The sequence below is a fragment of the Vigna angularis genome, chromosome 9 (assembly GCF_016808095.1).
Source record: "Vigna angularis cultivar LongXiaoDou No.4 chromosome 9, ASM1680809v1, whole genome shotgun sequence".
NCBI classification, from domain to species: Eukaryota; Viridiplantae; Streptophyta; class Magnoliopsida; order Fabales; family Fabaceae; genus Vigna; species Vigna angularis.
Window position 1 is genome coordinate 19,384,338 of NC_068978.1, and position 144,179 is coordinate 19,528,516.

General features: G+C 35.1%; 7 protein-coding genes, 1 long non-coding RNA gene and 1 pseudogene across 11 annotated transcripts; 5 read left to right on the forward strand and 4 right to left on the reverse strand.

Moving 5' to 3' along the window:
• Window positions 1-5,019: 5,019 nt before the first annotated feature.
• On the forward strand, window positions 5,020-9,105 carry LOC108346286 (putative disease resistance protein At3g14460; the record flags this gene model as incomplete). Its single annotated transcript, XM_052868106.1, is given in 5 exon segments — window positions 5,020-6,861; window positions 6,863-7,292; window positions 7,295-7,603; window positions 7,606-8,671; window positions 8,976-9,105. Coding segments are annotated over 4 exon segments (3,627 nt in total), but the record flags the coding sequence as incomplete, so codon positions are not given.
• Window positions 9,106-21,026: 11,921 nt separating this feature from the next.
• Window positions 21,027-23,377, reverse strand: LOC128194032 (uncharacterized). Its single transcript, XR_008245319.1, has 2 exons — window positions 22,824-23,377; window positions 21,027-21,278 (listed from the first exon to the last, which is right to left on the reverse strand). It is a non-coding gene; the product is annotated as an uncharacterized LOC128194032 (long non-coding RNA).
• Window positions 23,378-25,567: 2,190 nt separating this feature from the next.
• On the reverse strand, window positions 25,568-58,226 carry LOC108346612 (uncharacterized). Of its 3 annotated transcripts, none has more exons than XM_052868553.1 (16): window positions 58,063-58,226; window positions 57,870-57,984; window positions 49,685-51,546; window positions 49,349-49,597; window positions 48,493-49,212; window positions 47,484-48,299; window positions 46,233-46,838; window positions 40,008-40,670; window positions 38,948-39,739; window positions 33,119-33,763; window positions 31,207-31,992; window positions 30,022-30,504; window positions 28,696-29,523; window positions 26,117-26,950; window positions 25,978-26,036; window positions 25,568-25,786 (listed from the first exon to the last, which is right to left on the reverse strand). In XM_052868553.1, exons 2-14 carry the CDS (start codon window positions 57,928-57,930, stop codon window positions 26,192-26,194), a joined length of 9,270 nt encoding a protein of 3,089 aa, XP_052724513.1. In that variant the 5' UTR covers window positions 57,931-57,984; window positions 58,063-58,226; the 3' UTR covers window positions 25,568-25,786; window positions 25,978-26,036; window positions 26,117-26,191. The 3 variants fall into 3 exon arrangements, with proteins under 3 accessions (XP_052724513.1, XP_017441166.2, XP_052724514.1); XM_017585677.2 differs by having other exon boundaries at window positions 49,685-52,744; window positions 58,063-58,083; XM_052868554.1 differs by lacking the exons at window positions 57,870-57,984; window positions 58,063-58,226 and having other exon boundaries at window positions 49,685-51,288; window positions 51,413-51,549.
• A 9,873-nt stretch (window positions 58,227-68,099) lies between these two features.
• On the reverse strand, window positions 68,100-74,752 carry LOC108346613 (ABC transporter F family member 4-like; annotated as a pseudogene).
• LOC108346244 (uncharacterized) lies at window positions 74,623-85,466 on the forward strand. 2 transcript variants are annotated; one of them, XM_017585266.2, is made up of 7 exons: window positions 74,623-74,710; window positions 75,335-75,406; window positions 76,581-78,101; window positions 78,177-78,252; window positions 81,365-81,738; window positions 84,835-84,933; window positions 85,049-85,466. In XM_017585266.2, the coding sequence occupies exons 3-7, from the start codon at window positions 76,668-76,670 to the stop codon at window positions 85,190-85,192; spliced, it is 2,127 nt and encodes a 708-aa protein (XP_017440755.1). In that variant the 5' UTR covers window positions 74,623-74,710; window positions 75,335-75,406; window positions 76,581-76,667; the 3' UTR covers window positions 85,193-85,466. The 2 variants fall into 2 exon arrangements, with proteins under 2 accessions (XP_017440755.1, XP_017440756.1); XM_017585267.2 differs by lacking the exon at window positions 74,623-74,710 and having other exon boundaries at window positions 75,332-75,406; window positions 76,600-78,101.
• A 1,271-nt stretch (window positions 85,467-86,737) lies between these two features.
• Window positions 86,738-87,223, forward strand: LOC128193913 (uncharacterized). The gene has a single exon (XM_052868107.1). It carries the CDS (start codon window positions 86,738-86,740, stop codon window positions 87,221-87,223), a length of 486 nt encoding a protein of 161 aa, XP_052724067.1.
• A 19,578-nt stretch (window positions 87,224-106,801) lies between these two features.
• On the reverse strand, window positions 106,802-107,381 carry LOC128193914 (uncharacterized). The gene is made up of 2 exons (XM_052868108.1): window positions 107,297-107,381; window positions 106,802-107,133 (listed from the first exon to the last, which is right to left on the reverse strand). The coding sequence occupies exons 1-2, from the start codon at window positions 107,379-107,381 to the stop codon at window positions 106,802-106,804; spliced, it is 417 nt and encodes a 138-aa protein (XP_052724068.1).
• Window positions 107,382-132,037: 24,656 nt separating this feature from the next.
• Window positions 132,038-132,742, forward strand: LOC108346614 (secreted RxLR effector protein 161-like). The gene has a single exon (XM_017585678.1). It carries the CDS (start codon window positions 132,038-132,040, stop codon window positions 132,740-132,742), a length of 705 nt encoding a protein of 234 aa, XP_017441167.1.
• A 6,914-nt stretch (window positions 132,743-139,656) lies between these two features.
• On the forward strand, window positions 139,657-141,595 carry LOC108346873 (aldehyde oxidase GLOX). Its single transcript, XM_017585932.2, has one exon. It carries the CDS (start codon window positions 139,767-139,769, stop codon window positions 141,432-141,434), a length of 1,668 nt encoding a protein of 555 aa, XP_017441421.2. The 5' UTR covers window positions 139,657-139,766; the 3' UTR covers window positions 141,435-141,595.
• Window positions 141,596-144,179: the final 2,584 nt, after the last annotated feature.

The window sequence follows — 144,179 nt, forward strand, 5'->3', positions numbered from 1 at the left end:
AATATATCAACCATAATAATCATTTCATGCTCAATAGTAATAATAATAGGATTCATAATCTTTTAACATAACAATCAGTCATATCCAATTACTAGATCCCCGACTCTCGATCCTTGACCCTTGGTCTATAAATTCAATAACACCTATGCTATAACTACTCACTATAACTATTATAATAACACTACTATGAACATCGCATCACCTGGACTATTCCATACCAAGATCATCATCATATATATACCACCTCCATGACTATCCTAGTCATATACAATCCATCAACATCACCAAATCATAAACACCATAGTGGAAAGGGTCAGTCTCACTCATGTACCCTACCTTACCAATTATAGTCGCACCTACAGTCCAATCTATAGATTCCCCACACAAATACATTCGAGTAGTTCCGCAATCCAATTAAGGAACATGTAGTCCTGCCACACAAGGCAAAGGGAGACACCTTCACCCCCACACAAGGAAGGTTCAATACCTGAATAACCCTTTCAATCCACACAAGGAAAAAGGAAGCAACTATTCGTAGATAGTACCAGGATTTAGTAGGTACAACAAGTATACTTTATCCTTCACTCTTCATGCTCATTCACCTATTCAAGTACACCCCAACACTCAATCATGCTCAAAATCTCAACCACAAGTCAATCTTGACCCTAACCGCAACAACTATTCTCATTCCCCTCCTAACTTTATTCATACATCAACTTATACAATATCATCTATATTCTAATGGGAGTCCAATAAGAACCTCTCGTAGGTTCAACTCTAATAATAGAGTGCAACTATAATATAACTCAATGTGCAGCCAAATAACAATTGAACTAATTCATTATGTAATATATATATATATATATATATAAGGTCTCATTCAAAAATGCAATGTACTCAAGGTTTCATTCAAACAATAGATTCAAATCAAATAAATAAATAAAATATCATTCAATATCAAACCAAAACTAATAAAGCATTTATTATTTTAATTAATCATTAAAACTTCATTTTTTTCCTCTTCTAACCCCATTACTTTTATTTCTAGTTTTAGTTTCAATTAATTTTATTTTCAAATCCAAATTCATCTCTAATTAATAGCTATACAATCTACAATAATTTTTTTCACATTATTATCATAATTATTATTATTCTATGCTCATTATTATAATCATTATTATTATAATTAATGTTTTATCTCTTTCTCCCTTTACAATTTAGCTTTACAATTTAGGTTTATAATTTTTGTTAAGAATTATGAGTTCAATTTAATAATTTAGTTTATCTGGAGACCCAAACAAGATCCAAACTTTGATTATGCAAACCCAGTTACTTAGGCCCAAAACCGAAATAGCCCAAAGTTCCACCATTATCGCCACCGTCGTCGGTCACCATCGTCACCATCACGATTAGACCTTCTTCAACTACAATATGCAATCAGTACTTACATCATCCCAACACAACATCAGACCACTTAAACCAGAATATCAAACCTCAACTCCTTCCACCACCATCATCTTCTCCCTCATGGCCCAACCTGCAGAAACACCCATGAGCAGCATATACCCCCAAAATCACAGACCAACCTGTAGAACCACCCACGAGCAACAAATACCCCTAAATTCACAGACCAACTCAATCGTAGATCCCTAACCTGCAGAAAAGCTCAAATGAGCAACCCAAAACACAAGATCAAAACCCAAAAACGTTACAATCTCAAAGGTCTTCTTCTTCACGACTCATTCCCAACATCGACGTGTCGTCGTCGTCTCCTTCCTCCATCGTGACGCCGTTCGCACTCCAGCATGGTCAAAACTGAACCCGCGTCTACCATCGCGATTCGCTTCGAAGGAAGAAAGCTCTCTCCACTCCCAATGCCCAGGTATGCCCATGCTCAAATCACCGACGACGCCACCACTACAGCCCCTCACCATGCCGCGAAGAAGGGGTTCACGCCTTAACCACCGGAAAATTTATCTCTTACTTGCCAAGCCCCCACCATAACCGTGAATGAGAAGAAAAGAAGAAAACTCTCCCTCCTTAGGAGGATGTTCAGAACGAGAAAAGAGGGAAAAAGGAAGAAGAAGAGAGTCCCCCTTGGGCGACGAAGGCCTACCGCTAGCCGCCATCGAAGGCGAGAACACCGTCTGAGTTGTGCCTCCGCAACACCGTCACTTCTCGCCACCACTAGGACGTTGCTTTTGTTCAGGATGTAGAACATTTGCTTCCCAACTCTCATTCCACAACTTAAGTTTTGGTTTTCTTGGCCAATCCTAAAACTTTATCTACACTTCTAGAAATTATAAATCTTCCTTTGCACTAAGGGTTTCTGTTGCTATTTCTCTTCTCTCCCAAAAGTCTCTTTCCTATGTTTTTCTCTTTGATTTTGAGTTTCTAGGGTTTCTACACACATATCCTTCTCTCTATCGGTTATTATTTATAAATCAACTTCACCTTATCTTTAATATTTTATCTCTTATTATAATCTATTTTTAAAACCAAATCTATTTATAATTTTAATTCCGTTATATCTCATGTTCTCTAGCCTTTAATTTTATTTTATTTTATTCGAACTCTTTTATTTCCTACACTACCTTATTTAATTTCTAAACCAATTAAATAAAAGTAAAAGACCATTTTACCCCTAGGCCAAAATATAAATATAACTAAAGGAAATAACATCATATTTATATCTTAATAACACTCTACACTCAAAAACACTAATTACCAAATAAAACACCAAAATACCAAGACTATCTTATTTCTAAAACCCTTATTTTCTCATATCTTACAACTTTACCCAGGAGACTTATTTTCTACTCACTATTCTTTATAATAAAATGCATTTGCTAATGCAATCTATTTTTATTTTAAATATAGAATTCAAAAATCAATGAACTAATTAGTAAATAAATTAAAATAAACCACAAAATGAGAATTTAAAAATATTCAAAGAATTAAATGATTGTTCAAAAATCTCTAAATCGACATAAACTTGTTTAATGCAAACATTTCAAAACATATGATGTTAAAATAAAATTCCTAGAGTGATAAAAACTAACGTAAAATATTTATGAGTTTTCCCTATTTAAACCATGACAAGAAATTCATTAAAAAAGTTATTAATTTTAAAAAAAAATTACTAGAAATTAATTTAGAATCTGCATTATATGACTATTTGGTTAGTCACATAATGGATGACTAATATAAAATACCTTGTGAGCGAACAACCCGAAAATAAGATCCAACGATTAGTCGGCAGGAAAATTAACCTTAATTTTGGACAACTTAAGACAAAATATGAAAAATTAAAATAAAATATATTATGTATAGATTTATTATGGTTAAAAAAGTTGTCCTTATATCTCAAGCCAAGAGAGGTTGAATTGGATTTTAAAATGTTTTTGAAATCTTTGAAGATCTTTAAGTCTTGAAATCAATAAACAAAAATGTTTGAATTAATCAAGCAAAGAAAGATAAAAGAAAGATCAAAACACACAAAGATTTATACTTGTTCAACTTTTCTCAAGCCTACGTCCAATATTCCTTCAACAAACTTCGTTGAAGGGCAATCCACTAATAAATATTTGAGTACAAGAATACAATCATGCTCTCAATTGCTATCCTTACACTACTCAAATGTAAAACAACAAATATAGGAGAGGATTCCCTCACTCTCTCAATCAACAAAGAGATTATTCACTCAATCTTTTACAACACAAGAGAGTAAAAACTCACTCTCAAACCTGGCCTACCCAGCACAGGTGTCCAATTTCACAAATTGATAAAGAACTTGATTGTATAACACTCCTATAATGTAGATGAATCAGAACATGTTAAGTCCGGTCAATCTTGAATGAGTTTTTGATAGCTTGATCACCAATTAAGCTTGAAATCCTCAAAGAATGCTTCTTGAGAAACCTGTACTCAAAACTCAGAGGGAAAATTAAAATATGCTAATGAAAAGGTTATGGCGTAAGGTCTTAAGTCTTGTTTATATAGAAAAACCAAATCCTGACGCAATTTAATCGATTATGTTAATTGCATAATCTATTATGCTTTAGCTTCTGTTTTAATCGATTAAGGAACTTATTTAATCAATTATTTTGACACTTAGGCTTATAACTGCTTCTTTTAGCTAACCTAATAGATTAGGTCATTTGTATAATACATTAGACCTTTCTCTCTATTTTAATCTATTATGTAACTTATATAATCGATTATAATAGAGCATTTTTTTAATAGCCAATGGACGAGCGTTCGTTCGCTGATGGACGAGCGTTCGTTCGCTGGTGGACGAGCGTTCGTTCGTCATCTCAGCATCCACTCATCAATTTTTTTAACGCCGTCCAGCCAACTTAACGGAAAGGACTCAATTGATATCAATTTTCAAAATTAGGGACCATTTTGATACACTTTAGAAAACGAGGATCCAATTGACACATTCGTACATAAATAGTTAAACCTATTTAATTTGCTATATCTTTCACATTGTTAGTGAATAATGGCTACATACATTGTGTCATCAACAATAGTTGGCCGTTACAAACAATATTACTCTGTTTCATCAATTTTTTCATAAACACTGAAAGAATGAAAAAGTAGATATACTGAATATCTGTAATTAATTCAAATCAACTTATTCAATCTCAACCATTGATTTTTTAATTAATACATCCATGGTGGATTTAGATGGTGGGTACATTCCCTGTGATTCCACGTTAAAAAAGCATCGAAACATGAACCTTATCTTTGAATTAGCGACACCACCAACATTAGGCACCATCGATCTCTACCATCCAATTTTGAACTAATATATATCTGACGGTTAATTTTGAGGGTAGGTATTTCACATAGCTACGCAACTTAAAGTGAAGAGGGTTGACTGAAATTCCTTTCCTTTCTGATCTCATCCGTCAAGAACCAATTCAGTTTACTGTAACCAATTCCGTTCCTTTCTGAGAAATAATCACTTGTTTGTTGTTGAGATCATGGCATTAGCTGTTGTAGGTGGTGTAACTGAAATTGCTTCAAAAGATGAAGAGCCAGCTTCTTGTGGTTAAAGTTGTGCTTGCTGATGCTGAGAAGAGACAAATCACCGACTCCAATGTCAAAGAATGGCTCGATCTTCTCAATGATGTTGTCTACCGGGCTGATGACTTACTTGACGAAGTTTATACTAAAGCTGCTACTCAAAAGGAGGTAAGCAGTTCCTTTTCTCACCTTTTCAAAAGGAACAAGGTTGTTAATGTTAGTAAGTTGGAAGACATTGTTGAAAGATTAGATGATATTTTAAAACAAAAGGAGAGTCTCGATTTGAAGGAGATTGCGGTGGAGAACAATCAACCATGGAATGCTCAGACAACATCTCTGGAAGATAGATATGGTATGTACGGTAGGGATAAAGACAAGGAGGCCATAATGAAGTTGTTGTTAGAGGATAGTAGTGATGGTGAAGTGTCTGTAATCCCTATTGTAGGCATGGGTGGGGTTGGGAAAACAACTTTGACCCGATCTGTGTATAACGATGGCAAGTTGAACGAGATATTCAACATGAAGGCATGGATTTGTGTTTCTGATATATTTGATATTGTGAAAGTCACAAAAACTATGCTGGAGGAAATTACTCAAAAGCCTTGTAAATTGAGTGATCTAAACTTAATTCAACTTGACTTGTTGGAAAAACTGAAAGGTAAAAAATTCTTGATTGTCTTGGATGATGTTTGGATCGAGGATTGTGATAGCTGGAGTAGTCTTACAAAACCATTTTTAAGTGGAATTAGTGGAAGCAAAGTTATTGTGACAACCCGCAATGAAAGGGTAGCGGCTGTAGTCCCTTTTCATTATGTTAAAGTATATCATCTAAACAAATTGTCAAATGAAGATTGTTGGTTGGTGTTTGCAAGCCATGCATTACCCCTCTCAGAAGACAGTGAGAATAGAGAGACTCTAGAAAAGATTGGAAAGGAAATTGTTAAAAAGTGTAATGGCTTGCCTTTAGCTGCACAGTCTCTGGGAGGAATGTTGAGAAGAAAGCACGAAATCAAGGATTGGAATGATGTACTTGAAAGTGACATTTGGGAACTTCCCGAAAATCAGTGTAAGATTATTCCAGCACTCAGAATTAGTTATAATTATCTCCCTCCACAATTAAAACGGTGCTTTGTTTATTGCTCATTGTACCCCAAGGATTATGAATTTCAAAAACATGATCTGATCCTGCTCTGGATTGCTGAAGATCTTGTAAAAGCATCAAAAAAAGGAAAGACTTTAGAAGAGGTTGGTCAAGATTATTTTGACGATTTGGTTTCGAGATCGTTTTTCCAATGTTCAAGTTCTCGGGATTGGGGTAATTATTTTGTGATGCATGACCTGATGCATGATCTAGCAACATTCCTTGGCGGGGAATTCTATTTCAGAGCAGATGAACATGGAAAAGAAACCAAAATTGATAAAAAGACTCGCCATTTGTCTTTTACAAGATTCAGTGATTCGGTCTCCGATAGTGAAGTTCTTGACAGGGTAAAATTTTCGAGAACTTTCTTGCCGACCTATGATGATTATTCTCCCTTTAAAAACAGAAATACACCATGCATTATAGTGTCGATGCTCAAGTACTTGAGAGTTTTATCATTCTCCAACTTACAATGTCAGCTTGTTCTACCTGATTCAATAGGTGAATTGATCCATTTGCGTTATCTAGATCTCAGTTTTACAGGTATAGAAACTTTGCCAGAGTCATTGTGCAATTTGTATAATCTACAAACTTTGAAGTTGTCTTGTTGCTTTAGGCTGACGAAGTTGCCTAGTGCCATGCAAAATCTCGAAAACTTGCGTCATCTTGAAATTCGTGATAGTTCCCATAAAAGAGATGCCTAAAAGAATGGGGAAACTAAATCAATTATTGACCTTGGATTTATACATTGTGGGCAAGCATAAAGAGAATAGCATCAAAGAACTGGGAGGATTCCCAAATCTCCATGGCTGGGTTTCTATTCAGAAATTAGAAAATGTTACTAATGGGGAAGAAGCATTAGAAGCCGGGATATTGAATAAGAAGTACATTAAAACTTTAGACTTGCAATGGTCTTTATGTAACGATAGTAGCATTGACTTCCAAATTGAATTAGATGTACTCGACAAGTTACAACCTCACCAAGACCTGAAATCCCTTACAGTAGACGGTTATAATGGAACAAGATTTCCCAAATGGGTGGAAAATTTTTCCTACCGCAACATGAAATCTCTGTTTTTAAAAAATTGTAACAATTGTTGTATGCTTCCTTCACTTGGCAACTACCGTCTCTGAAGCACATCCTTATTTCAGATATGAATTCGGTGAAGACTATTGATGCAGGCTTTTGTAAGAAGGAAGATTGTTCATCTATGGCACCCTTTCCCTCCCTTGAATCTCTATACATTTTTAATATGCCTTGTTGGGAGATGTGGAGTTCCGTGGATTCAAAAGCTTTTCCTGTTCTTCAGGAACTTTATATAAAAAATTGCCCCAAACTAAAGGGAGATTTGCCAAATCACCTTCCTAGTCTGCAAACACTCAACATTAAAAGTTGCCAGCTTCTTGTCTCTTCATTCCCAAGGGCTCCGCCCTTCGAAAATTGAAGATATGTGAAAGCAACAAAGTGGAGTTACATGCGTTTCCTCAATCGGTGGAATCTATAAATATAAAAGGAAGACCAATGGTGGAGTCCATGATGGAGGCCATCACTGCCATCCAACCTACTTGCCTGAAAGACTTGTCATTAAGTGATTGTTCGTCAGCCATATCTTTTCCAGGTAATCGTCTTCCTTCATCACTGAAAAAACTGTATATCAGTGGCTTAAACAAACTGAGCTTCCCGATGCTACATAAACATAAATTACTGGAATCCCTGTCAATAAATGATAGTTGTGATTCACTAAAGTCTTTCCCACCGGCTATGTTTCCAAATCTCACCCGTCTTAAAATCGAAAATTGTGAAAATCTAGAATCTCTTCTGGTCTCAGGGCCAGAGTCGTTGAACAGCCTGAATTCTTTTGTGATTGGGGACTGCCCCAACTTTGTATCATTCCCAGTAGAAGGATTTTCTGCGCCCAATTTGACTCGTTTCAGTGTTTATGATTGTGCCAAGTTGAAGTCATTGCCGCATCAGATGGGAACTCTTCTCCCAAAGATGGAATGTCTTAACATATCCAACAGCCAACAAATTGAGTGTTTTCCTGAAGGGGGTATGCCACCTAACTTGACAACACTTGAGATCAGGAATTGTGAGAAACTACTTATCAGCTTAGGATGGATATCGATTGACATGGTTACCTCTCTCGAAGTTTATGGTCCATGTGATAACATCAACGCCTTCCCAAAGGAGGGATTGTTGACTCCCTCCCTTACGTCTCTGTATCTAATTGATTTCTCAAGTCTGGATACGTTGGACTGCAAGGGCCTTCTCCATCTCACGTCCCTGCAAACATTACTCATTAAAAATTGCAAAAAACTGAAGAATATCGCTGGAGGAAGGCTGCCTGTCTCTCTAGTAAAATTAATAATAATGGAATGTCCCTTGCTGCAAAAACGATGCCACGTAAAGGACAGTCAAATTTGGCCTAAAATCTGCCATGTCCGTGGTATAAAGATTGACGGTAGATGGATTTAGTGAGCAAGAGTGATGAGCAGGTAATTCTCCTTCTTTCACTTACGTCATCAGCATATAACCATGAAAAACTATTTGTCAATTTTATCTGTCATCTCATGTCTTACCTTTTAACATTTAACGAGTCTTAAATTACTTAATGGTTGAGTTTGATACTTGACTGGAATTGCAAGGTTAAACGAAACCTAACTCTTTGTTTATATTTAATTTATAGTGATATCATTTTAATTTAAACGTACTCACTGCAGAAGTGAGTTTTGCACTTTTTCTTATTCATATCAGTTTGTCAGTGTAGTCAATACCAAGATTTTTCTTAGTATTTTGTAGAGCACACACTGAAAATGCTGAATACTCTTCAACTGCTAGCCATTTCAAATTCCCTGTTAAACATATACATGGACTTCTGTTTCTCTCAACAATTGTAGATAAAGATGGGAGAGTGGCCGAGATAAGGGGATCTGGGGCATGTAAGCAAATCTTTGATTTCCAATTAAATGAAAACAACACACAGAATCTTGAATTTTCATGATACTCACAATTCCGACATATACAGTAAAGAAGAACTAAACTGGATCCATTGTGCACTTCTTCCTGTCTTTTCCTGTCAACTGTTCTCTCTCTCTTACTCCACTTTAATGCCTTCTGGATGATATAGAAGTTGTAGGAGGTTTTCTTTTCTCTGTCAGGTTTCTCTTCTTTTCTAAGAACGTTCCGTTCTCTATTTCTCTTCAGAAACTTAACATGTCCTCTTTTATGATATTTTAATTAACTTTAATAAAATACCAAAATGTCCTTTTAGAGTGAGAAGAGAGGGATTAATTTTAATAACTCTAAAATAACCCCAATAACTTTAATACCTTATATTCTAATAATCATCACATTAGAATCCTTACATCAAAGTTATACTTTAAATTACATGAACCAATGTAAATTATTAATATAATTTAACATTCTCCCACTTGGTTCATGTGATGACTTGAAGATCTAAAATAAACTTTAAGTGCGCACCATTCATTAGAATTATCAAGTCATCATCCTTATATGAATTGAAATAATCGGATCATGGCGGGCAAAAGTCATGATCGACAAGATTCCTTCCATGTATCACATAATCAAAACAACTCAACATAACTTTAATCAATCTTATAACTTTCATGTCTCTAAAGGACACCTATCATGTCACCACAATCAATAATACATGTATATAATTTAATGTGGATAACAATAGAATAAAGAGAAACATAACTTTAATTGAATTCACAAGTGTCATGACAGTACAAGCATATAACTATACATATCTATATAGATAGATGACAATATCATGTTAACATTGACTTATCCATAATGCCCATACTTTCAACATGGCCAATAAAAGTTTTGGGCGGTAGTCCTTTAGTTAACGGATCTGCTATCATCAAATCCGTACCAATATGCTCAATCAACACTCTATGTTTCTGCACTTCTTCTTTGACCGACAAGTACTTCAAATCCATGTGTTTAGCACCCTTTGAGTACTTGTCATTTTTAGAGAAGAAGACGGCTGCGGAATTATCACAATAAATCCTTATCGGCCTAGCAATACTGTCAACAATGCCAAGCCTCGATACGAAGTTTCGCAACCACAAAGCATGAACCGTGGCCTCAAAGCATGCCACGAATTCAGCTTCCATGGTGGAAGTAGCAATGACTGATTGTTTTGCACTTTTCCAAGAAATTGCTCCTCCAGCTAATAGATAAACATACCCAAATGTGGATTTTCTTGAATCTACACATCCAGCATAGTCTGAATCCGAGTAGCCAATCACTTCAAGATGATCTGACTTTCTATAGGTGAGCATGTATTCTTTGGTACCTTGTAAGTACCTAAGAACTTTCTTTGCAGCTTTCCAGTGATCCATTTCGGGATTACTTTGATATCGGCCTAACATTCCAACAGCAAAACTGATATCTGGCCGAGTACAAGTTTGAGCATACATCAAACTCCCAACCACTGACGCATAAGGAATGGACTCCATGGCCTTTCGTTCCAAATCATTCTTGGGACACTGCATTTGATTAAACTTGTCCCCTTTTTGAATTGGAACTACTCCAAGAGAACATTTTTCCATTCTGAATCTCTCTAACACTTTGTTAATATATCCTTTTTGAGACAAACTTAACAATCCTTGTGATCTATCACGGAATATTTCTATTCCTATCACATAAGATGCCTCATTCATATCTTTCATTTCAAAGTTGTTAGAGAGAAACTTCTTTACATCATGTAACATACCAATATCATTAGTAGCAAGAAGAATATCATCAACATATAGAACCAAAATAACAAACTTACTCCCACTGACCTTTATGTATATACACCGATCAACGGTGTTCTCTACAAAACCATACGAAGTTATGGTATCATTAAATTTTAGATACCATTGACGGGAAGCTTGTTTTAGTCCATATATTGATTTCTTTAATTTACACACTAGATTTTCTTTTCCTGTTATGGTGAAACCTTCTGGTTGGTCCATATAAACTTCCTCTTCTAAGTCACCATTCAGAAAGGCGGTCTTTACATCCATTTGGTGAAGCTCTAAATCATAATGAGCCACCAAAGCCAAAACAATTCTCAAAGAGTCCTTCTTAGAAATAGGAGAGAAGGTCTCTTTGTAGTCAATGCCATCCTTTTGAGTAAAACCTTTGGCGACTAATCTAGCTTTATACATTTCAATATTGCCTTTTGAGTCATGTTTAGTCTTAAAGACCCATTTACAACCGACTCTTTTTGAACCTTTAGGCAATTCAACTAGATCCCACACTTTATTGTCATCCATTGATTTCAATTCTTCTTTCATAGCATTCAACCAATTCTCTGAATTATTACTTTCCATGGCTTGTCTGAAAGAGACTGGATCCTCATCAATGCTTAAGTCACATTCATGTTCAACAGAGTAAACCACATAATCATTCGAAATAGCAGGTCTTTTCTCCCTTACAGACCTTCTTAATGCTGCTTCTTGTGGTTCCTCTATCAATTGTTCATTTATGACTTGCTCATTTGTGACTTGCTCATTGTCAATTGGCTCAACATTTGTATGTTCATTTTGTGGGATTGTAACATTAATTTGTTGTCTCTGCTTGTTGTGTGACTGTGATATACAACAAGAGGGATAAAAACTTCAGAAGAGACATTAGATGTAGAAACACTATCAGTATGCTCTTGAATATCCACTATTCGTGATTCCTCACTCCCACTAAATTGACCATTTTCAATGAACCGAGCATTTCCAGACTCAACTATTCTTGTACTATGGTTAGGGCAATAAAATCTATATCCCTTTGACTTTTCAGGATAACCGATAAAGTAACCACTAATGGTTCTTGCATCAAGTTTCTTTTCATGTGGATTGTATAACCTTACTTCTGCTGGACAACCCCAAACATGAAGATGTCTTAAACTGGGTTTCCTTCCGATCCATAGTTCATAAGGAGTTTTAGAAACTGCTTTGCTAGGAACCCTGTTAACCAGATATACAGCAGTCTTTAATGAATACATCCACAAAGATAAAGGAATATTACTATGACTTAACATACTCCTAACCATATCCATAAGAGTACGATTCCGCCTTTCTGCTACACCATTTTGTTGTGGTGTACCGGGCATTGTATACTGTGCACAAATACCCCGACTTTCAAGAAACTTTGCAAATGGACCTGGACATTGTCCACTCTCATCAGTTTTACCATAATATTCACCACCTCTATCAGATCTCACCACTTTTACTTTTCTATCTAATTGTCTTTCCACCTCATTTATGAACACCTCAAGGGCATTCACTGATTGAGATTTTTCATGTAATAGATATATATAACAATAACGTGAGAAATCATCAATAAAGGAGATAAAATATTTTTCACCACTCCAGGATTTAATGTCAAAAGGACCACAAATATCAGTGTGTATTAACTCAAGAAGTTGACTGCTTCTTGTGGTAGGATATTTTGATATGTGTTTTGTTTGTTTACCCTTAATACAATCAATACATACATCCCAGTCACCAAAATCCAATTGAGGTAAAATTTCATTTTTTACTAACCTCAACATCCTTTCTTTGGATATGTGACCCAATCTTTTATGCCATAAGAAAGCAAAACATTCCTTTCCTGCACTAGAATTTCTATCAACAACATGTTCAACATTAAACAGGGATTCAGAAAAATTAACATCAAGATTTAAACGATATAAACCATCCAATAATGTACCAGAACCATAATAGTACGAAAGTTTATACAAATGAAAAATACCATTTTCAATCCTAAAGTTAAAACCTAAACAATCCAACTTTGCAACAGAAATCAAATTCCTAGCACAACCAGGAACATAGAGACACTTTTCAAGATTCAGACAATAACCAGTGTCTAGAATCAATCTGTAAGTCCCAATTCCTTCTATCCGTGCCTTCATTATGTTCCCCATATATAAATACTTTTCAGTTCCTTTTATGGGCTGGATTGAAAGGAATCCCTGCATAATATTAGAAACATGAGTAGTAGCTCCCGAATCCAACCACCAGGTATTATTAGGCACTTCAACTATATTTGCTTCAAAACTTACAGAAACATAAAAAGTACCTTTCCTTTCGAACCAAGATTTTCTTTTCGGACAATCTTTCTTGAAGTGACCTACTTTCTTGCAAAAGAAACATTTCTGGTCCTTCTAGATACCGCCCTTATTCACTTTCATTGGGGCTTTGTCCTTCTTGTTCTTCTTTCCTGATTTACCTTTACTGAAGCTAGCACCTTCATGAGTTGTGAGATGGATAGAATGATCTCTCATTTTCTTTAATCTCCCTTCCTCTTGAACCAACATGGCTTTGATTTCTTGGAAGTTCCACTTATCCTTAATAGTGTTATAATTCACTTGGAACTGGCCAAATTCAGGAGGAAGAGAGTTCTTGATGAACTGTACTAGGAAAGACTCATTCACCTCCATTCCCATTGACTTCAATCTTGCTGCTATATTAGCCATTCCAGTTACATGTTTATGTAAGGGCTGTGACCAGTCAAACTTTTTGGTAGTCAGCTCACTCATAAGAGTTCCCACAATAGACTTGTCAGTTATGTCTGATTGTGAATACTCCTTGATCATTTTCATGAATTCCTTTGCGTTTTCCGTGTTGGGCATGGAAGGCTTTACGTTCTCTGCCATAGACATGCGCATCAAGTTTAATGACAGTCTGTTAGACCTATGCCAAGCCTCATAAAGAGACTTTTCATCACTTGTACTGGTCTCTGTAATGGCTGCGGGCATTTCATCCATCATAATAGCCATATCCAAGTCTAGAACACCCAGTTGGAACTGGATTTGTTCTGACCAATCGCATAATTGAGCCCATTAAACTTGACGACATTGTTGCTCAAACCTGCTAAATTCATGTAAGCTGGAATAATACACAAGCTCATACATCAATGCTTTGATTAAATTTAATGGATTCAAACAAATTACTACACTAGTCATACATTCAAGTTCACCTTTGGGTGACACTTAAACTGATAGGTAGCCAATTAAGTCATTCATTTAAGTTCACCTTTGGGTGATTCTTAAACTGACAAATTCCATATATATACTTTAATAAACAATCAATCATACTTAAGACTATATGTATGCTATCTTTGGATATACAAACATATACTAAGTACATGAAATGTTTCACTTTAATGTCATCAATTATAAACCATGGTTCACCTTTGGATAATCCATAACATCCTTACATCAATGACTAATTATTATATATATTCATAATTAAACATCTTTTATATTATGAATAATTTTCACAATACTATAAACAACAACTTTTAATTCACATATAATTTTCATAAGTAACAATAACTATGTTCATAATATAATAATAATATAAGTTGCAACAATAAATTGCATTATTGTGAAAACATGTGCACGTTACAGTGATGCAACAATAAAGTTGCTTTTATGCTTTAACAACCAAATTAAAACATTTATATGCACAGCTTCAGGGGTTAAATTCAAGACATTGAATTTTCTTTCATGCAGCATTTAATTTGGTTACTTTGCACGACTTTCAATTTTGAAACTTTAATTGTGCACAGATCAAAAAAAAATTTAATGTGATAATCAAATAATAATGAAAAGCTTCCTGGATGAAATTCACGTGTTACAGTGAATTGAAACAATCATGCAGAATTTAATTTGCCATATTCACATTGCACTGGACGTGCAACAGTAATAACAACAATCAAGGATAAAAAATTTGTGGCTTCCATAATAAACGAAATTTTCGTTCCAGAGAATCGATTTTCTTTCATGTCAATAAAATAATTAAACATCTGAAAATTTAAAATCCCAAAATTTCATAATTTCAAAATTAGGGTTTCAAATTAGGGGTTTCAAAATTGAGAAAATTACCATTCATGGAGAATCATAAAATTCAGAACCTGGCTTTGATACCACTTGTAAGCAAATCTTTGATTTCCAATTAAATGAAAACAACACACAGAATCTTGAATTTTCATGATACTCACAATTCCCACATATACAGTAAAGAAGAATTAACCTGGATCCATTGTGCACTTCTTCCTGTCTTTTCTTGTCAACTGTTCTCTCTCTTACTCCACTCTAATGCCTTCTGGATGATATAGAAGTTGTAGGAGGTTTTCTTTTCTCTGTCAGGTTTCTCTTCTTTTCTAAGAACGTTCCGTTCTCTATTTCTCTTCAGAAACTTACCATATCCTCTTTTATGATATTTTAATTAACTTTAATAAAATACCAAAATGCCCTTTTAGAGTGAGAAGAGATGGATTAATTTTAATAACTCTAAAATAACTCCAATAACTTTAATACCTTATATTCTAATAATCATCACATTATTATCCTTACATCAAAGTTATACTTTAAATTACATGAACCAATGTAAATTATTAATATAATTTAACAGGGCATTGATCCATGAGAGCTTTATCTTACCCTTAGTGTGGAGTATGTCTTTATCATTCTCTTCAATTTTGGTAATACTAATACTATTGAATTATATTTTCAGATTCTGTGTTTATGTTCATTTTAGTTATTATCGATAATTATTGTACATTAAGAGGTTTTGAATTTGAAATATTATAGTAGAGAAAATATTACTTATAGATAAAAAACTTAGGAGGGAAGGATCGTCACCTGGCTTCTTAACAAAGAATGATTACACTGGCATGAATTCTTAATAGATAATGTTTAAACTAGAACCATTATTCCATAACCCGTTGTTTTATGTTTTTTTAAAATAAATTTATATATATAAGTATTATGTGTTATTAACAATTCTCTAAAATATGTTATATTATATTCCAATTAAGGATTTGGGAGGCTAAAACAAACTTAGGAAGGAAGACTTTTAGTTAAATTTTAGTTTTCGAGTTTGTATTAACCTAAAATTATCTATTAAATTATTGCAATTAATTTTATTTGACTTTTATATAGTTTTTAAAGTACACTTGTGTTCATATTTTATTTTATTAGATATTTCATTTTCATTATCAATCAAATTAAATACATGTAATTAATAGTTTTACAATTTAAGTAAAAATTTTATTTCTTCCTCAAAATATATGTAAAACAGCTCTCAAAATTTCTGAATCGAAAAAGTATAAAAAAAAATTGAAAAAAATACATTTCTAATTCTAATACAAATTTAATAAATATAATAAAAATACAAAATAAAAACAAATTAAATAGAAATAAAGATAAAAAGATATAAAAAGACTAAAGGAATGGAATCTAATAAAACTTTAAAAAAGAGAACTTTATACATAAGAAGTCATAGAGACGAAAGAAATAAATAGAAAAATAAATTAATTATAAAAATGAAAGAAGTAAATAGAAATAGTAATTAAAATTAAAATTGATTATAAGAAAATATAAAATCTAATTAATTTTTCTTATCCACAAAATTATAATTAATTAAACATGGTTTTATCTTATTAAGTATTTTTTTTAAGACCAATAAAAGTCAACATATACTTATAATAATTTAATTAAATTTTATCGTCAAACATAACATTATAATTAATTTAACAGTACTAAAATAATTTTAAACTCTTTTTTTAAACATAATTTTATAATTAATGTAATAGAAGTATATTAGTATTAAAAAAATAATTTTGTAACCTTTTTTTTTTATAAACATAATTTTATAATTAATTTCATAGAAAAATATTAGCACTAAATTTCTCTTGAGACTTTTATTTTTTGGAAGTCTAAAATAATAAGTGATTTACCTACTTTATCTTTAACGTGGTCTCATGCCAATTTTAGAAGGAAATAAAGATAATACAAAATATGTTAGAAGACGTAATTAGTATTTTGAAATTTTTATAGTGGGTCAAAAAGTATTTTATTATATATATTTATATATATATATATATATATATATATATATATATATATAAAAGAAAAATACTGTTGTTAAATTTTCTTTCTTTATAAAATTATTCAAATTGTCTTCGGCTTTATTTTTTTCTTTGTAAAATATCTTTAATTATAAATTAATTAGATAATTCGATTTTCTATTATGAAGATTGGAAAAGATAATACGCGTACAGTGATTAATGAACTGAAAAGAGAGATGACCTGGAACAACTTAATAAGGAATAATTGTTTTAAAAAAATTGATCATTCATGGTTACTATCTAAATAAAATAATTTTCAAATTGTGAATTAGTTAAAACTAAAAAGTTATTAGGAATAACCATTCTTACAATTTTTAACTACTTATAGTTTATACACATTTTTATATTTTCAGAAAGGAGTTTATCCTGTGTGGAGCAACTGTACTTGCAAACAACGTCCCATACTTAATTTGTCGAAGCTACAGCTGAGATACTCTCTATAACTTTGATATTGGCCAGACATCAGAAATGTAGAGACAAAGTCATATCCGATACCAAACTCCTAATGCAATACCCACTTCGACGTTCAGTGATGTTGTGCAAAATTAAGTCTGAAATCACAATGTCAATTATACATGACCTATGCAAATGTCTAGAATTAAGAGAATTAGAGAGAAGGTTTACAAAAGAGTTTACAGAATTTAGGCTGAATACCAAATTCTTATTTAAAGCTATCAAACAGAATGAAACAACTGAATAAACAGAATTGTTTGTTACGGGGGTCCTCTATCAAATGCCCCTTAACCAAATCTTGTCCTCAAGTATTAAACTCTAGACATTTGTTTTTGAAGTCATAGAAATACTCCCAAATAGCCTTTTCAGGCTATTGAGGCTTGCATTTAACTAAGATCTTGGTGACATTATTGTATCGGTCATGCGCTCTAGAATTGCCTATGTTCTTTTCCCCCAAGAGCACTTGTATTCTACATAGAAATAGAACTTAGTGTCACTTTTATTGAGGATCCAAGTATAAATCTAAGTCTTATATTGAATAAACATTTGAAAATAGAGAACTATATAAGAATGAAGATTCATTAATCCATTATTTTTAAGGTTTTGAGTTGAAAGTGATGTCAAACCCTTATATGATTGAGTTCAGGTTTCATTAGTGTTGTATATCCTCACTGAACCTTAATTTGTAAGCTACTATACCAATTTTGTCTTCAATAAGAAATGGACCAAAATAATTTGGAGCATTTTGTCAAAAAGTTTGTCTATAAGGATGCGATTTCACATATACAAGATCACCATGAGCTTGGTGCTTCATTCTATCTTCTGCTCTTATCATGTGGAACTTAATAATCTTCAAAAACTTCTTTTCTTTTTCGTAAAATTTTGTTTACCAATTGTATTCTTGATTCCCCTAGTAAATAAGGAAGATAAGGTTTTTGTTCATTAACTACCTCAAAAGGAGTAGTTTGTATAGTGTGTAAGTTGTATTGTACCAACATTTAGTCAAAGGTAACAATTGTGACCAAACATCTATTAACAAACCTCAGTCTTTCCATTCATTTGCAGATGATGGGTAACAGAGAGATGGATCTACATTCCTTGAAAATGTTAGGTAAACTTAAATGAGGATAGTTGGAAAAAATGTAAAAGATTGGACTACTTAGTAATAATTATGGAGGTCATTAAATTATACTTTGGTAATAGTTGGGTAGCTGTGTTTAAGATTGAAAGTTTATCAATAATATTTTGGTAGTAGTTGTATTTATTGCTTCTGGTCTACCTTATAAGAAGTAGTGCGTATAGTGTGGTAAGTTGTATTGTACCACCACTCAGTCAAAGGTAACCATTTTGACCAAACATCTATCAATAAATCCCCATTGGTCCATTCATTTGAGGATGGTAGGCAATAGGAAGCTAGATCTACATCCTTTGAAAATGTTATATAAACTTAAATGAGAGTAGTTAGAAAAATGCAAAAGATTTGAGTACTTCTAGTAATAATTATGGAATTCATTTAATTGTACTTTGGTAGTAGCTAGGTAGCTGTGTTTAAGATTCGAAGTTTGTTAATAGTATAATGGTTGAAGGGCCAAGACAAAGGGCCTAGAAAAATTTCATACAACAAGTCATAATATTAAAGTGTGTTTATCTAGAAAGACTTGTCAACAAATTGGCATTAAAGCTAGAGAGCTTGAGTGTTTAAGTGCTTGAGAAAGAGTCAGAGAGCTAGAGAGTGGTTGAGAGCTAGAAAGCTTGAGTTAGAAGGCCAACCTTGCATAGAGTATGTCCATGTCTAAGTTGACAAAGATGATCAACTATGATAATCAAAGTCTGAAGATGAAGTCTCTTCTTAGCTCCCAAGGTGTTTGAAGATAATTTTGAAGAACCAGTCAACATTACGAATTCAAACTAACTCAAAACATCAATTCAATGCATCAATAGAACAACCCAAAACAATCTAACAAAAGAAGTGAAACAAACCAAAAGAACTAACCCCTAAGTGAAACTAAGATTTAAGGCCATAACCTCTGCAAGAAATTCCAACTCAAATTCCATTCTCATTTATCCTCTTCCCACTTTCCGCATTCATTAATAGTTTTTTCTTTTTCTTAGAATTTGTATATATTTTTGGATATGAATCTTTAAGTACTCTTTCACCTCTCTTTACATCTTCCTAAAACTTTATCGTAGTCTTAGGATGTTAGGTTCCTGAGTATGAAACCTAACGATGACAACTCACTCACACAATCACAGCAAGAAAACAATTGGAAAAGAATGAATTATTTGTATTCTTATTATCAACAGAGGTAGCGTACAATTAGTATATGGGAGCATAACCTCCCTCCGTCTTACAGAAGCCTAACCCCCCTCACAAGGTCCAAGACCTGTCTATACGAAAGAAAATGGCTAACTCCCTTCTAACAATGAATAGAACTATATTTATATAAGATCCCCATGCCACCTTTCCTAACCGCTCTTTCATTTTCCCGCCTTCTATCCTCTTACCTTAGATCCTATCTTTACACCATACTGCAAAACAACCTTGTCCTCAAGGTTGGAACAATGAAGTTTGAGCCCATGACATTTTGATATGGTCTTATCACAGGAAGAGAACCCGCTGGCTACTACCTGCAACTTCCTGTCTGGAGGCTTGGGTGGTGGTCGAATTGAGAGATAAAAATTATGGGTCCATTTTTGTCTCTGTATTATTTCCTTGAAGGCGAGGAGCTTCTTATCTTTTCCTGTAAAATAATACCGTTCGGCTCTCTTCTCCCTTTCATTATGTCGTTCGGATCTCTTCTCCCTACCTTTATGTCGTTCGGATCTCTTCTCCCTACCTTTATGTCGTTCGATTCCTCCCCCCTACATTCAACTGTTCGGCTCGCGTTAACAACCTTGAACAGAGTTGCTGCCAGATCTTCCCAGTCTAGAGTTACTTCTCCTCTTCGTTCTGCTACCATTTGTCCTTTAATGGCCAATATCGTTTGATCCCCTATTAGAGCGTGCATCTTCCGTATTGACCCCACACTCACTACAAGAAAAATCGTTATTATCTACCACCAAAATCCGTATAAAACTTCAAAAATCCGTATATAAAATAGTATTACATACGGATTATATACGGACAGAAATCCGTATATAAAATGATCGTAGCTAATATTATATACGGATATTTCCGTATATAATTACATACGGAAAAATCCGTATGTAATTATATACGGAAAAATCCGTATATAAAATCCGTATATAATTACATACAGAAAAATCCGTATATAATTATATACGGAAAAATCCGTATGTAACATTGTTTATAGAAAAAATTGTTTTATTCAACACCTGCACATACATTGATTACAATTAAACTTGTAATAACAATTAAACTTGTAATAACAACCAACCATCACAATAACTTTTATTTAACACCATATCAAACATTTCACATTAAGAATAGATATATATTACTTAAAAATCATTATCAAATAAGTTTACAAAATGTCTAATATTCATAAATAGATTGTACTGTTCCTAAGATGTTAAACAATATAAATTCTACAATTAATAACATGTCAAACAACATAGAATGACAAGTCTATAATTTCCTAATAATCACTAAGGATTTTGTTCATCTTGGATTGATATTGTCGTTGCACTCCATCACCGTGATAACAACTTCACCACATTGCATTTTCCCTTTAAGGTTATTGGCCAATAACCACATTGCATCTGTAAAAAACAGAAAGCTTTAAAACAAAGATATTCTGCACCATTTTAACCAAAATAGCAAGACTTTTTGGGCAGCAAACAGCAAAGTTTTAATTGCAATAATAGCATCCAGAACAGCCCAAACAGCAAGATATTAGGTGCAATAACAGCAAAGGTTTTATGTAGATTTTACAGCAAAGACAGCAAAAGTTTTATGCAGATTTTACAGCAAAGACAGCAAAGGTTTTATGCAGATTTTACAGCAAAGACATCAAAGGTTTTATGCAGATTTTACAGCAAAGACAGTAAAGATTTTATGCAGATTTTACAGCAAAGACAACAAAGGTTTTATGCAGATTTTACAGCAAAGACAACAATTTTTTTTTTAGTGTAGCATTTATGTAGTCTATACAGCAAAGACAACAATATATAAACAAAATTTATAGCAGCTAACAGGAAGTCTTCGTGACAGCAAACAATAAGGTTTTTTTTTATACGGAATTTTCTTTCTAAAGAAGCTTCCCAACATATCATATTAGTGTCTTTACTCATTAGTGATGATCTTACCCCTGCCCTACCAGTTCATACTATATCCAATTATTTAATCACTAAAAAAATTATGGTTCATCAATTGTCTAACATATCAAGAGTTCATTTCACTGTTCTCATTTAATCAAAGCATACATTGACTAATATAATATTCTAGCAATTCCAAGTACTTTTCTTCCAAAACTAATTTATAATCAAGTCATACTTGGCTCTTCACTAATCATTCTAAAACCCATATATTGAGTTTTTGTAATTTTAACCGAACAGTACGTGAAAGCATAGCATCTCCATTCCCTAACTTATACAAACTCAATTCAAGGAATAAAGACAATTCATTCACCACTTTTAAATTCGCGTCCCAATATTACTTGTTTTCTTTTCTCATGATTTTAATAGATTAAAATAAACCACACATCACCACTCAAATATCAACAATTCTTTACCTTAACCCATTTTCTGAATTTTGTTTTTAGGTCTTGATTCCACGTAGTTCAAACAGTACCCATTTACACTACACCTATATTATCCCTATATTACTCTTTCCAACTCAATTATTCATTACTACCCCAAATTCCAACTGAATCAAACTTATTCCCCTGTTTTCATTCGAACATAATTGCTTCCTCTCACGTCCCATTGCACAATGGATTCCAGGATTTGATGGCTTCTAGGCGAGGAAGAAGAAATGAGAAAAGAGAATAAGAAAAAGGAAAAGAGGAACATTCAACTTTGAAACCTAAACACAGAACTTGAGATTCAAGAATGAACAATCTCATATTAGCTCTCTTAGACATTTAAACAAACAGTTTATGAACAAAATCACAAAATAGAACTCAAGACAGTAATGAACGAAAACAAAATGCAGGTTACAACAGATCAAAACATAAAAGGAAAAGTAACATTAACAACGCGGAAAAATTGAAGAAAACTCAACAAGCAGATACACAAAAATCAAAACAGAGAACAATCAACTTGAATCAATTGAAGACAAACAAATAGAAACAAGGAAAGCAATACTTATCTCTGGTAGCATGCTCCATCGTGCTTCATGGAAGAGCCTCCAAGGAGATGACCAAAAGAGCGACGCGGGCTCGACTTGAACTCCTTCGAAGCTTCCTTGTTGAGCAAACGCAGCAAAATAATGAGACGAACTCGAGATCGAGAGCGAAACGGAGAATGAACAGAAGAAAATATTAAAAAACCCTAAACAAACGAATAGAAGCTGGAACAATTGGGGAAAAACTCTAAAAGGGAGAACGAACCCTAATCTAGACCGAAAGAACCCTAAAAATGGGGAGAAACTCAATATGAACCGATTAATCAGTTCAAACGCAAGATTGATCGGTACAAAAGTGTTTAAACGGCGCAAATGCAGGTTTAATCGATGGAAATCGAAGAGCAAACGGTAGAAAGGGTTTTAATCAGTAGAAAAGTGCTTTTAATCGGTTAAAAATGAAGGAAAAGTAAAGAGGAGGACAAAACCCTAGGATTCAGAGGTGGTTATGCATATGAAAGTGAAAGTAAAAGGAAGAAATGAAGATTATGAGGATGAAGTGATTCTGTGATGAACAAACCTGTAGATGGTTGAGAGGCGCTCTCGAGAGAAAACAAAGAAGACGCGAGGCAGTGAATGAAAATGAAATGTGGTTGAACAGAGAGGTGAAAATACGCATGGTTGAAGATGCACGAATGAAAACTTGCGAACGAGAAGCTGTAAAGTAGCTGCCTCTTGTGTTAGGTTAATTAATTTTTTAATTTTTTATTATTATTTATTTTATAATCCGTATATAATATCCGTATATAATAAAAATTTTATCTACGAATTAGATCCGTATATAATAATCCGTATGTAAATGACATTTTTCTTGTAGTGACTCTTAGCGGCTCCCGACTGGCCTGGGTAATTAGCCTCGGACCACTCAGCAACTCCCGATCGGCCTGGGCTGTTGCTCAAGGCCTTGGACCGCTTGGCAACAATTGATCGGCCTGGGTTATAGCGATTAACCTCGGACCTTGTCACCTCACTGCTCGTTCGTCCCCCAGACGACTAGTCTTCTATGGCCTCGGACCGCTCGACCACTGATTGGGACATCGTTTTGATTGTAAGACCATTCGACATGTAACTGTAACAGTAAGACCGTTCAGTTCCGGCCGTCATATCCCGTTCGGATTCGGCGGTTCTCTCCCGTTCGGGTCCAGCGGTCCTCTCCTGTTCGGATCCGGTCGTCCTCTCCTTTTCGCTTCCCTAGAATTCTTCACTCTTGGCGGCTCCCGATCGGCCCAAGTGATTGGCCTCGAACCACTCGGCCACTCCCGATCGGCATGGGCTATAACACTTGTCCTCAGATCATTCGGCGACTCTCAAGAACTCCTCAACATCCCTTGCGATTTGCATCGCCACCATCCATTCCTGCGGGTCATGCTGTCGGACTTGATTTTGGATATCCTCTTTCAATCCCGCAAGAAAATATCCTAACAGCTGCTCGTCCGGCGCTCTCTTCGTTCGACCCGCCAAATCTTGAAGTATTGTACATACTCGTCCACCATTCCCGTCTGTCTCAATGTCGTGAACCGCTTAACAATGGTTCCAAACCTTATCACCAGGGCTTCCTTCAAACCATCCCATGAACGATTATTGGATTTCTCCTTCCAAGCTCCGAACCAGTAACCAGTGCTCCCCTCCATGCTCACATACGCCAATCGTACCTTCTCCTCTTCCGCTACTCCTTGTAATTCGAAGAATCGCTCCGCCCAATTAATCTAGTTCAATGGATCTAATCCTTCGAACACGGGCAACTCCACCCTCTTCCTCCAATTGAACCGCTCACCTTCTCAACCCCCAATTTCGTCCTCGCATCTCGTACTCCTTTTGGCGTTCACAGGCGACGGACTATCGTCAGACTGTTCCCCTTGAGTGCAGTGTCGTCCCTCCAATAATCGCATCACCTCTTGAAGATCTTGGCGGATGGCCGCCGAATCTTGTCTCAATACCGTAGTTTCGACCTTCAATCCGTCTATTGCAACCTCCACCGCGTCTAGCCGGCTTTCTACCACGTTCAGGCGTCCCTCATTTCTTCCCTCCATTCTTCTTCTTTACACACGCTCTGTTGTCTCCTCCGATAAAGATCCGACAGGTCAAACCTATTTGTTAAGTTTCTGAGTGTGAAACCTAACGATGACAACTCACTCACACAATCACAACAAGAAAACGATTGGAAAAGAATGAATTATTTGTATTCTCATTAACAGAAGTAGCATACAACTAGTATCTAGGAGCATAACCTCCCTCCATCTTACGGAAGCCTAACCTCCCTCACAAGGTCCAAGACCTGTCTATACGAAAGAAAATGACTAGCTACCTTCTAACAATGAATATAACTATATATATTTATATAAGATCTCTGGTCGTGCCTTTTCCTAACAGCTCTCTCATTTTTCCACCTTCTATCCTCTTATCTTAGATTCTATCATAGGATCTACTCTCCCAATCACACTCTCCTCAAACCAAATTTTCTCTTCACCATATCCACATACCTTTTCGAAGATCATTCCACCAAAAAGATTCCCCTTGTCTACATTTTCTATCTATCCTACACTCATGACTAGGGACTTGAACGGAACCTTCACCAAACCTCAATTCAGAGTAATGATGCTTGTACGTTAACAGAGGGCTCAAATGCAAACAGTGATAAAAAATTGAGTACTAGAGAGAATTATTATGATCAAAGATAAAATTAACAGCAAATGAATACATGCACACATAATATATTTTTTTTACCAGCATAACCACACGTGTGAATACAGTCAATATTTAGTGAATACAGTCAATACATTTTGAACTAGGTAGAACAACACAATTTGTCTTTTATTTTTTGAAAACACAATCACACGTAATAAAATACGGACACGTTCATCCACTCTTTAAGCCTTCAATCTCCTCTTAATCACTGCAATATTGGAGGCGGTAACACAAACTCAACCTGGACAAATTATGAAAACAATTACATGCTTTCATAAGATTGATTAGAAAAAAGACATGAATTTAATTATAAGTAGCATTAATTGAATTTCATGCTATAAATACAAGTCTCGTAATAGAGCACAAGAAAGAAATATCCACATAAATAGATGTGAATAAAACATAAAATGACAATAGTATAAAATTGCTTACGTAATCAGACGTAATCATGATGCAATGCTGTGAAAATACTGCTTCTAATTAATCATCACCTGCATGCGCATAGAGAAAACTATAACTCACCATTAAAAGAAATACTAATTTAAGTAGCATTAGTTAATATTTGATGTACCATGTTCACTATCTTCATCGGTATATGAATTATTGAAGAACTGAAATGATGACATTAGAAACATCTGGAGCCTGTTTAAACCTCTTCTTCAGAAGTTCTGCGTACAGCATAATTAAGATTATCCTCCTTTCGGGGTCTCGCATGTTCTGAATAATACCACTTTATCAAATGATCTATTTTGCTGACTGCGCTGAAAGTTCTCATGGAGCTGCACTCGATGACGTGGACTTCCTTCAAGGATGGAAACCTTAAAGTGAAATTACCAGCGTAAAAGCACCTCAGCTCTTGTAATTTTTTAAGCTCCAAAACCTGAAGCCGATCAAATATAACTTCTTCATCCTCATCAGATTCATCTGCAACAATTGCCATCAATCCCTCACAGTCTTCCACTACTAGATCTTCCAGTTTCCAAAGATCTTTGGCTACTGATGCTGGAAACACGCTTGTAAGGTCTTTACATTTCGTAACATGTACTTGTCGTAGATGGTGAATTCGTAGAATTCCATGAGGATTTTTGTTCCAAACATTCTTTAGATTTGACAAGTTCGATAGAGTAAATTTTTCCAGAGGAAGAGTAATTACTTTGTCTTTTGTTGTGCATTGGACATCAAATATGGTTTTGACAGAATCACAATTTCGAACTTGCAATGTTTCCAATTTAGGTAATAAAGGAAGTAGAGGAAATGGTAGCACTGTATCTGATAAAAACTGGCAGTCATCCACAATCAAAGTTGCCAACTTACTGAAACAGAGGTCGGGGATATGCAGTGAGCCATGCCATATCTCTTGTAGTCTTGGCCTACTTTTGAGATCTAGTTCGCCAAGCTCTGAAATCTGCATGATCAAAACAATAAATAAAAATATGAAACTAATTATTCACAAGTGTCAATGATATCATTAGTACTCTACTACAAATATGACAAATATTCACTAATTTGATTAATAGTTACTTTTTATTGAAATAAAACTTAGTTGACAATATTTAAAAAAATATTTCTACTAAATCACCTTTTCTTATTTACATTCCTCGACTTTAACTTTAAATGTGAGAAATTCAAGTATGAAGTCTGAAATTTCATATTAGATGGAGATGAGTGAGCTGATCCTTATATAATGCAAAACCACCAACATTTTGTATGATGTATTTATATTATCTGTTTAGTGATGATGTTAATTTGTAAAATGATAAAGTGTTGCACGAGTGTTTATATTAGCTCTTAATACTTTAGTTTCTTTTCTTGTTCTTTCCTCTTTTATTTGTTTCTCTCATCTTCCTAAAGTTTGAGATGCATACGAACTCTTTTTTGTAAAATGGTTTCAAAACCAAGTGTTTCCTAATGTATTTATTCTTATTGTTAATAAAAATAATGAAAAAACCCCACAAATCCATTGTTTGAAAGTTGTAGACTGGTGGTAGGGTCGAGTAACTCATAGCTTAAGACTCATTGAATCTATAACTCTCACATACATACTCTCCTCGGTATGTCCGTTCATGTAAATGAATAAATAAATGTTATGTTTATGAATATGAAAATTTATAGTTAATTTAAACATTGTTATGTTTCTTTCCTTTTCAAACATTTTATTTTTATATATTATTTAAAAAAAATGGGTCAAATTCAAACCGATTTACTTAATCCGAGTTAAATGGATTTGAGTATGGTTGAACATAGTTGATTTGTGATTCACAAACAACAATTCATTATTATTTTTTATAATTTTTTTCAAATTTTTTATTATAATTATATATTACTTTTAATTAATTATGTTGGTTGAAAATTTGATATCTGATATTTATAAAGCCAAGAATGTTGTTAAGGAATGTATAAATAGTTTATATTAATTTATTTCTTTGTCCAATTACATAGTTTGATATTTTAAATCTTCAATTACTATATTTATAATAATATTTAGTGAAATAGGTAAATATGTTAATTTTGCTATTATTAATAGATGAATTTAGTCAATATATTTTGATTGTATTATAATGAATGTATAAAATAAATTAGCAGAGCAAAATAACAAAATATTTTTAAGTGAATCAATCCACCTGATCTATCAATCTCTGGTTGGTTGATTCTAACAAAAAAAAATTTAGTTCACCAAAAAATAATTGATTAAAGTGACTCATTAGTTCAATTTGTTATAAGTCAATTCATATACTGTGGGTTTGCTTTGACACTCTTAAATTGAGTGTATGAAATTGAAATTCAATTCTTTTTTATTGACAATTTATTTTGAAAACTTTTGTAATAACAAGAAGAGTAACCCAATTATGACAATTATTTTGAATAATTGTTTCATAAGGTTACATTTTTATATATATTTTCTGTAGCCTAGAATTTCAGTAGGCTATTGTAAACAGATTAAGTATGATATTCATGACTATTTATTTTAAAGAATTGTTAAATAAATTATAATACTTTTTCAGCATTTTGTCCTATGCCATGTTCAATGTTTAAACAAAATCTATAGATATATGAACAGACATAACGAAATGGGTTCTAACTTCTAAGATGGTATATTTATAATAACAACAAGAATATGACAATATTCAATAACAAAAGTTAGACACATACCTTTCTTCCAAATTCCTTTCGCATAGTAGAAATCAGATCAGTTTCCAGTGGAAGAATAACTTCTTCAAATATTACTTCTTCAAATATTACTTCAGACAACTTCTCTGCTTTTAGCGTATTTGGACATAAAGTTACCATCTCATCACAACATATCACTGATAATTCTTGTAAGGATGGGAAACTTAAATTCCCTCTGTAGAACCACCGGAGATTCGACAAATATTTAAGATTCAAAAAACTGAGCTGCGGAAACATTATCTCATCCTCATCTGATTCTTTCCTTTCTTTAGATACTATCTCTTCAATTGATTTACACTCTTCTATCTCCATTCTTTGAAGTCGACCTAAACTTTTGGCTGTTGAGGATGTCAACAGATATGATAAGCCATCACAATTTTCTACTTTTAAACGTGTCAGATTTGAGAAAGACACTCTGCATGTTAATAAGTTTTCCAAACTGGAACAGCTAATGACTTCAAAAATTTCTAGTTTTCTGACAAAGGCCTCAGTCCACGAGTTCTCTAACCCAATCCAAACTAGCTCTTGTAGGGACTCCAACCGTAATTCTTTCAGTTGTGACAGAAATTCACTATTATTGGGTCTTTGATCGCAGAAAATCACTTTAAAGGAACTGTCACACACCACAAGCTTCTTTACATTTGGCAACTGTTGTAGAAATCTATACCCCGGAAATTCATCACACTCAATATCAAAGCACAGACCGAGAACTTTTAACTTGTCTAAAAGGTTTCTATGAAATTCTCCATCCACAATCTTCTTTAGTTCATCTTTACCTACTGTCAGATGCTCTAAGTTGGGCATAATTAACTACAAAGCAGAAAAAGCAGGTTAGTACAGTCATAGATTTAACTCTATATTAAAATTGAAATTGTGAAGTTTCATGCTAAAACTGATAATACTATTGGAAATCTAAACGTTAATCCATATCCCACGTTGGATAAAAAAAAATGAGAAAATAAAGTATTATATAAAGACGAAAGATTCATTAATATATTTTTATAATGTTTTGGATAGAGAATGATGTAAATTCTTATATCCCTTATATGAGTTCAGGTTTTATTAGTGCTTGTCTCTTCTCGAAGAACCTCTTCTTGATATGTCGTTACAATTTTTATTTAAAATTAATTTTTAGATGAAAAAAATCTATAAGCGAGGTGAAAAATGGTTACTATGTGAAGAAAATAATGAAAAGTGTTTGGTGGTTGTTAGGAAATTGTTATCAAGATTTAGGCACTTTTTCACAAATGATAATTTGAATGCATGTAGAAGAATGTATGTAATCGACAAGGAAAAAAATGGCCGAACCTCAAATGTTGGTGTTGCAGCATCATGAATGCAATATATAGTATTATGCTTGAAGTTGGGCAAATCGCATATTGTCAATGACGACAGACTGGGGAACGTAAGTTTAGGATTTGTTCCTTCTGGATGAGGTGGATTAGTCTGTGTAACAATCTCATCTGTATCTTCATTCCAAAGGGTTTCCAGATTTGGCAGTTTCAATAAAAGTAATGTCTTCAGAGGAAAAGTGGCTCTGTCGTGTACACATTTGACATCGAATATGGTTTCGACAGAATCACAGTTTCCAACTTCCAATGTTTCCAAACGAGGTAATAAAGGAAGCAAAGTGAAGGGAAGTACATATGATAAAAATTGGCACCCATTCACAATTAAGGTTTCCAAGTAACTGAAGCAGAAGTGTGGGATCTGCAGTGAGACACGCCATATCTCTTGTAGGTCTTCCCTGTCTCTGAATTCAAGACTATTTTGGAATTCCCATAGTGTATTCTTTCGAAATCAGCACATGTAAAGGAATAAATAAAAACATGAAATTTATCTTTTATGAGAATAAACAAGAAATCTGATTTTTTACATGTTTTCCTACATATCACCAACTTTACTTATAACTAAGTACTCAGAAATGCACACATCAATTTTAATAGTTATGCTTTCAGTATTACATTTTTTCTATCCATTTCTGGACTTTGAGAATTGCTAAAATTTGAGTTACATTAAAATTCCATTTAATTCTCGTAAAAGGGAAAGTCAACTTTCATTAAAAAATATAACTTGTTTTGGCAATTTAAGTATACAAGTTAAATATAGAAAAATCTCTATCTATATTTTAGTTAACTTTGGGATTGCTTTAATTGAATCCTAAAATTTTTAAAATTATTATTTTGTTAATTTCATGTAAGCTTTTTTATTTTTGTGAAGTGTAGGAATTTAAATAAATAAATATTAATTTCAAAAATTCAACTTTCATCCTAAATTTAAATATAAGGATGCCTAGTTTGAATTTAATTTTCTGACCCATTAAGTTATGTTCGACATTCCATTTGAACTATTTTCCATTTTCTTCTAATTTTTTGTGAATCAATTACTAATATGAGGAAAAATAATTTAATAACTGAGTTGTAGAACTTTTTTGCATGATATTAGAAGTGACTTTTATATTATATCTATTTATCTCAAATATTAAACCCGCACCTTTTTTAGATATTCCTTTCTCATAATAGAGTTGAGCTCGGTTTCCAATTGAATAGCATCTGAGAACTCATCAATTTTAACTTGAGACAACTTGTCTGCTTCTATGCTTCCTACACATAAAGTTATCATATTGTCGCAATATGTTAATGACAGTTCCTCCAAGGATGGGAAACCTAAACTCCCTCTGTAGAACCTTTTGAGCTTCCATAAGCTATCAAGATTCAAAGATATGAGCTGCGGAAATATTATCTCGTCCTCATCTGATTCCTCCCCATCTTCCTCACACACTATCTCTTCAATTGAATCACAATCTTTCATCTCCATTCTTTTGAGTTGACCCAAACGCTTCACTGTTGAGAATGTCAACAAATATGATAAGCTATGGCAATTTTCTACTTTCAAACACCTCAGATTGGAGAAAGACACTGTGGATGATACCAAGTTTTTTAAACTCGGACAATTAATGACTTCCAAGATTTCTAAGTTTCTGACAAAATAATCAGTCCAAGAGTTCTCTAGTCCAATGGAAACCAGCTCAAGAAGAAACTCCAACCGTAATACTTTCAGCTGCTGTAACACATTATCAGGACTTTCACGACAGAACATCTTCTTGAAGGAACCATCACACACCACAAGTTTTTCTATATTGGGAACCTGTTCTAGAATTTTACATCGAAATACATCTGAACCAAAGCATAGAGTAAGAGCTTTTAAGTTGTCTAAGAGCTTTCTCTCGAATTCTCCTCGCAAAATCATCTTCATTCCATTTTCTCCAACTGACAAGCACTGTAACAACCAAGAAAAAAAAAAAAGCAAAAGTTAGTTAAGATGGTTAAAGACACAACTTTTTCAATTTTCATATCGAAACACTTAATGACAAATTTTTTTGAGTTTAATATTTTGAGATGGAAATGTTATAAATTAGACAGTTAACATGGTTTTAGTGGTTCTTACGCGGAAGAAAATGAGCTAACAAAAGTTTAAAATTGTAAGGGACTGTTTATGCTGGGTAGAGTATCATATAAGAAAAAGCTATTAAAATAAAATTAAAAAGTTAAAAGAAGAAGAAAGCGATATAATAAACAATAATATAATTTTATTAAAGAAAAAAAGTTATAATTAATACCTTTCTTTTTAACTTTAAAGAAAAAAAGTGATATACTTTTTATCGGAATAGAAAAAATAATTATAAGAAAACTTTAAAGGAAAGTTATTTCTCTTCTCAATTTTTTTAAAACATTAAAATAATAAGAAAAAATATTTTTGATAAATATTGCTAAGATAATGTATAGTTCTTTAAATACTAAATTAAATTCCACTAGTACCAGCCTTCTTACCATAGTATACAAAGATTGTGATGAACACATGATACATGATAAATTAGAATGGCGTGAGTGAGAATCTATTGAATTGATGTGAGATGTTATTGATGAGTCAAGAAATCTATTCTTTTACCTATTTATATAAAACATATACAACATACATACTATTCTCTTCATTAGTGAATTTTGACAAAATTTATATTTTGACAGGATTCCCACTATTTTTATGGAACAATGACAAACAAGTATAGGAGATTTCAAATCATTTTGGGAGTGATTTGTGTTTAATTCGTCCCTCCTATTCATATTAATCATCTCAAATTCTGAATCCAAATTCTCACTTTTTAAAAAGGTCATTTCTGCTTATTGGAGAAAAACCAAGCGAACAAACGGAAAACAACATGAGAAACCTAAAGGAAACAGTTCCCATTCACGGACTATTATTTTTCAATTTGAATATAGATCTTTCATTTTTAACCAAATCGTTATAATTATATCTTCTAAAAGTAAACTCTCCTGCCACATTATATATACTTTGCAATGTTCAATTTGCAGACACTAATCCAATATGCAACCCGGAGAAATATTACCTTTTCATTAGGAAGTTGATGTTCGGTAGGTGATTCCAGATGCGTATAAATGTCAGACTTGTGTGAGCAGTAATAAAAGTACGTGAACTTTTGCAATCTCCATAATTTCAATGATCCCAGGTAGGGACAGGGAAGCGTAAGCTGTATATTTGGATCTGTATTATTCTCTTCAACAATTGTCACCAATCTCTCACACTCTTCCATTACTAGATCTTCAAGTTCAAGATATTTGGCTGCAGATACTGGAAACACGCTTTTAAGGCTTTTACATACCTTAACTTCTATTATTTTTAGAGGTTGCATGCATAAAATTCTATGAGGATCTTCATTCCAAACATTCTCCAGATTTGGCAACTTCGATAATACCAATTTCTTCAAAGGAAAAGTAATTGATGTGTCTTTTGTTGTACATTTTACATCAAATATTGTTTTGACAGAATCACAGTTTTTAACTTCCAATGTTTTCAATTTAGGTAATAAAGGAAATAAATGGAAGGGTAGAACTGCATCTGATAAAAACTGACAGTCGTCCACAGTCAATGTGTCCAACTCACTGAAACAGAAGTTGGGTATAGGCAGCGAGCCACGCCATATCTCATGTAGTTCTGGTCTACTTTTGAGATCAATCCATGATTCCCTTTGCATCTGCACGTAAGAAATAAACTATAATGTTAGCAAATAAATGACACAAATTATCTGAATAGCTTGTTGTATTTTCATTGAATTGAATAGGTTATTAAATAGCCAATAACAGTAATAAAATAACAAAATACAAAGAAATAGCTACGTATAACTATTTGTTAACGGCTAAAAGATATTTATCAGGCAGCATCAGCATCACGAAACAAACTTAAACATATTTCCAATAACTCCTAAATTTATGTTTATTCTAAAAAACTTTCCCATAAACTAAAATTTTTAGGTCCTTCATTCTTGTATCCCAATTTTTCCATGTGCATCACCCTACATTGAGATTTCGTTTCTTTAACCATTAAGTTCCTCACTTTCTTCATAGTTGACTTATTTTTCATTGTGGTCATCTTGTTTTTCACATTGGCCTCTTCTCCATTGCTTTGGCCGACTTCTCAGTAATCTTAGCTGACTTGTTCTTAACCTTAGTCGTCTTCTTATTAACCATGGTCATTCTTCTTGAACATGAACAACTTCTCAGTAATCAAATTTCTCTTTACATCTTCATCTTCATCTTTCCCAGGGATGATGTGGGTTAGTGCTAGTGTGGCCTACATAGGTTAAATGTTAAATGAATTGGACAAAGATCCATAAAATAAACGTGAAATATTGCATGGTTTTACATGACGATTCATGGGGTTGCTTGTGTTTTGGGTTGTGTTATTGTGTTTCTATGTGATGGGCATAAGGGTTCTTTAGTTCATGCATAGGGGTGTAGATTCTTGGTGGTAGAAGCATGAGATTGTAGACAAGGAAGGTTTAAATTCTGGTAGGGGTTCTTTGGGTTACTCTATTTTAGTGTGTATGTACGGGGGATACCACAGTAATTGGTTTTCCTTTGGTTGGTGCGAGTGGGGCCACATGGGTTAAATTTTGTTTTATGGCCATAAGGGGGCCCACGACCTACAAAAGTGGTGTTAAATGAATTGGTGTAGCGAACCATAAAATGAACATGAAATATTACATGGTTTAAGTGAGAGAGTGAGAAAGAAAAAAACATGTTTTCAAATTAGACAAAAGAAAAAAAAGAAACCCAATACATGAACAGTGGAATGCAATGGGATTATTTTCAGGAATTGAAAACGTGAAAGGATGCACAAACTTTCATAACAGAAACGCGAGAGAGGTTATTATTTTGCAAACAGAACCAGAAACAAAAGAAGATAAAAATAGACTTCCAATGGTTTAAAAGGTAGAACAGGATAGAAAGGAGGGGGTTTTCCTAGGGTTTAGAATATAAAAAGGAGAAGAAAGAGAGAAGGGAAAGGAGTACAAAAAGATTCGTGTGAAGGGTTGGAAAGAAGCAAGTACTGGAAGCTGTCAAGGCAAGAGGATCGGGCTAGAGTAGCAACCAAATGAGGGGAAACTACCTGGGTAAGTGAAGGTAAAGGGAGTTAAATTTTTATGTGTATGATTATGTTGGTTGTATGAAATCACATTTTCTTCTCATTTTTTAGATATGTCGTGAATGCACGTGTTGGGAATCTAAGTGTGAATCAAAGTCTCACATTGAATAAAAATGAGAAAGTAGAGCACTATATAAAAATAAATATTCATTAATATATTGTTTTAAGGTTTTTGGTAGAAAGTGATGTCAATCATTTATCTGATTTGATTCATATTTTATTGGTGTTTGTATCTCCCCGTGAACCTTCTCTTTGATAGACCCAATATACATGTGCATGGGTCCCATTTGTTGGGATTTTGTGACTCAAACAACATTTTGTTGAAGGAGTCAAAGCAGTTAAATAAAAATATATTTCTATCTTATTTTTAGAAAGATTTTATGCATTATCTAATTAATTAGTTTAGGAGATATTTTTTCAAAGTTGGTTACAAATTATGTAGTATAAATATTTACTCCTTATACTCAATAAAATCATCAGTTTCCCTTCTATTATTTTGCCTCTTATACTGCAAAATCACAACAATTGGTATCAAGAGCAAAAAGGATCTTACGGGATCTGTGATATAACCCACAAATACCTACAACCACAAAATAGCCACAACACATAAGATGGAATCTCAAACATCCTTTAATACCGTTTCTATACCTGTATTCCATGGACAAAACTATCAAATGTGGGCTGTCAAAATGGAAGCATATCTAGATGCTAACGATGTGTGGGAAGCGGTAGAAGAGGACTACAAAGTGTCTCCCTTGCCAGATAATCCTACGGTTTCTCAAATGAAAAATCACAAAGAAAGGAGGCTTCGAAAATCCAAAGCCAAATCAATTTTGTTCACAGCCGTATCTCCAGTCATTTTCAACAGAATAATGACGTTGAAAACGGCATATGAAATTTGGAAGTTTTTGAAGGAGCAGTATGAAGGCAGTGAGAGAATCAAAGGAATGCAAGCTTTGAATCTGGTTCGAGAACTTGAGATGCAAAGGATGAAAGATTCGGAGACAATCAAAGATTATGCGGACAAGCTTCTCGGCATTTCAAACAAAATACGTTTTCTTGGCACTGAGATTCCTGATTCTCGAATTGTTCAAAAAATACTTGTAACAATTCCATAAAGATATGAAGCCACATTGACTTCCTTGGAGAACTCAAAAGATCTTTCTACTATTACCTTGGCAGAACTTTTGACTGCACTTCAAGTTCCAGAACAAAGAAGACTCATAAGAGAAGAAGGTCATATTGAAGGGGCTTTGATAGCTAAAATTATGAAAAACAAGGGTAAGTCTTTCAACCACAAAAATGATAGCAAATTCTCTCATGTTTTTCCATTATGTCCTTTTTGTAAGAAAAACAATCATCTAGAGACGAAGTGTTGGTGGAGGCTAGATGTGAAATGCCATAAATGTGGACAATTAGGGAATGTGGAGAAAATCTGCAAGTCATCAAAGATACAAGAGAATGTACAAGCAGTTGTTGAAGAGGGTGAAGAAGAAGATCTTTTGGTTGTTTCTTGCTTTGCCACTGCAAGATCAATAGAAAGTTGGCTAATTGATAATGGTTGCACGAACCACATGACTTACAATAAATAATTATTCAAAGATCTTGATGCAACCTACAACACAAATATCAGAATTGGAAACGGAAAAATAGCAGTGAAGGGCAAAGGAACCATCGCGGTCAAAGGTTGCACAGGTTTGAAATTAATTACTAATGTTCTATACGTTCCTGAAATTGATCAAAACTTGTTGAGTGTTGGCCAACTTCTAGAGAAAGGCTATAAAGTTCTATTTGAAGATAAAACTTGCATGATTAAAGATTCAGATAATAAAGAATTATTTAGAGTTCAAATAAAAGGCAAGAGCTTTGCTTTGAATTTGATTGATAAAGAGCAATGTGATATGCACAAGGTTGAAGACAATATGCAGGTACAAGGGCTTCCCAAACTAGAAGAGAAATCACCCGTATGCGCAACTTTGCAATATGGAAAACAAACAAGGTTGTCTTTTCCAAATGAAAAATCTTGGAGAGCAACAAACAAACTGCAGGATGTCAAAGAACCTAAAAGAATTCCATCTCTGAATGACAAGAAAGTAGAGCTAGTGGGTGTTAAAATTGGTGAAAGTCAAATTAAACCAGAAAAATTAGAGGAAGAAAAGCATCCTAAGACATCTCTCCCCGAAGCAAAAGCTGAAAATGCAGAAAAGCCAAGAGAACAACCACAAGTAGATGAGAAAATTGCATAAGATTGTAAGGACGTGAAGACTAAGCAAGAAATTGTGATCGAAACTTCCAAAAGTGAAGGAACTTTAGATGATACCATCAAGGACGAAAAAACTTACATATGCTGACTTTGAGTCAAGGATGAGAGATTGTTGGGATTTTGTGACTCAAACAACATTTTGTTGAAGGAGTCAAAGCAGTTAAATAAAAATATATTTCTATCTTATTTTTAGGAAGATTTTATGCATTATCTAATTAATTAGTTTAAGAGATATTTTTTCAAAGTTGGTTACAAATTATGTAATATAAATATTTACTCATTATGTTCAATAAAATCATCAGTTTCCCTTCTATTATTTTGTCTCTTATACTCCAAAATCACAACACCATTGATAGTCACATAAACAACATGTGTAGCATGGGTTCTTGGTTTGGTGCATTGGGTTTCTTGATTTTTAAATGGGGATCCATGGGGTTTGTGTTTTGGGTTGTGTTACTATGTTTCTATGTAATGGGCACGAGGGTTCTTTAGTTCATGCAAGAGGGTGTAGATTCTTGGCCTTTCTTTTTTCATTTTCAAAAGTGCCTTGCATGATGCATGGGGTTTCATGAGGGAATATTGTGAGATATAACCTGACGTTGTGTTTGGGGTTGTGTGATATGTGAGATCTTGAAGGCACCCTGATTGATTGTGCCTTCGCCAGGTGATGTTAATATTGGGTTTGGGTTGGGTTATACACTATTAAGATGTTCTTATACAAGACAAGGGTGAATCACATTAATAAAGGAATGGGGGTGGAGGTTGTACCAAGGTATTTAGGTGAATCACATGAATAAGTAAACTTAGACTCAATATTAGAATCAAGTTATCAAAATAACTTTTAAATAGATTTATTTTTCCTTAAATTAAGTTGCTTTATAAAAAATTAAAATCTTACATATTTTAATTAATTTATGCAAAACTAACTTAAAAATAAGAGATTTCAATTGAAATCATTCAAATACCATTATATCTAGAAATTTCTAAAATTTCTTATATACAATTTAAGACAATTCTATGTTCAACAATGAATAGAACTCCGTTGATGATGAATAGTGCCCATATCATTTAATACCTACTCATTTCACTCCAATGTCATATTTTTGAATAATTTCCATCACTTATAGTTTATTGTTAATAAACTTTAAAACAACTTTATGTAAATACTAAATTATATACAACAAATTATTCTGTCATGAGTTCTTTTAGGAATAAATAAATATATAAGAAAAAAATTCTTTCATAAACTAAAATTAACTAATGTTAGTTGAAAAATTGTAATAATTTCTTATTTTTCTACTAGTATTAGATATGATTCAAGATAATTATTTTTAAAAAATAAACAAGGAAAAAATATGATTGAATAATAATATAACCTATAGTTATATGTTTTTCTATATATGGCAAAGTGATAAATTAAATCACTATATATTATAACGACAAGAATCATTAAAAATATTAAACACGTACCTTTCTGAGATATATCTCCCACAATACAGAGTTGAGCTCGGTTCCCAATGGAATAACCTCTTCGGAATCAATTCTTGCTTCAGACAACTCGCTTGCCACTATAGTACCCACACATAAAGTTATCATCTCATCGCAATATGTTATTGACAGTTCCTCCAAGGATGGAAAACCTAAACTCCCTCTGTAGAACCTTTTGAGCTTCCATAGCCGATGAAAATTCAAACAAGTGAGCTGCGGAAATATTATCTCATCCTCATCTGATTCCTCCCCATCTTCCTTACACACTATCTCTTCAATTGAATTACACCCTTCTATGTCCATTCTTTTGAGTTTACCCAAACACTTCGCTGTTGAGGATGTCAACAAATATGATAAGCTATGGCAACCATATACTTTCAAATATGTCAGATTGGAGAAAGAAACTGTGCATGCTACTAAGTTTTTTAAACTTGAACATCTAATGACTTCAAAGGTTTCTAAGTTTCTGACAAAGGAATCAGTCCAAGAGTTCTCTAGCCCAATGGAAACCAGCTCTCCAAGGGACTCCAACTGTAATACTTTCAGCTGCTGTAACACATTATCAGGACTTTCACGACAGAACATCTTCTTGAAGGAGCTATCACACACCACAAGTTTCTCTAAATTAGGAACCTGTTCTAGAATTTTATATCGAAATACATCCGAACCCAAGCAGAGAGTAAGTGCTTTTATGTTGTGTAGGACGTTTCTCTTAAATTCTCCTTGCAAAATCATATCTACTCCACTTTGCCCCAATGACAAACACTTGAATAACTGAGAAAAAGCACATGAAAAAGGATGTTATTTTTTTATAACTAGAGATCCATCTCTTTTGTATACAATGACATAAATATGACAGATTCCTAATAAGTTATAGTTGGTGACAAATTAGCCACGTGATGGCATTGTACGTGAAATTTTCATATTTTAATTTTCGCAATATTTCGTACAACTCATGAAACAATGACAAACAATTATAGAAACCGATGATTCTATCTTTAATTTACAGTCGAAGAGGAAGTGACAAAACAGTAGTACATACCTTTCCAGAACCGACTTGATTCTCGGTATGTGATTCTAGATCTGTAAAAATGTCACAATACAGTGAGCTGTAGTAAAAATATTTCAAGTTGGGTAAATCCCTTAGTTGCAATGATCTCACAAAGGGACATGAAATTTTAAGCTCTAGCTTTGTTCTTGGATTTATATTATCCTCTGCAAAAATAGTCAACAATCCTTTACATTCTTTCACTACTAGATTTTCAAGTTTCAAAAGATATTTGTCTTTTGATGCTGGAAACACACTTGTAAGGCCTTCACATTTCTCAACACAAACTTCTTGTAAATGGTTCATGCTTACAATTACTTGAGGATCTTCATTCCAAACATTCTTCAGATTTGGCAGTTTCGATATAGTTAATTTCTTCAGAGAGAAAGGGAGTGTTTGCCCTATAGATGTCACATCTCTGCTTTGTGCTGTACATTTGACATCAAAAATGGATTTCACAGAATCACAGTTTCGAACTTCTAACGTTTCCAAACTAGTTAAGAAAGGAAGCAAACTGAATGGTAGAACTACATATGATAAAAACTCGCAACCATCCATAGTTAGAGATTCCAAGAAACTGAAGTTGGAGTTTGGGATGTGTCGTGAGCCAAGACATAACTCTTGTATATCTCTCTCACCCAAATTTGATGTACTCACCTGCAAAAGAAATTAGATTTAGATTTTCATAACATCCAAATTTGTTTGAACGGATAACTTTTAAGATGAATTATGAATGTACATTTAAATCTTAAAAGTTTGTATATGTGTTGCATTTTTGGATAGATAAGTTTCAAGCTTCACTGTGAACACTAGAAATTAAAGAGTTTTAGTTTAGAAATAGACTATTAATGTGTTAGTTTCAGGGTCCGTTTGACAAGTAGTTATTTTTCCTCTTTGTTGAGGTCCTTAATGTATATTGAGTCTATCTTTGATAATTGTCTTTTGCTACAGGTTTCTTGGAGGCAACATGCAAATTGTAGGAAACTATGTTGTCGTTAGTACCACTATCATCATTGTTCATTTTGAGCCTTAGGCTAGCTACAAGCCACTAAGCTTGTAGCTTTTTGTCCCCTGGGCTTACAATAACAAACTAAAAGCATTGAAGGAAATACTTTAGATTGGTAAGTTGTAAATACAACTTAAGTGATGTGTGCTTTATACGATCAATTTTGTATCTCAGATGCATTACGTGAATGATTTGTTATGATTTTAAGGTAGGTGATAAACTCTAACGAGTTTATGATCTTAAACACATGAAATGAGTGAACTGAAAGCATTGAAGAAAATAGTTTAGTTTGGTAAGTTATGAATACAACTTAAGTTATGTGCATTTTATACGATAGCTTTGTATGCAACATGCATTATGTGAATGACTTGTTATGATTTCGAGGTAATTCTTAAACTCTAATGAGTTTATGAACTTAAGTTCATGAAATGAATGAACCCATTCTTTTTATATGAAACAATAATCTTTTATTACAAACCAGATAGGGGTCCTAACATATTGGAAACTCTTAATTGTGTTTATTTGTTTCTTAGCTCAACCTAAAAGGAGAGGTGTTGGTTTTTACAAAAAACAATGGATCAGAGTTAGATAAATTTGATACGCACAAATGAATATGAAAGTGTAGGAGTGAAGCAATTACTTGAATTTTCAAAGATGAATGATCCAAAAGTTAACGAAAGATTTAATTACTTGTGTGTTAATTGTTTTAATGAGATAAAACTACTAACTGAAGTTTTTCGAGAGTATATTCTAGGTGATGAATTCCTAAAGATCCACACAAAGTAGACATGACATGGTGAATTAATAAACATGTCAATAACTCACCCTCAACTAGAAGCAGAAGAAGTTTATTTAGGAATGGGTGATCGATAAGAGGACATGATAGATGATGTCGAATATGAATCTTTCCAATTTGCTCATGTGTATGAAAACTTGTGAAGTGATGCAAAAAAGATTTTGTATCCAGAATGTACTAAGTACACTCGATTGTTAGTGGTATTAAAATTGTTCAATATAAAGGAAAGAAATGGGTAGACTAATAAAAGCTTTATAGAATTGCTTGAGTTGTTGAGTGACATACTTCGTAAAAGTAACACATTACTAATATGCAATTATGATGAAAAGAAGATATTGTGTCTCGTGGGTATGGAGTATAAAAAGAATTCATGCATGCTCAAATGATTGTGTTTTATACAAGAGCAAATTTGCCAAGTTACATCAATCTCCACAATGTGACGTATCACGATACAAATAGAAAGGGGGTAAGTTTGAATGTGATTAGTAAAGGTGTTGAGACAAGATCGTCTAGAGAAACTAGACAAGATATAATGTTTAATGATGACATGTACTAAAGGATAATGTTGGATGACACATGTGTCTATTAGATATAACCATATATCCAGTGTATCAAACAAGATAAACATGAAGAATGCAATGCTTGAAGTAAATTTTTCTAAATGAAAGCAACGTCTTTAGTAATCTATGTAAATGTTTAGTTGAGTGTTCATGCTTAAAATTCAACATACAAATGTGGAAAGCCACCAACGGTGTGACACAACATTATCTAGGATATCAAAATAACACGCTAAACGTCTTTAGGAGATACACAATTATCTGATATCTCAAACATGTCCAAGGCATATGACATAAAGAGTGTCAAACACTATAAAACTCCAAACAAAATGTCTAATCACCATAGTACTTGAACAAAATGAAAAGGCATATTAACATCAAGTTGTGACAAGCATCACTAAATGATATACTTGAGCCTAGACGACGTTATGAAAGAAAAGGCTTAAAAGATCATATACCAAATGTTTTTCCTCCGTACAATGCATTTATCAAAACATGCTAACATGTGACAAAATGTTTTGAACACACAATGTGCTTAACAATCATAAACGTTTAAAACATTTAATGTTATACAAAAATGTGTTTCTTTGCTTGCATGTTTTGTTCTTGTTATCTATGCAGGTAATGTCAATAAAAAAGCTTTGTTCATAAGTGTTCGACAAAGGACAAAAAGGTGTTGAGTGATAAGAAGACATTCTTATAATGTTTCCTCACGCTTTACACTAAAAGAGCGTATTAACTACATTTGAATGAAAGCACTAATAAAGTATTGTCACGTTGTAACATAGACCTAAGTCTGACCAACTTCCTAAAAAGGCTATGAAGTCTATCCAAAAGTCAACTCTATGTCCAACAGTCATTTCTCAAGAAGGCTATATAAAAAAGATTCACTAAAGAGAAGAAGTTGTTCAAATTGAGGAAAATGAACATAGAATAAAAAAAAGGAGAGAGAGAGAGAGAGAGAGAGAGAGAGAGAGAGAGAGAGAGAGAGAGAAAGAAAGATAATATATGCTCAAGAAAGATCATTAAACATTATCTCTACTCTACCTCAAGCATATATCGCCTTATGCTCTTCAACCTAAGAGGAAGAATCTTAAATGGTTACATATTGTATTGTATTATATTGATCCTCTCCTTGAGAGTTATGCAAACCTGATTTGTAATTGAACATTAATTATGTTTTTATTGAAACAATTGTATTAAGCTATATGTACTAGTCAGAATTGACTAGGGAACCAAGAGTGGTTGTAATACTTGAAAACTAAGAATGGATAAACTCAGATTAGTCAAGATTGACTAGGGATATTAGGAGTGGTTAGAATACTTGGATACCAAGAGTGGTTAAACTCGGACTAGTCAAAATTAACTAGGGGAACCAAGAGTGGTTTAGAATACTCGGACTAGTCAGGATTAACTAGGGGACTAAGAGTGGTGATAATATAGTTGCAACTAGAAATGGGTTAAACTCAGTTGTAATCTTGGATAAGATTAATGGAACCTCTCAACAATTCTTGAGGGAGACTGTTGGATGTTGCTTAAGTTGAGTGAACCACTATAAAACCTTTATATTATTATTCTCTTTACTTGAAATGTTTACTTAAAACACCTTATTAACACAATCTTTTAATTAATGCTTATATCAGACCGTCTAACCCCCTACTATTGCTGACAAGCATTGTTTTATGAAATATTTTTTGAAAAAATTATTCAACCCCGCTCTCTCGCAATCCCCCCCTCCCCCAATTTCGAGCGCTTTTCTTGTATTTTAAAGGGTCCTCCTACAAAAATCTTGTGATGTCTTCCTCTTGTTCAACAGTTGAAACAATGATTTATTCATCCAAATTATGCAAAACTCATGACATGGCATGCACGTATAAAATATGGAATTTGAGGCATCTGATAGATGGTTTGCAATGGAAGAATATTAATTCCATGTATTAGAGGCATCTGGTAGATGGTTCGCAATGAAAGAATATTGATTCCATGTTCCCAAATTTCTTTAATGATTCAAGGAATATTAGGTTTGGACTTGCTGTAGATGCAACGAATCCATATGGCAACTTGATCATTAAACATAACTCATGTCCTTTGATGTTAGTGATTTACAATTTACCTTTGTGGTTGTGCATTAAACGCAAATATGTGATGTTATCCTTGATTATCTCAAGTCCAAGACAACTAGAAAATGACACTGATATTTATTTAGTCCTATTAGTTGAAGATTTGGAGATGTTATATGGGTGGAAGGAGTTGATATGTTTGATGGGTACACCGGTGATTCGTTCAAGTTGCATGTCATGTTATTTGTACAATGAACGATTTTTCAGCTTATAGTAAATTAAGTGGCTATAGCACTGAGGGTCATAAAGCAAGCCTTATATATGAAGAAGGAACATGTTACCATCAACTACAACATGAAAGGAAAACAATATACCTTGGACATTAGAGGTTTCTTAGTACAAACCATCTATATAAGAAATCAAAGAAAACATTTAACGAGTTTCAAGAAAATGAATTAGCTCCAATGGTTTTAAGTGGATCACAAGTATATGAGTGTGTATATGACATTGGGGTTATTCTTGAAAAAACGCAAAAAAAAAATCACTTCAACCAACATATGAAAGAAGATATTAATTTTATTTAATTTCCCATATTGGAGGGTGCTTGATGTTAAATATTGTTTATATGTTATGCATATAGAGGGAAATTGTTTTGACAATATTATCATAATACTCCTCAATATTCAAGGGAAGACGAAAGAAGGTCTCAATGCTCGCTTGGACCTAATTGAAATGGGTATAAGAGAACAATTAGTCCCAATATTACATGGTAAATGGACATACTTGCCTCCAATATATTACACATTGTGTAAACAAGAGAAGAGAAGAAAAGTTTTTGTAAGTTTTTACAAGGTGTGAAAGTTCCACCGTTACTTTTCTAATTTTAAACGAGTTGTATTTGTGAAAGATTATAAATTGCTTCGTTTAAAATCTCTTGGTTGTCATGTATTAATGTATCAACTTCTACCATAACTATTTGGGGCATATTACGTTAAAGACACATTAACAAAATTGTGCTTCTTTTTCAATGTAATATTTAACAAAGTTATCTACATTACGAAATTGGATCAACTAGAAAACGAGGTTGTGGTATCATATAATTGTTTTGTTCTAAACAGTCACTAGTGTAAAATAAGGCTTCAACGTCTTATGTTCAACGTCAAAAAACAAAAAAGCCAATATTAAAAATGGTTGGTGGCATTTTTGTTTATAGAACTTCAAGTAGGACGTCAAAATTTATACTTTTCCGACATCAATTGGTTATTAGACGTCAGAATTCTGAATTTATGATATCATATTGGGTAAATTTCATGAAAATCTTTGGTGGAAAGGTGAAAATGTACTCATGTATGACGTCAAATGTTTTAGTTTCAGACGTCAAAAGGTTATAAGAAGTCGGAATATCACTTTTAAAACGTTATATGTTAGTGAATTCATTAAAATTTTGGGCAAGAGGTTGAAAATTCATTCACTTTATCTTTGTCCGAGACCCTCTTCTATGCTCAAACCCTTCTTGGACGAAGCTTTCAACGACCAACACATGTAATCTTTCTTTCATTTTATATAAATGCACATTGATTTTCTTTCGTTTTGACCGATTGGTTTCGTGCACAGGTAATCTTTGAAGCATAAATGTGTTCTCCTTTCTCCCTCACTAGCAACAAGATATTATTTTTGTAATATGCTTAAGTAGTAGGAATGTAAGATTGTAAATGTGTTCTATTTTCTAATGTTGTTACACTAATTTTGTATAAAAGCTAATTTTGAATGGTCACCTAAAGGCAAAGTTGTGAGAATTACCTGTTTTTTGGAGTAGTGGATAGAGTATTTGAGGCTTGGCAATTCTTCTAGCCTCAATGTGGTGAGACGATGAAACACAGACTCTTGTGTTGATCCTTCTTCTTCTTCACTCCTTTCATTCTTCATAAATATCTCTTCCAATTCTTCACACTTTCTTACTTCAAGCACTTGAAGTCTGGTCAGATCCTTGGCCACTGATGCTGGAAACAAGCTTCTAAGACTACAACAATAACTAACACTTATTTCCTTAAGGAATTGAAGGCCAATAATTCCCTCCGGATCCTTGTCCCATACATGCTCCAGTTCTGGTAGAAATTCTACAGATAGTTTTTTCAGATGGAATATTCCGGAAGCTTTTGTGACCCTGTTCTCATCGCTGATATTAAAGATGACCTGTGCATCGCAATACCCTACTTCTAACTCTTCCAAATTGTGAAAGCAAGAAAGCAAATGAGATGGAATTATATGCACTAGACTATCACATCCCCATGCACTCAATTTTTTCAAATACCCAAAGCTCTTTTGCCGCACCCAATCACTGCTATGCCATAGTTGCTCTATAATAAATTCATCAAGCCACAGATCTTCACTATATGCGAAACTGACCTGTAAATCAGACAAATTATTGAATTAAATATATTATTGAATTAATTCTTCACCTTTAAAATAAAAATTAGATTAACTATTTTTTATTTTTAAATTTAACCCTTAACATTACTTTTTTTTATCAAACTACTATTGTAAATATTTTGTAGATATTAATTAAATTTAATATACTCATTACTTTAACATAACTATTAATATAATATAAAATAGATAGTAATACTAGTTTTTCCTTGTATATTTAGACAAGTATTATATGTAATACTGTAAATTTGTTAAAATACTTATATATCTAAAATAAATTTATTAATTTAAAAGAGCTCATAGTGATAACAATGAAAATATATATAAGTAAACTTATTAACAGTTTTCTATCATCCTTAAAAAAATTAAATTATTTTAAATTAAAAATCACTCACTTATTACCATAGCCGTTTGTGAAATTTTTATTTTAAAATATCAACTTTATAATATATATATATATATATATATATATATATATAAATACGAATAATATATAAAAATATATATTCAAGGAAAGATATATAATCTAAAGATATATCATTTTAATTTTTTTTCTTTCCACAGAAGTAAAGTTCATAAAATTAGGATAAGTTGAACTAAATAAATGAATAAGTGAGTAAATACCTTTTCATTAAAAACTTTTTGTATGGTGGCATTCAAGTCACTTTCCCATTGCCATTTTGCTTTTTCATCTCCTTCCACACCAAATACATCCTTTAACTTTGGTACTATTGGCTCTCTCTCACTGAATTTTACCATCTTCATGCATTCTCTTATAATCAATATTTCCAGTGATGGAAATTCAAATTCATAGTCCTTGTAACTGCAAAAACTTGCGAGGTTTTCTAACCTCACAAGTTCTATAGAGATCAATTTGCTGAATACAATTTTCTTCACTTTGCCTTCTTCGTTTTTCTCATTGCTTACTATTTCCTTTAAATTATTACAGTTGATTACCTTCATAGTCTTAAGTTGAACCATGCTTTGGGCCGTGGAGGATGCCATTAAGTTTCTTAATCCTTGACATGACTTTAGTTCCAAATATGTCAAGTAACTCAACGATACAAAAGGAAGACCTAAATTGCTCAATTTCTCACAATATTCTAATTTCAAAAGCTTTAGTCTCTGTAGAATTGGAACTCGTTCCAATCCTAGATCCTTTATCGTTGAAAACAACAAAACTAGTTCCTCCAACTGTAATACGATCACCAATCTTTTCTTGTGTGCAATGTCTCCATTTGACTCTGACTCTTCATCTGGATAATAGGAAGTCAATTTCAACTTTTCTAGATTCGGCATTATGTACGAAAACTGGTAGAAAAGATCGACACTTGTGACATAAATTAAACTAAGCTCTTTTAGATTGTGCATTTGATAGTTGGGTAGTAAGTTTTGTGCTTGGTTGAAGTTAATTTCCATGTACTCCAAATTCGACAATACCTAAACAATAAAAGTAAAAGAAAGAGAAGTAAATACTATGAAGAATGAACTAAATACCTCCAGCACCCCCTTCAAATTGTTATGATTTTATATTTACTTTTGTTTGTTATTTTCTATTCCCTACCTAACATATAATAAAAAATTTACTATCATCGTTTTGTCTAAACTTTGAGAAAATTGGAGTATTGCTTACCTCTTCAGCTGAGAAAATACATCTTTCTTCTTTGTTTGTTGTTCTACTGATTTCTTTGGAAAATATTTTAAGCTTCACACACTGCACCACACTGAACTCCTTTAAATTTGGGCACTTTATAAGATGTCTCTCCTTGTAGAAATGCTTGATGTTTGATAGTGAATACAATCTCACATAGCTTAGTTCAGGAAACACTAATGGATCATTGTTAACTTCTGATGCACCTTTACTTGCAACAATTTCCACCATTTTTTCACAATACAATACTGACATGCGTTCAAGATTTGATATATCCTTTGCCATAGAAGCTGGAAACAAATTCCTCAGTTCATCACAATGAGATACCTCTACGGTCCGCAACTTATGAAAGTTGAGAATTCCATTTGGATCTTTGCTCCACAACTTCTTCAACTTTGGGAGGTTTTCAAGAAGAATAACATGCAAATTTGTATCTATCCCACCAAATTCATCTATTTCTTGCAAATCATTGATTTCAAAAATCTCTTTCACAGACTTACATTTAGAAACTTCCACGTTGATCAAACTTTCAAACCATCCTTCCATATGACTAGGAAAAATATTTTCCAATTTATTGCAGTTTTCAATTTTCACCAAAGTGAGACTAGAAAAAGAATCAACACTCACTTCAGTTTGCCATATATTTGTTAGCCTATTCATTTGGTTAAGACAAATTTCCTCCAACTTAGGGAAGACACAGACCTGCATTTTAATAAAAATGAACAATTTTTACATATAGAAGCCAAATGAAAAATACACAAGGTGGAATATGATAAAGAACCTTAAACTTAAATTTAAATTAACTGCATACATTTCACTTATTTGTACCAATACTCACCTTGTCTTCACTAATTGTTTCTATCTCAAAAATTTTCTCCTTACTCGAACACCCACTTATTACAAGACTTTTCAATTTCTTCAAACTGCTAGCCATAGATGATGAACATAGATATGTCAATTTATCACAATCTTTCACTACTAATTTTATCAAGTTTTGAAAGTAGGAACTTGATGAGTGTTGGTTGTTCCATATCTTACGAATGTTGAGTAAGGATAAAGTCAATTTCTCTAAGTTTGGAATTTCAACCTGAAAACACATACACAATTAATATATTTACTACATTAAACTAATTATTTAATATTATATGAAAAATGTGTAATGTCATATACATACTAGTTCACCGGAAAAAAGAGGCTTCTGCTCACTATGGTCATCTTGAATAGTACTTTCTGTGACATCTCTATTTGTAGTTTGAGCCTCTGTTAAAGGTGGCCAGAAAGACTTCTTCACTTCGGTATAGAAACATGTAAATTTTGGTAACGATTGAAGTGACAGAGTGTGCAACTTAAGCAACTCAACCTTACCGTAATCCATTGGTATTTGAAGGATCTCCTTTAATGATCCACATTCACAAACCTCAATCATTTCTATACTAGTAAGAAATTTATTCATGTAAGAACTACATTCAGAAATCTCACTTATTTCTGCACCAATAGGATATTTAATCATGTTAAAGGAGAAGAGATTCTTCAATTGGTAACACATCTCAACTTTGATGGCTTTTAATTTATCAAATGACGCAACTGTAACTGGACCATTACATATCATCTCTAAATTCTCCAAATTGTAAATACGCAAAGATTCCAAATTTGGAAAAACATTCGCATAATTAGACAATTTTGTTGAATTGACATATTTGATTTCATTGTTATTTACGATGGATAAGTGTTTCAAATCTGGAAATCCTTCTATATTCAAGTCATTGACAACATTTTCAACACCAGCTATCTTTCCCAACAACAAACTTTGTACTGTTTTAAACAAGAACTTTATACTTTCTTGTGAGTGAATGTCAATGTCATCCTTCAGTTGCAATGCCAGAACTCGGAATGCTTCAAACTTATCGGGCATCCTAAATTCTCCAACAGAAAATGATTCAAAGTGTCCAATCACAATCTTATAATCTTTTAAACTGTCAAAAAACAAGTGATTGGGTAAAAGTGACACACATGAGATGCTTAAATCCACCACTTTCAATTGATGCAAATTCCTTAGTTCAGAAAGAAACAAATCTTGACCTTTGTTGGTCTCTTCTTCCTCCAACACTTTGATCAAGCTTTTTCTTATATATAGCTCTTCCAAACACGTCAAACTCGATATAAGATTAGGTGGAATAATGTTCAATTTAGAACAATCGCTAATGTCTAGCAGTCGTAACTTATCCAAGCATTGTAACTCGGCTGGCAAACTTTTAAGTTGAGATCCAGAGAAGCTGAGAATTCTTAATTTTTTCAGTTGTCCTACCATAGATAAGTTGCAATCTAAAGTACATTGCTCCAAACAAAGCATTCTGAGTTTGAACAGGCATTGAATTGAATATGGTAATTTTGACATATGAAAACCAGTCATTATTAAAACTCTCATATTTTTCATTGCTGTAAAAAAACCCTCAGGTATTTTCAAAGAGGGATCTTTAGTGTCTATTTGGAAAAATTTAAGTTGAGGACAATTTATGAATGCAGGAAACTCATCAATGATATCACTGTTGCATATAGAAATAGAAGTGCAACTTTCAAGTTCGGGCCAATCATCAAGTTTTCCATTTCTCAAAGTAAAAACATTGTGATGCTTGTGTGCTATAGACAAAGCAGCATCTCGAACCATGTCATGCATATTGAAATGATTATTAGAACTTTCATCCAACAGCAAGCCTGAGTCTTTTAGCTTTTGGATTGATGTCTTAATTATGTCCCGAGCTTCCCAAATAGAGGACACCCCTTCAAGTATACCCAACCCAAAAGAATATTTCAGTAAGTCCATAATTAGTGGTTGATGGCCCATTTGAGCACAAAGTAAGAAAATAGACTTGATTTCTTCATTTTCAAGATGGTCATAACTCACCTTCACTGAAATATCCATTGGTGTTTGCTCTCCAACCAAATATTGCTTTTTAAGTTGTTCCATTGTAGCTTCCCAAACTGACTCACTCGTGTTTCTTAATGCCCTTGCAACTGAAACTATTGCCATGGGTAACCCTGCACAATACTTCATCACAATTTCTTGTTTAGAGTCAGACATTTTATTATGTATACCGGACAACTTTTGAAACAACACCAAAGCATCTTTTTCATCCAATGCCTTCAGGAAAAAAGTCGACTTTACATTCATGTCAACACACAACACTTTTTTATCCCGTGAAGTTAGCAAAATTTTGCACCCTTTGTGACCACTACGGATTTTTTCTGTTTTCAATACTTTGCGACTAGGATCCTTTTTATCATTGTTTTTTTCCAACTTTTGGTCATTAAGATTCTTGTTTTCATTACTTAAATCATCATCATCGTCGTCGTCATCAAGTGGAATCCCTAGCTTGTTTAGGTCTAATTTTTCCCAAAGGTCATCGAAGATTAAAAGGGTGTTCCCTTTTTCTTTCTTTAACCTTCTTCGTAGACAATCAGCTCTCACATTTTCACCTTCTCCTTCCAATCGTAATCCTAACACATAAGCGATTTCTTCTTGAATTTTTTGTAGATTTGGGTTGGCTGTTATTTCCACTTTAACCACCAAATCAAATAACTTACTGTCTTTAGCTTTCCTTCCAATTTCTTTTATTAAAGTGCTCTTACCAACACCACCTGGCCCATATATTCCAATCATTCTAACAGAGGAATCTTTGAGTTCAGTCATTATTTTTTCCATTATGGATTTTGTAGAACCAAATTCTACATAACCATAATTATACAATGTGGTATCATTAGATGCTACATCTTGCCTGTAAGAAATTTCATCAAACTTGGGGGACTCATCAATTAGCTTTTTAACATCCAGTTCAAACTTTTTTGCTTTTCTTCCTAACCTATGTCTATTCCACAAGTACGGAAAAACATAACAATTGAGGAATCGGGCCTTTTGGTGGCCATTATTGTTCTCAAAATCCTCCACTGTGGTCCTGATTTCCCTCACTTTTTGAATCCATTCAATAACCTTACCTTCAATGTTTTGTAGATTTTTCGCAGCCTGATCACATTCATGATCTATTCTCTCTTGTTCAAATATAAGACCTTTAACACTATCCTTAAGTTCAAGAACATTTTTGTTATAATGGATAATGTAAGTCAAATGTCGAACACCATGTTTCCATACAAAAGTAATAACTTCTTCTATAGATTTGTTAAAAGGCCCCAAACAATCCATCCTTGGAGCTTGATTATCTCTCCGAGTCAAACTACATCTCTTTCCCAACAAAACGTCAAACGGAAACATATTAATCAATAGGTATAGGAGAAAAAAAGATAATGTTTAATAAATAAAAAAAATCATAATACATGTCTTAAATCAAATCAATCAATTTATAAAGACAAGCTAAACACTAGCATGGAAAAAAAATATTAAGTTTGTAATGTATTGGATTGGTATTTAAAAACCTTTTAAAAGTTTTTAATGGTTAAGTGATATATTTGTCATATTTTATAGACTTTACAACGATTGTTTTGCAGTTTTAATTTTAAATTATTTATGTTTAATGAATTAAAAATATTTAAAATAGTTTTATAAATTTATAAGATTTGAAATAACTCCATGGACTTAATAATTAATCTGTTTTCACTTCATATTCTACCCTATTAGTCCTTTATGTATTGCCATTTGTTGCACGTCTCCAACTGAATTTTAACGAGTTCTATGGCTTGTATTATTTTGAAATATTAAAAATAACTATTTGTATACTACTTGGGAGCTCTCCACTATTGTTTTCTTAAGACTTAGACGAGTGAAAGTCTTTGCAAGTGAGGAAGATTATATAGAACATGGAATAAGTGTTGGAATCCAATTGTGAGTTCAAGTTTCACATTGGATAGAAATGAGAAAGTAGAGCACTATAATAAGTTGAAAGACCTATTAACTCTTTGCCTTAAGGTTTTGGATAAAGAATGATATCGATCCCTTACATAGTTTGTTCAAATGTTATTGGTGTTTGTCTAACCTATATAAAACCTCCTCTTCGACAGACCCAACAGTATTTTTATTTATCATTCATGCAAAGGACACCTCCAAATCTATCAAAGAGAAATGTATTTTTACTTAAACGAGGTTAGACTTTCACTTAAGTTGGAATTGATAAGAATCTTTTTATTTTGAAGTGTTTGATTATAACTGGGCGCAAGACTTTAAAGGAGTTTAAAAGTTTGTTGAAAAAAGAACTTGAGTGTACAATTTTCCCACCTTCATCGATGGTAGATTCCTTTATTTTTTTTCTCTGATTATTGTAACAAACTCTTTCAACATTGATTGTTTTAGGATATTACATATCCCTTTTTGAATTGATATGTATATTATTAATGTAGTCGCACTAGTTTCTAATTCTAAAGGTTCGTGCTTCTATTTCTTTTAAAGCTTAAAATTCTTTTCATTCACATGCATGAAATGATGAAAGCTTAGTTTTTCCCAATTTTAACATCGAAGAGTTCGTTTTGACATCCTTCTAATATTTGTATCAAAGCAAAATTCTTCGTTTTTAAGACTTTCTTTGCATTAACAAATGGTAAGTGAAGGAGGATCCTTTCTATAACAATAGAAATTTGTTATTTTGATGGTGAGTATGATAATATGTCAACATTGCAACCACTCGGTGACATTTTTAAAAATTTTACGAACTTACAAGTCTTGATTGTAAAACTGAAACATATATCATTTTTTACATGGGTTAATTAAGAATAAAAACTGAAAGGTGTGTCTTTCAAAAATTTCGCTATTTTTTATTTTTTTATCGAATAAGATATATGACTTTGGTTATTTGAATAATTAGTGTCGTATCTATTTTCTTCAGCAATCTCTTAAACAATTGAGACCAAAAAGTTGATCAAATTTTCAAAATTGCCACTTTTTTCTTGGGAAGGACAATGGTGTCGGTTATTTGAACAATCATTGTCAAATCTACTTTCAGCGGCAGTTTTCTAAACAACCAAGGTAAAAAGGTTAATCAAAAATTGCCACATGTTTTTTTTTTCTCGAAAGGACATATAACCTTGGTTATTTGAACAACTGCTATCATAGTTACTTTTTATAATGATTCCTTAAACAACCAAGATCCAAAAGGTTAATTTCTCTTTTAATTTTTGGGAAGGACATATGGTCTCGATTATTACAAATAATCGCTACCATACGAATCGCCTAGAGTTATGTTCGCAAAAGAAACGTAAGTTACCATTTCACATTTCTCTTCTTCCTTCCTTCGCGAACGAGTGTCGTACTCCACTCGTCAACTGACTTCATTTTTCAACTCGAAGGCCACCCTCATGTCCTAGTAGTCAGCACTGCTTTGCACCTTGTCGTCGTCTAGCTGTGTTTGTTGCTTGTTGTCGTCATCGCTTCATTTGTCTTTGTTGTTGTGGTAAGCGCAATTGTCTTTTTTTTTTGTGTTTGCACAATATTGCAGATTTGACATATTTTGGCAATGAAAAATTCTACAATGGCTCATGTAAACCACACCCTTTCTTTGATTGTGCCCATTTAGTTCATTCCTAGGTTGTTTCAGATTTTTCCTCTCAAGATAAAGCTTAATACTTTTTGTTTATATTTTGAAATATTGTGGTCATTATAGGTTTTGGAAGCTATGTGTTGCTGGCGAATAACATGCAAACAGGAGATGAACAAAACACACTCCTCATTTACTCCTTCATTTTCTAGATTATATGTTACTTTCGACCACCAAGAAGGCAAACTTGGTTCAAACGCTCTCTGATTTAATTCAATATAAAAATATTAAAAAAATACTTTTGGTCTTGATTATTTTTATAACTAAAGCAAAAATGGATCTATGACAACGATTCTTCTAACACCCATTGCCATAAACTCTTAAAAATAAATAATTATATCATATCAAATATAGTTTGTTGCCTCGATTATTTGTAAAAGCAAAGAAAAAAAATGTTCTATGGCATTTGTTCTTCTCATAACCACTGTCATAGACCCATTATTTTTTTCAATTTAGTGCTTCCTTGTTTTTTAACCAAAGCAAAATATGGATTTTTTTTTTATCCGGTCTATAATCCAAGCTAAAAACTTTTTTTTTACTTTGTCTTAATATGCATCGGTTGTAGAACTGTTATCGATTGTCAAAAACAATCATAATTGTTTCCCTTTCCTATACTAGTGTGTAGGTTTATGAAAAAAAAAATTAGATTCAAAGACTACTAGCAGGTCATTTGAATATGATGTCTTTGTGATAAAAAATATTTGTTTTGACAATTATTGTAGATTACTTTGCAGATGTCATGACAATTGTAAAATATGGTGTACTCATACGGTGACAAAATTGTAGAGACAATTATTGAATCGGTATTTCGATCTTTAGCATAAAAATTTAGTTTTGTTGTATATGCTATGTAAAGAATCTAAAGACATTGGTGATATTTCACTTGATGAACTATAAAACTTATTATTAATTCATAAATATAAAATAAAGCTAGAAGTTGAGGAACAAGCTTTAAAATCTTCTACCAATATTCATTTCAACAATTTCTAAGGACCTGGTAGATGTAGAGGAAAAAGACAAGGGAGAAATGTGCAAGAGATTTGAAAAAAAAAAATCAAGAGCCATAACGATCAAACTCAGAAAAGAGGCAGAGGAAATGAACATGAAAAATCTAAGTTATAATGTTTTAGATGTTATAAATTTGGTCATTATTCTTCTTAATATTATACTAAGTTGCTTTATGATAAGAAAAAGTGAGAGAGATCAAATCTAACAAAGAAGAAAGGAGAAGTAGAGACATTGCTCATAGTTGTTCAAGACATAAATATGTCGAATCATAATTATGATATGTTGGGTTGCAAAACCATATGAGTGGAAAGTAAAATCTTCTTTTTTTTCATTTCTAAATGAAGATTTCCAGTCTGGTGTGTGCTCTGGGGATTTCTTTATGGTAAAAAAAAGTGATGTGAAAAAAGGTGACATTGAAATAAAAAATCAATAATAATTTTTTTGAAACAATTGCTTCTGTGTTATATGTTTCCTATTTGAAATACGATTTGGTAGTGTTGGATAATTACAAAAAATAGGTTTATCGGTCTATCACTAGTAGCAAACAAATTATGATTCTATCGGAGGTGTTATTATTGCTGTAAAAAATAAAACTAATTGTTCTTTTAAATATTAAAATCATTCAAATTAGTTTAATAGTCAAAGTTAAAGATTCTTTTTAACTTTGACATTATCATTATGGGAATTTGAATTTTGAAGGATTAGAGATCTTCAAACAAAAAGAAATTGTACTGTGTTCTTCACAAATTATTTCTCAAATGTGTGAATAATGTGGAAGTTGACAAACAACATCAATCTCATTTTTCATGAAAAACAAAGAATGATTTGGATCCGATGCATTTAGACTTATGTGGTCCAATAAAACATTTATATAATAGATTTAATTATTCATTTTTTTATAGGAAAAGTCAGAAATATGTGATGCATTTAAAACTTTCAAGGCAAGATCCGAAAAGAAATCTTGAAAGGTCATTAAAACTCTCCTAACTAATTATGGTGACTCTCTTCACAAATTTGTGGTGAAGATTAAAAAGACTTACAACTTCTTACACCATATTATGGTGTATCTTAAAGGAAAAAGAAAACAACAGAGTGAGAAGCTTGCAAGTTTAACTTTTGGTCATTGGTCAGAAGCTATAAATTGAAATATTTATGTTTTAAATAGAAGTTTAACTTTTGGTATTCATGACACTTGAAAAGACTTGGAGTAAAAGAAAATCGACCATAAATTATTTAAATTTTTTTTGATGTATTTCCTAGTTACCCACATATTCCATAAGAGAAAAAACCTTGATAACTAAGCAGAAAAATATAATTTTTGTTGATGTTAGTGAGTAGTAAAAATCATATAAATATAATATAATCTTATCACCAAAATAATTATAAATATTATTATGTTTTATAAGGATTAAATCTATACTAAGAATGCAGACAAAAGCTGAAAAACAGCAAAAAAAATTAATTTCAATAATAAAATGATTTGATGGTGGTAACAATATTAAAAATAATATCATAATCTCTTATATAGATTTTGAGTTATGTATGAAAATCTAATCAATCTTAATAAATACTCCGAAGCATAACCCAGGTGATCTAGTTTATCTTAATAAATAATGCTCCAACAGAAGCATAACCTAGTCTAATAGTGTAACATTTAAATCATGAAAACAATCACTTACTGAATTTCTGTGATGAACACAATAACCGACACTAATTCAGCTAAGTAGAGCTTGTATATTTATTTGGAGTATCATTTGAGCAATGGATCCTTAAAAGATCTGAAGTAACACTAACTAAGGGTACTGTTAGAGATCTAACCTGGAGTGTGAGACAGACTAAGAATAAGAAACCTCGGATTCGTCACCATCATCAACTCCATTTTCCATTTCTTTCCCTTTCTGAATATTTCCCTTCGTTTAGAACTGCTGCTGCTCTGTCAAACTTCAAGTTATTGATAGATTGATATTTATATAAGCTACGAAACAAACATGTGTTACTCGAATTGGATAACCTTAAGTTGTGATTTGCCTTTACTTGTCACTGTTCCAAATCGTAACACCGATAATCACTACAAAAGAGTTCTGAGAGTGTACGAGAAAGTGATCCCCACCAGCTTCTTCGATTGAGTTAAATGATATATTTCACGCACTTTTCTTTCACCATTCAGAGGTTTTACCTTTGTGAGTGGAAAATAATATTTTCGTTGAGCTATGAATTTGATCTATTTATAGCAAATGTTGTGTTAATAATTAATTTAGGGTTCTCTCTTTTTTATTATAATATTCTTTTAGGGTGATCATTCTCTCATTACATTAGATTTGATGAGGCTAATAACTTTTTATTAGTTTATTTAATTATTTTCAAAAATTAGTTTTATCAACAAAAAGTATGGGAGAAATACTTGAAAGCAGTTTATTTTAAGAGTTTTAAGTTATAAGTTCAACATTACTTCGACTATTTTATAGTTTATTGCTGTTAGTCTTTTATTTTCTACTAATATCATCCTTATATTTTAATATATTTTGTAGTCTACTTAATTTCTTTTTATCTATTATCATTCATTCTAATTTTTTTTATATAACGCAAAATAAAAAAAAAGATTTAGTCCTACAAATAAAAGCAACAATGTGAATATTATTAACAATAAAAATTATAAAAAATTAATTAATGTATCAATAATTTAAATTGAAAAATAAAAAATTAAAATTTCTGAAAAGATAAATATATTTTTATTAATTAGATTAAATAATTTAAATAAAATAATTTTCAAATACAACTTCAGAAAAATAAATAGAAGTACTAAAAAATTTAATACAAATTTTTTTTTAAAAGAAATTAAATTTATAATTACGTTGCCAAACAAATCCAAAACTCTCTGAAGATAAATCAATTGAAAGAATAACTTTTGTCTACTTACTGAAGTAACAAAAACAGTTAAACATTGATGTAGGAAATTAATAAATATTAGAGCAAATTTTAAACTTGCAAAATTTAAAAATTATTTATATAGAAATGTTTCAAAATATATCTTCTGCTCTGATTTTGATATATATGAAAAATGAAATTCGAAATTTAGAAAGAAGTAGAGTGAAGTATGAGATAGAGATACATGTAACAGAATAATGAAATAGAAAAAGAAAAAGGAAAAAAAAATAAAGAAAAGAAAAGAATAAAGCAAAAGAAAAGAATAAAGCAAAAGAAAAGAATAAAGCAAAAGAAAAGGTAAAGGTAATGCCTCTTCGTTAGGTATCTATTGGGATTTTAAATTGATTTTATTTTATTATTCTTTACGTGACTGATTGGATTAGAACACTCCTGAAGTCCTTCTAAAATATCCGTAGCACATTACCCTTTCAATGGGTTTTCACACACAAATATTTAATTTCTTCATTCAACATTCTTCTAACATTAAAAAAATAATATGTTTATTTTAAAATATAAAATAATTTAAAATAAATTAATAAAAAGTATAAATATTAATTTTTATTAGATATTAAAAAGAATGGAAATATAAAAAGGTGTACATTAAAAACTTTCCTTCAGTTCATATAATAATAAATAGGAAAAATATATTGATACCACTTTTTATCTCTCAAAATTACTTTTCATAATAAAATACTATATTAAAAAAATATAGAATGTTGTAATTAAACAATAATTTGAATGTAAACTTATCATGATTCTAATAAATATATACCAGACCAAGAGGCATCGTGATGACACCATAAAAAAAGAGTATCTTGTGAAAGATATCTCCGTAATTAGTTGTAAACATTATATTTTATTTTGGTTTAGTTAAATTTTTAAGTTTTCATAAATTTAAATATTTCTAATTGACTTTCAATTAATTTTTCAGTATATATAGTATTAAATTTTTTTAAAAAAATAATTATTTGTCTTTAAACTTTTTTGGTCAATTAAGTAATGCGACTCTTGTCTTATCTCATCTCTTACTTAATAATTGTCTATGAGATATGTAATAATTAATATAAAACAATCATTTGGCGACAAATTTATTTTATTGTTTAATTTTAAACTTAGATAAGAAGTTATTGTTATTATCACTTACATTATCATAGAGATAATTATGATCAATGTGATGACGTAAAAATATAGAAAACGTGAAGACCTCATTACCTACATCAATAATAATGACAGTAATAATCATTTGCTCTTCCTTATCCAACACATTTTGAATAAAAGGAACAAATATCATATCTTCTTTTACATCGAACATGTTTTATATGAATTAAACAAAACCTCTCACGTTTTTTAAATAAATAATTAAGTAATATAGGTAACATCTCATTTTTTTTCCCCATTTTACATACTTAATATATAAGTTTAATAGCTATTTGGTGTAGATTTGTTCAAAGTAGTCATATTTTTATCAGATGTTCACAGTTGTCTCATATTTTGTAAAAATTGTTCAAGTTGATTCCTTTTGCTTATGCGGTTGACCGCTAACGGTGTAATTATCTCTTTCGCCAACACTGAATGAATGTTCAGTTATTGATTGTGACACACTAAGGTCAATTAAGGTGTAAATTTTAAAAATAAAAGTTAATGACGTAAAAAAGTTATTCTTAATAGATTCTCGTCTTCTTACTAAACCCAAAAGTTGCTCACACCCAAACCACCACTGGAGACTCCAAACCAAACCACCACCGAAAAACCACAAACCGCAACCATCACCCTCGAAATGAAAAAACTTACAAAATCCCAAATCAAAACCCTAGTCCCATATTACGAGTTCAAAACATGTAGAGAAGAATTAAAAACAGAAATTCCAAATAACATAACACAAATCAAAAACACTACCTTAAAATCGCAAGATAAAAACCTGTAGAGAAGAATCAAGAACAAAAACCCCAAATAACAGAACTCAAATCAAAACCCTAATCCCGAATCGCGAGATCAAAACTTGTGGAGAAGAATCAAGAAAAGAAACCTCAAACAACAGAACCCAAATCAAAACTTAGTGCCAAATTGCGAGATCAAAACTTGTAGACAAAAATCAAGAACAAAAACCCCAAACACTAGAACCGAAATCAAAACCCTAGCCCCAAATCATGAAATCAAAACCTGTAGAGAAATCCTAATTAACAGAACCCAAATTCAACCAGTCAAGCACATTCCCTAACCAGAAAAGGAGAAGATGACCATTAACCAAGGCAAAGGAGAAGAAGAAAATCTTGCGAAACTCGCAAGGACAGCCCAAGGCTAAGTGTGTCCGAGAACCAGAAAACAGAAAGGGAGAACTTGAAAACAGATAGGAGAAGAAGTTTCTAATTAGGGTTTTATGATAATGAATTAGGGTTTAATTAAGGTAAAGTAAATTTAATTGTAATTGAAAGGGTTTAATTAAGGCTAAAGACTTTTAACATTGACAAGTCAATTGGGATGATCTTGCCATGTATTTCTACCGTTAACATTTTTAACGTTGTAAGAAAAAGGACCAATTTGAACCGTTTTTACAAAATATGGGACAACTGTGAACATCTGAAAAAAGGTAGGACCACTTTGAACAAACCTACCAAACCTAGGGACCAAAATAGGTATTAAACCTATATATATATATATATATATATATATATATATATATTTAACATTTATACAATCATTCACCAGGAAATATAAAGGATTTCACATATGATATACATTTTTAAATTCAAATTTCAAATACAACACTCATAAAGATAATTCAAACTCTTCTCTATTATTCTTTTGCCTCTCTCTTCACTTGCACTAAATCCGACGTCATTCACTCCTCTGCTCCCATATAACATACACATTATACAATCATCATAAAAATATATATACCAACACAAATACAAACAAGGGTAAGTTACCATCATGCAAAAGACAATTAAAAAATGAAGCATATATAATACTAGTACTACTTATAACTCATTCACAATAAAATTCATATAAGATGCAAATGATTATACTAGACTCTATTATCCAGATGCAACATTGATGGAAGTCTTGGGTGGTCATGCACTTATGGTGACCTCCACTCCTCATACAATAAAAATCATAGCCAAATACAATACATCATGTCATCCACAAAGGTTAGTCCATCAACACCTATAACCATAACTAGAGATAAGCTAGGACCTCCTGCCAATCTCACCACATAATCTCTCTTTGAGACTGGAGAATTACACTAATACAATGTCACTACAGAATCTTTCCACGAGACTCATACCATGTTCAGATGCATCGATTCATATCCAACACAATAAAATAAATTCATCACTAATTTGGATACCAATTGAGTATATTGCGTAATAACTTAACAACATATATATATATAATTTGTTCGATAACAAATAAGTTGAAAGTCTACTCAACGAGCTTTCGAGGAAAGATAAGTGTGTCTCAATGAACAACTTAAGTACTTTGTTTTTTCTTAGCCAAGATGTTCCTCAACTTTGGGAACCTCCTCCTCGATAGACCCAACAGTGGTATCAGAGCCGATGATTTGTCTTGGTGACCGGCTCAGACGAGTATAATGCATATACCGAAAGTCTTCCTGGCAAAGGGTATCCAGGTAAGCAAGTTCTGTTAAGATACGGCGATTGGAAGGGCTACTCGTGGTTGTGGTTAGTTGGGAATGCTTCCGCTGGAGGGGGAATGTACCTATGTGGAAGGGACTCACCCTTGAGGGGGAGATGTTGGGAATCCAAGTGTGAGTCCAAGTCCCACATTGGATAGAAATGAAAAAGTAGAGCAGTATATAAAGATGAAAGACCCATTAACTCATTGCCTTAAGGTTTTGGATAAAGAGTGGTGTCGATCCCTTATATAGTTGGCTTAGATGTTATTGGTGTTTGTGTAACCCACAAGAAACCTCCTCCTCAATAAACCCAACAATAACTAGTTTTCATAAATTTCTTATTCACAAATTAAATACAAGATTACATAGATTTTTCATTAACAATGTTCACACAGAAATTCAAGAACATAGATAATTATACAACAATATTAAATCATTAATATTAAAATCTAAAAAGATTAATTAGCTTCCCTCGTCTCTTTTCTAGAATTATTTTCTTAATCGAAGTTTGTTTCTAGAAACCTTCTGAATCTCTACTTGCAACTAAAAACTAAAATTTCCTTTCTCTCATTTCTTCCTAAAAACTAAAAACTTTATTTTTTTTCTTCTTCTCCCTTGACTATTTATAAGCCTGGTCCTAGTATTTTTTAATTTTTTCTAATTATTCTATTAAAATTATTATTTTAATCATATTTTGTTGTTTTCCTCCCTCAATCATCACAGAAGGTCTGTTGTCTACTTCTGATTTTAATTTTAATTTTTATTTTATAAAACTTTCTAAAATTTGTAGAAATGGTTCTAAAAAATTTGAACCCATGGTTCTAAAATTACTATAAGTATGTAACATATATTTTTGTTTAACTTACCACTATTTTCTTATTAATCATATTTTCTACCCATAACATTATTATTACCCATAACATTATTATTAATAATAATATTAAGAGAAAATTACTATTATTTATTAAGGTAAAAAAATTTATGGGCTTTACAATATAAGTGAACAAGACAACATTCATGAATTAAACCATAAATATTTTATTCAAAATTATAAATTTTTTAATTTAATTAAAAATAAAATTAGTGAAACTCTATTGAAAACGTCTTTTATTTTAGGTCCATATATATAAAGTAATTTAACAATGATTATATATGGTGCTGACGAAGGAAAGCAGTGTGGCGAGGAAAGCTTGTAAAATTTTTGCTTGGATTTTGGATTGCCAAATTTTTTATCCACACATGCTGCATTTACTTTTGTTTTTCGTTTGTGCGCACTGTGGACAAATGTGAGAATTTCTCACTGGAAAACAAGTTTTCACAAATTGACATTCTGAACAAATGAATCTAATTTCTATATTACAAAGTGCTGAATTCTTTCTGCGGCGTTCAGAGAAAACAGGTTCAACGACTCTAACATTCTTATAGTTCAACATCTCAAACCTTTGCACGACCTAATTAGCATTTCCTTATTGTCTGAACTGATGTGAAAAGTTCTAAACTTAACATTTTTCAAACTGAAATGCTATTGCTTACAATTACGTTGATAACGATGTTTCCTTTCACTTGTTCGTTAAAGATCAAATCTGTCCTTTTTTATTAAGTAATGTTTAAGTATGCGACACATTTTCTGTTTTGTCAATGTATAATAATGATAATTAATTTACTAAATTCAATTTAATAAATATTTTGTTAAAATTAAGGTCACACATTGTTTAACATCGATCCTAAATATAATAGGCCTAAATGGACTACTCAATTTTCTCCTATGTGTCTCAATATCTATTTTAAGTTTGATTTCTCTATTAATCAATTTTTTTTTAATTTTATTAAAAGCATTTGTTAGATTTGTCAAGCAGTATTCCATCAAATAGGGTTGCGGGTAGGAAACTATGATTGAGAGAGGAATGGGTTGTTGTAAGTGAATGAAAAATGAGTGTTACTGGAATGGAATAGAAGAAGAAATAAAAGAATAGAAAGAGAGAGAATTTTATTAGAGTAGGTTTTATTATAAAACAGCATGCAAGAAATATATGTATACGTAGGCATGGGTAGCTATAGGGACTGTGAGGAAGAAAGAGGAGTTCAGAGAATAGAGAGAAAAGAGAATCCTCAAGGTATGTAGAAAGAAGTAATGAAAGGAAGAGGAAAAGGAAGTTTGTATAAGGGTTTTAGAAGTAGTGGTTGGAGAAGCCGAGAGACTCGTGGTCGTGAGCTTACTGGTGAGTGTGGATAATTAAATAAGCCACTAGTAAAAAAGTAGTTTTTTAACGGTTTTCAAAAAACTAAAGCATATTAAAACGTGGTGACATTTTTGTAATTAAGGCGTCTCAGTTATTTACTAAATAGAAGTATAAAATCCTCTGCAATCATATATTATTTCGGCTTGCCTTCTAACCGAGGCTTATAGGTTATTTTGAAATTTTTTTAACTTTTTAGGCATCGGTTCTTCTTCTTCCCATGTGACCTCCACTGCCACTAGGCGAACTTCCGCCACCAAACGCATAGTCCTCGCGTCCTCCATTTCTCTCGTGCAAAAGAAATCTCCACTTCGCGGTCTGGTTTCTCTCGCGGGTTGCTCGCTGCATCCAGAGTCGTGCCGCCACAGTTCGTTCACCACCGATCCCTCCATTCTCTCCGACAAAGTGTTGTCCAAGTTGGGTGGCTCGTCGAACTCCCGTTGGGGTTCATCTAGGGTTTCTGACGAGCCCAAGAGAAATGATTCCTTTGGGGCTAGGGATTCCAATCGCGAGCTTTCCCCTACTCGCGCTGACGAGACTGATAATTGAGCAGCGAAAAAGAAACCATTGGGAGGGTTTGAGAGGAGGGAGAGGGATAAAGGAGGGTTCTTCGAATAAGAGCTTTGTGCCTTCGAAGTGGCGATTCGGAGAGCTGGGTTTCAAATAAGAGCTTTATGCCTTCAAAGCGGCGATTCGCCTCCAACGGTGGAGGGTTTGAGAGAGAGGGGAAGGTATTTGGGTTTGGCTCAACGACGGCGTTGATTCAAATGACTAGAGCAAGAAGAAGGGCGAATCCAACGTTGGTAGCAAGAGTGTTGGTGCTGATGAAGGGAGACCAAGGCTTTTTTTGCAACCTTGGTCTTTGTCGGTGTCCAGTGAAGGGTGATGGGAATGTGGAGAAACCTAAAGGGGTTAAGGAGACAGGTGGAGGTGATGCCTTTGTGAAGAGGGGTTTTGGGTCTTCGAATGAAGGAGGACGATCCAAGATGGTTCTAAGAAGGGTGTACTCCAATGTGTCCACCGAGTGTGTGGAAATTCGCAAGTTGTTTTCCAATTGGAAGGTGCTTCTTATGGTTCCCGCAACTTGGTCCAAAAACTTCTTTTACCCTTACCAGTTCAATTATGTGAGTGAGGCACTTTTTAATTTGAGGAAGAGGGTTCAACAGTGTGTTCTATTGGGGGGCTCAAATGCTCGATTCTGTTGGGATTGGTTATCTGCTAGATTTCAACTTTGAGAGGAGAAGGGTGAGGGGGTTGATGGGAGTTGTGGTGGTTGGTGTTCTTGGGACTGCAATTTGGGGTGGTGCACTTGCTAATCAACTTAGGTACAACTCCAATGTTTTGCGGGACCTTTTGTCTTGTACTTTAGTTTTGGATTGCTAGATGCCATGTTCCAAAGCTTGGTCTATTGGGTTATTGGAGCCTTGACTGATGATTCTGAGATCGTCAACAGGTAAATTAATTCAGACTAATTATAGTAGTGTATGCGGGTAGATTAATACGTAATTCCCATGAAATATTATTGAGAATTGTGTTAATGAAGTTATTAACATCGTTTAATACAAGAGTATTTTAGTGTAATCCCTATACATATTTTACTTCTATCATGCTAAATTTCTAAACATAGCTTCTGATAACTGAACATTCACATATCTGATAATAGTGTTTCATAATAACAAATGCAATTATAGACTTACCATATCTATTTTCTAGAACTTTGTTTGACACTTAAATAAACTCTAGGAGCTAGTTCATAGATTGACTATAATCATTAATATACACTATTGTAGTCAAATTATTAAGTAGAGGTTCTACATCAGATTATCAACTGATGTGTTTTCTTGAAAGTACTCATTAAAAATGAAAAAAAAATTATATATATATATATATATATATATATATATAATATTTGCTTATATGTGCCTTAGTGTCTAGCACTTGGTGAATGAAAAGACGTAGTGAATGAGTTATGTAAATATGTATATAGGTGTAAGGGTTTGTTTAAAGGAATATAGAGTGCAGGGCTTGTTGTTGCATGGCAAGTAGATGAACATAATGTGTGTTTGATGTCCCAATTGGTAGTGAATTGGGTGCTCACAACAATAAGCTATCCATTACTCTTTATTTGGTCATGTTTGTTGTGAAAGATGAATAGGGAGAATGTATATACAAGACTAAGGAACCTGCCATGGATCAAGTTTGTTCTATCAACAACAGATGATGATATAACAATGTCCTCTTCATGTTTGTCTTGTAAATTTCGAGTTTTATTATTTTATATCTTTTTCTTCAGTTGACACTAAGAATACATTTTGTTTCAATTTTGACTCTTAAATTGATGATTGAAATGAGCATGTTAAAATTTTATAATTTAGTGATTATGTGACTCATTGAATGTGAGGTTGATGAGTTTCCTGGAATTGAAAGAAGATGTTCAACCGACTTTCGGAGTGTGCTGGAATTGAAAGATATGCAAGCATAAATGCTCCATGATCTTAATTTAATTTGTATTGGGGGATATTGCCTCGGTTCAATAGGAACCGAGGCGAAAAGTCCTTTGAAAAACAAAATCAAATACCCTACTGCATCGGTTACCTGTGACCGAGGAAAAATCCTACCCTTTTTTGCCTCGGTTGTGAACCGAGACAAAAAGTCTACCCCTTTTTGTCTCGTCTGTATATGTGTCGGTTCAGGAACCGCTGTCTATGGGCTAAAATAACCACTGTCGTTTGCATTAACTGCATTAGCTTCAAACTAGGAAATAGCTTGGTATCTCCTCACCCATTGCTCGTGTTTAGTTGACGTTAAGAAGTGAATATTTTTAAGTAGGTTCTGTAGCTTAAATAAATTCTAAGGGTTTCTTTGAATGGAAAAATGTGTTTTGCATTGGGAAGTTGAGTAGCATCTTGGAGTAGGGGCAACAGTGAATTATAGATCCTTATGTATTTCTTCTGTGGGCATTGAATGATGTTTGGGTCCCACTTTGACTTAAGTTAAAGGTAATTTGCATGTTTCGCGTTAATCCTTGAAAAGTCGGGGTTGTATATAAACTTTAGAAGGGTTAAATATGTTTTTAGTCCCTAAACTATCAAACGAATTTGTTTTTAGTCCCTCTTTCAAACTAGGCTACATTTTGATCCTTCTCCTTAAGGAAAGGATAATTTTTCGTCCTTCAAAATTAACGGCGTTAAAAATGAACTGAAGTGGCTAACGGTGGTGTGCCACGTCATTTTTCTTTTTTGACACCAGTTAATCTTTCTCAGCTCCTCTCCCTCCCTCTCCCTCCGACTCTACCACAGCCACCTCCGATGCCACCTCGAACACCTCCTGCACCACCATCAACCGCGAAACCCTCATGCGCAACCACCCTCCACCACGCTCACCTCCATGGCCAACGTAAAACCTCCATCTTCACTACCCAGAAAACCCCTAAATCGCGTATCAGTTCATCTCCTCCCATCATCACAGAGACCCAAATCAGAAAACTAAAATCACCCAAACCTTCATCGCGATCTCTTCCATCATTAACCTCATTCGCATAAGAATCGCAAACCTGCAAACAACAAGCATTAACAATTTAATAACACTTATTTTCATGCCCGTGACAGAAACTGGCATCAATACTTTAATAAATTGTTTACATGCTTCTGACACAGATAACACCATGCAACCCAAATTGCATTCTGGATTTGTTAATAATTAACAAGAAAGGTACCTGATTCAGAGGAACAGAATGGTGGATCCTTAACCTTTTCTTGTTGGGCTCGATTTCCACTCCTTTTAGCTGCTTTCAACTGCTTGTCATAAATCTCGTACTTCTTATTCATCTCTTTACGACGTTGTTCGTATCCACTCTCAAAATCATCAAAATTTCTACGATAGAAATGAAGTTTCAAATCATTGAGATGAATAATCTCAGTACATACTCTATTGAGAAAATCTCTATCATGTGAGACAACTACCAAAGTTTTCTTCCAATGGGACAAATACTCTTCAAACCAGAGAACAACCCTCAGGTCGAGATTATTTGTGGGTTCATCAAGTAATAATAGCGTTGGTTATAAAAAAGTGCTCGAGCTAAGGAAATTCTCATTCTCCAGCCACCACTGAAGGATTTTGTAGGGCGGCCTTTCATATTCTTTGTAAAACCCAAACCGGCTAATATCTTTGATGTCTGAGCTTCAGCAGCATCAAATCCCATCAATTATAGTTTTTCATATAGCTCTGCTAGCTTTTCTCTCGTATCATCTACTTCATCATCATCTTTGTCTACACTTTCTTCAGCAGCAGAAGCTGCATTCTGAACAGAGGCAACCTCTTGCCGAATAACAGAGGCAACCTCTTGCCGAATTTTAACTAGTTCTTCATTAGCTGAAACAACAGCTTCAAAAGTTGTCTTGTCATCACTAACTACCTCCTGCTCAACTAGAAGGACATCAATATTCTTAGGTACTAGTATCTTCCTCCAAGCAAGAAGTTTCAGCAGTGTGGACTTTCCCTTTCCATTGGGTCCAACCAAACCATAACTCTTCCCATAAGATGTCTTCACTGATGCATTCTTCAAAAGTTCTTTACCACGAGAAGAAACAGAGAAATTTTCTATTGTTATATCTTTCACATTAGCGTCAGCATCATCATCCCCATCAAGCACCGAAGCTTGGCTTCCAATGACCACAGTGAATGCATCATGACCATCCTTAAGAGCCTCCCTCTTTGCCTGCTCAGCAGCATGTGCTGCTAAAAGATCCTTCTTTTCACGCTTTTTCAACTCTTTATCAGCAATAGGCACATCAAGTGGCTTTAAATGAGGCCTTTGCTGCTGACTTCCACGTTTGGATGCATTATTTTTCTCTTCCTCCTGTTCTAGGAGATCATCATCTCCATCATCAGAAGGCGGAAGATCAATACCATCAGTGTATGTAGAAGCTTTTGGAGCAGATTTTGGCTTCGGCTTACTAGAAGTAGAAGAGTTGACATCACAAAGAAACTCCTTGTGGTGGGAGATGATGGCGTTGCCTAGAACACCAATTAGAAAAAAATAATAATCAAACTTCCATGGCAAATTTCAAAACAAGGAAATGGGTTATAATACAAAACACAAACCCAGATGCAACAAACCGTTCTCCAATCAAGATTGAAATATTACCAAACAAAATCTATGATCTTTAATGATGGAAGAGATCGCCATGAAGGTTTGGGTGGTTTTAGTTTTCTGATTTGGGTCTCTGTGGTGGTGGGAGGAGATGAGTTGATACGTGATTTGGGGGTTTTCTGGGCAGTGGAGATAGAGGTTTTACGTTGGCCATGGAGGTGAGCGTGGTGGAGGATGGTTGCACATGGGGGTTTCACGGTTGATGGTGGCCCCGAAGGTGTTCGAGGGTAGAGTCGGAGGGAGAGGGAGGGAGAGGAGTTGAGAAAGATTAACTAGTGTCAGAAAAAAAATGACGTGACACACCACCGTTAGCCACCTTAGCTTATTTTTAACGCCGTTAGTTTTGGAAGACGAAAAATTATGATTTCCTTAAGGAGAAGGATCAAAATGTAGCTTAGTTTGAAAGAGGGACTAAAAACAAATTCGCTTGATAGTTTAGGGACTAAAAACATATTTAACCCAATTTAGAAAAATAAGGATTTTAGAAATAATGTAGTCTTAAGACTTTGGTGTTTTTGTTTGATAATAAGTGTTCTTGAGTGTACATCCTTGTTAGAACATAATTGTTATGTTAATTTCTTTGATTATATTTATATTTTTGCCTAATGCAAATGGGTTTTTTACACTTTATTAATTAGTTGTAAAAATTCAAATAGGGAGTGTAGAAAGTAAAACCATGCAAATAAAATAATATGAAAATTTAATAAAAAGATATTATATAAATATTTCAGAAGATTTAGTTGTTATTGTCTTAAAAAGTGGTTAAGAGAAAATAGAGGATATAATCTTGGGGGTTTAGAGATTAAAAGAGATATTATTATTAGGAAAAGTCATTATTAGATATGGCCAGATATTTTAAAAGATATTTTGAGATATTTTTAATTAAAAGTTATCTTAAGATATTATTGGATGTAATTATATATTATTGATAGACTTATTATAATAAATTAGAATAATAATATTAACATAGAATATATTAGGGACTTATCAGAATTAATTAGGTTAAAGATAAATTTATTTTATTTTATCTATATCTTTTATTAAATTAAATAATTATCATGGTATAGTAGAACCTTGAGATTGATGAGTTAATGTATATTGTGGTGACTATGTGTGAAATGTAATAATTATTGTTATAAGCCTAGTGATTGGTGAGCAATGCATGTTATTGAGAATGTGTATTGACTGGTAATGCGAATATGAAACTGTGTTATCTCCTTGTATTGTTATCAATCATGTGTGAGTTTTTCATATTGTGCTACGTTAAGGATTTCGGGTCTCGAGTAGAGACATAGATTCGAGTGTCACCCTTCCTCCTGTACGAGGACTCGAGAGGGTTAAATGTCTCGTCCAATGACTTCGGCTCGTGCTGAGTATAGTTCACTGATGCACATAGTATCAGTGTTTTTACTCGTTAGTCCTTGAGAAGTTAGGGAGATAGGTATGAAGTTGCGATGGAAGACGACTCGAATCGCCTTGTTGTGCTAAACAGGTTATGATGACAATGCAAGGAAACGACACTGATTTATGAATGGTTTGGTTGTCATGAAATATAACTATATTATTATGTATTTAAAAAATTATTGTTATATATTGTGTGTTATGATATTTCTGGTTGTTAACCTTTGCATGTTGTGGTTGTGGTTTCCACCTGTGATAATCGTTTTTATATGGGAGCATATGATCATGTAGTTAGTTCAAACGCTGTATAGCTCGACGAGTGGAATGAGAGAGGTGGGAAATTTATGGTTGTTTGAATAAACTATTTTATTTGGAATTTATTTTATAATTAAAATGAAATTTTGGTTTATTTTTCTTGAATTGTAAAGACTTGTCGAATTTGAATTTTCGCAATGGTATTATGATTTTAAAAGTTTTAAATTTTCACTCGTAACCGTGACATTCCAAAATTTGGGGTGTTACAAGATAAGTCTGAAGTTGCGATAGAAGACGTCTCGAATCACCTTGTTAATGAGAATAGGTTATGACGTTCCTATTAGTGAGAACAAGTTATGACGACACAGTAGAAGGAAACAACATTGGTTCGTGAATGGTTTGATTGGGATGTAAATGTTCTGATGAAATATGTTTGTACTTTATTATTATGTGTTGAAAATGATTATTGTATATTGTGTGTTATGATATTTCTGGTTGCTCACTCTTGCATGTTGTGGTTGTGGTTTTCACTTATGATGATTGTACTTGTACGGGAGTAGATGACGTTGTAGATAAGACCGGATCGAAGTAGGTGTCGAGAGTTAGGATCTTTTATTTCGGGGTTGATTATTTATTCATCATTTAAAAAATTTTTCAAACTCGATATTTTATTGTAAAATAGATGATCTGAAACTTTCGTTTGAACAAACGATGTTTAAAGTTATGATTTGCTTACGCATTTTAATCGAATAAAGTTTGATTATCTTAAATGAATGTTTTATGGAAATGTTTTGAAATTTTTTTTACACTGTAACATCTCAAAAATTGGGGTGTTACAATCTCAGGGAGGTGAGAAAATCTGATTTAAGCATATGTTGTGATTATTTGCCATTTGGTTTGGCTTATGGTTTGTTTGATTTTATGCATGTTATTAAGTAATATGTATGGATTGGTGGTGTGGATATAAACTATGTTATTTCCTTGTAATTTTGTCGAATGTGTGAGCTTTTATATATTGATACGATAAGAAGGTTGGGTCTAACGTGGAGACAGCGATTCGAGTATCACCCTTTCTCCTACACGAGGAAAGAAAATGGTTGAATGTCTCGCCCAATGGCTTCAACTTGTATTGAATATAGTTCACCGGTGCCCGTGGAATTGGTGTTTTTACTTGTTATTTCTTGAGGAGTCGAGGAGATAGGTCCAAAGTTATGATGGAAGGTGACTCGAATTGTCCTGTTTTACGAAATAGGTTTGTACGACAAAGTTCAAAGAAACGATACGGTATGGGTTATGAGTTGATTATTGTGATGTAATATATGATATAGTCTGTGTTTGATGATATTATATTGTGTCGTATGTTTTTTATATATTTTCTGGTTACTGACCCTTGCCTATTGTGGTTGTGGTTTCATCTGCAATGATCGTACTTGTACAGAAGTAAATGTCGTTGTAAATGAGGCTGGTTTGGAGTAGCACAACGAAAGACAGGGAATATGGTCGAGGTTTTAGCTTTCAAAATTTTTCGTTGTACACTTGATTTAGAGTTTTGTAATAGAGATATTATGTTATTTTATAAATGTTTTGATGAGAACGGTTTTACACATTTTGCGTCGAGTAAGTTTGATTATTTATTTACACGTGGCATCCCATTAAGGGTGTTACAACTAAGAGTGAGTGAAACTCAACACTAGTCAGAGTAACGGTAGTTTCTTGGAGTGCTAGGGATACAAGAGTTGTGAGAAATAGTTACTTGTAATCTGGTTGAAGATTATAGTGGAACCCTCTAGGGTGTTAGAGAAGATTGGACATAGCTTGGTGGAGCGAACTAGTATAAAAACAACTATGTGTTTATTGCTTTATTCTTTCTAAAATCTTTTCTTACACATCCTGCAGTTGCACATTACTTTAACCACTACAAAAGCTCATGTAACTAAACTTCTTTTATTAAGAGCTAGTTTTATCAAAACGCTGCAACAAACATATTTAAACGATTGAAAAGCATTTGCGAAAAAGAACTTATAGTTTGAACTGAATTTTGAAGTCGAGTGTTTAACAACTACATAAACTTTTCAATCATCAACAAAATTGTTAAATTATCTTCTTCGCAACAAGTTTTCTTATTACATTATTCAATCCCTTCTAGTGTTTTTATAGGTACTTCATCCTTGTTCACCAAGTTAGTTGAAACTTTGATCTCTTGGTCAACAAATCCAAAATCATGTTCCACTTTGATCAACATTGGACTTTAACCCTTTGTTGATTTGATTGGTCAAAACCTTATTCTACTTAACCCAAAATACAAAATCCAAAATAAATCCAACACTACTAAATCTATAGTATAAAGCCCAAATAAATGATAGAATACTTGACCCAAAATATAAGAAATAAAGTTATTCATATTCCAATAAAAGTTTCGTAAAGGCTCAAGATGCCTCAAGAAAAATTCAAGCACATTCTCAACACCAATTTTGATTTAATCTCTTAATTTCTATTATAAAATATAAGACATACATTAATGTTTTTTTTTCAACATACACATACCCACACGTCTATATATATATATATATATATATATATATATATATATATATATATATATATATATATATATATAAACATACATTGAAATTTATATTAACACCTATAAATTTATCTTATATATTAACTCAATAAATTACAAATATTATAAACTTATAATATAATACTATTAAATAAAGATAATTAAAATAATTGCGGACACAGGAATTCGATAAGTGTACCATGTGATGGGTGTAGGTAGGTATGAAATTCGTTTCTACCTTAACTTTATTAAAAATAAAAATCAAAACTAATTTCATAGTTTTCAGTATATTTTTATTAAAATTATTAAAAAAATATATGACGCGCTCCCGCCAAAATCACTTGGCGCGCTTGCTCTTCATTACTATAGAATAGTCACAAACATGTTCTCAATGTTACACACTCTCTCACTCTCGGAAGCTCGCCCTAATTCAGATCCGTGCCTTCTCTTCCTCCGCGCTCCAAAACGCAGCGTTTCATCCAACTTCAGGCGAGTGTTGTTCATGAATCCCTCTTCCGTTTGCGAAACCATGTCTTTCTCTTTCAGATCTGAAAATGCAGAATCTGCTTTTTTTTTTCTTATATTCTGTTTCGATTTCTCACCAATTTTTCTTAAGCTATTCCCATTTGGATTTTTAAACCTCCTAAATGCTTCGTTGTGTTTTCCCTCCCATGACTCTTTTTATGGTTAATTTTCTTGGTTCTAGAGGCTACTGCAGTTTTTGTCTTCTGTTCAATCTTTTTTTTTCCGTCTGGCGTGAATTTTATTATTGAAAAAGGATCTTGAAACTGGTGATGAATCCATTCGATTTTTAGGATTAATTTAGCCGTGTGAAATCTGACTTTAGGGTTCATTTCTTAAGATTTGAGTGAATCCGATGGTGGAATGATTTTATAATTTTTGCTTTTTTAGTTTTGGCTGTTCTGTGTGTTATCGCTTCGATTTGAGTATGGCTCCGTTTTTCCTGTTATATGGTGTTTTTGCTTGCTTCGTGGTTCTCATAATGCAGATTTAGTTCTAGGCTTCTGTATTTTTTGCTAGCTGCGGTTTAGTTTATGAAAGGGTGATAGCATTTTTAATAATTGTGTTTCTTTAATGTTGCAATTGATACAGGTTGCGCAAGTGCTTTGGATCTGTACCAGACAAGAAGAAGAAAGTTGTGATATATTGAAACGTGTAATTCAGGTATTTAAATTTTTTTGGAATTATTTGAATCTTTTGCGGTATTATTTTGTTGTAAATCAAAATGAGAAATTACCAACAAGCAATTGTGAAGAAAAGTGTAAATTGGGGTGACCAAAAGCATTATTCTCGATTTACTATTTGCCATTTCCATTATCAGCATTAGAATCTTTTTAAGTAAAAGTGTTTGTTTATCAACCTTATTTCTAACTAAGAAGCCCTATATAGACTGTCCCTCGATGCAGTTGTCAGCAGTTACCCAAGATTTGCATCATCCCACTTGCAATATTTCCAGAATGGTTCTTCTTTTGGTAACTTTTGTAGTCTATGATTTCAAGTCTTCACATAATTTCACCGTCGATGTATTTGAGTAACTTCTTTCTTGACAATCTTCTAGTTGATAACCTCTACGTCGAAAAACTATAAACAGTCGATGGCTTTCACTTTCAGTGATCTTCAGTCATTGAACTTGATTTTTGACAATGTTTTGATTAATAACTATCCTCCCATCTTATTCAATTGTGAATCAATTATTTTAGTCTTCTCCTATTTTAATATTTGTGTTGATTCCTTTGTGTATTTATCCTATCGAAAATTCATCACTGATACAATCTTTTGGATAGTACCACATAAGTAAGCTTAAGGCGTGATTTTAAAATTTGATCGCTAAAAACAGTCATAGTCAGCATTTGTTGTGTTCTATTCCAGGAACAACTAAGCAGTACACGTCGTTTAGATGTTAAGGCCAAAGCTACTTATATACACTTTTGTCTCTTCATTTATTAAGATGCTTTTTATAGATAAAATCGTTAGAGAGACATGAGGTTTCACAGTGGACAAAACCTCATAGATTGACTATATCAATACTAACATGGCAAACATAAAGGTTGAACCGAGTTTTTTAATATTGTTCAAATGTGTTGTGGTCGTGGTCACAATCTTGGTGTCTTTAGATTCCTTGATATTGTGCGGACAAATGCAGCCAATGCGGCAGCAATTGCGGTTGTGTATGCTATATGACCTGGACAGTTTTTGGGGGGCTAAAGAAGATCGATTCACTTTTGATGTTTAAATTCGTTCTTTCAAGGAAAATACTTTTCTCCTTTGTTATTTTGCAAGTACTACCAGTGAGTTGCCTTAAATTGTTTTTCTAAATGTTTGTTTTTACTCTTTCCAGTGTTTTTTATTCTCGATAGATTCAGAGAAAATTGGAAGAAAACTGTGCAAAGATTCTGATTTGTTAGCTGAGCAGTAGAGCAACTTTATGGAGCTACGGGGTTGTGGTTATCTTCATTTCATTCTGGCAATTAAAGGTGGTTTAGTTTCAAAAGTCCCTAATGTTGCTCGTGGACAACCAAAACTTAAATTTAAAAATATTACAGACATATATGATGATGGCTTATTGTCTCATAATGATGATGTAATGGCTGAAAGATCATGCTATGGTGAAATTGAGGAAACCAATGTGAAAACCAATCGTGATGCGTCAGAATGTAATGTCAATGATGATGATGATGGTCAGAGAATCTGTAACTTGGATGATAACGACTTTGACGATATCACCCTAAGCCAAATTAAAGAAAGTTGCGAAGCCAGGAAGAGAAAACGCTCACAAGGTCTGAAGTCTTCTATAAGAAAGATAAAAATTGAAGATTCATTCCTGGATGACTACGGTGAGGAGCAAATGGAAGCTGATGATGATTCTGATTTCATGGAGACTCTCAGTAACTGGAAATCTAAACTGTCAAATAATATGAAGGCAAAGAAGAAAAGGTGCTTCAAAAAAACAATCTCTACTTATACCCAAGAGGTTATGCCAGTTGTCAAATCTGAAGAGATCTTAGACAGTCAAGATTTCACACCCACTAGTGAAGAGATCCAACACGGTCAAGATTTCCCACCCTCTATCGAAGAGATCCTAGACTGTCAAGAGTTCTCAACCTCTATGGAAGAGATCCGAGTATGTCAAGATTTCTCACCCTCCTGCGAGGAGATCCAAGACGGTCAAGAGTTCACACCCTCCAGTGAAGAGATTGATAACAATAAAGAGATCCTATCCTTCAATGGAGATTCGGCTGCCCTTGTTGAAGTGAAATCTGAGGTTCCTGAAACTGACTTTTTTGGTGGGCCAGATGACTATTCTATTGTGGAAGTACAAGAAGCGGAGATAATCTATGAATGGAATTTGGAGAGTGAATTGAAAAATGAGCGGCAAAGGTGTATTGATTTTCTTCCATTACGAATGGTGGGTCCATTTAACATGGATGTTGTGAGAAGAAATTATCAACTAAGCAATGAGCAGTTTCCGGACATGCCTGCAATAGAATTCAAAAGTGAAGAGTGTATGGTTCATCCAGATCTCGATTACATCGCCCCACAAGTAATCTCTATGGTTGAAGATGAAATCCTTCATATTCATGACAGTCAACCGGATGGTGACACTGACACTGCAGTCACCCTGCGTAATGTGGCTACTCATAAAGATCTTGATTACCTGGGTGTAGATTTTAAAGATGATAACACTCTTCTCGGTGACTGCAGTAATAATGAATTTACTCCTGGTGCTGAGGATCAGGTAGACGTAGAGACCAGTCCTACTATGGAATATGAGGAAATACAATCATTTGCTGCTGTAAACAATGAATGTAATGGTAGTTCAAAGCTGCATCATCCTGAAAGGCTATTATCAACAAGAAAGGTACAAATATCATCAATAAATTTATATGACTTGATTTATTTTATTGCTTCCTCTCATTAGTTGATTTCTCTACAGGAAATTTCACCATCTTCTCTGGAAAAGCACTGTAAAGCTGTGAAGACTAATGATTTGAATCGTAAAAACAAATTGAGTATGTCATTTAATTACACCATCTTCTTTATTATGCTGTGATCTGGATTCATCAACAATTACATATTTAAATCCGCCAACCTTTATTTGTTACAAACTATGAACTCAACAATCATGGAAAGAAATATGGATTTTGAGAAATTAGAGGTTTGTTGAAAAAGATAAAAATGTGGTTTTATAGATATAGGCTGTATTAAAAGTATCATAACATGGGAAAGCTAAACCATGATGTGGTTGTTGTGGCAGTCTGACTAATGTTTGAAATCAAGCTCATCGAATCGATTCAAATCATGGTTGTGAAAATATATTTTAAATCTTGAATCTTAATTTTGTATAGATTCGTAAGATCTAGGTATAGTGAAAGTTATTCCAAATATATCATAGATTATGTATAGTGCTCAATGTAAGCAATGCAAACTACAAATATGGACCAAACATGTATAAAAAAAGTAAAACAATTAGGTATATTAAGTTTGTGAGTTCCTTATTTTAGAAGAATGGAAACCAAACAGTTAAATTACTAGATAGAATACATACATTGAACGAGTGAATGACAAATAAATACATGTGTTCTTCCAAATTTCTTTCCATTCAAATATTCAGAGCTCGCCTTACTTCTTTTGTTTCTTTCTTAAGAATTGGTAAAAAAGTGAAAAACAATGAATTGTTGAAGTATCAATGACAAATTATATAGATTCATTCATGTATTGTAACATACGAAGTCATTTAAGATTCATCTTAACATACGAATCGGTAGAATAGCTAAAATGTATTGCATTGTAAGATTTAAATCGTTAATTATAATATTTTGATAGGATATGTAATGTATTAAATAGTATGTAGACAGTTTTTAGATAGTTTGGCAAAAATAAGACAGAAGTTAGTATGAAGTAGTTAGGGGTAGTTATTAGGAGTTTAAACCGCGGTTAAGGGAAGTTTCAATTAGTAGTTAGGCAATTTTTGTCTTTTAAGGAGGGGGTGTTGTAGATTTTGTTGTTGAGTGTTTTATTTCTGAACATGAATTGTCCTGTGTAGAAGGGAATGTTTTCCCTTGGATGTTGTTGAATGTTCTGTATTTTTCATTCAATAAATTGTTGCCTCATAGTGAGGTTTCTTGTCTCTGTTTGTGATTGTTTATTTTGAGATAGAATTTAGCTTTCTTGTCACCAAGAAATCTAACAAATTGGTCTAACTTGCCGGATCAATGAGGAAAAGCATGGAAGAAAGCTTCAATACTTTGGAGAGGGGGACTAGCGAACTAGAAAAGGCGAGGGCATGACATCAAGAGATGAGAAAAAGTTTCCAAAAATTAGAAGAAATGATACAGGAATGTAATAGGATTCTGAATGTCCTGATTCATATTAGGGACTCTAAATGAGGGGAGAAATCACTTGATAGAGCAAGAAAGGGAGGGAGAGAGGAATTTCTTCATGACATCAAGAAAGCCAAGAAACCCTCAAATGAAGGAGACAATTCCATCAATTGAGAGAAGAAAAAAGAGAAGGATATCAATGAAGAGAAAGGTGGAGACCAAGATTGTGATGGGAATGTTGTGACTCTTGCTTCTCAGAATGAAGTTGTTTTAATGGGGACAGTGTGGTAGGTCTTGGTGAATATGTCAAAACAGTGAAGGAGGGTAAAGACAGAGGAAAGAAAGCCGAATGTGGTGAGAACATTGTAACCATTATTTATGGGAGTAAAGTAAAAGATGAGGTTGTTTTGAGTGTAGATGGTTCAAAGGTAGTTGGTGTTGGGATAGAAAATGTTTTTGAAGTCCAGATCATAGGAACAATAGTAGTACACCTAACCATCAATAATATGGGAAAAAATGCAGTCAAGGGGTTCAAGACCTGGCAACAGAAATCTCATAACCTCTCTTGGGAAGATCTTGCAACACCTCAACTAAGGATAGTTGAAGGGAACAAGGGAAACATGTTATTTCAGATTTTGGTAGCAGTAACACAGATTGGGAGTGTGGAAATTTTAAATGAGAGGATGACAACAATAACAAGGACAGGGAGGGAGGAAAAAGTCATCCAAGAATTCAAGATATTGGTGTTTCTAGTAAACCCAACATAAAAAAACCAGTTGGGGGAGTATTTCTTGACAAAGTGGCAGGCCTTATGCAGGAAGGACAAGAGAGTTGTACGATCTCACTTTTGTCTTGGGTTACCTATCGGTTATGCAAATCGATTGCTAGCAAACTCCAGTAATAAACTTGTTGATTTTGGAAACCGAGTCAGATTATTTATTAAGCATCTATTTGTAAAAGATTATGTTGTCAAAGTTAGATCTTTGCAGATTCAAGGATTAATCCAACAGGTGAAAGGAAGCCTTGAGGCAGTTGCATGGGAAGTTGTCGCATCGCAACTATTAAGGACCATTTTTTAGATTACAACATTGGGGACAAGGTTGTTTTGCATCGGCGAATAATGATATATGTAATGTAGTAGACAGTTTTTAGATAGTTTGGCAACAATAAAAAATAGAAGTTAGTATGAAGTGGTTAGGGGTAGTTACAAGGAGTTTAAACAACAGTTAGGGGAAGTTTTAAATAGTAGTTAGGCAAATATTTTCTTTTAAGGAGGGGGTGTTCTAGTTCTGGTTGTTGAGTATTTTATTTCTGAACAGGGACTTTCTTATGTAGAAGAGAATCTTTTCCCTTTGATGTTGTTGAATGTTTTCTGTATTTCTCATTCAATAAACTGCTGCCTCACAGTGAGGTTTCTTGTCTCTGTTTTTGATTGTTTATTTTGAGATAGAATTTAGGTTTCTTGTCACCAAGAAACCTAACTTATTCTCTGATAAACTATGTTTGAAACAAGCAATATTTCTAACTTTGATCCACTAACTTATAGTTAAAATCTTAATGAAATAAATTAGGCTTTTATTTCATGAGTAAAAGTAATTTCATACGACTCTGCTGAACTCATTTCTCAATTTTCCCTCTATCAAATTTCAAATGTAACTTGTTTCTATGAAAACTGCAACGAATTTCTGTTTTGATATCTAATTTCTTGTTATAATGCATACATAATTATTTTGTTTCATTTCAGTACCTTGACATTTTACCTAAATTTATTTTTACTTATATTGGGTTACAATGATCTCAGAATGCAAGGGACGACAAAAATACTTTTCTGAGCAGACTGATAATCGTACAGCTGAAGGGTGTGATGATATCACAGGCGCTCGATTTAGTGACATCCCTAACAAAATTAGTGTTATTCCTAGGACTAAAAGAGTTTCCCATCCTAAAGGAATTTCCAAGATCCCTCATTCTTCTCGCCAAGCCACCCGCCTAGGTTGCAGTTCTGTACAAAGCTGCTCAAAGAGTGCAATTGCATTTACACAGCAACAAATGCATGATGCAGAATGTCTTACCAAGAAACTGACAAAGGAATTGAAGTCAATGAAGGACATTGTGGATGACATGTTACGATCTGAATTCTGTCTGAATACGTCTTTGAGGCATAAAGTAAATGAGGTATGATTACCGCAATCCTATTAATAGTGAATATTACTTTCTGCAGTAGAAATAGTGATAATTTGATTGAAGCCTGCTAGGCTCAACTCAATCCGAACCTTTTTTATTGGGTTCGGTGATGGGGTTGCTCAAACCCAACCCAACGTAATCCATGTTGGAATCAAAATAATTCTATTATTGATAAACTTGATGATTTTCTGGAAAATCCAGAATATACAAACACAATACTCAAACTCTCAACCTCACAATACTATAGAATTACAATCCCTCTTCAACACTGCCAACTTCCGTGGCTTCCCTCTCTTCCTACACACTTTCTTTTTGCAAACTCACTTTTCTTCTGCACCACACACACCCACACTAATGCTCTTTCTTTTTATTAACGAGTGTGTATTTCCAATGATACTAACACCACATTTATAGTTCCTTCCAGAGCAGCCATAATAGTTAAACACATGGGCAACTAATTTTAATATTTAGGAAAGTAGACAAAAGGAAATTGGCTAGTGGCACTTTTGGATGGTGCAGCAAAACTTTCATTTTGCTTTCATATGTCACGGCCGCCCATTTACTAGCAAGGTAGGGCCATTTCAAGTTTATCTAACAAAACTCCCCCGTAAACTTTAAATGGGTCTTCGGTCTTTCATCCCACATCGAATTTACTTCTTCCATTAATACTTGGATTTTTCAGTTTCTTCATGGCTAACATCTCCTTTGCTTCAGTCGTTTTCTTCTTGACCTTGGTTGTCTCCTTCTTGACCATGTTTGACTTATCACTAATTGGATTCCTATCTACATCTTCATCTTTTCTTTTTTTCAAATTTTTCTCCGATCGTAGTCCGTTGTTTTCCTTTGTTGTTTCTTCAAGTTGCTTCGTCATCTCCTTTTTGTCACGAAAGATATCATCTCCCAGGTGATCAAATTCATTGTGCTTCTCTGTAGTATCCTGATCCAACATCTTTAGTTGCTTCAATGATACCTGTAGTTCTAACATAGCACTTTCCGCGGCAACACGCCCTTGACGTTCCCGATCCAGCTCTGCAAGAACCTCTTGAAATTTTCCTACAGAAACATAATCTAAGTTTCCTACCTTCTCTGATGGACTTTCCGGACTCTCCAGCTGCTCCTCTGCACTGTCTGTTAAGATCTTTACTGAACTTACCATCGAGCTCTCTGTTGAGCTATCCACCACACTCTCTGCATGCTCCTTCGAGCTATATAAACTCACCAAATATCTTTCTGGACTGTCTGATCTCCATGACTTTGCATAATTCGGATGCGACTCGGCATCCGATCTCCACACCTCATCACACCTCAGACGCTCCTTGTCATCCGATTTCCACATTTTCACATAACTTGGATGCAGTTCAGCATCCGATCTCCAACTCCTTAACGCAGTGTCCGGGCTCCTCCTCGGCAACGCTGCATCTGGGCTCCTTGTCATCAACAAAATTCCTAACTCTTCACTTTCTTTTTCCGCTTCCTCTGTATGGAGATTCATCTCCTCCTTTTTCTCAGCCCTACAATATTTTGCTATATGACCGGGCTTACCACAATTATAGCATTCAGCCGATCTACAGTCATATGCATAATGGCCGTGCTTACCACATCTAAAGCACTCTACACTTGACCGATCTCCTCGGCCTTTCCATTGTCCTCGGCCACGCCAATTCTGCCAACCGGTTTGCTCTTCCTCATCTTCATAATCACTTTGGCCTTGACCTCTTCGTCCTTGGCCTCTTCCTCCAGGATCACCTCGGCCTTGAGTGTTCCGAGCTCCTCTCCTCAGATCAAACTTTGCCTGAAGTGCCTGATCAAGTGGCTGATACAACTTTCTTCTCCGTTGTTCGTGCGCCTCCAAAGATCCTGCAAGCTCTTCAACCGAGAGTTTTGACAAGTCCTTTGACTCTTCAATGGCACACACAATGCTCTCAAAATCATCTGTTAACGATCTCAGAATTTTCTCCACAACCCGACTGGCTGGTAACTCCTCTCCGTTTCTACAGATTTGATTTGCCACTGCTTCCACCCGAGATATATACTCGGTTACTCTTTCTTTTTCCTCCATTTTCAAACTTTCAAACTCGCCTCTGAGAGTTTGGAGCCTGACTTGCTTGACTCGGTTGTCACCTTTGTATACTTTCTCCAGAATCTGCCACGCTTCTTTTGAAGATTTTGCATTTACTATCTTCTCAAAGCCAGATTCATCCACAGCTCGGTACAATATGTATAGAGCTGATTTATCCTTCACACGCGTTTTCTTCAACGCTGCAAGTTGGGCAACCGTCTGTGCTTCGTCATCTGTGGGTTCTTCGTACCCACTCTCCACTACATCCCATACGTCTTGGGATCCAAGAAGAGCTCTCATCTGCACACTCCAATTATCAAAGTTGACTTTCTTTGTCAATTGAGGAAGGGACACATTGTTTGCAAGGTTTGCCATTTCTCACTCTCTTTTTTTTATTTCTCGGACACTCAAGTTCTCACAGCTCTGATACCAATTTGTTGGAATCAAAATAATTCTATTATTGATAAACTTGATGATTTTCTGGAAAATCCAGAATATACAAACACAATACTCAAACTCTCAACCTCACAATACTATAGAATTACAATCCCTCTTCAACACTGCCAACTTCCGTGGCTTCCCTCTCTTCCTACACACTTTCTTTTTGCAAACTCACTTTTCTTCTGCACCACACACACCCACACTAATGCTCTTTCTTTTTATTAACGAGTGTGTATTTCCAATGATACTAACACCACATTTATAGTTCCTTCCAGAGCAGCCATAATAGTTAAACACATGGGCAACTAATTTTAATATTTAGGAAAGTAGACAAAAGGAAATTGGCTAGTGGCACTTTTGGATGGTGCAGCAAAACTTTCATTTTGCTTTCATATGTCACGGCCGCCCATTTACTAGCAAGGTAGGGCCATTTCAAGTTTATCTAACAATCCATGCATACCCCTACTGATGGCTATAGCTCTTCTGTTCCTGGTTAAAAGCCAAAATGAAAAGTGTTGCTAACTTCTAGTAATTTCAAAATTTCTAGTGGAATTATGTATTAAATTGATAAATTGATAAATTTTCAGGCAAGAGTGGCTGTCAAGAATGCAACAAGAGCTGAAGAAGCTGCAAAACGATGCCTGGCCTTCATGTCAAGGGATTGCAGCCGTTTCTGTAAAATAATGGTTTGCTCATCTCCTTCGTTACTATTGAAGCTGTTAAATTTGATAAGTTTTTATAGTTTTCTTTTTCTTTTTTCCTCTTTCGTGTGTGGCTAATTACTGCTCTTGATAAATTCAGAAATTATCTGATGAGGGTCCAGCTACTCAAGATGTAGTGCGTAAAGAGAGGAAAAAAATAGCCTTTGCGGATGAAGCAGGTGGAAGGCTTTGCCAGGTTAAGTTCTATGAGGATGATGGGGTATCTTTGTCAGAGTCTAATTGAAAGAGAATCTTACTCTAATAGCATGTCATTTCTGTAAATTCTGAATCTTCGATGCCGTTTCACTGTATTAGTTCGTTCTAGAAATAGGTGTTGGTTCCTACTTATGTCTGAAGTTAATTCCATTGATATCGCCTGTAACAAGGGGAGAGTTTAATCAAATTTTCAACCAGAGACTTGTTATGTGGGCGGAATTTGAGTGAACATACTTTAGATCAAACTTGTAATTGTAATTTTAACTCCTTCAAATTGAAATTAGTTAGCATTTTAAATAAAATTACGAATTTCATTTAGTCGATGAGTGAAGAAATAAGAGATGCTGATTGGAAGTGTTGGCTAAGTTTATTTTTATTTATATTCAATCTAGAATCAAAAGCAAAAAAAATGACATATGCAAGTTATAGCCTTGTTTAGAGGAGGTTTCTGTTTTTAGAAGAGAGCACATGATTATTGCTATCCTGTGTAGGAGGGAACATTGTCCCTAGAAACTTTGTACTAGAGTATTTTCAATGTTCTTGGAGTGTGTGATACCCTTTTCCGCGTGTGAGAGTTTATAAACAGGTTTCTTTTATTAAGAAATCTAACATTTTTAGTTCGACCTATCGGATCTAGAAGAGGAAGAATCATGGAAGGTAGAATGAATGCATTGAATGATGGGCTAGCGAACATGATAAGGCTATTACGGAATTGAGAGACAATATTCAAGAAATTAAAGAAATGTTGCAGAAGTCCAATAATCACGAAAAGGACTTAGAAGAAAGTGAGAATTCTACTAACAGAGGAAGAAAGGGGAAGAAAGAAGAACAAATTGAAGAATCTAAGTGGAAAGAGGAGGAAATTCAAAAGTATTAGATGAAAAGGGTGAAATTATCCACTTTTGAAAGGGTCGATCCTATGAAGTTCTTAAGAAGGTAAAGAATTCTTCTTAGGAGGATTTGACAAAGATACTCATCAACTTAGGAAAAAAAGTTTTGCCTTCGAAAAATTGGCAACTTTAAGACAGAATAGGGGAATGAGAGAATATGTTCAAGAATTTGAGGTGTTATAGTGTTGCAAATTTCAGAACTTGATAGGATATAAGGTGATAGGTTATAATGGGTTTAGGAAATGAGGGCAGTTGGAAGGGAAGAGTTGTTTGACAGTTAGTTAGTTAGTTAGTTAGTTAGTTAGTTAGTGAGAAGGGGAAGGGAGTTTATAAATAGAGTGTGTGTTTTGTATAGGGGTAGTTAGTCATTTTGTACATTTGGTGCAGACTCGATAATCGTTCCAGTGGAGGGAGAGGCTTCTTTGGGGGTGATTCTTTGTACATTGTTTCACTCATATATCACTAATATACATACTGTTTTGTGTCTTTTCGTGTGTGCTTGAGAGTTGAGGAGTGTTGATCGGTTTCTTGACAAAAGAAACCTATCAAGATTGGTCCGACCTACCTGATCCCTTGGAGAGGAGAACATGATGGAAGGAAGAATCAATACTGTGGAAAGGTGGGCCAACGTACAAAAAAGAGTACTAGCAGAATGTAGAAGAAATATCCAAGAAATAAAAGAAATGATATTGGAAGACCAAAATCAAGAAAGGGACTCAAAAGGAAGGGAGAAAACTCTTGACAAAGCAAGAAAGGGAGGGAAAGAGGAATTTTTGCAAGACAACAAGAAAGGAAAGAAAGAAGTAAAGAAGGGTAGGGATGCTGCGAAAGGCAGTCTGCACAACATTAAGAAAGCCAAGAAATTCTGTGAAGGAGAGTATTTTGCTAATGATGAAGAAAAGAAGGAAGAGAGACATCTACAAGGAACTCAAAGATGGAGAAGAACTACCCAAGAAACAAAAGAAATGATGCAGAATATCAAGATTCAGATTAAGGGCTCAACAAGAAGTGATGAATCTGTCATGAAAGGAAAGAAAGATGGTTCAGAGGACGAGCTGGAGGAAGACAGGGGCAAAGGGCAACAAAAATGGAGGAAGCAGGTAGAATTGCCTACTTTTGAGGGGATTGATCCAAAGGGATGGATATCCAAACCAGAGAAAGTTTTTTAGATCCAAAACATGGCAGCAAGGGAAAAATTAAGATTGGCCTACACTAGCATGAAGGGAGGTGCAATCTGTTGGCTCAGGGTTTGGAAAAATAAAACCAAGAACCCTTCTTGAAAAGGGTTGACAAAGGCGTTGATAAGGAGGTTCAGAGAAGAAGATAGAGGTTCTGTCTTTAAGAAGTTAGCCCAAACTACAGAAATCACAAAAGTTGTTGCTCAGAAAGTTGTTGGTGTTGCTACCCAGGGAGTGGCAAAAGCTGTTGTTTCTGGGAAGGAAATATCAGTGCAGAAGACAAAAACTGTGATGGAGACATTGTTAGTGTTGTTGCCCAAGAAGTGGCAAAAGCTACTGTTTCTAGGAGAGATAATGGGGTAGGTTGGGATGTGTATCTCAAAATAGTGAAGAAAGAGGAAAGAAAGCAGAATATGGTGGGAATAGGGTGACTATTATGGCTGGAAATAAAGTAGAAGATGCAACTGTCTTGAGTGGGGAAAAATATGGTTGTCATAAACATATAAAACACTAGAAGACCAATGACATAGATATTTCTTTGTAGGGCTGCAATTTAACATTTAGAGGAAAAAGTTAGCTCAACATGATGATGATGAAGGAATTGGATAGTCAGATCAACAAGTTCTTTCCTTTTTAGGTTCTAGGATGAACAAATTTGGGCAAGGAGAGGGCTTCGCCAGTACTGCTGCTATAAAAGTACAAAAAAGGATTTAGGGTGGAAGAAGAGAAAAGAATTCTTGATCATTCATCAGAAAAGAGTTAAAATCCAGACCCATGTAAGTGGTCACCAGGTCAGAAGGAAATATAGAACAATCACAGGGTCCATGGGAATTCTGGAAAAAAAGCAATTCTTAAAGGAGTCAACAATTCTTTCATATAGACCACCACCCAAGCCTCCAAACCTGAATTGGAGGGCAGCAGCCAGTGGGTTCCCTTCCTATGATGAAGAAGAGCCATGGGAACAAGCATTACTATACCAACCTTGACGACAAGATTGTTTTGCAGTAGGGTGTAATGATAGGATATAAGGTGATAGGTTATAATGGGTTTAGAAAATGAGGGTAGTTAGGAGGGAAGAATTGTTTGACAATTAGTTAGTGGAAAGGGGAAGGCAGTTTATAAATAGAGTGTGTGTTTTGTACACGAGTAGTTAGTCATTTTGTACATTTGGTGCAGACTGGATAATTGTTCCAGTGGAGGGAGAGAGGCTTCCTTGGGGGTGATTCTTTGTACATTGTTTCACTCATATATCAATAATATACATACTGGTTTGTGTCTTTTCGTGTGTGCTCGAGAGTTGAGGAGTGTTGATCGGTTTCTTGACAAAAAAACCTATCAGAACTGTTAGAAGAATAACTTTTGAGATATTTTTTATGGGTCAACAAAGTGAAATCGAAAGTCAAATTAGGTCTCATAATCCCAAGGACTTGATTAGGACAATTGGAAATAGCAAAAGATGTGGAAGATGTGATGAAAGAATCAAGAATGGCAGGAACTGCATTATGAAATAAGAATTCCTCATTTCAATATCAAGGAGGAATGGGAACACTATCTAAAACAAAAACTTTCAAAAGAATGAGAAAATCTATAGGGACAACAACATTAGTACAGTCAGAAGAGAGGGAAGAGGGACCTCGGTTGGCTCCAAGATTGGAAGAAATTTGGTAGGGGAAGTTAGGAGCAGAGTAGTATGCAATCTCCCGTATCTGAAGTACATTAGAAGGAGGTGTTTCCTTTGTGGGGGAGCTTACAACCTTGGACACTTATGCCCAAAGAAGAATATATGAGTCCTAATAATGGCTGAAGATGAGGAGGCAGGCGAAACGAGAGAAGAGGAAGAAATGGAGCCGAAACAGATGGAATTGTCATTGTTTTCAATAAGGGTACTGACTCAAACCAACACAATGAAATTACAAGGATGGGTGAACAAGAAGAAGGTTTTGATTTTAGTTGATAGTGGAGCAAACTATAGTTTTATTTCAACAGATCTGGTGGCTTATCTGGATCTGCCAGTGGAAGCAACACCCATAGAAGGTTTGTTTAGGAGATGGCTATCGAAAGCTCACTGGTGGATGTTGTCGCAACATAGTCGTATAACTAGAGCATCATGTGGTGGAAGAAATGTTTTATTTGTTCGAGCTAGGAGGAATAGATTTGATTCTTGGGGTAACATGGTTAGCTTTATTGGGAGAGATTCAAGTTAATTCGAAAACCTTAACTATGAGATTTCAGATTAAGGGAGACTCAACCTTAACCAAAAAAGTTATTTTTCTGTAACCTCTATTGAAAGAAACTGAGATATAAGCTTTCAGATTAATGAAGGATTCGGGAAGAATAGTGCTGGAAAAAAAAATGAAGTTTGAAGGAGAATTTAACTCCAAAACAATAGGTAAAGTTGGAAATCATTTTGGGAGAGTGTGAAAAGGTGTTTCAAGAGTCGCATGAGTTACCACCTAGTAGACACATGGATCATAAAATCCCTATTAAGCATGGGATAAATCCTATTAATGTTAGACCTTACCAATTTTCATACATGTTGAATACATAAATTGAAAACCAAGTCTTAGAAATGCTGAGAACAGGAATTATCAGACCTAGTAATCCTACCTAACCCCTACTCAAGCCCTATCATCCTAGTCAAGAAAAGAGATGGCAGTTAGAGATTTTGTATTGTTACAGGGGCTTAAATAAGGCCACCATCCCTAACAAATTCTTAATACCACGAGTAGAATACAAGTTATGGGGGTGCAACATGTAAGTGAATGGGTGCATGAAATATATCAGTCCAAAAACAAATAAATAATACAGGTGGTGGAGATAGTAAATAAGTGGTGTAATGAACATTATATGTATGGTGTGTGCAGTAAACCCGGCGGTGCAACGAAGAAGATAAAAACAGGCCTAAAAAATAAAATAAAAAAGGTGGGGTGTGTGCATTTGTGACGCAGGTGTAGGAAGTGAATACAACCCGTCCCAAAATTAAAGGCAGAGACGGGTGTGGAGTTTGTACATTGGGAGGTGCACAAATTAAAATGAAATAAAGATAAAAATAATAATAAAAACAAAAAAGGGTGGTGTGGGTAGCAAATATGGGTGCACGAAAAGAATCCATGGCCCAAGACAATTTATTTAATCTCCTTTTCTTCAATAAAAATAAAAAATCATCATTCTCATCTATCATCTTCTTCTCGTGGACAACCAAACACCAAGTCATGGGTCTCATAGGCGCTCACCTCTAGCTGGTCAGAGTCGCCGTCGTTGTCGTGCTGTTGATGTCGACAATTATCTTTGCTTCATCGTTGCCGGCTAGGGAGACCTTCATGGACGCTCCCCTCTCATTTTTCTCCTTCATGCGAGATTCATCTCTTCCGGTACATCCATGAGATTGACGGCTTATTTGTTGTTTACTATTTGGTTTACAGTTGTCATGTACCAAGTTTTTGTTACTAGGTTTGGTTTTTCAATTGTGATAGTTGTTTCAGTTTTTATTATTCTCAGCCAGAGTGTGATGCTCGAAATTTTTTTATTTTATTATGTTTTTATTATTTTGTATTTGGTCTGTTACAATGTACGACTATTTAAAGTCCAATTTCATTTAATGAAGTACAGAGTGAACTATTCAGAATTATTTGCTCACAAAGGTATTTGTGTCATATATTTTACAAATTGGCATAAAAAATTTTGTATCCTAAGATTTTAGGTGAGAGAAGAAAGAAGAAAGAAGAAAAGAGAGAATGCCAAAGTGAAAAAGAGAAAGCATGTTTAAGTAAGTGAGATGAGATGAGTCTTAAAAGATAAAATTGTCTATACGTCTAAACGCTTTCATATTTTGAAATTTAATCAAATATCATTAAAATGAGATAATAATAAGAAAATAACTTAAGGTGAAAACACAAGACTTAGAGTCTAGACTCTAAACAAACACAACCTAGAACTAGAATCCTCAACATAGAAAAACTTAGAAAAACATTTAGATTCTTAGGACATAGAAAAACATTTAGGTCAAAACACCCAGATGCATGACTAAACGTTGTTGTGCCTAAAGCGTCTAAGAGAGGTAATAGGTATTCAACTTCTCTCAAAAACAAAATAAGCCAAGACAATGTCTTTGATAAAGCATATTAAAGAACAGAATTATTAAAGTATAAAAGAAAGCTTAAGCAAGCTAAACATTATCTATCTAAAAAAGAGACAAGCTAAAGAAACATTTACTTGACTAAAACAAAGCCATGAGCTTGACAAGTACCTTATCTTATGATGAAGTAACTATATATACTTGGTATCTTCAGAAAACACTTTGTTGTTATGAGCAAACATTAAATGATATTAAATGCTCAACGTTCAAAAACAACAAAAGTGATAACAAAAGACGTATATGTTGCATGCACAATTTACTCTAATCTTGTCGATAAGCTATTCTATGCGTATCCACAATGCTACAGATCAAAAATAAAAAAGTGGACGTTAAGCACAAAGGAGAGATATTCACATAATGTTCCTCACTTGAAGCAAAGTCTAAAAAGGTTGTACAACCTACTTCAAGCAAATGACTGAAAAAGCATGTCAGCTTTGACAAGTTGACTTACCCAACGACTAGTATGCAAAAAAGAAAGAGAAAACACAAGTAGGAAGGCTACAAGCTCAATCTAGTTTTGATTTCAGACTTTTATTTTCATTACCTAGAACCTCTATTCTATTTTCTAAGTACTTGTTTTCACTTTTAAACTTGTTGTTTAAGAGCTGAAGTTTCACAACTTCCTCATACAATTCTTGAAAAGCATCAACTAGTTGATAGTACCTATTTTTAGTTCTTTCAGGTTCAAAACTACTCACACTACTTTGAGATGATGTAGATCTTGCCATCAAGTAGAAATATGTTTCCTTTTGCTCTCATTCTTTTTCTTCATTGCCATCATCTTCATTATCTTCTCCCTCAACCTCATCATCTGTTGCTACTCTTTCATCACCCAGATTTTGATTCCTCGTTAGCTTCTAGAGTGCAACAATCTCTTGATCCAGTTTGTCAAGCCTGGAGGTGTAGGCGGAATGATGGTTAACCAATGTTTGCATTTGCTTGACAATATATCTTTCAAAGTCAGTTTTTGGTCTATAAGGAGGTACTGCAGTATGTAAAACCCTAGGAAAATGTGGTAATTAGGGAATAATGTGGTTATAAGACTTGGACATTATTGTTTGATAATTGGTGTTTGATGATTAGATGTTTTTAAATATTATAATTATTATGTTTATCATTTAATGTTATTATTGATTAAGTGGAACATATGATTGATATATTGTTATTTGAATGATTTGTGTAGAGTGTTGTTATTAATATGATGTGTTGGATTGAGGGTAGAAGGATGATTTAGGATTGAATAAGTGTGGGCCAAATTCTAGAAAGAAAGAGAGTTAAAGTAAAATTTTGGGTTTTAATTTGGATTTTGGGCCAAAGGGCAAAAATATCATTTTACCCTTATTAATTAATGCAGAAATTAAGTTATACGGGTGTAGAAAGTAAAGGAAAGTAAAATAAATCTAAAATTAAAAGATTTAGTGGTTGTAAATATTATTTTAATTAAAAAGATAAAGACATAACAAGAATAGATAAAAAGGAGAAAGGGAAACTAGTGTTTCATAATTAATCTTTGTGTGGTAGGATTACAAGTTCCTTAGTTGGATTGCGAGACTACTTGAATGTATCTGTATGGGAAATCTACAGATGGGGTTGTAGGAGCAACTATAGTCGGTGATGTAGGGTACAAGAGTATGAATGATTCTTTCTACTCGGGTGTTTATGGTATGGTCATGCTCATGGTGTTTTTCAAGACTGGGATAGTTATGATGATGATGTATCTATGATGGTGATCATAGTGGTTGAGATGCTCCAGGTGATGATATGTGATAGTGGTGTTACTATAATAGTTATAGTAAGTAGTTATCATAGGTGCTAATGAGTAGATATACAAAGGATGTATGTGTGAGATGTTAGTAAGGACATCAACGATTAGAGATCGAGGATCGAGTAATTCGTTTTGATCTAATTATTATGTTAGAGGATTAGGAATCCTATTGTTATTACTAATATTTTTAGGGTGCTTAATTATTGTTGATTTAATCAGTATGTTTATATCATGCTATTATGATTATTTTATTGGTAGCTTACCCCATACATGTTTGTGTTGTGTGTTTGTGAATGAAATTATCGATGATGATTGTATAATGCATTATACGTGAGTAGATGTTGTTACAGATGGTGTTGAGGCATGATAGATTTGAGAGATGACAGAGGAAAAACATGGGGTTTTTATTCAAAGTTATTACATTTGAATTTTAGACAAAGTAATTGAAGTTTTTTTTTTATATTTACTTTGTTATTTCTATTAGACAAATGTTTTTAGAACTATTATGTTTTGAAATAAAATATGATGTTAAATGCTGAGATTTTTGAAAATATGTTTCCGAGCAAAGTTAAAGTTTAATTTTTTACTGGTTTTTGAGTAACACGTGACACCCTGGAAATTTGTGGCGTTACATAGTAGACATTTCCACATTTACTGGGACAACATTTTCTCCTTTAGTGGGCCGGTATTCATCTCTACCTTTATCTTCTTTTTTCAGTCTTTGATTCAATTTGAGTGAAAGAAATTTCAGTTTTGTATGTCCTTCTTCTCTTTCACATTTAGTACTAGAAGGAGTAGCACATTCATCTTACTTTCTAGAGTTCCCTTTATTCCCTGCAAAATTCAAGTTAGCTTTTCTTTTGTACATCAAAAATTTAGAAAGCCTTTTTGCCATAAGATTTGTTTCTTCATTCTCTGAATTTTCTCCATATATCGTACCTATTTCAGCAGCAGACTTCAAGGTGTTGGTGTATCCTTTCTCTTCTTGATTTAGCCTTCTTGATCTAGAGAAATCTTTGATTTTGACCTTCTCAATTCTTGTCTTGATTTGTTCATGGGGATTGTTTGTCACAACATCCCATACACCTTTGCCTATTGAATTCAAGAAACAATAGTTTTCATCATCAATTACACCTTTACTCATAGTGTTAGATATATTTGCCATCATGATCAATTTAATCGATTAGGCTGAGAACACAATCGATTAAAATTCGAGTAATTTTCAAATTCCAAGCTCTGGTGTCAATCGTTAGAAAAGAAAGACCTTTATATCTCAAGCAAGACGGGGCGAAGGGTGAATTGGATTAACCCTTCTTTATGATCTTTTTGAAATCTTTATAAATTCTTTGCTTTCTTGAAATCAATGAACAAAAGATAATGAATTAACAAGAGAGAAAGGATAAAGAAAGATCAAGACACACAATCTATTGGTTCAACTATCACAAGCCTACATCTTGTCATCCTTCATCAACCAAAGTTGAAGGGATTCCACTATAATTGATTGAGTATACAAAAATACAGAGACAACCCTCTCAATGCACTTCTCTCACCACTCAAAATCAATATAGCAACTCAAGAGATGAACAACCTCAATCTCTTACTATATAAGAGGACTCACAGCCCTTAACCCCTGGCAAACCCGCATAAGAAAACAATACACAGATTGTCCATGAAGAACCTGATATCTAAGTCACACTCCTCTTGTGTAGATAAAATCAAAACAACTTTAGCATAACTTCTTGAACGAATCTTGATAGGTAATTGTTGAGACTTTGACAAGTGTACCAAATCGTTCAAGTAATAAAACCGGTAAGACCGGATATTGTAACGCCCCGGCAACTCACAGGGACCGTCGACTGCCCCCACAGATCACCACCAGGCTTTCCAGTGTGCTTTGTCCTCACTCGCACACTTTCCGGGAAAACTTCCCAGAAGGTCACCCATCCCAGAATTACTCCAAGCTAAGCACGCATAACTATGGAGTTCTTATGAGTCAGGCTACCGAAAAGCAAATGCATTTTGGTGATATGAGTAGTCAAATCAATTCCTTTAAGCTATCTTTCAACTGTATAGTCCCATACCTACACAGTCTCCAGATCCCTCTCATTCCGGTGTATGTTCGATTCGTCCATGTACCCCTTCCACCCGAAGCTGCTAGGAGCCGCTCCTTGTCTGTGCCCCCTGCACCATGCCTCTTGCACCGGCGTCACTCCCCGCCCTCGTCTCCGTGCCCGGGTGTCACAGATATCGTTTCCCAAGAGACTCGTGTCCTAGACAATCGTATAATATCTAACTAATTTAGACTAAAGAATGATTCCATGTTTTTGGGGTTTTCATGCAATTAAATTAAAGATAAAACATAAAGGGTAAAAGTGATCTTTGATAATGCAAACACTTAGGAAATGAAAGATTAGAATTGATATGAAATGGTATTGTTGGGGTATGATTTCACCTACTTCACTCTTATGCATAGAAAAACACTTCCTCTTTATTAATATGCCAATGTCAATCTACTAAATTACTCAAACCCAATCCCTTGGTAGAGAGAGCCTAGACTTACTTCTTAAACTCCAATCCCTTGGAAAACCTAACAAGTTAATCCGCTTTAAGAATTGAGATTCAAGACAACCAAAGGTCCTAGTTCTATCCCTAGATACAATTTCCTTTAGGTGTTTAATCCAGTTCTAGATTCACCCAATATTTCCCAATATCAAGCAAACCCTAAAATCATGATATGGTTGAATCAATCATACAAGCTTTAAGTAAAGGAATTAAACACTAACAATTAATCAAAGAGGCAAATAATCATTCAAAACAACTGTAATTTACATAAGAGATCCGTGGTTACATCAATCCCCCAACAAGAATGAAACTAGCTCTCGGCGGCCGGCGGCCCGACAGACAGGCGCCCAGCGCTCCCTCGGTCAGCACTGTCACGCCCGGCGCCGCCTAGGTCAGTAGGCGCCCGGCGTGACTCTCTGCAGCAGCCTTGGTTCTTCATCTTTTCAGCTCCTCTTCTCTCTTTTCTTGGGTTTTGGAAATGTTCATTGGAGAGTAGCTTCTCCCAGCTTCTTTGGTTGGGGATTAGCCATCAAATGGGCTAATTACAACTAATAATGTAATCACTTACAAATAACATGAAATTGAGTTAAACAAGACTAGAAGTAAAGGAAGAGTTGACAATTTCCATCAATTTGATGTTGGATAATGAAGTAAAATTGGTCATTATCAACTTCCCCAAACTTAGAGCCTTGCTTGTCCTCAAGCAAAAGGTAAACTATCCTAAAAAACAATCATTCACATGCATTGGTTTCAAATTTGAGATATCCTTTAAGCTCATGAAGTAAAAATCATGTGTTTGCATCTAATGGAAAGAACATAATGGATATATACAGCTTTCATCAATCAAGCACAACAGTGTTGTTCACCTATCAACAATTATGATCACAATGCAAAGGGCGTAAAAGAAATCAACAAACATGACAGAGTGTTTCACATGATGTATGGAATCAATCCTCACTTGGAAAGTGTTTCACTCTAAAGCAATGGTGTATAGGGGTGTAAAAAGCTCACTATGCAATCATATTATCACACAATTTAACTTTGCCTTTCGTTTCAATCAATTCAAAACAATTTACAAGCAAGTTGATGTCACAAGGACTTTGATTGGCTTGTATTGTGGTTGGGCTAAGAAAGAATCATGGTTTTTTCTGGAAATCAAAGGTTCTTGAGCTGAGAGATTACCTAATTCACTTCATGCATATAAGCTTCTCCTTTGCTCCTCATGTATCATTACCAATTTCAAACTTACACCCAACTGTTTTTCATTCAGTACTTTTCTTTTTCTCTTTTTCTTACTTTCCCATCTTTGTCTTTTTCTCAGTACACCATAGTTTCCCCCCCAAACTTGGACTATTCTCCTGTAATGCAGATGCATGTTCTACTCAGCTCAAGGTACAAGGTTCAGGGAATTTTCAATAAGCTTAAGGTATACAGAGGAAAGATCTTTTTACATTTATGGTTGAATGGCTAATGTGTATGTAAGGTGAGAAAGAATACCTTGATCCAATTCAACAAGCAAGTAGATAGTTCAAATCATAGAAACTCATGCAAAGTCAATTGTGATCTAGCATGATAGCATTCGCACATAAAAAAAATCTGAGGCACAAATTCTCACCCTGTTAATCAAGATTCCATACTTTGCTAAACACAATGTCATGAATATTGACTGCAATTGACTCCCTAAGCATTAGCATAACTCAGTGAAAACATCCACAATCAATGCTCAATTAACTCAACTATTTCCACACATTCAATCACATAAAGAAAGCATAACAACCATATTTTCACACATCATTAACTCATACTGTCAAACCAAATGCATAGAAGATGTTTATGAAAAGGTTGTAAACATAAAAACTTCAAAAATTAAAAGGGTCCTAAAAGTAAAATAAAGACTGAAAATGAAAGGAAAAATAAAGAAAGTCGACTACTACTGTGATGGCCATCAATCAGTCTGAGTCCTCCTCGTCTGCCTCATCATCGTCCTCCTCCTCCTCGTCATCATCATCCTCATCCATAGCAGCACTGCCATCCTGAGGTCTACCCCCCAGAAGGAAAGGACTGGTCCCCAGGCCAAGCAACGAAGGTGCTGTAATGATCCGATGTCATAAAACCTAGATGGGATGCTGCATAAACATGCCTTATCATCTCTGCATGGGCCTGGCCGATCCGGTTCACCGCCTCCAACTTTGATTCAATCAGTGCAAGTCTCATGTCCATCATCTGGTAAGGATCGGACGGAGGTGCTGGTGGTGGTGGCTGAGGACGTCTGAGGATAGGGCGCTGTCTCGCATGTATCCTCGGTGATCTGGGTGGTGGACTGGCAACTCCATCATCTGCATCCAAACAAAATTGGGTATAATACCCCATATCAATCGGTTTCCTGGGATGCTCGAACGGTGGAATAGTAGTGTCCACACCTTCTTGCTTGCAGAGATGTGTGATCAGAGATGGATGTCCAAGGGGAGCTTTTGTTGAATTCACACAGTTGCGTATCTCATTAGCGATTAGCTTCCCCAGGTTTACAGAGTGTCCCGTTAGAATGGCATATAAAATGACAGCTTTGTTAACCGTGACATCAGAGACATGCGTGCACGGTGAAATGTTGGAATGCACAAGAGGCATCCATAGACGGCTGAGGGAATTGAGATGTACCCTCTTTACATGAAGAGGTTGTTGCTGCCTATTTCTTTGAAATGTGCCTCCTGTAATACATAAGGCCTGCTCAATCTCCTCATAGTCTAGCTCAGTCGCCATCAGCTCCGCGTAGCCACATAGCTCATCATCATCTTCCCACTCTGTGTTGAGGAACTCATTTATAGTGTTAGCATTGAATGGAATCCGCTGACCACGCACATAGCTCCAGAAGGGTTCTGTGTCCAGAGAGAAGGATTTGGCATTTGCATAAAATTCCTGGACAATGGCTATGTTGGCTGGTTCTGGGTATGTGGTTAAATGGCTCCATTGCCTCTCCATAATCTCATTGGAGAAGTCTAGCACATCTTGAGGTAGAAGGGTGACTTTCCTCTCCATCAAAAGTTTTCTGTTCTGGACATTGGAGAAGTGCTTCTTATGGTCCTTGGTTAAGAAGATATCAGAGTATATCTTCTCTTTCCTTCTGTTTTCCCTGAGACCAGCAGTGGTCTTAATCCTCTTGGGCCCAGATGAAGAAGCCATATCTGCAAAATAAGGTAGGATCAAAGAGGTGACATGTTATTAGATTCATGAATGACTCATCAATAACTTTCATCTTTATGCACCCAAAACATGAAATGATATTCACACTAATTATACATTCAAAATTGAGCAAAGAAGGGCCCTGATCAGTGCAAATTTGATGCCAAACCGGAAAAACAGCAAGAAACAATGAATCTGCCAGGATTAGTCACGCCGGGCGCCGCCTCAGTCAATTGGCGCCGGGCGTAACAGCAGGTTATGCATATTGTGGTTATGGCCTCTTAGCTGCTAGCTCAATTTCCAGACATTGAAATAAGCTTAAGCACTTGAAACATGCAGCCTTTAATAAACCAATCATCACAAATCAAGGTACACGCACAAATTCTCATGAATCAACACATGTTTTCAAACTTTAAAAAGCTCAAACTCAGATTTAATAACAGTTCAGTCAAAAATTCATAACAATTAACATGGAAACAATACACACAAGCTGCAGGACACACCAAAACAAACATCAAAACTGGGCATGGACAGTTGCGCCGGGCGCCGCTGATAACAGTTGAAAAACTGTTATTTTTATGCTTAATATTGATACTAAAAGCAACCTTTAGACTTAAAAACTAGCTTGAAATCATGCAGTTTATCTATATTTTCAGAAATAAGAGAGCTGGACAGGTTTATGCTTGATTTAAGTGTTTTTGTGCAGGTTTTGAGGTGAATTTAGTGAAAAGAGTGAAGAAGGAGAGAGATGACATTAGAAAAGACAAGAAAGAGTGCAAAAAGAGAAGTCGAAGGCACCGCTCAGCGGCATTTTACCGCTGAGCGGCACTCAGGAGGTTGCGAGAGTCACGCTGAGGGGCAAAATGGCCGCTGAGGGGAAGAAACGAGTCACGCAACCACCGCTGAGCGGTAAATAGCGCTGAGCGGCACGTTTTGGGCTTGGGCTTTTGTAATCTTTTGTAACTCTAGAATAGTATATAAGGACTTGCACGTCCTAGGGTTAGACATCTTTGGCAGAAACAAGGCAAACACTTTCTCTTCCACCCCTTTGAAGGAGGATCTTGGATGCTCAGGCTACCTCTTCACCTTTTTAGGGTTTATTCTTTCATTCTTTCATTATTGTTCATCTAGGTTCACCATGAATATGGTGAACTAAACTTTGTATGTTTGTTGGGGAATCAATGTAATCTCTTGAAGCTCTCATATATGGAATTTGTGCTTGCATCTTAATCTAAGACTTATGCTTTCTTTCATCATTAGTTAGGGTTTTTCCTCTTTGCTTAATGCTTGCATTGTTTAACTCATTCTATTGCATGATTATTGGTTTTGTCGATACGGACACGTACGGGGAAGTCTAGATCCGGGGAATTTCTCCCAATATTATACTGACAATATTATATTGGTTGTCGTTAAGCTCCTGCACTTATGAACTAATCATTAGGAATGCTAGGAATTGTATGAACTATTTGATTAGGGAGAAGCCATCTAGAATGGTACTTTAGAGAGTGGCATTAACAATGATGATTTGAATGTTGAATTCCTAAAATGTATGAGAGTGGATGAGATGAAATTGACCCCCAACAACATATTCATTCATATATTTCCTTGAAAGTGTTTATCTTTTGTCTTTGCCATTGATCAATTCATGCATACATGTTTACTTTTCGTCTTGCATAATATAATCCAAATATTTCGTTTGTAAGTCCTAGCTAATCAACAAATCACATAACTAAACTAGGCCGTGAGTCCTTTGGGAAGAACGATACTTGGTCTTACCAAGTTTATTACTTGAACGATTCGGTCATACTTGCCGATTGTGAAACAAGTTTGTGACATCATAATTTGGTGCTTACAAATTTGTCCATCAAGTTTTTGGCGCCGTTGCCGGGGACTCGTGGTTTAACTGGTTAATTTGTGTGATTATTGATTATCTTTGACTTATTTTTTTATTTTTAATTTAAATTTCGAATTTTTTATTTTATTTTTTTTTCTTTCTATTTATATTTTACAGTTTGTATCTTATTTGATTTGATTTGATTTTATTTTATTTTATTTGATTAGATTTTATTTGATTTTATTTGATTTTATTAGTTTAGATTTTATTTTATTTTATCTTTTTAGATTAGATTAGATTTTATTTTATTTGATTAGATTTTATTTTATTTTTTTAGATTAGATTAGATTAGATTTTATTTTATTTTATCTTTTAGGTTAGGTTAGATTTTATTTTATTCTATCTTGCTTTATTCTATCTTCTAAATCTTTTTATCTTCTGAATATATATCTTCTTCTATATCTTTTGTGCTAACAAATATTTCCTAGAGTTTTGTGCCTAATGTCTGCAGAATGCAATTTGGTCAAGAATTTAACTATATGGGCACTCAATTCTACCAAAGTAATCTCAACCAATGGTGGGAACCTCACTCAAGCATGGATCAAAGCCAATTTTGGCAAGCTGCTGGACAATTTGAGAACCAACCACAACAACAATGGCAGCAACAACCTTTTCTATCAGGAAGTTTGGATAGGTTGGAGGACACCCTTCAACGATTTTTGAAAAGTTCCGACTCTACTCAGAAAAGCATTGAAGAATCATGTAAAAGGATGGAGATGCACTTTCGTTACATTAGTCAGAGATTGGATGATGAGGTTAATACTGAAGTTAACCTTAAGGAGGAAGGGCAAACCAATGTCACTGAAAGTGACAAGATTCTTGATGAGAAAAGAATAGAGGGAGATGCGGAAAAGATAGAGAGAAAAGAGAAAGAAGAGTTGAGTGAGAAAAATAAAGATGAAGAAAAAGAGAAAGAAGTGGTTGAGAAAGAAGAGAGAAAGAAGATTTGTGTAAAAATAAAGAAGTTGAAAAGAAAAAGAAAAGGGAAGAAAAAAATAAAAGAAAAGAAAAAGAGAAAATTGAGGGAGAGAAAAAGGAAGAAAAAGAAGATGAGAGGAAAGAAGAAGAAATCATATGAAAAATCACATCCTCATCTAAAGAAGAATCATAGGAAGGAAAAGAAATTCAAGTGCTTTATGGAAATCTTCAAGAAATTGGAGATTAAAGTTCCTATGATTGAGACACTGCAACAGGTTCCTGGTTTGATCAAATTTCTGAAGAAGTTCAGTAGAAAGAAGAAAAAGAAGAAGGAACTTGAGCTTGGGTCAAGCTAGTGACGTTAAAAGAGCGCTTGCTGGGAGGCAACCCAGTGATTTAAGAACTTTTGATTTTATTTTGGTTTTGTAATTTTTAAGTTGTGGATTTTATTTTGTAATTATTTTGTTGGAGATAGCATCTACTGAAGGATGCTAGGTGGTTAAGTATCTACTGAAGGATACTATATTTGTAACACCTACTGATGGGTGTTGGTAAGAAATTTTGCACCTACTGATGGGTGCTGGTAAGTTTGAAACACCTACTGATGGGTGTTGGTGGATTTTGGGTCAGGCTCGTGACGTTAAACAAGCGCTACCTGGGAGGCAACCCAGTTGATTGATTGTTTTTGTTTGTTTATTTTAGTTAGGATTTGCATAAGCATTTTTAACATTGAATTGCAGGGAACCTATGAGGGACATGTAGGTAAGGCACGTAGGTCAAGAAAAGAAGGAGGGGAGCACTTCACGAAAGTGCCGCTGAGTGGCAATTACCGCTGAGCGGTACTATCGCAGATGGGCTTAAGTTCCCCTTAGCGGGACCCGAGCCCATTAGGGTAATTTTATACCCCAAGCTGCGTTTTAGGGTTTATTTTCTGGCTCCTCTCTGCACAAACACTTTCACACACATTCTCTTAGGTTTTCCACATCTTTTCACTCTTCCCTCTTTAGAAAATCTCTCTTTCACTCACTTTTTCACTAGTGTGTCATCTAAGTTTGGGGTTGGGAGAGAGCATCATTGAAGGGGTTGATTTCTTCATTGTGGTTTACTAATGCTTAACAATGTATCTTTTGGTTTTGTGAATTAAGTTTGATGCAGGGATGGCCTCCTCATCATGCTAAAAGAATCAAGACTATAAGATCCAAGAAGAAGGAGAGGAAGAAGATACAGAGGACAGCTCAGACTGATGAGGAGCTGAGATAGCATTTACTGATGAATGTTATCATATGATTATGCTTTTGCGGTTTAAGTTTTTCTGAACTTATTTGTTTTTTGTTTTAGATTAGGTTTGATGTACTCTATTGGACACCTGGTTTGTTATGATGGTTTGCTATTAACTGTGATTGTGTGATAAGTACTGCTTGATGATGCTTATTGATTGATTGATGTTGAGATAGATGTGCACATTAAAATGCTTATACAGGTGATTCACAAGCTTTGTGAACAAATGCATGATATTATGATTGTGATTGTGAGATTAAGCAGGATGTGTATGTCAAATGTGAATGAGCTTATATGTGAGGTTTTGAGCTCCAGAGTTTTTGGTATGATTGAATACTATTACTTTGAAAGCATGAATGATTTTGCCCAGGTTTTCTATGATTGAATCAATTGCTTGTTTTGTATCATGTGATCAAGGCCATTTGTTGGAACCCTTTTTATTGGCCAAATTCATAAAGTTAGCCTACTAAAAGAGAACACGTTGTGTTCTATCCTTTGAACCCTTAGCCTTGAACATACACTTGAAACCTTTGATTGAAAATCTTTACCTTGAGTTAAGTAGAAGATCTTGTATGGTATGGTTAAAAGTTCAAGTTTGGGGTTGTGGGGAAAACATGAAAAGAAAAGCATTGAGCTAAGAGCTAAAAAGTAAGAATATGCAAAGAAAAAGAAAAGAATAGAAAAAGAAGTAAAGCTCAATGCAAATGCAAAGGTAAAAGAAAGTTGGGAATGAATAAGATGATTGTGTTGTTATGATTCTCTTAACTCAAGGATTTTGTGATCCAGAAAAACCAATTTTCTTGTTAGCCCAGCCACATTATAAGCCATTGAAAAGTCCTTGTGATGATGCATGCTTGTGAATGTTTTTGGATTATGGTAAAATGAAAGGCAAAATTGATTCATGTGACATTGTGATAGTGAAGTGAATGAGTGAAACACTTTACCTCTTATACACTTGTGTGTTGAGTGAAACACTTTACCTAGTGAGGAAATATTCCATAGACACATGAACATCCATGCTTAATTGATTGATCATTCATGAAAAATAGCATTTGTTGGAATTTAAATGACTTTGTGAACACTAAAGCATGAGCACATCTTGATTGAACTCTTGATCATAAGTTTGAGTGAAGTTGTTACTTATCTTGAGAAAAGGATTTTGAATGAGTGAACCATCATATGAATTGGTTGGAGATGGAGTTACATTTTGTTTGCTTGAGGACAAGCAAAGTTCTAAGTTTGGGGTTGTGATAACAGTTGAAAAACTGTTATTTTTATGCTTAATATTGATACTAAAAGCAACCTTTAGACTTAAAAACTAGCTTGAAATCATGCAGTTTATCTATATTTTCAGAAATAAGAGAGCTGGACAGGTTTATGCTTGATTTAAGTGTTTTTGTGCAGGTTTTGAGGTGAATTTAGTGAAAAGAGTGAAGAAGGAGAGAGATGACATTAGAAAAGACAAGAAAGAGTGCAAAAAGAGAAGTCGAAGGCACCGCTCAGCGGCATTTTACCGCTGAGCGGCACTCAGGAGGTTGCGAGAGTCACGCTGAGGGGCAAAATGGCCGCTGAGGGGAAGAAACGAGTCACGCAACCACCGCTGAGCGGTAAATAGCGCTGAGCGGCACGTTTTGGGCTTGGACTTTTGTAATCTTTTGTAACTCTAGAATAGTATATAAGGACTTGCACGTCCTAGGGTTAGACATCTTTGGCAGAAACAAGGCAAACACTTTCTCTTCCACCCCTTTGAAGGAGGATCTTGGATGCTCAGGCTACCTCTTCACCTTTTTAGGGTTTATTCTTTCATTCTTTCATTATTGTTCATCTAGGTTCACCATGAATATGGTGAACTAAACTTTGTATGTTTGTTGGGGAATCAATGTAATCTCTTGAAGCTCTCATATATGGAATTTGTGCTTGCATCTTAATCTAAGACTTATGCTTTCTTTCATCATTAGTTAGGGTTTTTCCTCTTTGCTTAATGCTTGCATTGTTTAACTCATTCTATTGCATGATTATTGGTTTTGTCGATACGGACACGTACGGGGAAGTCTAGATCCGGGGAATTTCTCCCAATATTATACTGACAATATTATATTGGTTGTCGTTAAGCTCCTGCACTTATGAACTAATCATTAGGAATGCTAGGAATTGTATGAACTATTTGATTAGGGAGAAGCCATCTAGAATGGTACTTTAGAGAGTGGCATTAACAATGATGATTTGAATGTTGAATTCCTAAAATGTATGAGAGTGGATGAGATGAAATTGACCCCCAACAACATATTCATTCATATATTTCCTTGAAAGTGTTTATCTTTTGTCTTTGCCATTGATCAATTCATGCATACATGTTTACTTTTCGTCTTGCATAATATAATCCAAATATTTCGTTTGTAAGTCCTAGCTAATCAACAAATCACATAACTAAACTAGGCCGTGAGTCCTTTGGGAAGAACGATACTTGGTCTTACCAAGTCTATTACTTGAACGATTCGGTCATACTTGCCGATTGTGAAACAAGTTTGTGACATCATAATTTGGTGCTTACAAATTTGTCCATCAGCCGCCTCAGTCAGTAGGCGCCGGGCGCGATTTGCAGTCTTGGGGTAAACCCAGATTCTTCATTCTAGCCACTGTGAATGTGTGTGTGTGTGTTCAAGAAGGTCAATGAAAGCACGAAATTAAAACAACACAGTAGCTATAACAAACAACACTCTAATTGAATTGAATTAAACTACCCTAGGTCAAAATCAAACCATGTACATGATGAACAACCAAGGCTAAGCATTGTGAAGGAATTTACAAAAGCAAAGAGTGAAAAGCCTACTTGATGCGCAGAGAAGGTGATTAGCTTGGTGTGGGGATTTTTGAATTGGGAGAGTGCTTTGGTGGAGATGAGCCGAGAGTGAGCAAAGAGAGAATGGAGAGGTCCAACAGTGGTGGCAGCAGCAATGAGGTGTATGGGCTGAGAATTAGTGAGAAGGAAGTTGATTGTGGTGATTTAGAGTGGAGAAGAGTGGAAAACGTGAGGTGGAGAGAAAGTGGAGTGCGTGAGGGTGTGCATGAGAGGTTGTGAGGGTGTGCGTGAGAGGTTGGTTATGTTTAGGTTTGGGTTATTTGAATTGGGCCTCTCCACTTTGCACTCAGAAAAAATAGCTGCAGAAGTCGCGCCCGGCGCCTAATGGATCATGCGGCGCCAGGCGTGGGATTGTGACCCAACCAGATGCAAAATCAGAGAAGGGGTGGTCAGACTGGACGAGTTGGCGCCGGGCGCCGTCTACTGCTTGAGGCGCCGGGCGTGAATTTCTGCAGAATTATGCATAAACTGGTTTCCAAGCTACCTAACTCGGGTTTTTGTGAATTTGAACTTCAAATCACTTGAGATGCTCCAGAATCTTATATTATCATTAAACAAACTTGTTCAAAACCCAAGGAATTGAATTGGAGCACTCAAGTTGCAAATTGAAGTCATTCTTTCAAAGTTTTAAAATTCCACAAAGTTAGGCAACATTTTTGGCTATTGGCTTAAGTAAGGCACTTTGAAATCATGTTAAAAACAGCCCAGAAAATAGCCAAAACAGTTTCACATCTCTAATTCACATCAATGCACTATATCCTTCAACAATCTAACAATCAACTCAAAAAAATCACCTTGGTTGTTCTTCACACAAACATGGTTCAAAACAATGACATCACACTACACATTAAAACATACAATCAAACAATCAAACAACACTCAAAAATTAAAATCACACAAGAGAAAAGGTTAGAAAGCTGGGTTGCCTCCCAGTAAGCGCTTGTTTAACGTCATTAGCTTGACACCGTTGTGCTAAATGGTCAGAGAGATGAATGATTGTGGTGAGACGTTGATCGCTGACCATTTACCACCCAACTTCTCTCTGGATCATCTGAGATAGGATCTACCAATTCGATGGCTCCATGAGGCTTTACCTCCTTGATGGTGAAAGGTCCAGACCACTTTGACTTCAACTTGCCTTGAAAGATCTTGAATTTAGAATTGAAGAGTAGAACTTGTTGGCCAGGTTGAAAGTCTCTCTTTAGAAGCTTCTTGTTATGATACACCTTGACCTTTTCCTTGTAGTTCTTGGAGTTTTCATAGGCTGTTAGTCGTATCTCTTCCAATTCGTGAAGTTGCAGCTTCCTCTTCTCTGCAGACAATGTAGGATCAAAGTTTAGAAACTTTAAAGCCAGTAAGCTTTATGTTCCATCTCCACTGGTAAGTGACAAGCTTTTCCATAGACTAGCTGGAATGGAGTCATTCCCATAGGTGTCTTCAATGCAGTCCTGTAAGCCCATAAGGCATCATCTAACTTTGTTGACCAGTCTTTTCTTGAAGAAGAAACTGTTTTCTCAAGAATCCTCTTAATTTCTCTGTTTGAAACCTCAGCTTGGCCATTAGTCTGAGGATGGTATGGTGATGCGACTTTGTGCCTCACTTCGTAGTGATTTAGTATCTTTTCTAGCTGAGAATTGCAGAAATGAGACCCTCCATCACTAATAAGAATTCTAGGTACCCCAAACCTTGAGAAAATATTCCTTTTCAGGAATTTAATAACAGTCTTGGCATCATTCTTCTGGCATGCTGCTGCCTCCACCCATTTTCAGGAATGTACTCATTATTGTATGAAGATGGTAGGGGACCGACAAAATCAATTCCCCAACAGTCAAAGACCTCAACTTCTAGAATATTCTGAAGTGGCATCTCATGCCTTTTTGAGATGGTACCAACTCTCTGGCACTTGTCACAACTCTTTGCATGAGCATAGGCATCCTTGAATACTGTGGGCCAATAAAATCCAGACTGCAAAACTTTGGTAGCTGTTCTCTCACCATTAAAGTGTCCGCCATATGGTGAATTATGACAATGCCATAAGATGCTTGCTGCTTCTTCTATAGTAACACAACGTCTCAACAAACCGTCAACACCTAATTTGAAAAGGTAGGGGTCATCCCAAACAAATTGTTTAGCATCATTTAAAAATTTCTTCTTTTGTTGCCATGAGAGATCATCTGGAAGGATTCCTGCAGCTTTGAAATTGGCTATGTCTGCAAACCAGGGTCTCTGTTGTACCATCATTAACTTCTCATCATAGAACTCTTCACAAATTTCTCTCTCTTTATTTGTAACTTCTTCATTAAGGAGCCTGGAGAGATGGTCAGCAATAACATTTTCACTTCCCTTTTTATCACGAATCTCCAAATCAAACTCTTGTAGTAGAAGGACCCATCTGATCAATCTTGGTTTAGAGTCCGGTTTGGTCAGCAAGTATTTAATGGCAGCATGGTCAGTGTAAATGATTACTTTGGATCCAGTGAGATAAGGTCTAAACTTCTCCAAAGCGTATACAATTGCCAGAAATTCTTTCTCGGTGGTAGCGTAATTCAATTGAGCTCCGTTTAAAACTTTACTAGCATAGTAAATGGTATGAAATACTTTGTCCCGTCTTTGGCCAAGAGCAGCACCTATGGCATAATCACTGGCATCACACATCAATTCAAACTCTTGTTCCCAATTTGGGCCAATGATCACCGGTGCAGATATCAATTTACTCTTCAGAATTCTAAATGCATTCAAACACTCTTCATCTAACATAAAAGGTGTGTCTTTAACCAGGAGGTTGCATAAAGGCTTAGAAATCTTAGAGAAATCTTTAATGAATCTTCTATAAAACCCAGCATGACCAAGAAAGCTTCTAATCCCCTTTACATTTGTCGGCGGTGGAAGTTTTTCAATGACTTTCACTTTGGCTTTGTCAACTTCAATTCCCTTTGACGAAATCTTATGTCCCAGTACAATACCCTCTGTTACCATGAAATGGCATTTTTCCCAATTGAGAATGAGGTTTGTCTGAATGCATCTCTCAAGCACCACCTCCAAATTTGCCAAGCATAACCCAAATGATTCACCAAACACTGAAAAATCGTCCATGAAGACCTCTATACATTTCTCCACTAAGTCAGCAAAGATGGCTTGCATACATCTCTGAAAAGTTGTCGGTGCATTACACAATCCAAATGGCATCTTCCTGTAGGCAAAAATACCAAAAGGACAAGTAAAAGCTGTCTTTTCTTGATCTTTAGGATCCACTACAATTTGGTTATATCCAGAATAACCATCTAGAAAGCAATAGAATGCTTGACCCGCTAATCTTTCTAACATCTGGTCCATGAAAGGAAGGGGAAAGTGATCCTTCCTTGTAGCTTTATTTAACTTTCTATAGTCAATACACATCCTCCATCCAGTTACAGTCCTTGTGGGTATGAGCTCATTCTTATCATTACACACAACAGTCATCCCTCCTTTCTTTGGGACCACTTGAACTGGACTCACCCAGGCACTGTCAGAAATTGGATATATGATCCCAGCCTCAAGTAACTTCAAAACCTCTTTTCTTACTTCTTCCTTCATTACAGGATTCAATCTTCTCTGGGGTTGAGCTACTGGCTTGAATTCCTCCTCCATGAATATCTTGTGAATGCAATATGAAGGACTTATTCCTTTGAGATCAGATATTGACCAACCGATTTCTCCCTTATTAGCTTTAAGAACTTCAATCAATTTTTCTTCTTCTGCAGAGGATAAGGAATTGCTGATGATTACTGGTTTGTTACCACCTTCTTCTAAAAATATATACTTCAAGTGTGGGAGTAACATCTTCAACTCAAGTTTGCTATCTTTGACTTTCTCCCTAGCGTTTAAATCTTCAATTCTTACTTCATGAGGAGGGATTTCCTTCAGATTATCCAAGTTAGTTAGACATTCATCTATCAATTTTTCTTCTTCTTCATTGAGAGCTTCACAAGCATCTATAAGGGTCTTCTCTAGAGGAGATGACATGTGAACTACCTTCTCAGTGCTCATGCATATTTCATCAAGAGTATCAATCTGAAAGCATGCCTCGTCATCATTTGGGTGAGACATGGCTTCGAAAACATTGAAATTCACTTCTTCATCCTGGACTCTCACCTTAAGCTTACCATTATCAACATCGATCAGGACTCTTGCAGTCTTCATAAATGGTCTCCCAAGAATGAGAGGGACTTCAGTATCCTCCTCCATTTCCATTATAACGAAATCCACTGGAAAGAGAAATTTGTCGACCTTGACTAGCACATCTTCCACCACTCCATGAGGGTATTTAATGGATCTGTCAGCTAGTTGGAGAGTCATACGGGTTGGTTTAAGTTCTAGCTCTCCAATTTTCTTGAACATCGAGAGAGGCATTAGATTGATGCTTGCTCCCAAATCTATCAAAGCTTTCCCAATAGCTAACTTCCCAATGGTGCATGGGATAGTAAAACTACCCGGATCTTTGAATTTTGGTGGAAGAAGCTTTTGGATGATGACACTACAATTGCCTTGTACTTCAATAGTTTCTGCTTCAATGTACTTCCTCTTTTTGGTGAGTAAGTCCTTCATAAACCGAGAATAAGCTGGAATCTGCTGAAGAGCTTCAGAGAAGGGAATCTTAATTTCCAGCTTTTTAAATATATCGATAAAGCGCTCAAATTGTTTCTCCTTCTCTTTTCTAGTATACACCTTAGGATACGGAAGGTGTTTCACTATTTATTTTTCTTTTTTATTTTTCTCAGTGTCATGACTTTTATTCAGTTCTTCTTCTCCTCTCACACTTTCTTCAGTGAATTCTCTTTCTTCTTGATCATCTTCTTCAACTGTTTTCTTTTCTTCTTTTTCAGGATTTCCCTTTTCACTTCTTCCTGCTTCTTTTCCACTTCTAGTGATGATGGCCTTGCATTCCTCTTTAGGATTGGCTTCGCTGTTAGCAGAAAATTGTCCGCTTTGTTGATTTGCCAATTGCTTGGCCAACTGACCGACTTGCACTTCTAAATTCTTTATTGCTGCATCGGTATTTTTCTGATTTTGGATGGACTGTTGCACGAACATCTGTATTGTTTCTTCTAGTTTTGTAGTTCGATCACTCTGAGATGAGTATTGATGAGCAGGTTGATATGAACCTCTACTACTAGAAGCTCCTTGTGCTTGTCTCCACCCTTGATTGGAAGAATTAGGAAAATGGTTGTTGAAGAAATTTTGTCTTCCTTGGTTTCCCATATAATTGATTTCTTCAGATTGGGAACTACTAGGAACTTGACAATGGCCATTAGGATGGTTATCACCACAGAAATCACATCGCATTACTTGATGATGTGGTTGAGGTTGAGCTTGCATTGCTTGCAACTGCTGAGGTAGTTTGGCCATATGTTGAGTTAAGAGTTCCATTTATTGAGCCAGAAGCTTATTCTGTGCAAGTAAAGCATCCTGGGCACTCAGTTCATACACTCCTCTCCTCTGTGCTGGATTTCTCCCATGTTGGCTCCACATGTCAATGGAAGCCATATTTTCAATCACCGCTATGGCTTCATCAGCAGTTTTAAATAGTACTGAACCACCAAAAGATGCGTCTAGTATCATCTTAGTATGAGGTTGCAAACCATTACAGAAAGTTTGCACTTGCATTTCTAGACTGAATCCATGGTTGGGACACTTTCTCAGTAAGGATTTAAATCTTTCCCAGGCTTCACAAAGTGGTTCATCTACTCCTTGTACGAAGGTAGCAATGGCAGCCTTCACCTCTGTGCTCTTTGATGGTGGAAAGAAGCGTGCTAGAAATTTATATTCCACATCCTCCCAGCTTGTAAGACTTTGATTAGGCTGTGACTGGAGCCAAGCCTTTGCTTTGCCATTCAGCGAGAATGGGAAGAGTCTCATGTACAATGCTTCTTCATCCTCCCCTTGTACACCCATAGTGCCACACAACTCATAGAAGGTGACCAAGTGCGCATGAGGGTCTTCATTGTCTAGGCCAGAAAATTGGTTTGAACTGATGAGCTGGAGTAGAGCAGGCTTCATTTCTGCCAGCTTGTCACTCATAGTGGGCCTCACAATGCTTGAGAAATTCCTCGGGCTTGTGTAGGTTATTGAGTCCCCTATGGTTCTCCTTGGAGGTGGTCCTGCGCCAGCCATCCCGTTCAAAGAAGAAGAATCAAAAGATTCTATGTCTTGATTGTTGAAAGGAAATGAGGATTGAGGGGCAGCTTGTTGACTTAGAGCTCGTTGTCTCCTTGTGTCACTATTGTTTCTACGAGCTGTTTTCTCGATCTCAGGATCCACAAGGAGTGGTTCATATGACACCGTCCTCCTTGTACGGATGTTTCCCTGCATACACTAGAAAACAACCAAACTCGTGCCACAAGTCAGCCCAAAAAAAATAAAGATAATAATTACAACAAAATAGAAAATTATACACAAAAAGATAAAGTCTAAATCGGTTAAAAATCACACAAAAGTCTAGTTTAACACGGGTCCCCAGCAACGGCGCCAAAAACTTGTTGAGACTTTGGCAAGTGTACCAAATCGTTCAAGTAATAAAACCGGTAAGACCGGATATCGTTTCCTAAGAGACTCGTGTCCTAGACAATCATATAATATCTAACTAATTTAGACTAAAGAATGATTCCATGTTTTTGGGGTTTTCATGCAATTAAATTAAAGATAAAACATAAAGGGTAAAAGTGATCTTTGATAATGCAAACACTTAGGAAATGAAAGATTAGAATTGATATGAAATGGTATTGTTGGGGGTATGATTTCACCTACTTCACTCTTATGCATAGAAAAACACTTCCTCTTTATTAATATGCCAATGTCAATCTACTAAATTACTCAAACCCAATCCCTTGGTAGAGAGAGCCTAGACTTACTTCTTAAACTCCAATCCCTTGGAAAACCTAACAAGTTCATCCGCTTTAAGAATTGAGATTCAAGACAACCAAAGGTCCTAGTTCTATCCCTAGATACAATTTCCTTTAGGTGTTTAATCCAGTTCTAGATTCACCCAATATTTCCCAATATCAAGCAAACCCTAAAATCATGATATGGTTGAATCAATCATACAAGCTTTAAGTAAAGGAATTAAACACTAACAATTAATCAAAGAGGCAAATAATCATTCAAAACAACTGTAATTTACATAAGAGATTCGTGGTTACATCAATCCCCCAACAAGAATGAAACTAGCTCTCGGCGGCCCGACAGACAGGCGCCCAGCGCTCCCTCGGTCAGCACTGTCACGCCCGGCGCCGCCTAGGTCAGTAGGCGCCCGGCGTGACTCTCTGCAGCAGCCTTGGTTCTTCATTTTTTCAGCTCCTCTTCTCTCTTTTCTTGGGTTTTGGAAATGTTCATTGGAGAGTAGCTTCTCCCAGCTTCTTTGGTTGGGGATTAGCCATCAAATGGGCTAATTACAACTAATAATGTAATCACTTACAAATAACATGAAATTGAGTTAAACAAGACTAGAAGTAAAGGAAGAGTTGACAATTTCCATCAATTTGATGTTGGATAATGAAGTAAAATTGGTCATTATCAGTAATCAACCAATGAAGCTTTGATTCTCCAAGAACGTTTCTTGACAACACCTGTAAGCAAAACTTAATGAAAATATTAGTATTTGAAAATGATAACTTTTTTTTAAACGGGTCTCAAGACACATATATATAGGATTTTTCAAATCGTGTCACATTATAATCGGTTAAGATATTTATGTAATCTGCTAAGCTTTTTCCTCTCTTTTAACAGATTATCCCGATCATGTAATTGATTATCTAAACACTTAAGCCAGTTATTGATTCATTTGACAGTTATAACAGATCGGTGTATAAATGTAAAGGATTAGATTATGTTAACTGATTTAATCGATTAGGAAACTTATGTAATCGATTATTCCAAGACTTAAGCAAATTGTCTATCCAATTTCCATTATAAAAAAATTTTCTCACTTATGAAACAAATTATGGCTTGTTTTCTGTTTTAATCGGTTATATACCCTGTATAATCGATTACTACAAAACAGTTAGCCTCTGTTAAGCTTAATAAGTGATCTGATTAGATCTAACAGATTATATACCATGTTTAATTGATTATCTCAACCAAAAATGGGATTATTAATCTGTTTTACACATGATTCATTCAACATTAATGAATTCATATATCAAGCACACACATAATCATGATAAAACATTTGTTATGCCATTTGTTGTGCAAGAAACCATTAAACCATTCTTTTGTTTATCATCAAAAACCAAGATATAAGGAGGCTAAAGTTCCCCCTATCAACACTTGTGTTTAGAAAATAAAGCGCAACTACAGGCTTTTGTAAGAGGACCGTTTAGACAAGAGAACATATAGTTGCACAAGTAATTTTATATTGTAATCTTCACACGATTACAACTGAGTATTAGCACCACTTGTAAGACCCTTGAAATTAAGAGTGTATATGTAAGTTTTGGGTCATTAGAAGACTAAGAAGCTAAAGAAAATTATCAAATTGTAAAAAAGTTCAAGTTATAATGTAAAATAGAATGTTGTCAACTTTGACATGGTTTACTATTTTAATTATAACTTTTTGTACAAATTAGATATTGAGTTGATTCTTTTTCCATTATAACTTAGACTCGAAGAGCTTCGATTTGAGTACTCATACACATAATTCTAACTTCGAGAAAGGGTTCAACTGAACTGGTGAAGTCTCCACTTGTTGGTAAACTCGCTTAAGCGAGTTAAATGTCGCTTGAGCGAAAAAGCTGTCGATGCTTCGCTTAAGCGAGTGGAAGTTCGCTTGAGCGAGACCTAAAAGTCAAGATCCATTTAGAAAGCGCCGAAAGATGGAAAAAATTATCGATTTTTCTCTTGAGTGAATGAAATTTCGCTTGAGGGAAATTCTTTTGTTTTCAGGCAATTTAAGAGCGTTCTCGGGGGTTAGGGAGGTTTAGAAGAGAACCCGAGATCAGAGCACCGTAATCTTGAAATATAGAGGTCCTAGAGTTGAGTCCGGAGTTGAGAGAGAGGATTCTGAGTCAGTGAAACGTGTGTACGAAGCTTTTGTCGAGCAAGCTTAGGAGAAAACAGTAATGGGAGCTAATCTCTAGTCTTTTTGTTTCTGTATGATTTTAAATTTTGTATATGTTTAGAATTTCGATTCTCTTTATGGTTTTAGAATGAAATTATGCTTCTGTTACATCTTTTGAATTGGGGTACGGTTTGGAATTGTGATATGCTTATGTTTTGATGGTTTTAAATCTAATTAAGGATTAATGGAGAAACTTTGTTTCTATTAAGCATTTTAAATCGGCGAACTGTTTTTAAATGAAAGTATGCTTATGTGGTGATGATTCTGAATATGTTTATGGATTTAAAAGGAGATTAGGCTTCTGATATGAAATCTTGAATTATACTATTTATCCATTGGCTCTCATGAAGATATTGATTCTAGATGTTTATAAAAGTTTGATGAATTTGGGTTATTGATTTGATAAGTGAAAATTGTATATGGTTTGGGTATTTATTTAAGAAGACAACTGATGATGAAAATGAAATTTGTAGAGTTAAGACATAAATCTTTGATGTTTGAGAGTATTTTTGGTATCTGTGATGATTAAGGATGAATTTTTGATGTCTGGAAACTCTAGATTGTAAAAGGAAACGTTGGGATGGACCAGAAAGTGAGTTTTCGTGAGTCTAGAACGCTCCATTCGCTTGGGCAAGTGAAAACTCGCTTGAGCGAATTACGCGGGGCAGCTTACGTGTTTTGGATGTTTTGGGGGTTTTGGATATCTGTTTTGGACGTTCTTTGGGTCGTTCTGGGAGTTTTTGACTCTTTTGGAGCCATTGGTGAGCGTCTCCAAGCTGTTTGAACTACTTAAGTATTCTGATTAATAGGCGGTAAAGAAATATGTGCTAATAGGTGATGTTTTATGTGATAATATGAAATGCCTGAGTATGTAAGAGTTGTTTCTTGAGATATGACTAAAGATTATAATATATTGTATGTCGACATGTATATTTATGAATGGAAAGTGTGGAGTAGAGTTCCAAGGAGAAACTTCTTGTTGAGTTCGTGTCAAGTATTGTATGTATGAATGTAGGAGCTCCGACTTAGAGGTTCATTCTGAAGCTCTAAATAGTCTCGATCTCACATAGAGAGAAAGTTATGTGGTGGATAGTGGGAAATCCTTACCAAAGATCCACTTTGGGGGAGGTAGGAAGGATGTCGCTTCAATGGTTGTATTCATACCCGAAGATCTAGTTTGGGGATAAAGTAGGATAGGATAATTGAGCTAGCTTATGAGTGCATCCATATCCGAAGATCCAGTTTGGAGGACATGGTAGGATAGGATGTATCTGAGTAAAGTACCACTGCAAGTGTTGAACCAACTACGAGTTTAATATTTATACGATTATGTGGATGAGTTGAGTTTATGATAATTATGGTATGTTTATTGTATGATTGAGTAATTTGACTTGTAAGTTGAAAATTATGTTACTAATTTAAATATACCATGTTGTTTTCTGGTACTTTAGCTCACCCTTGTTTTGTCTATTGTGTGGTTGTTATTTTGTGCTGTGTGTTTTCATTTGGCGATGATCATTCGGTGGGTGTGAGCAGAAGGTGATGAGATGCCGGTGGAGCAGGCATTAGATGGAGGATCGACTGGCATTTAGTTATAAGGACGAGATCCATATTTTTAGTTTCTATTTAAGTGTGGATTGTATTAAGTTTTAAATTTGAGTGATGGTTTATAAAATTATGAGGACAACTTTTATTCCTCCTTCTATCAACTGTTCTATTGTATCAATGATGTTGAGATTGTTGATAAGGGGAACACTAGTTTAGCTAAACCTACAATCTCAGAGCTTCTGGTTTTTTATGATGACAACATTATTAATAACAACATGTGTTGTTATGTGTTGTTTATTTGTTACATGTTCATAGCTTTCATGTTTATGGTTATTTGAGAACATGTTTATGTTGATTCTGTCATTGCTACAATTCACTGAGTTTTACATGAGATCTTATATGTGAATGCATGACATAAATTTTAGAAAAGAAAAACCACATGTACTTTTGTTGAACTTCATTATGAAGTAAGTCGATTAAAACTCGTGGCTTTGCACAATTTTTTTCAAAGTGTGCTGTGAGAACTTTTGAAGAGAAAGTTTTTCAAAACTTTGTTTAATTGTGTTGTCTAGTCGATTACATGCAACCTGCATTCGACTAAGTTTGTTACAGTTTTGAAATTCTGTTAATGCTTGAATTAAATGTTACAACAACTATATTTTTAGATATGTTGCCAAGCATTTATTGTGATTCGACTGCATTAATTGTCCATTCAATTAACTGCATTTATTGTTGCTAATTGCTTTGACTGAAGTGTTGTATTTGACTACATTAGTAGCTAAGTCGACTTGAGAGCGTCAAAATTGTGAAAAACTATAAATATACGCGAATTTGAATTCTGTAAGGTACTATTGTGAATTATAACATTTTCATATTCATTATAGATTAGTGCTATCTTACAAAATGTGGAAGAGTTCCAAGAATCAAAGAAGAAGACCGTTGTGATCATCTCTTGTGATTTCTTGAAGAGCAAGATTGATGTGCTTTGAAAGGGCTGATCAAATCTGCACAGAGAGGTGTTTACTGAAAGATCAGAGTTGACAATCTACTAAAGATTGGGTTGATTCCCTGTTGTGAATACAGGAAGAAGAGCGTGTTGCGTTCTTGACTTTGAGGGGTTTCTCAAAGGGTTGAAGACGGCGGGAGATGGGACATCTTGCTGCTGGTCTTTGTGTGTTATATATTTTTGATGTGGAGGTCGCTATAATGGAGAGTTTCCACTGCCCAAAACCAGCTCCCTTAGGTCCGAAAATGGTGTTCCAAGCTTCAGCCGCCAAGAATATCCACCCTCAGTGACAGAATGCTTTAAATAGATCTAGGGTTCCAGGTCAGCAGAGTTCGCGCCCGGGCGCCCCTCCTCAGTCGCGCCCAGGCGCGAAGCTCTCGCAGAAAGTCGCGCCCGGGCGCCCTCTTTCTCGCGCCCAGGCGCGGAGCTCGCGCAGATGGTCGCGCCCGGGCGCCCTCTTGGTCGCGCCTGGGCGCGGAGCTCGCGCATATGGTCGCGCCCAAGCGCCCTTTTGGCCGCGCCCAGGCGCGAGGCTTGCGCAGAAAATGTATCCTGCTTCCTTCTTCTTGGGCTCTTAGGCGTGAACTTCCTTTCCTGCTCCATTAGATCTTGCTTTTGAATCCTTTTCTTGCTCCCATTCTTGGTAAATACAGTACTTCTCTAACAGCTTACAATTCGCCTACAAATTAGAGGAATTAATGATGAAAACTTGTATGTAACGCTTAAGCTAGACTTATTCGCAAACTTAGATGAAAAGGGAGGATTAAACATGTTTCAAGCTTAAAAAGGGTAGATTTGGTACAAGAATTGGTTCAAAGATAATGGTAAAAATTACCGTTATCACAACCCCAAACTTGAAATCTTGCTTGTCCTCAAGCAGAAAAACAAACAAATGAACTGGTTTGAACAAACAAACAACTCTAATGCTTCATCACTAAACAAGAATAAAATTCAATCATGCTTGCTCATCATGTTGACTAGATTTTTGTCACAAGAGGTGAAACTTTCACTGGTGGTACTCACAAACTTACAGAATTTAAACAACAGCTATGTTCTATGAGGGACTAACACACATGACAAAAGTATTTTCTTAACTAACATGGAACCCTTCCTCTGAAAAGAAACTGTTTCACTCACTCTCATAGGTGTATGGGGATGTGTGTCTCTCACTCAAACATCACAATATCACACAATTGAACTTTGCCTTTCATTTCCCTTACAATGAACACACTTACCTATAAATTTGAAGTACAAGAACATTCAAGGCTTAACAAGGGTTAGGTTAAGAAGGAGCTTTGGTTTTTCTAGGCAAAACTAATACTAAGAGAGCATTCATTTTAGCACAAGATAACAAAGTCTCGCGTACTTCCACCAATTGTAAGCAAATCTTACTTCTTTTTCCCTTTTTGTAGAACTTTTAATTTTAAATATATATATATATATATATATATATATATATATATATATATATATATATATATATATATATATATAATTTTTTTTTTTTTTTTCAATTTTGACTCTTAATGTCAAATCCCATGTCACCTCAAATACCCCAAACTTGAACCATTTTCCTGTACCCCACTTGAATGCTCATCTTAGCTTAAGGTAGAGGGATTACAAATTGTTTTCGGATTGCTTTTTAAGGTTCATGGATGGGCTACAAAAGGTTCCAATAGGCTTTGGGTTCAAGAACTTAAGACAACAAAGGGAGAACAAGACAACCTTGATCATGTGTATTGAACAAGTAAATGATCCACTTCAGAGAAAATCAGGCAAAACTCAATTATGCTTCTAAGGTGATATCATTCAACAATAATTCTGGAGCACAAAATCTCACTAGGTTACTTAGGGTTCCAAATTTGTTTTCAAACACAATGCCATGCATATTAATCACAAGAAGAACAGCGCATGAAATTCATTCAGTCGAGCGTAACCACAGTGAAAAGAAACTACCCAACTCGAGCCTAATTTCAAAGTCTCACAGAGTAAAAGCAAACAAAAGCGATTTCTAATCAAGTCAAGTTCGAAACATTTTCATCAACATGTTCATTCAACCAAGTTCAAAAGTACGAGTGCTGAAATAAAATTAACTACGGAATTTAAAGCATGAAAGTAGTAATTGTTTATGAAAGAGATGAAAGTTGCCCGTCTCATTGTCTGATCTGTCTCCTCAAGAATCACTCTCAGTGTCCTCCACTTCTTCTTCCTCCTCAGATTGCTCCTCCTCCTCTTCCTCTTCAGATTGCTCCTCCTCATCTTCCTCTTCAGATTCTTCCATTGCTTGAGCTCCAGAAGATGTTCCAGCTCCCCCATCAGTAGAGGTCTGGTCCCCAGGCCAAGCTACTCTTGCAGCATACTCCTCAGAAGTCATGAAACCTGGGTGAGAGGAGGCGTAGACCTGACGCATCATGTCTGCGTGAGCAAGGCCCATCCTGTGTAGTGCTTCCAGCTTAGCATTGAGGTCGGCCATATTGAAGGGGTTTTGTGGGCCGTCTTCTTCAGGCTGTGCAGGTGGGTCAGGCTGATTTCTCCGATGCCTTCGTGGTGGCTGGGGTGCAGGAATGTTCTGACCGTCCTCATCAATTAAGCAGTATTGCAGGTAATAGGATCGATCAATGGTTTTCCTTGGTTTCTCAAATGGAGGCAGTGAAGTATCAACCCCAGCAATCTCACATAGGTGAGTGATCAGAGATGGGTGGCCTAGTGGAGTGTTGTTCAGGGCAGTATTGGCACAGTCATTGATCTCGTGTGCAATAATGTTACCCACATTGATTGGCTTACCCTGCAATATAAGGAAAAGGAGGAGTGCTCTACTTACATTGAGGTCAGACATATGGGAGCACGGAGATATGTTGGCATGAATGAATGCCATCCAATATTTGGAGAGAGGTGTAAGAAAGGAACGCTTGATATGCAATGGTTGTCCCTGTCTGTTTCTATGAAAGTGTCCTCTGGGGAGGCACAAGGTCCTCTCAACCTCCTCATAGTCTATCCCTGCAAAATTTGTTCTGTTTGCGTCTGAGTAATGACATGTTGAATTGCCCCATGGCCATTGAGTGTTCAAGAAAGAGTTGATTGTATTTGCATCAAAAGCTACTGGCCTCCCTCGCACATAACTGGTGAACGGTAGTGGTTCGTCTAAATAGCTGCGAGCATTAGCATAGAATTCCCGGACTACATCAATATTAGCCGGTTCGGGGAAGGAGATAAGATTGCTCCAGTGTCGACGCCACACCTCTTGGGCAAATTGAGGTTCCTCCCGAGGTAGCTGTTCTACTACTCTTTCCATAAGGAGCCGTCTGTTTTGAGACTCCTCAAAATTTTTCTTGTGTCTCTGAGAGAGGAAGGTTTGAGGTTTGGAATTCTTCTTTTGCTTCTGCCTCTTTGTTGCTGTGGTTTTGATTCTTTTTGTTCCTGAAACAGAGGCCATTTCTGCACAAACATTCAAGGATTGTGAATGTGAGGAGGAGACACAGAAAAATCAAAGTGATATGTAACGTTTGTGCATTCAAGGCTCACGAGCAAACACAAACAATTAGGACACTCAATCACAAACAATTACAAGGAAATCAAAAGACAAAAATAAACAAAATGTATGAAAAGCACACCCAGGGCCTAATGTTGGCCAAACCAGTCGCGCCCGGGCGCGACCTGCTAGGGGCGCCTGGGCGCGACTTCTGCAGAAAAATTCTGCAGAATTGTCCTTCTTTTTTACCTGTTTTTGTGAGTTTTTTTAAGGGTTTTCTGAATTCAATCCAACATGCAAGCAATTCAATTAAACACACTAACTAAAATAAAGCAATCAAAGCACGGATGAAACAGAGAAAATGGAAAAACTATTGAAGATCAAAGCATTGCCACAATTTTGGCCGAGCCAGTCGCGCCTGGGCGCGACCTGCAAGGGGTGCCCGGGCGCGAGTTTCTGCAGAGTGCAGAACTCAATGGCAGTGGGTTTTTCCAGTTTTTCAATCATCAACCAAGCAATCAAGCAGTTCAATTGTACAATCCTAGTCTAATTCAAACAACAATCAACACATGAAAGCAAAGGAATTTCAAAAGAAGCAAACGAAAGCAAAACCTACTTGATTTGGAGAATTGAATTTGAATTTGAATTTGGGGATCTTGAGAGGGTTGAGAGCTTGACCGTGATTACCCAAAGAAAACGGATTTTTGGTGATGAGAATGAGTGGGTGTGAGAGTTCACAATGGAAGTGATAAAGTTGAGTGGGTGGGATGAGTTGGGAATAGGTTTACTAAGTGAGATAGTTCACAATGGTGAGTGGAAATGTTGTTGATTGGTGGTAGTTTGTGTGGCTTAGATGGAAGGGTATGGTGGTTTTGGGGTTTTGGAGAGAGTAGGCACGAGAGAGAGAGAGAGAGAGGGCTGAAAATTAGGGTTTGAAAATGAGGGACATCAGACCACTGTGGACTTAAAATCAGAAGAATTTGGGCCTGCACATGTCGCGCCCGGGCGCCCCATTTCTCGCGCCCGGGCGCGACCAGCACGCTGATGTCTCGCGCCTGGGCGCGCCTGGTCAGGGGGGCTTGGGCGTGAATTCTGCAGAATTTCAGCAGACTGCAGAATGGCTCAACTCACAGTACCATTTTCTGATTTTTGCATTCTCTAGCTCTCAAAACACCCCAGAACACCTTATTTTTATCAAACACGTTTGCTTAAATCTTCAATAAGGGAAATTCACTTGAAGAATCAATTTGAATGTGTTCAATTTCACAAATTTTCAACATTCTCCAAAACAAGCAATTAAAAATCAAGACACAACACAATCACACTATTCACATCTCAAGCTACACAAAACAGTAACAAACTTCCTCACAGACAAATTTTTAACAAGTGCTAAAACACAAACAAACAATCAACAACACACAAATAACAAAAAAAATCACTGAAAGAAGGTTAGAAAGCTGGGTTGCCTCCCAGTAAGCGCTTGTTTAACGTCATTAGCTTGACACACTGATGCTCATGGATCTGAGAGGTGAATGATTGTTGTGAGACGCTGAATCTCACCGCCTAGGTACTGTTTCAGCCTCTGTCCATTTACCACCCAACTTTTGTTTGGATCATCTGCTGCAGGGTTAACCAACTCAATAGCCCCATGGGGCTTTACCTCCTTTATGATGAACGGTCCAGACCACTTTGATTTCAATTTGCCTTGAAGAATCTTGAATCTGGAATTGAAGAGTAAAACTTGTTGGCCAGGTTGAAACTCTCTCTTTAAGAGCTTTTTGTCATGATATAACTTAACCTTCTCTTTGTAATTCTTGGAGTTATCATAAGCTGTCAATCTCATTTCCTCCAACTCCTGTAATTGCAACTTTCTCTTTTCTGCGGACAAGGTAGAATCAAAGTTCAAGAACTTCAGGGCCCAATAAGCTTTGTGCTCCATCTCCACCGGTAAATGACAAGATTTGCCATAGACTAGTTGAAAGGGAGTCATCCCAACAGGTGTTTTCATTGCAGTCCTGTAGGCCCACAGAGCATCATCCAGTTTTAATGACCAATCCTTCCTGGAAGAAGAAACAGTTTTCTCTAGAATCCTTTTGATTTCTCTGTTTGATACTTCCGCTTGCCCATTGGTTTGAGGATGATATGGGGAAGCAACTTTATGCTTCACCTCATAGTTTTTTAGTACCTTTTCAAGCTGATAGTTGCAGAAATGTGATCCTCCGTCGCTGATAAGAATTCTTGGCACCCCAAATCTTGAAAATATGTTTTTCCTCAAGAATTTAATCACAGTGGTTGCATCATTCTTTTGACATGCTACTGCTTCCACCCATTTGCTAACATAGTCTACTGCAACCAGAATATACTCATTAGTATAAGATGAAGGTAGGGGACCGACAAAATCAATACCCCAGCAATCAAAAACCTCAACTTCCAGGATGCTTTGTAGTGGCATTTCATGCCTTCTTGAGATAGTGCCCACTCTTTGACATTTATCACAACGCTTGGCTTGGGCATAAGCATCCTTGAATATAGTAGGCCAGTAAAATCCAGATTGGAGGACTTTGGCAGCTGTTCTTTCACCATTGAAGTGTCCTCCATAGGGTGAATTATGGCAATGCCACAAGATTCCTGCTGATTCTTCTTCAGTAACACACCGCCTCAAGAGATTGTCAGCTCCTAGTTTGAATAAATAGGGGTCATCCCAAACAAACTGCTTAGCATCATTTAAGAATTTCTTCTTTTGTTGCCATGAAAGATCATCTGGAAGGATTCCCGCAGCTCTGAAATTAGCTATGTCAGCAAACCAGGGCCTTTGTTGGACCATCATCAAGTTCTCATCATAAAACTCTTCACGGATTTCTCTTTCTTTAGTTGTAATTTCATTATTGACAAGTCTTGAGAGATGATCAGTAATGACATTTTCACTTCCTTTCTTATCTCTGATCTCCAAATCAAATTCTTGCAACATAAGAACCCATCTTATCAATCTTGGTTTGGAATCAGGCTTGGTAAGCAAATACTTGATAGCAGCATGATCAGTGTAAATAATCACCTTTGAACCTATGAGATAGGGTCTGAATTTCTCTAATGCATACACTATGGCAAGAAATTCCTTTTCCGTGGTTGCATACTTTAGTTGAGCTCCATTCAAGACCTTGCTTGCATAGTAGATTGTGTGGAACACTTTCTCTCTTCTTTGTCCAAGCACTGCACCAATAGCATAGTCACTAGCATCACACATTAATTCAAAATCTTTATTCCAATCAGGAGATATGATCACCGGAGCAGAAATTAGCTTGGATTTCAATGCTTCAAATGCCTTCAAGCATTCCTCATTCAGTTCAAATGGTGTATCTTTTACAAGGAGATTGCTTAAAGGCTTAGCAATCTTGGAGAAATCTTGAATGAATCTTCTATAAAAGCCAGCATGTCCAAGAAAGCTTCGAATTCCTTTCACATTAGTTGGTGGTGGAAGCTTTTCAATGACTTCCACTTTAGCTATGTCCACTTCAATTCCTTTGGAAGAAATTTTATGCCCCAGAACAATCCCTTCTGTTACCATGAAGTGACATTTCTCCCAGTTAAGAATGAGGTTGGTTTGGATGCATCTCTTCAACACCGTTTCTAAATTTGCCAGACATAAGTCAAATGAGCTTCCAAACACTGAGAAGTCGTCCATGAAGACTTCTATACATTTCTCCACAAGATCGGAGAATATAGCTTGCATGCATCTTTGAAAGGTGGCAGGGGCATTGCAAAGCCCAAAAGGCATCTTTCTATAAGCGAATATACCGAAGGGGCACGTGAATGCGGTCTTTTCTTGATCTTTTGGATCTACAGCTATTTGATTATAGCCAGAATAACCGTCCAAAAAGCAGTAGAAAGCTTGCCCTGCTAATCTCTCCAGCATTTGATCCATAAAGGGGAGTGGAAAATGGTCTTTTCTTGTGGCCTTATTCAACTTCCGGTAGTCAATGCACATTCTCCAACCAGTGACAGTTCGTGTAGGTATAAGCTCATTTTTTTCATTACATATAACTGTCATGCCGCCCTTCTTCGGGACCACTTGCACAGGACTTACCCATGTGCTATCAGAGATAGGATAAATGATCCCTGCCTCAAGAAGCTTGAGTACCTCTTTTCTCACCTCCTCTTTCATGACTGGATTTAGCCTTCTTTGAGGTTGAGTTGCTGGTTTAAAATCATCTTCCATAAAAATACGGTGCATGCAATAGGTTGGACTTATCCCCTTTAAATCAGAGATAGACCATCCTACAGCTCCTTTGTTTCTTTTCAACACTTCGATCAACTTTTTCTCTTCAGCAGACGATAAGGAGCTGCTGATAATCACAGGCTTGTTGTTACCCTCATCTAGAAAAACATACTTTAAGTGAGAGGGTAAAATTTTTAGTTCAAGCTTCTTCTCTTCCATAATGACATCAGTCTTTATATCTTCGATCTGTACTTCATTAGATGGGATCTCCTTCAGCACATCCAAATCTGTTAAACGTTCTTCAATCATTTTCTCTTCTTCTTCATTGAGAGATTCACGTGCATCTATAAGTGTTTTTATCAGCGGGGACGACACATGTATCTCCCTTTCTACCGTTACGCAGGCTTCGTCAAGCACATCAACTTGAAAGCAAGCTCCCTCATCAATAGGGTGAGACATTGCTTCAAAAACATTGAAATTCACCTCTTCATCTTCCACCCTCACCTTGAGCTTACCATCATCAACATCGATGAGTACTCTTGCCGTCTTCATGAATGGCCTTCCAAGGATGAGTGGTACCTCCACATCCGCCTCCATTTCCATGATAACGAAATCCACTGGAAACACAAATTTATCTACTCGTACAAGAACATCCTCCACTACACCAAGTGGATACTTGATGGATCTGTCTGCCAATTGTAGGCTCATCCGAGTAGGTTTGAGTTCAAGCTCTCCAATTTTCTCAAATAAAGAGAAAGGCATCAAATTGATGCTTGCACCCAAATCGATCAATGCTTTTCCAATAGCTAGCTTACCTATAGTGCAGGGAATGGTGAAGCTACCAGGATCCTTGAATTTAGGAGGGAGGAGCTTCTGGATAATGGCACTGCAGTTACCTTGAACTTCAATGGTCTCTTCCTCAATGTATTTCCTCTTTTTAGTGAGGAGTTCCTTCATGAATTTTGCATAGGCCGGCATTTGTTGTAGTGCTTCTGAGAATGGTATTTTTATCTCCAATTGCTTGAAGATATCCATGAACCGTCCAAACTGCTTTTCGTTATCCTTTCTTGTGTATATTTGTGGATAGGGAAGGGGCCTCTCAACTTCTTTTTCTTTTCTTTTTCTTCTCTCATCCTCTTCTTCTTTTTCTTTCTCTCCACTAACACTATTCTCATTTTCTTTTCTCTCATTCTCTTCTTCTTTTCTATTCTCACTCTTCGTCTCATTTTCATCTTTTCTTTCATCACTCTCTTCTGAGTTCTTTTTCTCTCCACTCACTAACAACTTACCACTTCTTGTAGTGATTGCCTTGCACTCCTCCTTTGGGTTGGTTTCAGTATTAGCTCCAAAACTCTTATCAGGTTTTTCTTCTAGCTTCTTGGCCAGTTGGCCAACTTGTATCTCCAAATTCCTTATGGATGCTTCCGTGCTTTTGTGGTTGGAGATGGATACTTGCATGAATTGTTGAAGAGTGTCCTCCAATTTAGAGGTCCTGTCTGATAAAGAGGGGTGTGGTTGGTATTGTTGTTGAGGTGGTCTGTTTGAAGGTCCAGCTTGTCCTTGGCCCATGCTTGGGTGCGGTCTCCATCCTTGATTAAAGTGATTGTTACGGTTTTGATTACCCATATAGTTCACGTCTTCTTGGGTATTGACCTGCATAGCACAATGACCATTAGCATGTTCTCCACCACACAATTCACACCCTTGATGTTGGGCTTGTGAAACATTCTGGAGTTCTTTTGGCAATTGAGAGAGTTTGTTCATGAGCGCTTCAAGTTGTTGGGTCATTATCTTGTTTTGGGCTAGTAGAGCATCCTGAGATTGTAGTTGAAACACGCCTTTTTGCTGAGCCCTTTCATTCTGCAATTCACTGTCATTTGCAGCCATGTTTTCTATTAGCTCATGGGCTTCTTCTGGTGTCTTCCAACGGATATTTCCTCCAGCTGAGGCATCTAACATCAATTTGGTTTGGGATCTCAATCCTCCCAAAAACATGTTGAGAACAGTAGGCTCATCAAACCCATGAGTGGGTGTCTTTCTCAGTAGCCCTTTGAATCTGTCCCAGGCTTGACTCAGAGTCTCATTGACATCCTGCTGAAAAGATGAAATCTCCTGTTTCCCTTTGTTAACCTTGGACTGTGGAAAGAATTTGTTGAGGAATTTTGCCACAACATCCTCCCAAGTAGTGAAACTATTTTCAGGGAAAGAGTTTAGCCACATCTTCGCATTGCCTCCCAAGGAGAATGGAAATAAGCTGAGCCTTATTGCCTCATCTGGCACTTGATGGATCTTTACAGTGTTGCAAATTTCCAAGAAAGTTGCCAAATGATTATAAGGATTCTCGTGTGATAGACCATTGAATTGATTACTCTGCACCAGATGGATGAGAGCAGGCTTCATTTCCATGTTCACAGCATTTACCCGTGGTCGAGCAATACTATTAAAGTGGAGCGGTCCTGCAAAAGTAGAGTAGTCTTCCAAGGTGCGCCTTGCTTGTCTATCACCATTGCCATTCATATCGTCACCCATATCCCCCATTTCCTGATGAGCTGTGGAAGAGTTTGGTTGCTCAGAGATTACAGGTGCGGGAGAAATGTTTCTCGAAGTTCTGTTTTCTCTCCTTCTTTGGCTATTGTTTCTTCTTGCTGTCTTTTCAACTTCAGGATCCAATAGAAGAGGTTCAAGTGATGGTGTGCTTCTAGTACGAATTTTTCTCTGCATTCACTAGAAACAACAATACTAGAGCACAAGATTAACTTTAAGATCACTAAAACAAATTTATTCACAGTATAAAGAATATAAAAATAACGCTTAAGTTGGTTAAAAATTACACAACAGTAAAGTACTAACACCGAGTCCCCGGCAACGGCGCCAAAAACTTGTTAACTCTTTGGCAAGTGTACCAAATCGTTCAAAGTAATAAAACCGGTAAGACCGGATATCGTTTCCCAAGAGACTCTTGTAATACTTTAAAACCGTATAATAAGTTAACTAACTTAGACTAAGAATACAACATTTTGGTATGATTCAAGTGTAATAAAATTCCAATTCAAATATATGTGATAAAATGAACGTCTTAGAGGCTAAAAGATTGAAAATGGTTAATGGATAATGAAACAATATGGATGAGATGTTGGAGAATGATTGTAATTACTATGCTATCATGCAAATGCACAACACTACTTCATCAATTAATTGCGTTTGTCAACCTTCCTATTATACTTAGACCCAATTCCTTGGTAGAAAAAGCCTAGACTCACTTCTTTGTGTCCCAATTCCTTGGTGACCTAGAAAGTTCATCTGCATTACGATTAGAGGTTTAAGACAACTAAAGCATCAAGCTCCATTCCTAGATACAATCTCCCTTAGGTGTTAATTCCAGTTCAAGATCCACACAATACTTTCCAATATCTAGCAAATCTTAGAATCATGTTATGGTTGATCAAGTCACAACAAGCTTTAAGAGAAGGAAATTAAACACTCACAATCAATTGAAGGAAGCTTAAATTCATTAAACTCAACTGCATTTACATGAAAGTTTCGTAACTACATCATTCCCCAACAAAATGAAATTAGTTCTCCATAGTCATGGAGAACTTGAGCTTACAATGGAGAAAAATGGAAGAATGGGGATCCAAGGAGGAAGGATGGAGAGTTTCCACTGCCCAAAACCAGCTCCCTTAGGTCCGAAAATGGTGTTCCAAGCTTCAGCCGCCAAGAATATCCACCCTCAGTTACAGAATGCTTTAAATAGATCTAGGGTTCCAGGTCAGCAGAGTTCGCACCCGGGCGCCCCTCCTCAGTCGCGCCCAGGCGCGAAGCTCTCGCAGAAAGTCGCGCCCGGGCGCCCTCTTTCTCGCGCCCAGGCGCGGAGCTCGCGCAGATGGTCGCGCCCGGGCGCCCTCTTGGTCGCGCCTGGGCGCGGAGCTAGCGCATATGGTCGCGCCCAAGCGCCCTTTTGGCCGCGCCCAGGCGCGAGGCTTGCGCAGAAAATGTATCCTGCTTCCTTCTTCTTGGGCTCTTAGGCGTGAACTTCCTTTCCTGCTCCATTAGATCTTGCTTTTGAATCCTTTTCTTGCTCCCATTCTTGGTAAATACAGTACTTCTCTAACAGCTTACAATTCGCCTACAAATTAGAGAAATTAATGATGAAAACTTGTATGTAACGCTTAAGCTAGACTTATTCGCAAACTTAGATGAAAAGGGAGGATTAAACATGTTTCAAGCTTAAAAAGGGTAGATTTGGTACAAGAATTGGTTCAAAGATAATGGTAAAAATTACCGTTATCAAGCGTTAAAATTGTGAAAAACTATAAATATACGCGAATTTGAATTCTGTAAGGTACTATTGTGAATTATAACATTTTCATATTCATTATAGATTAGTGCTATCTTACAAAATGTGGAAGAGTTCCAAGAATCAAAGAAGAAGACCGTTGTGATCATATCTTGTGATTTCTTGAAGAGCAAGATTGATGTGCTTTGAAAGGGCTGATCAAATCTGCACAGAGAGGTGTTTACTGAAAGATCAGAGTTGACAATCTACTAAAGATTGGGTTGATTCCCTGTTGTGAATACAGGAAGAAGAGCGTGTTGCGTTCTTGACTTTGAGGGGTTTCTCAAAGGGTTGAAGACGGCAGGAGATGGGACATCTTGCTGCTGGTCTTTGTGTGTTATATATTTTTGATGTGGAGGTCGCTATAAAAGCTTTATTGTAAAAACCTTGGCTGAACCAGTTTAAAAACCCAGTGTTTGATTTTTTTTATCCCTACTCTGTTACATTCAGTCGACTTTATTTTTCACGCATTCGACTATGTTGCGCTGCACTACAAAGTCTTTTTCCTTGCGTTTCAAGAAAGCTTTTAAAGGCATCTACTTTGCGAAAAAGATTTAAAGAAAACATTGTTTTTGTATTTCACCAATTCACCCCCCTCTTGGTGTTGAAAACTGAGCCATTCTATTTTCAACAATTGGCAACAGAGCTAGTTTTCATAAAATATTTGAAAAACTAGTCGATTACGTTTTCTGTTAAATCGACTGATCCTGGAAAATGGCGTATGTTTTTCAAACAAGAAGATAAGTTAATCTGCATTTGAACTAATATCAACTACTTGCAATGCAAGATTAAACTCTGTTACTAATGACTTCTATGAATATTTTGAATAAGCTAGTATCAAAGGATCTTGTCATTGGTCTTCCCAACATTCGCTACGCTTCTGAGAGATTATGTGATGCATGCCAAAAACAAACTAGGCAGTCCTTCAAGAACAAAAGGGAGATGCCAACTTCCAGACCTCTTCAACTTCTACACATGGACTTATTCGGTCCCTCAAGGGTGAAAAGTCAAGGTGGAAATTCTTATGGATTAGTAATCGTGGATGACTATTCTCGCTTCAATTGGACCTTCTTCATCCCTGCCAAGAGTGACACGTTCAAAGTGTTTAAGAAGTTTGCTACTATTATTCAAAATGAGAAGGAACTCAAAATCAAATCGATTAGAAGTGACCACGACAAAGAATTTCAGAATGAAGCATTTGATGAATACTATGCGAAAATGGGAATATCTCACAATTTCTCAGCACCTAGAACACCTCAACAAAATGGTGTGATTGAAAGAAAGAATAGGGCATTGGAAGAGTTAGCAAGAACAATGCTGAATGAAAGGAACATGCCAAAGTATTTCTGGGCAGATGCACTAAGTATAACATGCTATGTGTTGAACAAAACTGTAATAAGAACAATGTTGAAAGTAACTCCATATGATCTATTCAAAGGAAGAAAGCCAAACATCTCACATCTAAGGATCTTCGGATGCAAATGTTTTGTACTAAACAATGGAAAGGAAAACCTTGGTAAGTTTGACTCCAAGGCTGATGAAGCAATTTTTATAGGACATTCACTTACAAGAAAAGCTTATCGGATATACAACAAGAGAACAATGGGTGATGAAGAATCGATTCACGTTGCGTTTGACGAGTATGTTGAAACCACTATTAATCCTGAACAGACTAGAAAATCTATAGAAGCTGACAACTCTACTAGAGAAGAGGAAGAAAATGAGGAAATTCCAGAAGAAGAGAACTCTGAAGACGTAATCGATTCTCCCATAACAAAATCAGTTAAGGAATGGAAAGTTCCTAAAAATGTCTGTACATGAAACATAATTGGTGATATTACGAGAGGTGTGTCTACAAGAAGGAAACTGAATGAGTTCTGTATGAATGTTACATACGTGTCTAAGATTGAGCCAAAAAGGGTTGAAGATGCTCTTGAAGATGAAAATTGGATGATGGCCATGCAAGAGGAACTAAACCAGTTTAAGAGGAATAATGTATGGGAACTGTTACCAAGAACAAATAATCTGCAGGTCATAGGCACAAAATGGGTTTTCAGAAATAAGATGGATGATTCAGGTGAAATCATAAGAAATAAAGCAAGATTAGTTGTAAAAGGCTATTGCCAAGAGGAAGGAATCGATTATGATGAAACATATGCACCTATGGCTAGACTAGAGGCAATAAGAATTCTTCTTACTATTGCACCAGTGATGAAATTCCAGCTATATCAAATGGATGTCAAAAGTGCATTCCTAAATGGATATATTAAAGACAAAGTTTATGTGGAACAACCACCAGGATTTGAGGATTTATAACATCCAGACTATGTCTTCAAGCTCAAAAAGGATTTGTATGGGTTAAAGCAAGCGCCAAGGTCATGGTATGAGCGCTTAAGTGAGTTTCTGGTAAAGAAAGGATTCTCCAAGGGTAAAGTTGACTCAACTCTCTTCATTAAAAGTTAAAATAAAGATAAATTGTAAGTTCAAATTTATTTTGATGACATTATCTTCGGATCAACTAATCCTACTTTGTGCAAAGAATTTTCCAAGACTATGCAGGATGAGTTTGAAATGTCCATGATGGGAGAGCTTACTTACTTTCTTGGTCTTCAAGTCAAGCAAGCTAAAAGTGGCATTTTCATTCACCAATCCAAGTACTGTACTGATCTGTTGAAGAAATTCAAAATGCTGGATTGCAATGAAGCTCCAACTCCCATGGCTACAAACTGCTACCTAGATCTTGATGAAGCCGGTAAGAATGTTGATCAAAAGATGTACAAAGGTATGATCGAATCTTTGTTATATCTAACTGCCAGTAGACCTGACATCATGCATAATGTATGTCTTTATGCTAAATTTCAGTCTTCACTTAAAGAATCACATCTAACTGCTGTAAAAAGAATTTTGGAATATCTTAAAGGAACACAAAGTCTTGGACTGTGGTATCCAAATGGTACAAATATTTTTCTTGAAGGTTATAGTGATTCTGACTTTGGAGGCTGTAAGCTAGATAGAAAGAGCACTAGTGGCACTTGTCATCTATTTGGATCTTCTTTAGTCTCTTGGCATTCAAAGAAACAAGCTTGTGTGACATTATCCACCACAGAAGCTGAATACATAGCAGCTGGTAGCTGTTGTACTCAGTCTCTTTGGATCAAGAGCCAACTAGAAGATTACGATATATCACTAGATCACATTCCCTTAAAATATGATAACACAAGTGCAATAAATTTGACTAAAAATCATGTTCTTCATTAGAAAACTAAGCATATTGAAATAAGGCATCACTTCATACGAGACCACATCCTCAAGGATGAAATTAAGGTCGAGTATGTAGATACCTTACATCAATGGGCTCATATTTTTACAAAACCGTTGAACAAAGAAAGATTTAATACTATTCGAAATGAACTAGGAATCTTAAATGACAGTAGTATACAGTAGTGATTTATATCTGATTAAAGTCGATTGTGTTGTGTATGAAGTTGATTGCTTTACTGTTTATCATTGCATTCATACATTTACACACACTGATTATACCTGTAATAATTCTTGCATTACAATGATTCTAAAATGCTTGATCTGGAAAAGATCTTGAAAGGTTTTGCAGGAACATTGCTTCTGGATGAACAACTGGAGATTAAGTAAAATGGAAAGAAATGAAATCGATTGCAATTGTGGATCAATCGATTACTGTTTAATATGGGTTATAAATTCCATGATTTGCTTGCTCAGAACAAAAAAGTGTTTTTTGATTTCCAATCATTAGGTAGCTTTTTGCAATTAAGATATTTCCTAAAGATACCAAATATTGTATAGGGACTTCATCGTTGGACAAAGTATTGTTTTAAGCTTATGGTATCGTTTAGTCAAGTAAACACTTTTTTTTGGTTTTGTCTCTTTTTAGACAGATAGTGTTTAGCTTGTTAAAGCTTTCTTTTTATATTTTAATAATTAAAGTCTTTTAATGTGTTTTGTTATAGACATCGTCTTGATGGTTTTGCTTCCGAGAGTTATGTTGAATACCTCTTTCAGGTACGATAAGCATTAAGCATTTTACTTCAACTCTCTTGGGCGCTTTAGGCACAATAAAGTTTATTCATGCGTTTGAGTGTTTTATCCTAGATGTTTTTTTAAGTGCTTTCCTAAGCTTTTCTATGTTGAAGATTCTAGTTCTAAGTTTTTGTGTAGGTTTTCTATGTTTGAGGATTTTGGTTCTAGGTCTTGTGTTTTCACCCTAAGTTGTTTTCATATTACTATCCATTTTAATGTTATTTGATTAAACTTTAAAACATGAGAGTCTTTGGGTGCATAGACAATTTTTGTCTTAACAAGTCTGCCACTTGGAGCCCACGTTCTTTGTGTTTCAAACATGGATTTCATGTCATTACAACTGACATTTACAATTGACTCTATTTTCAATTTTTGAGGGAATTTGTACCAAATTTGAGGCTTTCCCTTACCTATAAATAAGAGAGCCTAGCCTTTGTAAAAACTCACTTAAGAGCTTAACAAGATGTTGTTGATTTGTGTCCAGCTACTTTTGCTCTTTATTCACACTGAATTTTCAAATTCTCTTACTCTTTTCTAGCTTCCTTCCTTAGTAGGAAGACCTTATGAGTTGTGAGGCCTCACACACTCATCATACCTTCATCTAATCTTCATCACTACTACACCTCTGAAACTAGATTGCTTCCTTCGTGTAAGATTCTTGCAGGTGCTTCCATCAATTACACACTTGATGGTTGATAATCCAAGTTGTAGTTGACTTAGCAGTTATCGTTTGAGTTATAGTTAACCGAACAATCATTGTTCATATAGTCATTGACCAGACGATTATACAGTACAATAATCATTATTAAATATTATTGGCCGAATATTTAACTATATGAAAATAATCCAAATATTTTCAATAACTTGGATAAGGAACTAATAACTACATATGATTATTTATTCCTTATTAACAATCAAATGAGTGTTTGACGGAAAGATATGTAATATTATTCAACTGATACAACTAATTATATCGTTTGGTTATTAAGTCTTTATTATAGGGTTGTATAACTAATTATATCTTTTGCTTACTTAGTCTTTATTAAAGAGACCAGTAAGCCTATAAATATTAATAATATGCAATTACTCAACTTTATTACTTAATACTTATATACTCATATAAATCTAATATTTTTAATAGTTTTAATTAACTTGAGTGTTATACAATCTTTTAAGTGGATATATTATAATGTTCATCCATAACTCAATATATAAGTATTGGAATATTAAACTCAAATATCTAGTCTCAATATATGTGTATTGGAATATTAAACTCAACCTTGCTTTTTCTATTTTTGAAGAACAATGCTCATTTGTAATAATAATATTTGACGTTCATTTTAGGGTTTCATAACATTTTTCTCGACTATAAAATTTTATGGTTGCTACTAGAAGATGAACCACCATTTCGTTTTTGCCTAATCTTGAGATAAATTTGTCTATTTCAATTCTTGAAAGCACACAACAAAAATCTGCTTCAAAGAACGAGAAAATCTTTTGAACACGACAATTGTCATGCAACAATGACAAGAAAAGAAAAATTGCAAGTTTTATAATTATAGTACAAGATATCTTATAGTTGATTGAAATTGTTATAATGGAATTATATAATGCTTTTACTTAGCTTGGATTTGATTTCTAACATTGACTTTTCTTAAAGATTGATTTTTCTTAACAAGGTTCAAAGAGACATGTTCTTGAAATAAATTATAATTATTTTTAAAATTCCTTCAAGTTAGCACATGGAATCAATGATATATAATAAGCATACTAACTTTTAATCAATGATGAATAATGTATTAATCAAAGAAATGATTAAAATATCAAATCAAATTTGTTCTATACATATAAATAAATTTTTCTTCATAAACTATTAAAATATTATGTTAAAATTATTGGTATATATAATTAAACCGTTTAAAATAAATAACTAAAATATCATTATACTGTATGACCATCTAACAACGAAATGACTGATTGGTTAGAGCACAAGGAAGATAAACTATTAAGAGTAATTAGGATAAACTTAAATCGGGTTATTAGCATATGGGTCATAATTAGGCCATACCTAATTAGAAGTCTATCACGAAAGTCTATAAATACAGGTTTCACATTGGAGTGCTTTATATAGATGATACCCAAAACCCATTAGGGTGCGATTGGGTGCGTAAAAAGTACAAAAAGGAGGCGAACGTCGGAGTTAGGGCGAGAGCCTTCCAAATGATGATAAATGCCTACCCGTTCAGATGCAGCTGGGTGGGGGTCACATTTAACTTCCGTAGAACGCCCATCTAGAAGTCTAAAAAAGGAAACCCAAACGAACATGTTGCGAAAGATGGTAGAATACACAGAAAAAATCAATCGCATAACCTTCACTCTCGTGACAAACACGTTGATTCCTTTTGCAAACAACTAATTTAAAGCATGTGGCATCGACAACCTCCGCCACTAAGTCCACTCGATCCTTGAAATTTTGCAAGGATGAACTGATGTAGAAGTAGGGAACATAAAGCCCTACCTCATGAGGAGCCCAACCATATCCCAGAACGGGCAATAGCGGAGCCAATGAGCCTCGTCCACTCACCGGCCGCATTTATCTCTATGGCACCCATCGCACCCTCCTCAACCGGATCCGCACCCTCCCCAACCAAAGTAACATCGTTATTATATGCATGGATGCTCCACCGTCAACTGAAGGCTCCTCCCGCTCGGTTGACCCCAAAATGGAAGACTCAACAGACGATGACAACTCTAATGCATCATCAGCATACCCCCGACTTTACCTCCCAACGAACCCCTCAGACGACAAAAACCCTACAAATGACATTATTACCTTTGAAAGAGAGAAGTGAATAAATGCTGAGAAAAAGCGTAAGTGTGAAAATGACAACGACCACACTCCCTATTTATAGCCAAAAAGAAAGTTTTCTCGGGCGAATCTTAACCTTTAAATCCGCTTAATCCAACGTTCCAAAACACTAAACTATGTACAAGACCGAACAATATATACTAAACTAGTGGATCTTCTCCTTCCAAAGCTTGCTCCACCGAGACCTCTTCTACTTCTGCTCACATCAATCGGATGATCATTGGAAAGGATAAACCGAACGGGTAACCATGGCAAAACAGAAAAGTAGGGTAAGCTAGTGTAATTTAACAATCAAGTTAACATACAATTCAATAAACCAATAAAACACTCATACATTTGCATAAAACACATACACATATTAACCGACCACTTTACTTTGACTGTCCGAACTGGTATGAATATGTAGCTATGGTCGTTCGTGCACTCGTGGGTGTAGTAACTAGAAACCCATCAGCTGCCACACGAGGTTAGCCCGTTATACCTCACCTAAGATCTTCTCCCTTAGACTAGGACCTTCTGTTATTCTCACGACATGAATTACCCACCTCTACTTGAGATTTGGTAACCATTAGAATGTCAGGATGAACGTCGTGGATTCCACTATCCATATTCATACCATATTATTACATTGAAAACCAACCACCGAGACATTCCTCCTTGGAATGCTCTTTCATATTTACCTTTAGAAATCTCATACTATACTACAATATCAACGTTATTTCTCATACATAATACATTTAAACCACTGAAATAAACACTCACAATACAATATAACCTTAACCCTTTACAGACCGAAAGCTTCCTAGTAAGGTCAAACCGAACGGTAACAATTATCACCTAAGAATATGACCAAATACTAATCACTTAGACAAAACTCTTATAACTTAGACAGAACACTTAGTACGAGACTGAACGGTCTTTCACTATCTAAAGAACAGGACCAAATGATCCATACTAGGTAATGTTGAAGAAGTAGCCAAACACTATTACTGACCGACTACTAGAAGTGAGACCGAATACTATAACATTCTGATTCTATAGCAAGGCCGAGAACCAATATTAGACCGAACACCCCAACAAAATTGAATGCTAATATAGACCGAATTCTAAAAGAAGACCTATCCCCACTAAGAGACCGAGCTCTAGTGTAGGACCAAAAGGTACCATAGTATGACCGAACGGTATAATAAAACGAATACCAACTCAAACAGAACGGTCATTAACTGGTAACGCCCATAAGAGGCCAAACACAATTAAGACCGAATACCGATACTGATACTAGATCGAACACTATTTTAAAAATCAACTACTAGTACAAGACTGATCGGTGATTAACTAAAGTTCCACATAAGCATAACTTAATTAAGACCGGATACAAGGAGAAGGCCGAACGGTCAACGAAGGACCCTCAGCGAACTACATAATTCTGGAGAATGACTGCAGAATTATGATCAACACCAAATCTTTACCAATTTCTTTCATTCTTCTTAACTTCTAATCCTCCCAATTTTATATTATACAAACCTATACATTTCTAAAGAACATCTAAACATTTCTCATACAGACCAAACTCACCGAACCCAAATTCTCCACTTTTACTACCACAATTCCTTCCAATACCACTCGGTCACTGAACCAACACTATGCAGAACCACAATCAACATGAATACAACATATAATATTCTTCAATAACCATATCAAGCACACAATCATTCAGTTTCACACACATGCATCCCCAAGACACAACATTTTCATACATCATAAACTAAGCAATTAAATTAACTAGCTTCCCTTGCCTTTTTGACCGAACCGTACACTCAACGGCGGTAGAACTCGATCACCACCTAAAATTCACCGATTCATAAGAATAAACCCACCAAAAGATCAAATTTATGATCAGAAATGGGAAGAGGAAGTAGATGAACACATGCAACTAGAAAATTGACTTGCATGTATCAAAAAGTTTTGGAATCTCACAAGAACTCAAGAACTCGAGACTCACCAGCCCTAAACGAGACTTTGATCGGTTGAAAATGTTGTTTTGGACTCCAAGATGACTTAAACTTGGTCTAATTATAAAGTACATTAAGTAAGATGAGAGATTTTTTAGAGAGAAGAGGATAAAAGAAGAGATCAGAACTTTGGAGAGAGAGAGTGCATGCAAAGAATGAAGTAAAATTTTGAAACTTTTACTTATATACTACCGTAAAAAATCGACCGTCCACTCAAATGCATACACATGTCTTTCCAATTTCTCAGTTCTTATATGCGTACTGTATGACCGTCCAATCAGCCATGAACCGAGCTATCAACCATCCAACAACGAAATGACCGATCAGTCAGACCACAAACAAGATAAGCTATTAAGAATAATTAGGTTAAACCTAAACCATATTACTAGCATATGAGCCGTAATTCGGTTAGAACTAATTAGAAGTTCATCAATGAAGTTTATAAATACAGGTTTGACATTCAGGTAGTGTGATACTTTTTACTATGCATTTATTATCATACTATGTAGACAAACACTGACTTGAGTCTTGGAATGCTTTCTGCAAGGAACATCCGGATGAACTGAATAGTACAAAAAGATTCAAGATTATATTGTGACCTAAACTTCGAAAAAAAAGACAATTTGTGTAAGTAAACAAATCGAAACAATCATATTTAAATTATTATATATATATATATATATCTTTTATAATAAATAGATAAAATATCATATAAAAATTATTTAGTGTGCATAATTAAGTTATTTAAACTACAAGATTAAAAACATATATTAGACAATTTAGTTTTTAATTCAAAGTAATTGACATAAAGTAAAAAATATTCAATGGACAACTAAAGCCATTCCAATATAATATTTAGAACCATTAAAATGCGCCTATATAGCAACTATAATGATGTCATTGTTAGTAGAAGTTATCTTCCTTATCTTTTAATTTTGTTATCTAACACGTCATGTCTTGCCAAACTATTCCTCGTCTCTTGATAACCTAAGTTAACTACTTGTTAACAAAACTTAGTTCGAAAAAACAATAAATTATAGAACATATAAAGGGGAAATGACTGCTTACAAGTACAGTGAATACATTCAATTTGATCTTCCAAACTCCACTTTAACTAACCTCTTGCTACAGTAACCGCCTACTTTCAACATCATCTCAACTGTCCACGACAACGACCCTATTCTTGTCTCCTTACACATTTTCATTCATTATTTATAACACTAATAACTAATAATGCACCCAACAACATCACATCACACAACAATGCACGCTAATACGAAGTAACATTGCACTTTTCCATCAAAATTTGCAATTACCATTTCTATTCATTTTCTATATAATAATTAGAATGAAAGCTTCACTTCACCTCACTCCACTCCACTCCACTCCACTTATCCACTCTTTCACGATGAAAAAATTCTCTGCTTACCTGTCATCCTTTCTTCTCTTCCTTTTTCTAGCACCCGCACGTGCCGACCTCCCCGGCACGTGGGAGGTTCTCGTCGCCGACGCCGGCATAGCCTCCATGCACACGGCCGTCACGCGGTTCAACACCGCCGTCCTCCTCGACCGGACCAACATCGGGCCCTCAAGAAAACTCCTCCCCAAGGGTCAGTGCCGCTACGACCGGAACGATGCCCTGTTAAAGCGCGACTGCTACGCGCACTCTGTCCACCTCGACCTCGAAACTAACCAGGTCCGTCCTTTGAAAATCCTCACCGACACGTGGTGTTCCTCTGGTCAGTTCCTCCCCGACGGAACTCTTCTGCAGACCGGCGGCGACATTGACGGGTTGAAAAAGATCCGAATGTTCAGCCCGTGTGACGCAACCGGGTTCTGCGACTGGAAAGAGCTAGAGGACGTCGAATTGGCGGAAGGCAGATGGTACGCCACTAACCAGATTTTGCCGGACGGATCGGTGATTATAATCGGCGGAAGAGGCTCCAACACTGTCGAATTTTTCCCTCCACGCAAAAACGGTGCGGTTTCGTTTCCCTTTTTGGCTGAAACGGAAGACACGCAGATGGATAACTTATACCCTTACGTCCATCTTCTTCCTAACGGTCACCTTTTCGTTTTCGCCAACACGCGGTCGGTGATGTATGATTTCACGCGCCACGTCATCGTTAAGGAATACCCTAAATTGGAGGGCGGTCCGCGGAACTACCCTTCTGCAGGGTCCTCCGCGATGTTGGCTTTACAAGAGGACTACTCAAAAGCGGAGATTGTTGTGTGCGGCGGCGCGCAATACGGAGCTTTTTTGCTGCGGAGTACGGACTCCCCGGCGCACGGTAGCTGTGGGCGCATACTAGCTCTGGGGGACAACGAAAATCCGAAATGGGAAATGGAGAACATGCCGTTTGGGAGAATAATGGGGGATATGGTGATGCTTCCAAACGGCGACGTTTTGGTTATTAATGGAGCTATGTCCGGAACACAGGGGTTTGAGTCGGCTAGTAATCCTTGTTTGAACCCGGTTCTGTACCGGCCTGATCAACCAGTTGGGTTGCGGTTCATGGTTTTGAACCCTGGCTCAGTCCCGAGAATGTACCACGCAACGGCGAATTTGTTACCTGACGGGAGGGTTCTCCTTGCGGGAAGTAACCCGCATGTTCTGTACCGGTTCGACGCTGAGTATCCGACCGAGTTAAGAGTTGAAGCGTTTTCGCCCGAGTATTTGTCCCCGGACAGGGCGAATCTTAGACCGGTTATTGAGGAGGTGCCCGAAACGGTGCGCTTTGGGGAGAGTTTCGATGTGGTGGTTTCAGTTTCTTTGCCTGTGGTGGGGATCGTCGAAGTGAATTTGGCCAGTGCTCCTTTCGCTACGCATTCGTTTTCGCAGGGACAACGTCTGGTCAAACTGGCGGTTTCCTCTGCTGCGCCAGACGGCGACGGGAAGTACCGGATTGGCGTCACCTCGCCACCAAGTGGGAAAGTGGTGCCGCCAGGGTATTACATGGCCTTCGCGGTGAACCAGGGCGTGCCCAGCGTTGCAAAGTGGGTACACGTGGCGTAGCTGTGAAGTAACGAAGTTTGATGCTGTTTTCAAAATTAAAATTCTATTTAATTTTATTTACTTTTTGTTTATTGGGCAGCTGGAAAATTAAAATTTAGTTTATGCAATTGTTAATAGGCGTTGGCAGCGTAGCCGTTAATTGGAAACAATGATTAATGAGACTTTAGCAATGAATTATAGATTTAATTAATACCGTACTACTACAATGTGATGTTTAGGTAGATGGATATCTATGTATCAGATAGTTATGATGTGATCTCATGATAAAAGGAAATTTGTTTAAGAAACATTAATGAACGAAATTTTTAATTCAGGATTGTCATTTTTAATCAAATGATTTAAACAGTGCTAATATTTTTATTATATTACGTAGTTCAACAGAAAAAAGTATTACTAAATATTGTCTATAATGTTAAGAATTAATAAACGTATCTATTTAGAATGACCGACAATTTATTATTAATTAATTTTAGATAAAATGAAAATTAAGAATTTAAATGTGTAGAAGTCCAGTGGTCCTGATTTCAATTGCTTTTTATATAAAGCAATTGTTACATGTGTCAAACCATAACATCAAGTATTAATAAGATGTTACTCTTTCAATGGATAATATATATATATATATATATATATATATATATATATATATATATATATATATATATATATATATATATATATATATATATATATATGTGTGTGTGTGTGTGTGTGATTTAATAAATATACTATATAATATAGATAATATGGTTCAACTAAATTTTATTAACCTAATAGATAGAAAATATTTTAAGATATTTTATTGATGTAGATATTCATGTATTAAAAATATATTTGACCAAATCTCAACTAGATTACACCTTAATATTTTTTAATATTATATATTTAGAGAATAATTAGTAAATTAGGTAAATTATGTAACATCTCAATTTAAGATATTACATGTAAATGAAAGGAAATGTTCATCATTTAAAAAAATATAAAACTCTAATATCATCACAATATAGTAAAACTTTTAAACATTATTTCGTTATATTAAAGAGAAAATAGAATCTTTTAGGAAATAATAAACAATCCAATTACAACTGGAATTAATATATTAAAACTATTTAAAATAATTTATTAAAAAGAAAATTAACATTTTAGAAACCCAAGCATTATTCTTCATTACTCGTCTCTTGTTCAACATCGTATCAACACCATCCTCTGTAATGTTATCTGATCCTATACAAATACGATCATCGCAGGTGAAAACCAAAACCACAAAATGAAAGAAGTTGTTGAGACAAAATCGTTTTTACGTCTAAACACTCTCATGTTTTAAGTTTAACCAATAATAAACGAAATAAGAATTTGAAAATACATTAGGATTGTAACTCATGATTTATGAGATGTCCCGGGTTATTAAAATTCATAAAAATTCAAAATTTATCATAGCACGAAAATGTACTTAAAAAAATCTTATTCAATTACATTATTTCGAGTAATAAAATAATGAATGAAATACTTCAATTATATTGTCTTAACTTGTAAAATAAAATCACTTTAATTGAATCCTAAGGTTTTTCTCTATGCTCTCTCTAATCTAGCATGCCTTTGGAACATTTGCAATATCATTTGCTCCCGTATAACATTCTACGATCATCGCTGATAATTTCATTCACAAACACAAACATGTATGGGGTAAGCTACCGATAAAACCATCATAACAACAAGATACATACATACTGATTATATCAACCATAATCAAACACACAACAAGATACATATCTTCTGATTATAGCAATCATAACCAAACACACAAGATACATACCTCTTATTATATAAACCATAATCAAACATCCATACATAGTAGTAATAATAACAATAGGATTCATAATCCTCTAACATAAACCATTCAATCATACTGAATTACTCTATCTTCGATCCCCGATCTTGAACTTCGATCATCGATCCTTGATCTCTAACCCTTGATGTCATCACTGACATTTCACACATATACCCTTGATCTATACACTCATTAGCACCCATGCTAAGTACTTAATATAACCATTATAGTAACACCACTATCAACATAACATAACTAGAAGCATCTCAAGTACCATGATCATCATCATAGATACACCACCATCATGAATATCCCAGTCATGAACAACATCATGAGCATCACCGTACCATAATACCATAGTGGAAATAATCCATCTCGCTCTTGTACCCTACCTCACCGATTGTAGCCGCTCCTATAGCCCACATGTAGCCTCCCCTATAAGACATTTGTAGCCTGTCTCCTTCCAATGCACATAAGGCAAAATGAAGCACCTATCCGCAAATCGAACCAAGATTTACGAGGTACAAAAAGTAGACTTATCCTCCACTCTCATGCTCACCAATCACATACTTAGGTACATCCGAACACTCACTCATGTTTCACTCTTAACCATAAGTCAAATTGACCCTAAACATAACCATTAACCACAATCTCTGATTATCATAATGTTCCACAGCTCCTTGGGCTTGGTTCACATCCATTCTTCATCAAATTCGTCATTTTTCACCAAAATACATTATGATAACTAATGATAATCGATTATTGCCGAATAAAAACACATCCTGGACTTGATTCAAACATTCAAACATACATACATTAACATATATCACGTAGAAACATACTTAACACATCATAAATGCATTCAAGCATCACATACCCATGTGACCATTGAAAAGCACCTTCAAAACCACCATGAG

Bases quoted from the DNA above. Each gene is read 5' to 3' on its own strand.
- LOC108346612 (XM_017585677.2), bottom strand. From the start codon at position 52,705: ATGGATTGTTTGGGGCCTTTTAACAAATCTATAGAAGAAGTTATTACT. The intron at 48,300-48,492 runs GTAAGCAATACT...TTTATTGTTTAG, and splicing joins GTATTTTCTCAGCTGAAGAG to GTATTGTCGAATTTGGAGTA. The intron at 26,951-28,695 runs GTATGTGTCTAA...TTGATCATGCAG, and splicing joins GAAAGGAATTTGGAAGAAAG to ATTTCAGAGCTTGGCGAACT.
- LOC108346244 (XM_017585266.2), top strand. From the start codon at position 76,668: ATGGAGCTACGGGGTTGTGGTTATCTTCATTTCATTCTGGCAATTAAA. The intron at 81,739-84,834 runs GTATGATTACCG...ATAAATTTTCAG, and splicing joins TGAGGCATAAAGTAAATGAG to GCAAGAGTGGCTGTCAAGAA. The intron at 84,934-85,048 runs GTTTGCTCATCT...TGATAAATTCAG, and splicing joins GCCGTTTCTGTAAAATAATG to AAATTATCTGATGAGGGTCC.
- LOC128193913 (XM_052868107.1), top strand. From the start codon at position 86,738: ATGATATTGGAAGACCAAAATCAAGAAAGGGACTCAAAAGGAAGGGAG.
- LOC128193914 (XM_052868108.1), bottom strand. From the start codon at position 107,381: ATGGCCAAGCTGAGGTTTCAAACAGAGAAATTAAGAGGATTCTTGAGA. The intron at 107,134-107,296 runs GTTAGATGATGC...CATTGTCTGCAG, and splicing joins AGAAAAGACTGGTCAACAAA to AGAAGAGGAAGCTGCAACTT.
- LOC108346614 (XM_017585678.1), top strand. From the start codon at position 132,038: ATGCAGGATGAGTTTGAAATGTCCATGATGGGAGAGCTTACTTACTTT.
- LOC108346873 (XM_017585932.2), top strand. From the start codon at position 139,767: ATGAAAGCTTCACTTCACCTCACTCCACTCCACTCCACTCCACTTATC.